The 125,815-nt window shown below is 34.4% G+C and overlaps 11 protein-coding genes and 1 non-coding gene across 13 annotated transcripts; 7 read left to right on the top strand and 5 right to left on the bottom strand.

The window, feature by feature from the left end:
* Window positions 1–53,297: 53,297 nt before the first annotated feature.
* LOC25486013 (precursor of CEP14) lies at window positions 53,298–54,083 on the bottom strand. The gene has a single exon (XM_013607157.3). The coding sequence runs from the start codon at window positions 53,950–53,952 to the stop codon at window positions 53,644–53,646; it is 309 nt and encodes a 102-aa protein (XP_013462611.1). The 5' UTR covers window positions 53,953–54,083; the 3' UTR covers window positions 53,298–53,643.
* Window positions 54,084–70,442: 16,359 nt separating this feature from the next.
* TRNAG-UCC (transfer RNA glycine (anticodon UCC)) lies at window positions 70,443–70,514 on the top strand. Its single transcript has one exon. It is a non-coding gene; the product is annotated as a tRNA-Gly (tRNA).
* Window positions 70,515–70,623: 109 nt separating this feature from the next.
* On the top strand, window positions 70,624–74,177 carry LOC25486011 (pentatricopeptide repeat-containing protein At5g59600). Its single transcript, XM_013607156.3, has 2 exons — window positions 70,624–72,367; window positions 73,592–74,177. The coding sequence occupies exon 1, from the start codon at window positions 70,701–70,703 to the stop codon at window positions 72,354–72,356; it is 1,656 nt and encodes a 551-aa protein (XP_013462610.1). The 5' UTR covers window positions 70,624–70,700; the 3' UTR covers window positions 72,357–72,367; window positions 73,592–74,177.
* Window positions 74,178–76,859: 2,682 nt separating this feature from the next.
* Window positions 76,860–78,492, bottom strand: LOC25486010 (probable WRKY transcription factor 65). The gene is made up of 3 exons (XM_013607155.3): window positions 78,127–78,492; window positions 77,839–77,967; window positions 76,860–77,538 (listed from the first exon to the last, which is right to left on the bottom strand). The coding sequence occupies exons 1-3, from the start codon at window positions 78,159–78,161 to the stop codon at window positions 77,052–77,054; spliced, it is 651 nt and encodes a 216-aa protein (XP_013462609.1). The 5' UTR covers window positions 78,162–78,492; the 3' UTR covers window positions 76,860–77,051.
* A 5,883-nt stretch (window positions 78,493–84,375) lies between these two features.
* LOC25486009 (uncharacterized) lies at window positions 84,376–86,353 on the top strand. The gene has a single exon (XM_024775790.2). It carries the CDS (start codon window positions 84,451–84,453, stop codon window positions 85,144–85,146), a length of 696 nt encoding a protein of 231 aa, XP_024631558.1. The 5' UTR covers window positions 84,376–84,450; the 3' UTR covers window positions 85,147–86,353.
* A 366-nt stretch (window positions 86,354–86,719) lies between these two features.
* On the bottom strand, window positions 86,720–92,889 carry LOC25486008 (pentatricopeptide repeat-containing protein At3g62470, mitochondrial). Of its 2 annotated transcripts, XM_039830286.1 has the most exons (3): window positions 89,417–92,889; window positions 88,836–88,931; window positions 86,720–87,698 (listed from the first exon to the last, which is right to left on the bottom strand). In XM_039830286.1, the coding sequence occupies exon 1, from the start codon at window positions 92,729–92,731 to the stop codon at window positions 90,860–90,862; it is 1,872 nt and encodes a 623-aa protein (XP_039686220.1). In that variant the 5' UTR covers window positions 92,732–92,889; the 3' UTR covers window positions 86,720–87,698; window positions 88,836–88,931; window positions 89,417–90,859. The 2 variants fall into 2 exon arrangements, with proteins under 2 accessions (XP_039686220.1, XP_024631556.1); XM_024775788.2 differs by having other exon boundaries at window positions 86,720–88,931.
* Window positions 92,890–94,380: 1,491 nt separating this feature from the next.
* On the top strand, window positions 94,381–96,005 carry LOC25486007 (ethylene-responsive transcription factor ERN2-like). Its single transcript, XM_013607151.3, has one exon. The coding sequence runs from the start codon at window positions 94,786–94,788 to the stop codon at window positions 95,791–95,793; it is 1,008 nt and encodes a 335-aa protein (XP_013462605.1). The 5' UTR covers window positions 94,381–94,785; the 3' UTR covers window positions 95,794–96,005.
* Window positions 96,006–105,153: 9,148 nt separating this feature from the next.
* On the top strand, window positions 105,154–109,332 carry LOC25486005 (WAT1-related protein At3g30340). Its single transcript, XM_013607149.3, has 6 exons — window positions 105,154–105,706; window positions 106,037–106,099; window positions 106,218–106,334; window positions 106,469–106,862; window positions 107,080–107,231; window positions 108,878–109,332. The coding sequence occupies exons 1-6, from the start codon at window positions 105,525–105,527 to the stop codon at window positions 109,059–109,061; spliced, it is 1,092 nt and encodes a 363-aa protein (XP_013462603.1). The 5' UTR covers window positions 105,154–105,524; the 3' UTR covers window positions 109,062–109,332.
* Window positions 109,333–112,754: 3,422 nt separating this feature from the next.
* On the top strand, window positions 112,755–118,605 carry LOC25486004 (target of rapamycin complex subunit LST8-1). The gene is made up of 11 exons (XM_013607147.2): window positions 112,755–112,939; window positions 113,048–113,231; window positions 114,168–114,269; window positions 114,355–114,467; window positions 114,556–114,625; window positions 114,963–115,040; window positions 115,469–115,585; window positions 115,667–115,761; window positions 116,992–117,071; window positions 117,171–117,230; window positions 118,226–118,605. Exons 2-11 carry the CDS (start codon window positions 113,079–113,081, stop codon window positions 118,351–118,353), a joined length of 996 nt encoding a protein of 331 aa, XP_013462601.1. The 5' UTR covers window positions 112,755–112,939; window positions 113,048–113,078; the 3' UTR covers window positions 118,354–118,605.
* A 79-nt stretch (window positions 118,606–118,684) lies between these two features.
* LOC25486003 (uncharacterized) lies at window positions 118,685–119,547 on the bottom strand. The gene has a single exon (XM_013607146.3). It carries the CDS (start codon window positions 119,409–119,411, stop codon window positions 118,929–118,931), a length of 483 nt encoding a protein of 160 aa, XP_013462600.1. The 5' UTR covers window positions 119,412–119,547; the 3' UTR covers window positions 118,685–118,928.
* A 2,859-nt stretch (window positions 119,548–122,406) lies between these two features.
* On the bottom strand, window positions 122,407–122,907 carry LOC112419259 (glutathione S-transferase T3-like). The gene has a single exon (XM_024776468.2). It carries the CDS (start codon window positions 122,905–122,907, stop codon window positions 122,407–122,409), a length of 501 nt encoding a protein of 166 aa, XP_024632236.2.
* A 1,912-nt stretch (window positions 122,908–124,819) lies between these two features.
* LOC25486001 (uncharacterized) lies at window positions 124,820–125,487 on the top strand. Its single transcript, XM_013607144.3, has one exon. The coding sequence runs from the start codon at window positions 125,076–125,078 to the stop codon at window positions 125,250–125,252; it is 177 nt and encodes a 58-aa protein (XP_013462598.1). The 5' UTR covers window positions 124,820–125,075; the 3' UTR covers window positions 125,253–125,487.
* Window positions 125,488–125,815: the final 328 nt, after the last annotated feature.

The following is a 125,815-nucleotide window of genomic DNA, read 5'->3' as shown; positions in this document are numbered from 1 at the left end:
TTTTTGCATCATATTACTTATTTTTATATTGCTTTGCATAATATTTCATTTATACTGTTTACCTATATATACTTCGTTGTTATTCAATTGTCTCATTCATCTATTCCTCCTCCCCATCAATCTAAAAAACGAGATTATAATGGCATCAAGATCTGATAACATCTCTGAAATCAACCCTGTGAAGGAATCATGGATCGTGGTTGTTCGGATTGTCTGTGTTTTGTTTGTTTGTGATGTCTCTAGATATTTTTAGGTTGTAAGCCAATCAAGCATTCTAGGATTAGCCAATTTTGTATCATATTTTTTATTTGTTCATGATGTCATTTGCTTTTATTATTTTTCCTATAAATAGTATATGTTTCTTTCATCATTTCCACTAGCACATTTCTTCCAAATAGTGTTGTCAAACTCCAAAAGATTGTCATGACACCAAGATTTGATAACATCTATGAAATCAACTCGATCAAAGAATCATGAAGCGAGTTGTTCGAATAATTCATGTTTGGTTTGTTAATAATATCAATTGTGATAGACACCCGTTCTATCTAGATATGATTCCCATTGATGCGCCTATTTGTATATAATGAATGTAAAAAAATGACATTTTAAATTAATCTAATTTTTGTATATAATTCATGCCATTATGAGTAACTTGGGTGGTGATGTAAATCTTGGATTGTATCGAACAAAAGAGAATGAATACAAACTTAATTGTATAGGTTTCCCAAGACTTTTTTTATTTTCATTTTAATTTCAATATGGATGAATAATAACTATATTGTGTTTGACAAATTATGTATTTTAAAATCTCTTCTTTGTCTTCTCCTGATTTTAATAATAAATTATAATTATATTGATACATTAATACATTGATACACGTAAACATCACTAATATGTGCGTACACGTTACCATCTAAATATATTTTGCTTATTCGCTATTGCCTAATCAAATATCCACATCGACACATATACATCTTAATCGTCTTAATCTCTATCTCTATTATAAACATTTACCCTTTTTTTTTTTTTTAAAGTACACATGACATCTTCATACTTCCCATTTCATTTAATGTTTCTCCATCAACCAATAAAAATGAATCTTGACGTATTCCTTTTCTATTATCCAATCAAAATGGATCATGACTCATTTATTTTTCATGAGTCAATCAAAATTGATCATAACATGATTTTTTCACTATAACAATTTGGTTTTTTATTATTTTCATCTACCTATTCCTCCCATAAAAAATCACTGCTTTCAACGCCATTCTATTTTCTTTTATTTGTTTATTTTTTATTGTTTTATTATTTATTTAACATTTCTTATTGTTATGTTCCATTTTATTGTGATTTCTTAGGTTGATGATTCTTATTCATATTCTCTTTTCAATATTATTTTGGTGTTTATATTTTTTTTTTTGTTTGGATATTTATTTTGGACATGGAAACCAATCAAGAGAAAAGAAGAAATGCATCACATAAAAATTAGAATATATATGAAGGATTTCTATCACCACGTTCAAATATAATCACTTTCATCCCCCTTTTGATTTATTTTAATCCCTTAATTCTCACAACTTTTTCTATCTATCTATTCTTTTTTGTTTAATTTTTCTTATGTTGTTATTTTACTTTTAAAATCTTGCTCTTTTATATTTTATTTTGGTGATTATTTTGATTTTTTTTTTGCTACTTTATGCTTGAAATGGAAACCAATCGATATATAAGAAGAAACGCATCCATTTTCATAAAATTGGTTGAATCGATAACTTTCAAGTGAAAAAGATAAGAAATACATAATAGAAAATCGATTTTATGACACCTTTGATTTTTGTTTTTTTAGTCAAAATTAAAAGTTCCATTTTCTTTAACTAAAAGGGAGCAAGGTGCTACCTTAAAATTTTAAGTGCATTTTCAAAAAAAAAAAACTTAACAATCATTTATATTTTATTTCCTTCATCCTAATTAAACATTTAAACATTAGTTGGGATGTCGGTGTGGCCTCCTGATGTCTGTCTTTCTCCCTGCTTAGCAAAAAAATAAAATTAAACATTTACACGAGTTTATACTATTATTAAAATAATATCACATTAAATATTATTAATTTATTATGTTTTTTAAGTGAAAAAATATTAATTTTTTATTCACGTCGTATTTTTTTATCCATCATTCATTCTATTATTAAAATTAATAATCACATATGCTTTAAAATTGTATTAATATTTTTATTAATTCCCATATTTATAAGCGGAAAGTTGTAAAAGTTTTAAAATGACAAAACTAAATGAATTTTTGATTACTCATTGATCATGTTTCAATGACCCTTTAATTTTCCCTCATGTTTCAATGACAACCGTCAAATTATTATCAATGTTTTCAATCAAATGGATTCATGTATCCTTTGTCTTAATTTTTGACCAATTAGATTTAACTAAATCATCAAAAGTTTCAATCATACACGTATTTGTTAACAAACAAAATGTATGCTTTTCCGTTCAACTTTCAACCATAACATAGCATGTTGACGTGACATTTTTTCTTTTATTTTAATGTATTTATTGGTTTCCTTTGATTGTGTTTTTTCTATGATGCTATAGGTTCTTGGTACAAACTCGAACGAAGAAGAAAAATTTAATTTTGTTTCGGAAAACAAAACAAATTAATCTAACAACTAATTACTAACATTTGACATTAAAAAATCATTTCTTTTCTATTCAATTCAGTGATAGTCTTTGTCCCATAGTTTTTTATCATCATCTTGAATTTCATTTGAAAATATTATAGCATTTAATCAAACGATCTTTGTTCATATATATGACCAAATACGCTAAAATTAATTTGTGATAAAATATTTCTAAGAATACAACAATGCCTTAAATTTTTGTAAAAAAAAAAATGCCTTAATTTTGTTACTAAAGCCTTAAATATTATATTATATACATTGAATTTTTCGGCTTATTATAGAAGTTTCTTATTCATAGCAATTTACAAATTCTTTGTCTTTGACGAATTGGTACCAAAAAAATATTAAACAAATTTATTGTTAATTTTTTAAAAATTTACTTTGAAATTAAACCAAGAACTGATTCCCATTTTTATTAATATGGAATTTATATTTATATTGTTAATATATTTCAAGCACTGACCTTTAACCACATATATATGAGTAATACCGTTATTTGATGGAGATTAAATTTAAATTACAAATATTTGTGAAGTAATTAATTTTTTACCTATCGAAATAGGAATTTTTTTCTTTGTAAAAAAAATTATAATAATATAACTTGACACAAATCTAAATTCCTTAAACTCCAAAAAGTATAACAATATATACTACCAATAAAATTAATGAAATGATCTTTCTAAACCTCTAAAAAGGTACTTTTATGCAAAGAGAAATGTTAGCATCACACATATAAATTTAAACACACGTTTCAACGTCCTCATGTGAATAAAAGTTGGAAATTAATATATCTTAATGTTTTAATAACAATAAAAAATAGCTCCAAAAAAAGCGCACCATATAAATATGTTCCTTTTTTTTTACTCATATAAAAATATTCTCTTTTCCACTAAAAAAACATATTCATTTTTTTTTAATAATTTTATTTAGGTGAGTTTGATCCAAAGAGAAAGCCTCAAGGATAAAAAAAGATATTACAAAGGTATTTATGTATTATCCATCTAGGATGTCCTAACGCTGGTATCGAGAGTTGTACTCACACTTTAATAGGGGTAGCAGTCAATTTATTATCAACTAAATCAACATATATCTACAATATAAGCACGTTCTCAATCACACTATAAATATTTTTCTTTATCTTTATATTTATAATATGAATTAAAAACTCAATAAATGAATAATTAAATGTTGGATTAAATGAAGAAATATTTACCACTAAAATCAATAAATAAAAAGTTTTAAGTATCACAATCATTTTCTTGATTGCAATTATGCGCATTCAACTACTATTGATTCAATCATTAAAAATTTCAATTAATAAATGCTAAAAAATCATAATTATTTAATGGAATAGTTTAATTTTTTTTTTTTTATCAATCAAAGAAATGCATTAAACATGTATGAAGAGACCTGATATGATATGAAATAAATTAAACTATCTGATCCTATCCTGCGCAGGATAGGATATGATAGGATAGACTCATAATTATTTAATGGAGTAGTTTAATTTAACTAGAGTCCGTTTGATGGCCAGGATAGGGAGACATGATATGATACATTAATCATATTCTGCTTAAATTTCATGTTTGATGCACCAAAGAGATAGGATAAAATAAACCATTTCCCTATCATATCCTGACTTTCCTTTGTAATTTATATCCTGAGTATAGGCTAAGTTAGAAATTATCCTGATGGAATTAGAAGATCATTCCTTATTTATTATCTTGATATTCTGCCAGTTTTAAATATTGTCATTTTAAAAATAGTTATAACATGTATTTTCTATTATAATTAATAACATACCATTTTTACAATATTTGATTAATTATGAAAGCAATTTTTTCATTTAATTATAATGATAACGTGTTTGTTATCATGTGCACATCAAACACATGATAAGATTAATGTTTATCATGTCCTTATCATATCTTATCTCTATCCAGCTTTATATCATATCATGCCTCTGTCATATCCTGACCATCAAACGCACCCTTAACAGCATGGGATATTACATCAAAATTCTAAATAAAGGCAAACTAGAGCTATATACATAGTGAGCTTATTTATCAGACAAGATATATCAATACATTGTTAAAAAAGCATACACTCAGAAAGAAAATTATCTTCTGTTAAAAAAAAAAAAAAAGCAAACTATCTTTTAAGGGAGAGAAAGCGAAGTTTATATTCTTAATTGTTCTGAATCTTTGCACAATCGTTCCAATATTGAATGGTACAAAGTCAAAATCATATTCAAAATAAAATCGGTTTTTTTTTTAGGGAAGATCAATTTTATTATGTAAATTATTATGCATTGAACATAAAATTAACGAGTATGTATGTTTTTCAATAAATTCAGTCGAAAAAATATTTTAATAAAAAAATTATATTTCATCTAGCTAGATATGATTTTTTTTTTCCGTTATTTTTATTATATAGAAAATATTAATAATAATTTATTTTATATTTATTGGCAATAAAACTTCTTCACGCAGTTTCTGTGAATATAACTCAGTTATTGGCAATTTGATCCCCTTAAAAAAATAATATTATTTTTTGATTTTTTATTTACAAAAATAAATATATAATTCAATTTTTTATATTTTAAGATAACAAATTGGTACTTTTACTTGTTTTTTTGTCATCTTCACCGATCGAAACACATGTCGACATTGTTGATACTTGTTATACCCTGTTTTTGGACCTAAAAATGCTGGGCCCAATTTCATTTCAAACTTTGTCAAATGTCAAATTTCAACTGCACAGTTCAATTTGTCTCTGCTACGCAGTGTTTTCAATCACATTTTTACCTATGTTTTTCTTGCATAAAACCTTTCAAAATGTCTTTACTTGTCTTGTAAGTCATTCAAAAGTGTCTCTGAATCATTACATTGCTTTTTCTACAGTTTATTTCAAAATTTGCAAAAGGTCATACAGAAGGGTATTTTGGTCATTTCCTGCGGTGGGACCCATTTTCATCCTTGTGACTGTCTCTGAGTCTTTTCAAATTGTTTTTCTTTCATTTCATCAGTAAGCTTTGCTAATTTCGTTTCAAACTTGCGTCTGAGTTAGTGTCAAGTCAATTTGAATCTGTTTAGGTCGTTTTTAGCCCTAGGGGCATTTTGGTCATTTCACATGAAATTTTGGCATGGGGAGGTTACTTTGAAGTACCTCATTTAAGCCATGGGTTCGTTTTAGTCCGTTTTGTCAATTTTATTTTTGTTTCGCTTTACGTTTGGTCAAATTACGTTTTTTATTCAATTTCATTTTTAATTGCATTTTGGTCCCTCAATTGAGGTCCCAAAATTGCATTTTTAGTCCAGAATTTTCTTTTTTTACATTTCAGTCCTTTTTGGATTATTTGCAGTTTAGTCCTTGAAGTTTTATTTTTTGCAGAAAGGTCCAAATTTCTTTTTTTGTCCAAGCCGTGCCACTCTCATACAATTCCAGGTGTCATGCTCTCATTGGCTCAAGTGTACACATGTCAACTATATAAACAGTGAGTCAGATTCAAAGCCATTGATCAAGCGCCACTTCACCAAAACAGATTCAATTTTTCTCTTTCTTGTCAGTTAGATCAAACCAAGAAAATCACAGAGAAATCACCAAGAACACAAGAACCCTAAGATTTCCAGAACCAAATTCATACACAAATTCATTGATTTTCACATCAATCCTCAGAGATTCGTGTGAATCTTCATCACCGGATTGAAGATTTCCCCTACAATTCAAAGTGCGAGCTCACATTGAAGCAAGCTCAAGCACTGATCATAGGGATTTTTCACGCAGATTCAAAAAACGTTGAAGCAAGCTCAAGCACGTAATCACAGAGAAGCAGAGAAAGAATCAGAGAAGATGAAGATGAACCGGTAAACCGATTTATTTTCGGTCCAAAAGCAAGCAAAATCATCAAAACCGTCAAGAACATTCAAGTTTTCCCAAAGATTTCCTCCATTAAAGGTTTCAACCAAAACCTTAGGTAAAACTCAGAATCTTTTCTCAAAAGTAATATCACTGTTAAACCTGTAGAAAACAATCACGCGAGCAAAGCACATCAAAAAAATTTCCAGAATTCAAAGAAAACCGTAACCGTAAACACGAAACCTAGATCCATAAGGATCTAAGTTTTGAAAGCAAGAACGAGTACTAGAAGCGTAATCAAACAACGAAACGATGTAGATCTTTAAACGATCTAAACATTTCTTTTCAAAAACCAAAAAATCAGTTTCAAAACCGTACGGAACTTTTTAGATCTACAACGTTTCAAACCGTATTTGAAAAAACAGCTACTGGATTCGTGTTTAGGGTTAAAGGACGAATCAAATGAAGTAAGAATCTTTGAAATCTGGAAATTTAGGTCGCCGGAAACTGCATGAACTCGCCGGAGAAGATGAAGTTTCCGGCGGACCTTCAAGGTCTCCGCCGTAGCTTCATCCTCGCCGGCGGCGAGGTTAGTGAGAGGTGAGAGATGAGAGAAGAGAGAAGAGTTAGAGAGAGAAAGGATTTGCAGAAATGAAATAAACCGGCACTCTTCTGTTTAAATAAGCTAGTGAACCAGACCGGTCCAAGACCGGTCCAATCCTGTTGATTCCAGGCCGTTTGATCTAGGGTTTCAGGATCCTGGATCAATCCTGTGGCTCCTGTGAATCCGGTTCTTTAGGGTTTTGGGTTGGGCCTTTGGTTTCTTTGGATCTTTACGTTTTGCCATTCCTGTGCTATTCACACCCCTGTTTTTTGCTACCTGCACCTATGTCTTGATTAAAATTGTGATAAAATTCCTAGAAAAATTCATACATGTTTCTTGATATTTTCTTAGTGTTTTTATGACATTTTTGCACATTAAGGATCTATGAAATTTTGTATAATTAATTCATAGCATTTTAATTCTCTTTGAATTATTTGTTATGGATTCTTCTTCACACATTTGTCCTTGATGTAAGAATATGTGATAAAAGCTACTTGATATGATAATATGAGAGATTTGTGCTTATAATTTCATGTTGATTTGCTGTTTTGATTTGGTTCATAAGTTCTTGATTTTATGAACAATATATGCATATTTTGAAAGATATGAAATGCCAAGTTTATTCTAGAAAATATGGCATGAAACCATGCTTGCATATTTCCAATAATTCCATGCTATAACTTGAGATAAAGAAAACTCTTTCAAAATTTGTTAGAGCATGAGAATTAGAGGCCAAGAATGCTTTAGGTTTCACACCTAAGTTTTTAGGGTTTAATGTCATTTTTTTGTGCCATCTTGCATGCTTTTTAGTACTTGTTATGTTTTTTTTCTTTCTTTTCTTTTCACTAACAAGCTTATTTCCATGTTTCATGCATCTCATTTAGCATTCCCTCCACCTTCTTTAGCCTAGCATTTATTTTTGCAAGTTTTAATACGTTTTAGAGATGTAATTTGTCATCGTTATTTTGTAGCTTGGCAAAGGGGCCATAGAATGTATTTAGGCAATTGTTGTAATATGGACTATGGACACTATGGCGCACCGACACGCACACACTCACCTTAGATGTATGTATAGGATTGTATGGTTAAGTAAGCGTTTAGGTTTTAAACACTTAGAGAAAATCCATCCTTTTTTCAAAAATAATTGAACTTCACTTCAAAAACTTTCATAATAAGTATGAAGTCAACACTTCATTTTTTTTTTCCTTTCTTTTTCTTTTTTTTTAAGAAAAAATTCAATTCATCTTAATCATTTAGACTTTCTTTCTAATCACTAATCAAACCTCACTTTTTTGCTAAATCTAATGCTCATGAAGCCTCCCAATCTCCTTCTTCAAAACCTTTTTTTTAAAACTTAAAATCAAACAATTAAAACAAAAAACAAGTCTTTTTAGCAAGAACTACGCCGGTTTTGATCCCGTAAAACGGTACGTAGGCAATGAGTCAAAACTCATCCAAGCCGAAATAAAATCAAATTCTACTTCTTCTCACCCCCATTCTTAACTAATCACACTTTCCTTTTTTACAAATAAGCAATAAAACTAAAGCGTAGAAATAAACTTAGGAGAGCGGTTCTTATGGAATACCATAATCGCTCCGGGTGCCTAACACCTTCCCGTAGCGAAAACGACCCCCGAACTTAGAATCTAAGGGTTTTTCTCAATTTTGCCCTTCCCAAGAAAAAATAGAGAATATCAACGGTCAAAAGGTTCAAGTCCAATTAATGGCTTGGCACCCAAAAACCATGATAACAGAAATGGCGACTTCACTGGGGACAATTTCTTTTAGCGGGTCACGCCTAGTTTTCCTTAGTTTATATTTACGCCTTGTTTTATTGCTTACATATGTGAATATTTTGTTTACTTCCATTTGACGTGTGGGGTGAGAATATCAAAAGTTCTAACCCGGGCTGAGTGAACTTATGTTTAGGTAGAGATATAATCGACAATTCGATCCGGGGGTTGCCTCGTGTATTGGATTATGCGATCAATCTCACATAGCTGAGGCATTTTGAAGGTGATATTGTCGGCGTGTGTTGTCATGCTTAGGCACTTCACTTTCAATTGTTCGACGAAGCTATGAACCGTAGTTACCAAACCCATCCTAGCCTTTTTAGGACGTAGTGCGGTGGCTAAATTGAGTGTTGTCTCAAACTTTAGTCGTCACGCGATACTACACTCAAACTAGACCTTCTCACAAATAATCATGGAACGGGTGTCGTCCTGTACTACCATGATATATGTGAGAGAGATTGCAGTTTGGGAACTGTGTTAGAACCTTGGTTACTACTATCCAAAGCCTTAGTTCACCGGACGCCGTGTCCATCCGTGGCCCCGTTACCTTGAAACTCAATCCACTTTTAACAACACAATCATGCATACATGCATTCATGCATAAACATTTTTCATGCATTCATCGAAGGGTTTAAACAAATGAGAATTTTTTGTAAATAATCACAGGTATGAAGAAGACTAAGTGCTACAAGTTCAAGGAAGTGGATTTGGTTGGTTTGAGAGAGTTGGCACTCAAGGTCAAGAGTCAAACAGGGTTCCGACTCCGGTATGGGGGATTGCTTACTTTGCTCCGAACCGATGTGGACGAGAAGCTAGTGCACACTCTAGTGCAATTTTATGATCCGAGCTTCCGTTGCTTCACTTTCCCGGACTTCCAGTTGGTTCCTACTCTCGAGGCCTACTCCAATCTAGTGGGTCTGCCTATAGCCGAGAAGACGCCTTTCACCGGTCCCGGGACTTCTCTTACTCCTCTGGTTATTGCTAAGGATCTCTACCTCAAGACTTCCGACGTCTCCAACCATCTTATTACCAAGTCTCACATCCGGGGTTTCACTTCGAAGTATCTTCTTGATCAGGCTAATCTCGGTACTACTCGTCAGGATGCACTCGAGGCTATTCTTGCTTTGCTTATCTACGGGCTCATTCTCTTCCCGAACCTCGACAACTTCGTGGACATGAATGCTATCGAGATCTTTCATTCCAAGAACCCGGTTCCTACTTTACTAGCAGATACCTACCACGCCATTCATGACAGGACTCTCAAGGGCCGTGGGTATATTCTTTGCTGCACATCTCTTTTGTATAGGTGGTTTATTTCGCACCTTCCGAGTTCCTTCCATGACAACTCGGAGAACTGGTCCTACTCGCAGCGGATTATGGCCCTTACTCCTAATGAGGTCGTCTGGCTCACTCCGGCCGCTCAGGTGAAGGAAATCATTATGGGTTGTGGAGACTTTCTCAATGTACCTCTTCTTGGTACTCGTGGAGGAATCAACTACAATCCCGAGCTTGCTATGAGACAGTTTGGTTTTCCTATGAGGTCGAAGCCCATCAATCTTGCTACATCTCCAGAGTTCTTCTTCTACACGAATGCTCCTACCGGACAAAGGAAAGCTTTCGTGGATGCTTGGTCCAAGGTTCGAAGGAAGAGTGTGAAGCATCTAGGTGTGAGATCCGGTGTCGCTCATGAGGCCTATACCCAGTGGGTGATAGATCGAGCTGAGGAGATTGGTATGCCTTATCCAGCTATGAGATATGTGTCTTCATCCACTCCGTCTATGCCTTTACCTCTACTTCCCGCAACTCAGGATATGTATCAGGAGCATCTAGCTATGGAGAGTCGTGAGAAGCAAGTGTGGAAAGCTCGATACAATCAAGCCGAGAATCTAATCATGACTTTGGATGGTAGAGATGAGCAGAAGACTCATGAGAATCTGATGTTGAAGAAAGAACTAGCTAAGGCCCGGAGGGAATTGGAAGAGAAAGACGAGCTGCTTATGAGGGATTCCAAGAGAGCTCGAGGACGACGAGATTTCTTTGACAGATACTGTGATTCAGATTCCGAGTCCGATGATCTTCCGACTACTTCCTATGCTTGAGAGCTCTATTTGTTTACCTTGTTGAAAATGTTGTGTAATTTTGATTATTTGCAAGATTTCTAATTTGTTTTAAAATCCTTCGATAAAAAAAATAAGTCTTTTGCATTCGCATTTGCATATCATGCATCATATGCATCATGCATTGGTCACAAAGGCTTCCAAGTGCTCACTATCTCCTGGTTCCTCTGCCGCAGTGTGAAAAGTGGCTCGTGCTCAGAGAGTTTACGAACCAGATAGAATTGATCGAACCAGAGAATACAGAAGAAAGAAAAGGGCTATGGAAGAAGAGAACGCTCAGCTTCGCACCGAGTTAGCCTCTCTAAAGGAGGAATTGGCTAAAGCTAATGATGTCATGACTGCTCTACTAGCTGCTCAAGAGCAATCAGCTACAGCTATCCCTACAACCACAGCTGCACCAGTAACTACAAGCGTGCTCCCTACCACTTCTGCAGACAATCGCTTTACTATGCCAGTGGGGTTTCCGTATGGGCTTCCACCGTTCTTCACTCCCGTTGCTACAGCAAGCACCTCGGGCACTGCTAACAATGTTCTGATCCCTGCAACAAATGCCGCCTCCATCATTGCTACTTTGCCACAAACAACAGCAGCTGTCACTGAGCCTCTGGTACACACTCTGCCTCAAGGTATTAACATCAACACACAGCACAGAAGCATCCCCGTAACCAAGACTATGGAAGAGATGATGGAGGAACTTGCTAAAGAACTCCGTCACGAGATCCAGGCCAATCGAGGGAGTGCAGACTCTGTCAAAACTCAAGACCTTTGCTTAGTGTCAAAAGTGGATGTTCCTAAAAAGTTCAAGATTCCGGACTTCGACCGGTATAACGGGCTGACTTGTCCTCAAAATCACATCATCAAATACGTCCGGAAGATGGGCAATTACAAAGACAATGATTCCCTTATGATCCACTGTTTTCAGGATAGTCTGATGGAGGACGCCGCAGAGTGGTATACTAGTTTGAGTAAGAATGACATCCATACCTTTGATGAGTTAGCCACCGCTTTCAAGAGCCATTATGGGTTTAACACTCGACTGAGGCCAAATAGGGAGTTTCTCAGGTCCCTATCTCAGAAGAAGGAGGAAAGTTTCCGTGAATATGCGCAAAGGTGGAGAGGGGCGGCTGCCCGTATCACTCCTGCTTTAGATGAAGAAGAAATGACCCAGACATTCTTAAAGACCTTGAAGAAAGATTATGTTGAGAGGATGATCATCGCTGCCCCGAACAACTTTTCGGAGATGGTCACTATGGGAACCCGTCTTGAGGAAGCCGTCAGGGATGGAATCATTGTGTTTGAGAAAGCTGAATCTTCTACGAGCGCATCGAAGAGGTATGGTAATGAACACCACAAGAAGAAAGAAACGGAAGTGGGGATGGTGTCAGCGGGAGCCGGTCAATCCATGGCTACCGTCGCTCCTATCAATGCAGCTCAAATGCCTCCGTCATACCCATATATGCCGTATTCTCAGCATCCGTTCTTCCCACCGTTTTATCATTACCCTTTGCCGCCGGGCCAGCCTCAAGTGCCCGTCAATGCAATTGCCCAACAGATGAAACAACAGATGCCGGTTCAACAACAACAACAAAATCAGCAAGCTAGGCCTACTTTCCCTCCGATACCGATGTTATATGCTGAGTTGCTTCCAACTTTACTCCAGAGAGGGCATTGTACAACTAGACAGGGCAAGCCACCACCTGATCCGTTGCCTCCAAGGTTCAGGTCTGATCTCAAATGCGACTTTCATCAAGGTGCCCTAGGTCATGATGTCGAGGGGTGTTATGCTTTGAAGTATATCGTGAAGAAGCTCATCGATCAAGGGAAGCTGACTTTTGAGAATAATGTCCCACACGTCCTCGACAATCCTCTACCAAATCATGCCGCTGTGAATATGATCGAAGTGTGTGAGGAAGCTCCTAGGCTTGATGTCCGCAACGTCGCAACTCCTCTGGTGCCTCTGCACATCAAGCTGTGCAAAGCTTCTCTGTTCAGCCATGATCATGCCAAGTGTCTAGGATGCCTCCGTGATCCTTTGGGTTGCCATGCTGTTCGAGACGACATCCAAAGCTTGATGGATGATAATCTTCTGACTGTCAGTGATGTTTGCGTGGTCGTGCCAGTTTTTCACGATCCGCCTGTCAAGAGTGTACCTTTGAAGAAGAATGCTGAGCCTTTGGTGATAAGGTTGCCAGGACCAATTCCTTATGTTTCGGACAAGGCAGTGCCATACAAGTACAATGCTACTATGATAGAAAATGGAGTAGAGGTGCCTCTAGCCTCCTTTGCCACAGTAAGCAATATTGCCGAAGGGACTTCTGCAGCACTAAGAAGCGGGAAGGTCCGTCCGCCGTTATTTCAGAAGAAAGTAGCTACACCGACCATTCCGCCAGTTGAAGAAGCAACTCCAACCGTTGTTTCACCCATTGCTACAGATATGAACCAGTCAGGCAAATCTATAGAGGATTCAAATTTAGATGAGATTCTGAGGATAATAAAGAGGAGCGACTACAAGATCGTTGATCAGTTGCTGCAGACTCCTTCGAAGATATCTGTCTTGTCATTACTCTTGAGCTCTGAGGCTCACAGGAATACCTTGTTGAAAGTGCTGGAGCAGGCATATGTTGACCACGAAGTTACGGTAGATCGGTTTGGTGGCATAGTGGGAAATATTACTGCTTGTAACAACCTCTGGTTCAGTGAAGAAGAGTTGCCGGAAGCGGGAAAGAGTCACAATCTGGCTTTGCACATCTCGGTAAATTGTAAATCAGACATGATATCAAATGTGTTGGTGGATACCGGTTCCTCCCTCAATGTAATGCCCAAGACAACTCTAGATCAGTTGAGCTACCGTGGGACCCCGTTGAGGAGAAGTACTTTCTTGGTCAAAGCTTTTGATGGATCTCGGAAGAATGTGCTGGGAGAGATAGACTTGCCGATAACCATTGGCCCTGAGAATTTCTTGGTTACTTTCCAAGTGATGGACATTAATGCATCCTACAGTTGCCTGCTGGGAAGACCGTGGATACACGATGCAGGTGCGGTTACTTCCACCTTACATCAGAAGTTGAAATTTGTGAAGAATGGAAAACTCGTTACAATCCATGGTGAAGAAGCATACTTAGTCAGCCAATTGTCTTCTTTTTCTTGTATTGAAGCAGGGTCTACTGAAGGGACTGCTTTCCAAGGTTTAACCATTGAAGGTGCAGAGTCTAAAGAAGCTGGGGCTGCTATGGCTTCATTGAAGGATGCTCAGAGAGCCATTCAAGAAGGTCAGACTGCCGGCTGGGGCAAGGTGATACAGCTCTGTGAGAACAAGCGTAAAGAAGGTCTCGGGTTCTCTCCGTCATCAAGAGTTTCCTCGGGAGTCTTCCACAGTGCAGGGTTTGTTAATGCTATCTCTGAAGAAGCCACTGGATCTGGTCTCAGGCCTGTATTTGTTACGCCAGGAGGCATTGCGAGAGATTGGGATGCCATTGACATTCCTTCAATCATGCATGTTTCTGAGTAATGTGTCTTGTTGCTTTAATGCTTTGTTTTCAAAAATAACAATCCTCTCGCTCTGCCCAAAGCGAGAGTGATATTTTCTGTAAGGGCATGTTTGTTTCGGCATTGCCGTTGATTAATAAAATTTTGTCGTTTCTTCCACGACTACTTTTTTTTTTAAGTGCTTTTTCCCTTGGAAACAATGGTAATGCCAGAAAAAACCAAAACGTCTGTATTTTCTTATTAATTTCAAAATCTGCATGAAAAAAAAAAAACTCTTTCTAAAATCATCCAAATCATTATATGCAGGTTGAACCATAATAAACCCGTTGAACACAGTAATCCTACGGTTCCTCCAAATTTTGAATTCCCTGTGTATGAAGCCGAAGATGAGGAAGGTGATGATATACCATATGAGATTACTCGGTTACTTGAGCAAGAAAAGAAAGCCATTCAGCCTCACCAGGAAGAGATTGAGCTTACCAACATAGGTACCGAGGAAAACAAGCAAGAAATCAAGATTGGTGCTACTCTAGAGGAAGGGGTTAAACAGAAGGTCATCCAGCTCCTCCGGGAATATCCGGATATTTTTGCATGGTCGTATGAAGATATGCCAGGTCTAGACCCTATGATTGTGGAGCATCGGATCCCTACCAAGCCTGAATGTCCTCCCGTCAGGCAGAAATTGAGAAGGACTCATCCTGATATGGCTCTCAAAATCAAGAATGAAGTTCAAAAGCAGATTGATGCGGGTTTCCTCATGACAGTTGAGTATCCCGAATGGGTTGCCAATATTGTGCCTGTGCCAAAGAAGGATGGTAAAGTTCGGATGTGTGTTGACTTCAGAGACCTGAACAAAGCCAGCCCAAAAGACAACTTTCCATTACCTCATATTGATGTGCTTGTTGATAATACTGCTCAATCTAAGGTGTTCTCCTTCATGGACGGTTTTTCCGGTTATAATCAGATCAAGATGTCTCCTGAAGATAGAGAAAAGACATCTTTTATCACTCCATGGGGTACTTTCTGCTACAAAGTGATGCCATTCGGTCTAATTAATGCTGGTGCTACCTACCAAAGGGGAATGACTACTTTGTTTCATGACATGATTCACAAAGAAGTTGAGGTATATGTGGATGACATGATTGTGAAGTCAACAGATGAGGAACAACATGTTGAATATTTAACAAAGATGTTTGAAAGGTTAAGAAAATACAAGCTGCGATTGAATCCCAACAAATGTACATTCGGTGTCAGATCCGGCAAGTTATTAGGCTTCGTTGTCAGCCAAAAGGGCATTGAAGTCGATCCTGATAAAGTCCGGGCCATCCGAGAAATGCCAGCTCCACAGACAGAGAAGCAAGTCAGAGGTTTCTTGGGACGTTTGAATTACATCTCCCGATTCATATCTCATATGACTGCAACCTGCGGGCCGATCTTCAAGCTACTTAGAAAGAACCAGCCTGTTGTATGGAATGATGAATGCCAAGAAGCTTTTGATAGCATCAAGAATTACCTGCTGGAACCACCTATCCTTGTCCCACCCGTGGAAGGAAGGCCTTTGATTATGTATTTGGCAGTATTTGATGAATCCATGGGATGTGTACTTGGTCAACAAGATGAAACTGGAAAGAAAGAACATGCTATCTACTATCTAAGCAAGAAGTTCACCGATTGTGAAACTCGGTATACAATGCTTGAGAAGACTTGTTGTGCTTTAGCTTGGGCTGCCAAACGCCTGCGTCATTACTTGGTGAATCATACAACTTGGTTGATATCCAGAATGGATCCGATAAAGTATATCTTCGAGAAAGCTGCCGTCACTGGAAAGATTGCACGCTGGCAGATGCTTTTGTCTGAATATGATATTGTGTTCAAAACTCAAAAGGCAATCAAAGGTAGCATTCTTGCCGATCACCTTGCTTATCAACCTCTTGATGATTACTGTTATACCCTGTTTTTGGACCTAAAAATACTGGGCCCAATTTCATTTCAAACTTTGTCAACTATCAAATTTCAATTGCACAGTTCAAATTGTCTCTGCCTCGCAGTATTTTCAATCACAATTTTACCTATGTTTTTCTTGCATAAAACCTTTCAAAATGTCTTTACTTGTCTTGTAAGTCATTCAAAAGTGTCTCTGAATCATTGCATTGCTTTTTCTACAGTTTATTTCAAAATTTGCAAAAAGTCATACAGAAGGGTATTTTGGTCATTTCCTGCAGTGGGACCCATTTTTATCCTTGTGACTATCTCTGAGTCTTTTCGGATTGTTTTTTACATTTCATCAGTAAACCTTGTTAAAATTCATTTCAAACTTGCGTCTGAGTCAGTGTTGAGTCAATTTCAATCCGTTTAGGTCGTTTTTAGCCCTAGGGGCATTTTGGTCATTTCACACGAAATTTTGGCATAGGGAGGTTACTTTGAAGTACCTCATTTAGGTCATTGGTTCGTTTTAGTCCGTTTTGTCAGTTTTATTTTTGTTTCACTTTACGTTTGGTCAAAATTACAAATTTTAATTCATTTTTTTTTACTTTGCATTTTAGCCCCTTAATTTTGTTAAAATTACATTTAAGTCCAAATTGTCCAATTTTATATTTTTTTTAGTTCTGTTTTTAAAATTGCAGTCCAGTCCCTTATTTTACAAAATTGCAGGAAGGTCCAAAGTTCATTTTAAGTCCAATGCCACATGTCAGCTTTCTAATGGTCCAATCACTCACACATGTCAGCTATAAATACTGTTCACAGTGCCACATGGATGAGATCCATTCATTACAATACACATCACCAAAAACAAATTCCCATTTTCTCTCTCTTTTCTGTTAGATCAAAAACAGAAATTTCTCAAGAACAAAACAGAACCCTAACCGAAATTCATCATCAAATTCTCAGAGATTCGTGTACGAATCTTCATCATCGAATCGATTCCACCGCAATACAAGGTGCGAATTCCTCACCGGAAGTGAAGAACTCAAGCACCGATCACGGTAGGGAAAAGAGGGAGAACCGAATCTGCACAGAGGAAGGAGAAGAAGACAGAACCAAAGAAACAGCAAGCAAGAGAGCAAAACGCGCACGTAAGCAAACACACGCGCAAGCCAGCAAGCAAGCAAGCAAAACGCGCACGCAAGCAAGCACGCGCGCAAGCCAGCAGGCAAGCGAGCAAGCACGCGAAGCACAAGCAGCAAGAGCCGTAACAGAAAACAAGAAGAGGTAAGCATCCTCTTCGTTCGTATCTCTTCCTTTTTCCACCGTTCCTTTACAAAAATTTCATCAAGATTCAAACTCAGATCTACTCCGATTCAAGCTTTTTTCGAAAAATCTAAGTTCGGATTCGAGAAGTATATAAAAAAGGATATCTAAAAATGTGAAAATTTCTCGAATCGGAGCATTTTGATTTTCCGGCACGGTGGCGCCGCCGCCATCCGCCGCGCCGGAACGGAGGAGCTGGCCGGAGAAGATGACCGGAAAGTTAGAGAGAAGGAGGAGCTTCTCTCTCTAAAAGAGAGAAGAAAGAGAAAGAGGAGTAACAAATGAGAAAAAACCGGATTTCACATATATATATAGAGATTTAAACCGGTCCGGTTTATTTTCGGTTTTACTCTCTCATTCTCAGCCTTCAGATCAATCTAACGCTTCCTGTGCTTCCAGGCTTTCTGATTTTGGTTTGGGCCTATTATTTTCAATTTTTGCTGTTTTTTTGCTATTTGCACCATGTTTCTTTGCTGTTTGAACCTCTGCATGCTTAAATTTGCTCTAAAAAATCTCCAAAAATTATCACATATTTCTTGATAAATTTTCATGCCTTTTTGATGCTTCTCAATGGTTTTAAAATGATAAAAGAGAGTATGTGATATTTCTTGGTTAATTAGAGCGCTTAGGCATAATTTTGTGCATTTTAGTAGTATATTCCTCATGAAAACGTTGGCATGCGATATGAGTTCTTAAGATGCAATTTTTGTGATGAATTCTCACTGGTTATGGGTGCAAGTTGCTGCTTGTGTATAGTGTTTTTTTACTTCCCTCTTTGCTTTGCAATTAACATGCACTTTTACTAGTTAATGAAGTGCCAAAATATTGTGAAAGTGTGCTATAAATTCTAGCATAAAATGTGTCCTATTTTCCCTCATTTCGACACCAAACAAGACCTCTAAAATTTGTCATAATGAAGGAATTAGGGGTCATGCATGTACTAGAATTCTATAACCACTTTCATGCACATTTTGTCACTTTATTAGTCTCTTTTATGTCTTTTCTCTTAATATTTTTGTGCACTCCTTTTACTCTATGCTTTATCTTACTAACCATTTCATCTCATGTGCCATACATTTCATAGCATTTCACTACTTCCTCCACCCTCTCTAGCTTAGCATTTATTTTTACAAGTTTTAATTCATTTGGTGATGTAATTTGTTATCATTGATTTGTAGCTTGGCAAAGGGGCCATAGAATGTACCTAGGCAATTTTTGTAATATGGACTATGGACACTATGACGCACCGACACACACACACTCACCTTAGATGTATGCGTAGGATTGTATGGTTAAATAAGCGTTTAGGTTTTAAACACTTAGAGAAAATCCATCTTTTTCCAAAAAAAAACAATTGAACTTCACTTCAAAAATTTTCATAATAAATATGAAGTCAACACTTCATTTTTTCCTTTCTTTTTTTTTAAGAAAAATTCAATTCATCTTAATCATTTAGACTTTCTTTTTAATCACTAATCCAACCTCACTTTTTTGCTAAATCTAATGCCCTTGAGGCCTCTCATCTCTATTCTTCAAAATCTCTTTTCAAACTTAAAATCAACCAACAAAAACAAAAACCATTTTTTGAGCAAGAACTACGCCGGTTTTGATCCCGTAAGACGGTACGTAGGCAATGAGTCAAAACTCATCCAAGCCGAAATAAAAACCGAATTCCACTTCTTCTCACCCCCATTCTTGACTAAATAAACCTCCCACTTTCAAAAGTAAGTAAAAATAAGCGTGAATATAGACTTAGGAAAACGGCTCCTATAGAGGACTATAGTTACTCCGGGTGCCTAACACCTTCCCGTAGTAAAACCGACCCCCGAACTTAGAATCTAAGGGTTTTTCCTCAATTTTTGCCCTTCCCAAAAAAAAATAGAGAATATCAACGGTCAAAAGGTTCAAGTCCAATTAATGGCTTGGCACCCAAAAACCATGATAACAGAAATGGCGACTTCACTGGGGATTTCTTTTTAGCGGGTCGCGCCTAGCTTTCCTTAGTTCATATTTACGCTTTGTTTTATTGCTTATGTGAATACTTGTTTACTTTCATTTAACGTGTGGGGTGAGAATATCAAAAGTCCTAACCCGGGCTGAGTGAACTTATGTTTAGGTAGAGATATAATCGACAATTCGATCCGGGGGTTGCCTCGTGTATTGGATTATGCGATCAATCTCACATAGCTGAGGCATTTTGAAGGTGATATTGTCGGCGTGTGTTGTCATGCTTAGGCACTTCACTTTCAATTGTTCGACGAAGCTATGAACCGTAGTTACCAAACCCATCCTAGCCTTTTTAGGACGTAGTGCGGTGGCTAAATTGAGTGTTGTCTCAAACTTTAGTCGTCACGCGATACTACACTCAAACTAGACCTTCTCACAAATAATCATGGAACGGGTGTCGTCCTGTACTACCATGATATATGTGAGAGAGATTGCAGTTTGGGAACTGTGTTAGAACCTTGGTTACTACTATCCAAAGCCTTAGTTCACCGGACGCCGTGTCCATCCGTGGCCCCAGTACCTTGAAACTCAATCCACTTTTAACAACACAATCATGCATACATGCATTCATGCATAAACATTTTTCATGCATTCATCGAAGGGTTTAAACAAATGAGAATTTTTTGTAAATAATCACAGGTATGAAGAAGACTAAGTGCTACAAGTTCAAGGAAGTGGATTTGGTTAGTTTGAGAGAGTTGGCACTCAAGGTCAAGAGTCAAACAGGGTTCCGACTCCGATATGGGGGATTGCTTACTTTGCTCCGAACCGATGTGGACGAGAAGCTAGTGCACACTCTAGTGCAATTTTATGATCCAAGCTTCCGTTGCTTCACTTTCCCGGACTTCCAGTTGGTTCCTACTCTCGAGGCTTACTCCAATCTAGTGGGTTTACCTATAGCCGAGAAGACACCTTTCGCCGGTCCCGGGACTCCTCTTACTCCTCTGGTTATTGCTAAGGATCTCTACCTCAAGACTTCCGACGTCTCCAACCATCTTATTACCAAGTCTCACATTCGGGGGTTCACTTCAAAGTATCTTCTTGATCAGGCTAATCTCAGTACTACTCGTCAGGATACACTCGAGGCTATTCTTGCTTTGCTTATCTACGGGCTCATTCTCTTCCCGAACCTCGACAACTTCGTGGACATGAATGCTATCGAGATCTTTCATTCCAAGAACCCGGTTCCTACTTTGCTAGCGGATACCTACCACGCCATCCATGACAGGACTCTCAAGGGCCGTGGATATATTCTTTGCTGCACATCTCTCTTGTATAGGTGGTTTATTTCGCACCTTCCGAGTTCCTTCCATGACAACTCGGAGAACTGGTCCTACTCGCAACGGATTATGGCCCTCACTCCTAATGAGGTGGTCTGGATCACTCCCGCCGCTCAAGCCAAGGAAATTATCATGGGTTGTGGAGACTTTCTCAATGTACCTCTTCTTGGTACCCGTGGAGGAATCAACTACAACCCCGAGCTTGCCATGAGACAGTTTGGTTTCCCTATGAAGTCAAAGCCCATCAATCTTGCTACATCTCCAGAGTTCTTCTTCTACACGAATGCTCCTACCGGACAAAAGAAAGCTTTCATGGATGCTTGGTCCAAGGTTCGAAGGAAGAGTGTGAAGCATCTAGGTGTGAGATCCGGTGTCGCTCATGAGGCCTATACTCAGTGGGTGATAGATCGAGCTGAGGAGATTGGTATGCCTTATCCAGCTATGAGATACGTGTCTTCATCCACTCCGTCTATGCCTCTACCTCTACTTCCCGCGACTCAGGATATGTACCAGGAGCATCTAGCTATGGAGAGTCGTGAGAAGCAAATGTGGAAAGCTCGGTACAATCAAGCTGAGAATCTAATCATGACTTTGGATGGTAGAGATGAGCAGAAGACTCATGAGAATCTGATGTTGAAGAAGGAGCTAGCTAAGGCCCGGAGGGAATTGGAAGAGAAAGACGAGCTGCTTATGAGGGATCCCAAGAGAGCTCGAGGACGACGAGACTTCTTTGCCAGATACTGTGATTCAGATTCCGAGTCCGATGATCTTCCGACTACTTCCTATGCTTGAGAGCTCTATTTGTTTACCTTGTTGAAAATGTTGTGTAATTTTGATTATTTGCAAGATTTCTAATTTGTTTTAAAATCCTTCGATGAAAAAAAATAATAAGTCTTTTGCATTCGCATTTGCATATCATGCATCATATGCATCATGCATTGGTCACAAAGGCTTCCAAGTGCTCACTATCTCCTGGTTCCTCTGCCGCAGTGTGAAAAGTGGCTCGTGCTCAGAGAGTTTACGAACCAGATAGAATTGATCGAACCAGAGAATACAGAAGAAAGAAAAGGGCTATGGAAGAAGAGAACGCTCAGCTTCGCACCGAGTTAGCCTCTCTAAAGGAGGAATTGGCTAAAGTTAATGACGTCATGACTGCTCTACTAGCTGCTCAAGAGCAATCAGCTACAGCTATCCCTACAACCACAGCTGCACCAGTAACTACAAGCGTGCTCCCTACCACTTCTGCAGACAACCGCTTTACTATGCCGGTGGGGTTTCCGTATGGGCTTCCACCGTTCTTCACTCCCGTTGCTACAGCAGGCACCTCAGGCACTGCTAACAATGTTCTGATCCCTGCAACAAATGCTGCCTCTATCAATGCTACTTTGCCACAAACAACAGCTGCTGTCACTGAGTCACTGATACATACTCTGCCTCAAGGTATTAACATCAACACACAGCACAGAAGCATCCCCGTAACCAAGACTATGGAAGAGATGATGGAGGAACTTGCTAAAGAACTCCGTCACGAGATCCAGGCCAATCGAGGGAATGCAGACTCTGTCAAAACTCAAGACCTTTGCTTAGTGTCAAAAGTGGATGTCCCTAAAAAGTTCAAGATTCCGGACTTCGACCGGTACAACGGGCTAACTTGTCCTCAAAATCACATCATCAAATACGTCCGGAAGATGGGCAATTACAAAGACAATGATTCCCTTATGATCCACTGTTTTCAGGATAGTCTGATGGAGGATGCCGCAGAGTGGTATACTAGTTTGAGCAAGAACGATATCCATACCTTTGATGAATTAGCCACCGCTTTCAAGAGCCATTATGGGTTTAACACTCGACTGAGGCCAAATAGGGAGTTTCTCAGGTCCCTATCTCAGAAGAAGGAGGAAAGTTTCCGTGAATATGCGCAAAGGTGGAGAGGGGCAGCTGCCCGTATCACTCCTGCTTTAGATGAGGAAGAAATGACCCAGACATTCTTAAAGACCTTGAAGAAGGATTATGTTGAGAGGATGATCATCGCTGCCCCGAACAACTTTTCGGAGATGGTCACTATGGGAACCCGTCTTGAGGAAGCCGTCAGGGATGGAATTATTGTGTTTGAGAAAGCTGAATCTTCTACGAGTGCGTCAAAGAGATATGGTAATGGACACCACAAGAAGAAAGAAACGGAAGTGGGGATGGTGTCAGCGGGAGCCGGTCAATCCATGGCTACCGTCGCTCCTATCAATGCAGCTCAAATGCCTCCGTCATACCCATATATGCCGTATTCTCAGCATCCGTTCTTCCCACCGTTTTATCATCAGTACCCTTTGCCGCCGGGCCAGCCTCAAGTGCCCGTCAATGCAATTGCCCAACAGATGAAACAACAGATGCCGGTTCAACAACAACAACAAAATCAGCAAGCTAGGCCTACTTTCCCTCCGATACCGATGTTATATGCTGAGTTGCTTCCAACTTTACTCCAGAGAGGGCATTGTACAACTAGACAGGGCAAGCCACCACCTGATCCGTTGCCTCCAAGGTTCAGGTCTGATCTCAAATGCGACTTTCATCAAGGTGCCCTAGGTCATGATGTCGAGGGGTGTTATGCTTTGAAGTATATCGTGAAGAAGCTCATCGATCAAGGGAAGCTGACTTTTGAGAATAATGTCCCACACGTCCTCGACAATCCTCTACCAAATCATGCCGCTGTGAATATGATCGAAGTGTGTGAGGAAGCTCCTAGGCTTGATGTCCGCAACGTCGCAACTCCTCTGGTGCCTCTGCACATCAAGCTGTGCAAAGCTTCTCTGTTCAGCCATGATCATGCCAAGTGTCTAGGATGCCTCCGTGATCCTTTGGGTTGCCATGCTGTTCGAGACGACATCCAAAGCTTGATGGATGATAATCTTCTGACTGTCAGTGATGTTTGCGTGGTCGTGCCAGTTTTTCACGATCCGCCTGTCAAGAGTGTACCTTTGAAGAAGAATGCTGAGCCTTTGGTGATAAGGTTGCCAGGACCAATTCCTTATGTTTCGGACAAGGCAGTGCCATACAAGTACAATGCTACTATGATAGAAAATGGAGTAGAGGTGCCTCTAGCCTCCTTTGCCACAGTAAGCAATATTGCCGAAGGGACTTCTGCAGCACTAAGAAGCGGGAAGGTCCGTCCGCCGTTATTTCAGAAGAAAGTAGCTACACCGACCATTCCGCCAGTTGAAGAAGCAACTCCAACCGTTGTTTCACCCATTGCTACAGATGTGAACCAGTCAGGAAAATCTATAGAGGATTCAAATTTAGATGAGATTCTGAGGATAATAAAGAGGAGCGACTACAAGATCGTTGATCAGTTGCTGCAGACTCCTTCGAAGATATCTGTCTTGTCATTACTCTTGAGCTCTGAGGCTCACAGGAATACCTTGTTGAAAGTGCTGGAGCAGGCATATGTTGACCACGAAGTTACGGTAGATCGGTTTGGTGGCATAGTGGGAAATATTACTGCTTGTAACAACCTCTGGTTCAGTGAAGAAGAGTTGCCGGAAGCGGGAAAGAGTCACAATCTGGCTTTGCACATCTCGGTAAATTGTAAATCAGACATGATATCAAATGTGTTGGTGGATACCGGTTCCTCCCTCAATGTAATGCCCAAGACAACTCTAGATCAGTTGAGCTACCGTGGGACCCCGTTGAGGAGAAGTACTTTCTTGGTCAAAGCTTTTGATGGATCTCGGAAGAATGTGCTGGGAGAGATAGACTTGCCGATAACCATTGGCCCTGAGAATTTCTTGGTTACTTTCCAAGTGATGGACATTAATGCATCCTACAGTTGCCTGCTGGGAAGACCGTGGATACACGATGCAGGGTCTACTGAAGGGACTGCTTTCCAAGGTTTAACCATTGAAGGTGCAGAGTCTAAAGAAGCTGGGGCTGCTATGGCTTCATTGAAGGATGCTCAGAGAGCCATTCAAGAAGGTCAGACTGCCGGCTGGGGCAAGGTGATACAGCTCTGTGAGAACAAGCGTAAAGAAGGTCTCGGGTTCTCTCCGTCATCAAGAGTTTCCTCGGGAGTCTTCCACAGTGCAGGGTTTGTTAATGCTATCTCTGAAGAAGCCACTGGATCTGGTCTCAGGCCTGTATTTGTTACGCCAGGAGGCATTGCGAGAGATTGGGATGCCATTGACATTCCTTCAATCATGCATGTTTCTGAGTAATGTGTCTTGTTGCTTTAATGCTTTGTTTTCAAAAATAACAATTCTCTCGCTCTGCCCAAAGCGAGAGTGATATTTTCTGTAAGGGCATGTTTGTTTCGGCATTGCCGTTGATTAATAAAATTTTGTCGTTTCTTCCACGACTACTTTTTTTTTTTTAGTGCCTTTTCCCTTGGAAACAATGGTAATGCCAGAAAAAACCAAAATGTCTGTATTTTCTTATTAATTTCAAAAATCTGCATGAAAAAAAAAAAAAAAACTCTTTCTAAAATCATCCAATCATTATATGCAGGTTGAACCATAATAAACCCGTTGAACACAGTAATCCTACGGTTCCTCCAAATTTTGAATTCCCTGTGTATGAAGCCGAAGATGAGGAAGGTGATGATATACCATATGAGATTACTCGGTTACTTGAGCAAGAAAAGAAAGCCATTCAGCCTCACCAGGAAGAAATTGAGCTTATCAACATAGGTACCGAGGAAAACAAGCGAGAAATCAAGATTGGTGCTACTCTAGAGGAAGGGGTTAAACAGAAGGTCATCCAGCTCCTCCGGGAATATCCGGATATTTTTGCATGGTCGTATGAAGATATGCCAGGTCTAGACCCTATGATTGTGGAGCATCGGATCCCTACCAAGCCTGAATGTCCTCCCGTCAGGCAGAAATTGAGAAGGACTCATCCTGATATGGCTCTCAAAATCAAGAATGAAGTTCAAAAGCAGATTGATGCGGGTTTCCTCATGACAGTTGAGTATCCCGAATGGGTTGCCAATATTGTACCTGTGCCAAAGAAGGATGGTAAAGTCCGGATGTGTGTTGACTTCAGAGACCTGAACAAGGCCAGTCCAAAAGACAACTTTCCATTACCTCATATTGATGTGCTTGTTGATAATACTGCTCAATCTAAGGTGTTCTCCTTCATGGATGGTTTTTCCGGTTATAATCAAATCAAAATGTCTCCTGAAGATAGAGAAAAGACATCTTTTATCACTCCATGGGGTACCTTCTGCTACAAAGTGATGCCGTTCGGCCTAATCAATGCTGGTGCTACCTACCAAAGGGGAATGACTACTCTGTTTCATGACATGATTCACAAAGAAGTCGAGGTATATGTGGATGACATGATTGTGAAGTCAGCAGATGAGGAACAACATGTTGAATATTTAACAAAGATGTTTGAAAGGTTAAGAAAATACAAGCTGCGATTGAATCCCAACAAATGTACATTCGGTGTCAGGTCCGGAAAGTTATTAGGCTTCATTGTCAGCCAAAAGGGCATTGAAGTCGATCCTGATAAAGTCCGGGCCATCCGAGAAATGCCAGCTCCACAGACAGAGAAGCAAGTCAGAGGTTTCTTGGGACGTTTGAATTACATCTCCCGATTCATATCTCACATGACCGCAACCTGCGGGCCGATCTTCAAGCTACTCAGAAAGAACCAGCCTGTTGTATGGAATGATGAATGCCAAGAGGCTTTTGATAGTATCAAGAATTACTTGTTGGAACCACCTATCCTTGTCCCACCCGTGGAAGGAAGGCCGTTGATCATGTATTTGGCAGTATTTGATGAATCCATGGGATGCGTGCTTGGTCAACAGGATGAAACTGGAAAGAAAGAGCATGCTATCTACTATCTAAGCAAGAAGTTCACCGATTGTGAAACTCGGTATACAATGCTTGAGAAGACTTGTTGTGCTTTGGCCTGGGCCGCTAAACGCCTGCGTCATTATTTGGTGAATCACACAACTTGGTTGATATCCAGAATGGATCCGATAAAGTATATCTTCGAGAAAGCTGCCGTCACTGGAAAGATTGCACGCTGGCAGATGCTTTTGTCTGAATATGATATTGTGTTCAAAACTCAAAAGGCAATCAAAGGTAGCATTCTTGCCGATCATCTTGCCTACCAACCTCTTGATGATTACCAACCAATTGAGTTCGATTTCCCCGATGAAGAGATCATGTATTTGAAATCAAAAGACTGCGAAGAACCGTTGATTGATGAAGGTCCAGATCCCAATAGCAAGTGGGGTTTAGTCTTTGATGGTGCTGTCAATGCTTATGGCAAAGGAATTGGGGCAGTCATTGTATCCCCGCAGGGGCATCACATCCCTTTTACCGCCAGAATTCTGTTCGAATATACCAACAACATGGCTGAGTATGAAGCATGTATCTTCGGGATCGAGGAAGCAATTGACATGAGAATCAAACACCTCGACATCTATGGAGATTCTGCGCTCGTCATCAATCAGATAAAGGGTGAATGGGAGACCCACCATGCTAAGTTGATTCCTTATCGTGATTATGCGAGACGTCTTCTGACATATTTTACAAAGGTTGAGCTGCACCATATTCCTCGTGATGAGAACCAAATGGCTGATGCTCTTGCTACTCTATCCTCCATGTTTCGAGTAAACCATTGGAATGATGTGCCAATAATTAAAGTGCAACGCCTTGAAAGACCTTCGCATGTGTTTGCTATTGGGGATGTGATCGATCAGGCTGATGAAAATGTGGTTGACTATAGACCCTGGTACTATGACATCAAGCAGTTCTTGCTGAGCCGTGAGTATCCGCCAGGTACTTCCAAACAAGATAAGAAGACCCTGAGAAGATTGGCCGGTAGATTCCTGTTAGATGGAGATATTCTGTACAAGAGGAACTATGACATGGTATTGTTAAGGTGTGTTGATGAACATGAAGCAGAGCAGTTAATGCATGATGTACATGACGGTACCTTCGGGACCCATGCTACAGGGCATACTATGTCAAGAAAGTTGCTACGGGCAGGTTATTACTGGATGGCTATGGAGCATGATTGCTACCAGTACGCCAGAAAATGCCACAAATGTCAAATCTATGCTGATAAGATCCATGTGCCTCCGCATGCTCTCAATGTTATGTCATCCCCATGGCCGTTCTCAATGTGGGGCATTGACATGATCGGAAGAATTGAACCGAAGGCTTCAAATGGTCATCGTTTCATCTTGGTGGCAATTGACTACTTTACCAAATGGGTTGAAGCAGCATCTTATACCAATGTGACCAAGCAAGTGGTAGCTAAGTTCATCAAGAACAACATCATCTGTCGATATGGTGTTCCCAGCAAGATTATTACCGACAATGGTACCAACCTGAACAACAATGTGGTGCAAGCTCTTTGTGAAGAATTCAAAATTGAGCATCATAACTCTTCTCCTTATAGACCTCAGATGAATGGTGCAGTTGAGGCCGCCAACAAGAATATCAAGAGAATTGTCCAGAAGATGGTAACCACTTACAAGGACTGGCATGAGATGTTACCCTATGCTCTGCATGGCTACCGTACTACTGTGCGCAGTTCAACCGGGGCAACCCCTTTCTCTCTTGTATATGGTATGGAAGCAGTTCTTCCTTTGGAAGTGGAGATCCCGTCCCTCCGTGTGATCATGGAAGCAAAGTTATCTGAGGCTGAATGGTGCCAAAGCCGGTATGATCAGTTGAATTTGATTGAAGAAAAACGCATGGATGCCATGGCTCGTGGACAGTCATATCAAGCAAGAATGAAGACTGCCTTTGACAAGAAAGTCCATCCTCGAGAATTCAAGGTAGGGGAACTTGTATTGAAGAGGAGGATAAGCCAGCAACCCGACCCAAGGGGCAAGTGGACGCCTAACTATGAAGGTCCTTATGTTGTCAAGAAGGCCTTCTCCGGTGGTGCTTTAATCCTTACACACATGGATGGTATAGAACTTCCAAATCCAGTGAATGCCGATATAGTCAAGAAATACTTTGCCTAGAAATATGAAAAGAACAGCGTGGTAGGTCGAAAACCCGAAAGGGCGGCCTAGGCAAAAATGCGTTTCCCGGTGGATCGAAAACCCGAAAGGGCGGTCCAGGCAAAAATAAGGGACAAAAAAAACAAATATGAAAAGCTCGCTGAGATTGTACACAACTCAGGCAAGAATGAGCGTCTCGATGAGCCGAAAACCCGGAAGGGCGGTTCATGCAAAAATGAGATTGAAACAAAAGGCAAGTAACTATATCTGGCCAACCACCGTCCCCCTTGGGGCATCTGCAGCTGTTAATGACCATCTTCATCAGAAGTTTCTGTGCTTGTGAATTCAAAATTTCCAGGAAATGTAGTGATTACTGTGTTCAATGTACCACCAACCAATAAAATTACCATTTTCCAAGCTTTGTAAATCCGTGGAGTCACGCCTTCGGCTGACCACCACTCTTATACATCAATTTGAGCCTTTGCTTTTGTTTGAAAATTCTATTTTGTTCTTCTACTTTCAAAGCTATATACAAAACATTCTCTTTCTATTTTGATAATGACAATGCTTGAAACAAACATTTTGAAAATTGAAAACCTTTTGTCTATTTTGAAAAGCAAACCTGAGCAACAGGGTACCTTCAAATGAAACATGCATGAGCGAGAGTATGTTGATGTCTATTTCAATATATGTTACAAGCAGGTTCTCCTCCAGGATAGTCTGTGGTCAATGGCAAGAATGAAAAAACAGAACAAAAATGCATGAAAATAAATGAGCTCGCTAAGTTGAAAACCTGAAAGGGCGGCTTAGGCAAAAATGAGCACCCCGCTGGATTGAAAACCCGAAAGGGCAGTTCAGGCAAAAATGGGGCATTAAAAAGAATTTATTTCCCCGGTGGATCGAAAACCCGAAAGGGCGATCCAGGCAAAAATGGGATGCAAAAAATGAATGAATGAAATTGAGAATATAACATGCAAAAAGCATTGACCACAGATACAATGTCTACAACATACCCAGCACTGAAATGCCCAGCACAACGGCGTTTTCCCCAGTGGAGCCTCTCAAGATTCTATCTCCAGCAAGTTGCATATCTACCTGCCCTCAGCTATGGTTCCGACACGTCTCCCAACGACGTCATCTCCAAAGAGGATTTCCAAGAATGTGTAATATAGCACGAGCCACTACGTGCCCAATACTCTGATGTCTTGTCTTCCCCGTGAAGTCGTGCCTACAAAATGCCAACAGTCATGCATTACAAGCATTCATACATGCATAATCATGCATATTACGTACCCATGCATATTAATGAATCTGTTATATCATCCATGCATATTGCATTTCCAATGTCAACATCAGTCTCAATTCAATACTCATGTCAGGTTCTCTGTCAAAACCTTGTGAGCCAATAATATCGGTCAATTTCTATCTTTCAAATCGAATCGACGTCAAGTCAATCTCAATCTATATTTTGTCAACAAACCGATCCTCTGTGAATATGTTTCTGTTCGGTCAAGTGGCTAGTTCAAGTCCAAGAACAGCTTGTACCTATCATTTTGCTTATGTTATCGGTCAAGTGCCCAGCTCAATCCAAGAGCAGCTTGTACCCGCCTATCTGTCTCTGTTCGCTCAAGTGGCTAGCTCGATCCAAGAGCAGCTTGCGCCTGTCTATTTTGCCTTTGTCTCCGGTGGAGTAACCAGTTCGCATCCAAGAACAAGCTCGCACCTGTCTATTTGTCTTGCCTTCAGTCGAGTAACCAGTTCGAATCCATAAGAACAACTCGTACTTGTCAATTTTCTCTTTTTCCCAGTCGGGTCACCAGTTCGAATCCATAAGAACAACTCGCACTCTCCAATATCCCCAAGTGAGTTACTAGTTCGAACCCATAAGAACAACTCATGTTTGTCCAGTAACCTCTATCCCCTGTGAAGTGACCAGTTCGAATCCATAAGAACAACTCGCAGTTGTCTGTTTGTTTCATCCCCGGTCAAGTGGCTAGTTCGAATCCAAGAACAGCTTGTACCTGTCCAACTTGTTTCTAGTTTCCCGTTACTCTGCTATTCACTATCTTTGTCAATGTCTACCAATCCCGAAATGGATACGACATATGTTGTTAATTCCAATCCCCATGAGGTCTTGCATTCATAATCCAAATGATGCATGGCATGCATATTATTTGAAAATGGGTAGGCGTATTTTTACGTCCAAACACAGTGCAAATGCTAATATTTAAGTATCTTCGTCCTGTCAAGCCAAAGACTCCGTCTCTTGACTCTCCAGACAAAGAAACTTAAATAGGGGCAGCTGTTATACCCTGTTTTTGGACCTAAAAATACTGGGCCCAATTTCATTTCAAACTTTGTCAACTATCAAATTTCAACTGCACAGTTCAAATTGTCTCTGCCTCGCAGTATTTTCAATCACAATTTTACCTATGTTTTTCTTGCATAAAACCTTTCAAAATGTCTTTACTTGTCTTGTAAGTCATTCAAAAGTGTCTCTGAATCATTGCATTGCTTTTTCTACAGTTTATTTCAAAATTTGCAAAAAGTCATACAGAAGGGTATTTTGGTCATTTCCTGCAGTGGGACCCATTTTTATCCTTGTGACTATCTCTGAGTCTTTTCGGATTGTTTTTTACATTTCATCAGTAAACCTTGTTAAAATTCATTTCAAACTTGCGTCTGAGTCAGTGTTGAGTCAATTTCAATCCGTTTAGGTCGTTTTTAGCCCTAGGGGCATTTTGGTCATTTCACACGAAATTTTGGCATAGGGAGGTTACTTTGAAGTACCTCATTTAGGTCATTGGTTCGTTTTAGTCCGTTTTGTCAGTTTTATTTTTGTTTCACTTTACGTTTGGTCAAAATTACAAATTTTAATTCATTTTTTTTTACTTTGCATTTTAGCCCCTTAATTTTGTTAAAATTACATTTAAGTCCAAATTGTCCAATTTTATATTTTTTTTAGTTCTGTTTTTAAAATTGCAGTCCAGTCCCTTATTTTACAAAATTGCAGGAAGGTCCAAAGTTCATTTTAAGTCCAATGCCACATGTCAGCTTTCTAATGGTCCAATCACTCACACATGTCAGCTATAAATACTGTTCACAGTGCCACATGGATGAGATCCATTCATTACAATACACATCACCAAAAACAAATTCCCATTTTCTCTCTCTTTTCTGTTAGATCAAAAACAGAAATTTCTCAAGAACAAAACAGAACCCTAACCGAAATTCATCATCAAATTCTCAGAGATTCGTGTACGAATCTTCATCATCGAATCGATTCCACCGCAATACAAGGTGCGAATTCCTCACCGGAAGTGAAGAACTCAAGCACCGATCACGGTAGGGAAAAGAGGGAGAACCGAATCTGCACAGAGGAAGGAGAAGAAGACAGAACCAAAGAAACAGCAAGCAAGAGAGCAAAACGCGCACGCAAGCAAACACACGCGCAAGCCAGCAAGCAAGCAAGCAAAACGCGCACGCAAGCAAGCACGCGCGCAAGCCAGCAGGCAAGCGAGCAAGCACGCGAAGCACAAGCAGCAAGAGCCGTAACAGAAAACAAGAAGAGGTAAGCATCCTCTTCGTTCGTATCTCTTCCTTTTTCCACCGTTCCTTTACAAAAATTTCATCAAGATTCAAACTCAGATCTACTCCGATTCAAGCTTTTTTCGAAAAATCTAAGTTCGGATTCGAGAAGTATATAAAAAAGGATATCTAAAAATGTGAAAATTTCTCGAATCGGAGCATTTTGATTTTCCGGCACGGTGGCGCCGCCGCCATCCGCCGCGCCGGAACGGAGGAGCTGGCCGGAGAAGATGACCGGAAAGTTAGAGAGAAGGAGGAGCTTCTCTCTCTAAAAGAGAGAAGAAAGAGAAAGAGGAGTAACAAATGAGAAAAAACCGGATTTCACATATATATATAGAGATTTAAACCGGTCCGGTTTATTTTCGGTTTTACTCTCTCATTCTCAGCCTTCAGATCAATCTAACGCTTCCTGTGCTTCCAGGCTTTCTGATTTTGGTTTGGGCCTATTATTTTCAATTTTTGCTGTTTTTTTGCTATTTGCACCATGTTTCTTTGCTGTTTGAACCTCTGCATGCTTAAATTTGCTCTAAAAAATCTCCAAAAATTATCACATATTTCTTGATAAATTTTCATGCCTTTTTGATGCTTCTCAATGGTTTTAAAATGATAAAAGAGAGTATGTGATATTTCTTGGTTAATTAGAGCGCTTAGGCATAATTTTGTGCATTTTAGTAGTATATTCCTCATGAAAACGTTGGCATGCGATATGAGTTCTTAAGATGCAATTTTTGTGATGAATTCTCACTGGTTATGGGTGCAAGTTGCTGCTTGTGTATAGTGTTTTTTTACTTCCCTCTTTGCTTTGCAATTAACATGCACTTTTACTAGTTAATGAAGTGCCAAAATATTGTGAAAGTGTGCTATAAATTCTAGCATAAAATGTGTCCTATTTTCCCTCATTTCGACACCAAACAAGACCTCTAAAATTTGTCATAATGAAGGAATTAGGGGTCATGCATGTACTAGAATTCTATAACCACTTTCATGCACATTTTGTCACTTTATTAGTCTCTTTTATGTCTTTTCTCTTAATATTTTTGTGCACTCCTTTTACTCTATGCTTTATCTTACTAACCATTTCATCTCATGTGCCATACATTTCATAGCATTTCACTACTTCCTCCACCCTCTCTAGCTTAGCATTTATTTTTACAAGTTTTAATTCATTTGGTGATGTAATTTGTTATCATTGATTTGTAGCTTGGCAAAGGGGCCATAGAATGTACCTAGGCAATTTTTGTAATATGGACTATGGACACTATGACGCACCGACACACACACACTCACCTTAGATGTATGCGTAGGATTGTATGGTTAAATAAGCGTTTAGGTTTTAAACACTTAGAGAAAATCCATCTTTTTCCAAAAAAAAACAATTGAACTTCACTTCAAAAATTTTCATAATAAATATGAAGTCAACACTTCATTTTTTCCTTTCTTTTTTTTTAAGAAAAATTCAATTCATCTTAATCATTTAGACTTTCTTTTTAATCACTAATCCAACCTCACTTTTTTGCTAAATCTAATGCCCTTGAGGCCTCTCATCTCTATTCTTCAAAATCTCTTTTCAAACTTAAAATCAACCAACAAAAACAAAAACCATTTTTTGAGCAAGAACTACGCCGGTTTTGATCCCGTAAGACGGTACGTAGGCAATGAGTCAAAACTCATCCAAGCCGAAATAAAAACCGAATTCCACTTCTTCTCACCCCCATTCTTGACTAAATAAACCTCCCACTTTCAAAAGTAAGTAAAAATAAGCGTGAATATAGACTTAGGAAAACGGCTCCTATAGAGGACTATAGTTACTCCGGGTGCCTAACACCTTCCCGTAGTAAAACCGACCCCCGAACTTAGAATCTAAGGGTTTTTCCTCAATTTTTGCCCTTCCCAAAAAAAAATAGAGAATATCAACGGTCAAAAGGTTCAAGTCCAATTAATGGCTTGGCACCCAAAAACCATGATAACAATTACCAACCAATTGAATTTGATTTCCCTGATGAAGAGATCATGTATTTGAAATCCAAAGACTGCGACGAACCGTTGATTAATGAAGGTCCAGATCCCAATAGCAAGTGGGGTTTAGTCTTTGATGGTGCTGTCAATGCTTATGGCAAAGGAATTGGGGCAGTCATTGTATCCCCGCAGGGGCATCACATCCCTTTTACCGCCAGAATTCTGTTCGAATGTACAAACAACATGGCTGAGTATGAAGCATGTATCTTTGGGATCGAGGAAGCAATTGACATGAGAATCAAACACCTCGACATCTATGGAGATTCTGCGCTCGTCATCAATCAGATAAAGGGTGAATGGGAGACCCACCATGCTAAGTTGATTCCTTATCGTGATTATGCGAGACGTCTTCTGACATATTTTACAAAGGTTGAGCTGCACCATATTCCTCGTGATGAGAACCAAATGGCTGATGCTCTTGCTACTCTATCCTCCATGTTTCGAGTAAACCATTGGAATGATGTGCCAATAATTAAAGTGCAACGCCTTGAAAGACCTTCGCATGTGTTTGCTATTGGGGATGTGATCGATCAGGCTGGTGAAAATGTGGTTGACTATAGACCTTGGTATTATGACATCAAGCAGTTCTTGCTGAGCCGTGAGTATCCGCCGGGTGCTTCCAAACAAGATAAGAAGACCCTGAGAAGATTGGCCGGTAGATTCCTGTTAGATGGAGATATTCTGTACAAGAGGAACTATGACATGGTATTGTTAAGGTGTGTTGATGAACATGAAGCAGAGCAGTTAATGCATGATGTACATGACGGTACCTTCGGGACCCATGCTACAGGGCATACTATGTCAAGAAAGTTGCTACGGGCAGGTTATTATTGGATGGCTATGGAGCATGATTGCTACCAGTACGCCAGAAAATGCCACAAATGTCAAATCTATGCTGATAAGATCCATGTGCCTCCGCATGCTCTCAATGTTATGTCATCCCCATGGCCGTTCTCAATGTGGGGCATTGACATGATCGGAAGAATTGAACCGAAGGCTTCAAATGGTCATCGTTTCATCTTGGTGGCAATTGACTACTTTACCAAATGGGTTGAAGCAGCATCTTATACCAATGTGACCAAGCAAGTGGTAGCTAAGTTCATCAAGAACAACATCATCTGTCGATATGGTGTTCCCAGCAAGATTATTACCGACAATGGTACCAACCTGAACAACAATGTGGTGCAAGCTCTTTGTGAAGAATTCAAAATTGAGCATCATAACTCTTCTCCTTATAGACCTCAGATGAATGGTGCAGTTGAGGCCGCCAACAAGAATATCAAGAGAATTGTCCAGAAGATGGTAACCACTTACAAGGACTGGCATGAGATGTTACCCTATGCTCTGCATGGCTACCGTACTACTGTGCGCAGTTCAACCGGGGCAACCCCTTTCTCTCTTGTATATGGTATGGAAGCAGTTCTTCCTTTGGAAGTGGAGATCCCGTCCCTCCGTGTGATCATGGAAGCAAAGTTATCTGAGGCTGAATGGTGCCAAAGCCGGTATGATCAGTTGAATTTGATTGAAGAAAAACGCATGGATGCCATGGCTCGTGGACAGTCATATCAAGCAAGAATGAAGACTGCCTTTGACAAGAAAGTCCATCCTCGAGAATTCAAGGTAGGGGAACTTGTATTGAAGAGGAGGATAAGCCAGCAACCCGACCCAAGGGGCAAGTGGACGCCTAACTATGAAGGTCCTTATGTTGTCAAGAAGGCCTTCTCCGGTGGTGCTTTAATCCTTACACACATGGATGGTGTAGAACTTCCAAATCCAGTGAATGCCGATATAGTCAAGAAATACTTTGCCTAGAAATATGAAAAGAACAGCGTGGTAGGTCGAAAACCCGAAAGGGCGGCCTAGGCAAAAATGCGCTTCCCGGTGGATCGAAAACCCGAAAGGGCGGTCCAGGCAAAAATAAGGGACAAAAAAAAAAACAAATATGAAAAGCTCGCTGAGATTGTACACAACTCAGGCAAGAATGAGCGTCTCGATGAGCCGAAAACCCGGAAGGGCGGTTCATGCAAAAATGAGATTGAAGCAAAAGGCAAGTGACTATATCTGGCCAACCACCGTCCCCCTTGGGGCATCTGCAGCTGTTAATGACCATCTTCATCTGAAGCTTCCGCATTTGTGAAATCAAAGTTTTTGGGAAATGTAATGATTACTGTGTTCAATGTACCACCAACCAATAAAATTACCATTTTCCAAGCTTTGTGAATCCGTGGAGTCACGCCTTCGGCTGACCACCACTCTTATACATCAATTTGAGCCTTTGCTTTTGTTTGAAAATTCTATTTTGTTCTTCTACTTTCAAAGCTATATACAAAACATTTTCTTTCTATTTTGATAATGACAATGCTTGAAACAAACATTTTGAAAATTGAAAACCTTTTGTCTATTTTGAAAAGCAAACCTGAGCAACAGGGTACCTTCAAATGAAACATGCATGAGCGAGAGTATGTTGATGTCTATTTCAATATGTGTTACAAGCAGGTTCTCCTCCAGGATAGTCTGTGGTCAATGGCAAGAATGAAAAAACAGAATGAAAATGCATGAAAATAAATGAGCTCGCTAAGTTGAAAACCCGAAAGGGCGGCTTAGGCAAAAATGAGCACCCCGCTGGATTGAAAACCCGAAAGGGCAGTTCAGGCAAAAATGGGGCATTAAAAAGAATTTATTTCCCCGGTGGATCGAAAACCCGAAAGGGCGATCCAGGCAAAAATGGGATGCAAAAAATGAATGAATGAAATTGAGAATATAACATGCAAAAAGCATTGACCACAGATGCAATGTCTACAACATGCCCAGCACAACGGCGTTTTCCCCAGTGGAGCCTCTCAAGATTCTATCTCCAGCAAGTTGCATATCTACCTGCCCTCAGCTATGGTTCCGACACGTCTCCCAACGACGTCATCTCCAAAGAGGATTTCCAAGAATGTGTAATATAGCACGAGCCACTACGTGCCCAATACTCTGATGTCTTGTCTTCCCCGTGAAGTCGTGCCTACAAAATGCCAACAGTCATGCATTACAAGCATTCATACATGCATAATCATGCATATTACGTACCCATGCATATTAATGAATCTGTTATATCATCCATGCATATTGCATTTCCAATGTCAACATCAGTCTCAATTCAATACTCATGTCAGGTTCTCTGTCAAAACCTTGTGAGCCAATAATATCGGTCAATTTCTATCTTTCAAATCGAATCGACGTCAAGTCAATCTCAATCTATATTTTGTCAACAAACCGATCCCCTTTGAATATGTTTCTGTTCGGTCAAGTGGCTAGTTCAAGTCCAAGAACAGCTTGTACCTATCATTTTGCTTATGTTATCGGTCAAGTGCCCAGCTCAATCCAAGAGCAGCTTGTACCCGCCTATCTGTCTCTGTTCGCTCAAGTGGCTAGCTCGATCCAAGAGCAGCTTGCGCCTGTCTATTTTGTATTTGTCTCCGGTGGAGTAACCAGTTCGCATCCAAGAATAAGCTCGCACCTGTCTATTTGCCTTGCTTTCAGTCGAGTAATCAGTTCGACTCCATGAGAACAACTCGTACTTGTCAATTTCCCCAGTCGGGTCACCAGTTCGAATCCATAAGAACAACTCGCACTCTCCAATATCCCCAAGTGAGTTACTAGTTCGAATCCATAAGAACAACTCATGTTTGTCCAGTAACCTCTATCCCCTGTGAAGTGACCAGTTCGAATCCATAAGAACAACTCGCAGTTGTCTGTTTGTTTCATCCCCGGTCAAGTGGCTAGTTCGAATCCAAGAACAGCTTGTACCTGTCCAACTTGTTTCTAGTTTCCCGTTACTCTGCTATTCACTATCTTTGTCAATGTCTACCAATCCCGCAATGGATACGACATATTTTGTTAATTCCAATCCCCATGAGGTCTTGCATTCATAATCCAAATGATGCATGGCATGCATATTATTTGAAAATGGGTAGGCGTATTTTTACGTCCAAATACAGTGCAAATGCTAATATTTAAGTATCTTCGTCTTGTCAAGCCAAAGACTCCGTCTCTTGACTCTCCAGACAAAGAAACTTAAATAGGGGCAGCTGTTATACCCTGTTTTTGGACCTAAAAATGCTGGGCCCAATTTCATTTCAAACTTTGTCAAATGTCAAATTTCAACTACACAGTTCAATTTGTCTCTGCTACGCAGTGTTTTCAATCACATTTTTACCTATGTTTTTCTTGCATAAAACCTTTCAAAATGTCTTTACTTGTCTTGTAAGTCATTCAAAAGTGTCTCTGAATCATTACATTGCTTTTTCTACAGTTTATTTCAAAATTTGCAAAAGGTCATACAGAAGGGTATTTTGGTCATTTCCTGCGGTGGGACCCATTTTCATCCTTGTGACTGTCTCTGAGTCTTTTCAAATTGTTTTTCTTTCATTTCATCAGTAAGCTTTGCTAATTTCGTTTCAAACTTGCGTCTGAGTTAGTGTCAAGTCAATTTGAATCTGTTTAGGTCGTTTTTAGCCCTAGGGGCATTTTGGTCATTTCACATGAAATTTTGGCATGGGGAGGTTACTTTGAAGTACCTCATTTAAGCCATGGGTTCGTTTTAGTCCGTTTTGTCAATTTTATTTTTGTTTCGCTTTACGTTTGGTCAAATTACGTTTTTTATTCAATTTCATTTTTAATTGCATTTTGGTCCCTCAATTGAGGTCCCAAAATTGCATTTTTAGTCCAGAATTTTCTTTTTTTACATTTCAGTCCTTTTTGGATTATTTGCAGTTTAGTCCTTGAAGTTTTATTTTTTGCAGAAAGGTCCAAATTTCTTTTTTTGTCCAAGCCGTGCCACTCTCATACAATTCCAGGTGTCATGCTCTCATTGGCTCAAGTGTACACATGTCAACTATATAAACAGTGAGTCAGATTCAAAGCCATTGATCAAGCGCCACTTCACCAAAACAGATTCAATTTTTCTCTTTCTTGTCAGTTAGATCAAACCAAGAAAATCACAGAGAAATCACCAAGAACACAAGAACCCTAAGATTTCCAGAACCAAATTCATACACAAATTCATTGATTTTCACATCAATCCTCAGAGATTCGTGTGAATCTTCATCACCGGATTGAAGATTTCCCCTACAATTCAAAGTGCGAGCTCACATTGAAGCAAGCTCAAGCACTGATCATAGGGATTTTTCACGCAGATTCAAAAAACGTTGAAGCAAGCTCAAGCACGTAATCACAGAGAAGCAGAGAAAGAATCAGAGAAGATGAAGATGAACCGGTAAACCGATTTATTTTCGGTCCAAAAGCAAGCAAAATCATCAAAACCGTCAAGAACATTCAAGTTTTCCCAAAGATTTCCTCCATTAAAGGTTTCAACCAAAACCTTAGGTAAAACTCAGAATCTTTTCTCAAAAGTAATATCACTGTTAAACCTGTAGAAAACAATCACGCGAGCAAAGCACATCAAAAAAAATTTCCAGAATTCAAAGAAAACCGTAACCGTAAACACGAAACCTAGATCCATAAGGATCTAAGTTTTGAAAGCAAGAACGAGTACTAGAAGCGTAATCAAACAACGAAACGATGTAGATCTTTAAACGATCTAAACATTTCTTTTCAAAAACCAAAAAATCAGTTTCAAAACCGTACGGAACTTTTTAGATCTACAACGTTTCAAACCGTATTTGAAAAAACAGCTACTGGATTCGTGTTTAGGGTTAAAGGACGAATCAAATGAAGTAAGAATCTTTGAAATCTGGAAATTTAGGTCGCCGGAAACTGCATGAACTCGCCGGAGAAGATGAAGTTTCCGGCGGACCTTCAAGGTCTCCGCCGTAGCTTCATCCTCGCCGGCGGCGAGGTTAGTGAGAGGTGAGAGATGAGAGAAGAGAGAAGAGTTAGAGAGAGAAAGGATTTGCAGAAATGAAATAAACCGGCACTCTTCTGTTTAAATAAGCTAGTGAACCAGACCGGTCCAATCCTGTTGATTCCAGGCCGTTTGATCTAGGGTTTCAGGATCCTGGATCAATCCTGTGGCTCCTGTGAATCCGGTTCTTTAGGGTTTTGGGTTGGGCCTTTGGTTTCTTTGGATCTTTACGTTTTGCCATTCCTGTGCTATTCACACCCCTGTTTTTTGCTACCTGCACCTATGTCTTGATTAAAATTGTGATAAAATTCCTAGAAAAATTCATACATGTTTCTTGATATTTTCTTAGTGTTTTTATGACATTTTTGCACATTAAGGATCTATGAAATTTTGTATAATTAATTCATAGCATTTTAATTCTCTTTGAATTATTTGTTATGGATTCTTCTTCACACATTTGTCCTTGATGTAAGAATATGTGATAAAAGCTACTTGATATGATAATATGAGAGATTTGTGCTTATAATTTCATGTTGATTTGCTGTTTTGATTTGGTTCATAAGTTCTTGATTTTATGAACAATATATGCATATTTTGAAAGATATGAAATGCCAAGTTTATTCTAGAAAATATGGCATGAAACCATGCTTGCATATTTCCAATAATTCCATGCTATAACTTGAGATAAAGAAAACTCTTTCAAAATTTGTTAGAGCATGAGAATTAGAGGCCAAGAATGCTTTAGGTTTCACACCTAAGTTTTTAGGGTTTAATGTCATTTTTTTGTGCCATCTTGCATGCTTTTTAGTACTTGTTATGTTTTTTTTTTTCTTTTCTTTTCACTAACAAGCTTATTTCCATGTTTCATGCATCTCATTTAGCATTCCCTCCACCTTCTTTAGCCTAGCATTTATTTTTGCAAGTTTTAATACGTTTTAGAGATGTAATTTGTCATCGTTATTTTGTAGCTTGGCAAAGGGGCCATAGAATGTATTTAGGCAATTGTTGTAATATGGACTATGGACACTATGGCGCACCGACACGCACACACTCACCTTAGATGTATGTATAGGATTGTATGGTTAAGTAAGCGTTTAGGTTTTAAACACTTAGAGAAAATCCATCCTTTTTTCAAAAATAATTGAACTTCACTTCAAAAACTTTCATAATAAGTATGAAGTCAACACTTCATTTTTTTTTTCCTTTCTTTTTCTTTTTTTTTAAGAAAAAATTCAATTCATCTTAATCATTTAGACTTTCTTTCTAATCACTAATCAAACCTCACTTTTTTGCTAAATCTAATGCTCATGAAGCCTCCCAATCTCCTTCTTCAAAACCTTTTTTTTAAAACTTAAAATCAAACAATTAAAACAAAAAACAAGTCTTTTTAGCAAGAACTACGCCGGTTTTGATCCCGTAAAACGGTACGTAGGCAATGAGTCAAAACTCATCCAAGCCGAAATAAAATCAAATTCTACTTCTTCTCACCCCCATTCTTAACTAATCACACTTTCCTTTTTTACAAATAAGCAATAAAACTAAAGCGTAGAAATAAACTTAGGAGAGCGGTTCTTATGGAATACCATAATCGCTCCGGGTGCCTAACACCTTCCCGTAGCGAAAACGACCCCCGAACTTAGAATCTAAGGGTTTTTCTCAATTTTGCCCTTCCCAAGAAAAAATAGAGAATATCAACGGTCAAAAGGTTCAAGTCCAATTAATGGCTTGGCACCCAAAAACCATGATAACAATACTAACCGAAAACGAAAGAGTGGTGAAGAACACAAAAGCTTGAAAAGAGATGCAGGAAACCTAAATAGAAGGTTGTCTTGGTTTTAAATTTCTTAACTCATTCTCTGTTTTTACAATAAACGGTTCATTCATTCTCTTTATGCCTTAATGTGTCATTTTTCTTACTGCTAAACCGTTCGATTTTTTACTTATTTAACTTCTTCTTTTTTAATGAGGGATTAATTTTTTCCCGTAATTTTTTTTAATGTATGTTAGCACTTAACTAACACTTTTAACGCCACTTAGTTAAATTAACAATATACGTGAAATATTCAACTATGAAAATTGATTCAATGACTATATTATCTATATTTGATTTTGTAAGACAATTAAATCAATCTTTTTATTTGCGTATGACTAATTTGATCCCTACACATTTTTGTCAGGGACCAAAATAGATCTTCATTTTTACCATTTAATCTACTACAATTAAACTATTAAATTAAGGGGGTAATTGATTTGACTACTTGCTTCTTTTCGTTATAAATATTGTTTTTAGTCTCAATATTTTCATGCCATTTTGGAATTTATATGAAAACTTCGAAATTCTTCTTAAAATTTATCTTCTATTTTATTGAAACAATTTTATTATTCACTTTTTTTCCCAATTTCTAATTCACTGTTTTTTTTTATCACCATTGTATGTTGCCCAAATTCACAAATTTACTTTATGATACTCTTCTAATGGCTTAACATAGGAATGATGCAGATATAATCAAGGAGCTTAATTTGATACTCTCAAAACTTTCACACCACTTTCAATTCAACGTTCTTATTTTCAAAAGTTTCGTTAAACCTATATTTTCTCTATTTGTTACATTTTTCATGCTTACTATTGCAACAACTAATTTGATCTCTTTAAATCCCTAAAAATATTTTGATCTATTTAATTAATCATGTAAGATAATCATGGAGTTTGGTAGTTCATATTGTTATACTCTGATATGTTCGTAATCTCAAAAGTGACGTCCTCCCATTTTCACTTGACGTGGTCTTGGTTGATATTCCAATAACTAAAATTTAAGATGAAAAATTTAAAAAAATGATATCCACAAACTAACAAAATAGTTTAGACTATTACTTTTCCCACCCTGTGGGTTTCCTCGCGCGCCCTATTTTTTTCAAAAATGCCCTTGAGTTTTCGGATTTCATAATCCGGAATGGTGTTTTCCTTTGTTATAGGGTGAAAAATGGAGTTACGAGTTTTTCCGAATTTCGTAATCCGGAAACTTCAAAAAATAGGGCGTGTTAGGTGATGTTTCTGGATTACATAATCCGGAAACCCTCTAAACACCATTTTTCAATGTAAAACAGTTCGATAATCATGTTTGTTAGGTGATGTTTCTGTATCAGCACAAATTCTAAACATGTTTGTAACATGGAAAATCATTTTAGGGACAATATTAATCTTCCTAACTTTCATCCTTCCGTTTTTGGGTCATTATTACATGTTCTTAGTCAAAAATCAAGTTTTCAGGCTACTTGATGTGATTGCTCCGAAACTTCCCCAGAAAATCAGAAATCTAAAATTCAATCGGTTAGACCCATTTTTCATATTCTTAGAATTTTTTAGAATTTTTAGAATTTTTTTGTGCTATTTTTATATTTTTATGATTTTATTTGACAGGTTTTAAGCATTTTTTTACTTAGTTTTTTTGTTGTTTTTAAAAGCAAAACTCAAAACTGTTAAAATATGAGAGAGTTTGATGGCTGATTATACATAAGAATTGTCCGGATTATAAAATCCGAAATAGTAAACATGAATCCGGATTTTAAAATCTGGAATGCACAAGGGCATTTTTGGAAAAATTACAGGGCGCGGGAGAAGGCCATAAGGTGGGAAAAGTAATAGTCAATAGTTTATCATAATGTTGGGATAATTCTAGGACTCCTGAGTGGGCATAGACTGAGCTGGATAATCATATATTAGGCTAATATCAACTATACAAGTGAGATTGACACCGCATCTTCAGATAAAACCTTAAGGCATTAGACATATGAGTCATCTCACTTATATGTTTTTTCAAAATATACTCATCCATCCAATGTAGAGTGGTATCTCACACTTGACAACTCTTAATCAAGTGTGCGACTATTTGTGTATGTAATTATCTGATATAGTCAAATCAGGTTAAATAGAGTCACAACATGTTAAATAGGTTAGTTTAAGTAGTTTCATGAATGGAGATTTAAGTTCATTTCTTTCATGGGAAGAGAGAAATGAAAATAGAAGAAAAAGAATAAATATGAAAAAGGAATTTGAACATGAGAGAAACGATAAGGGAAAATATATGTAATGTGTTTTGACCATGAGAGTAAATGGAATATGCTGGGTTGTCGGTAATTATATGAGTTTGTTGAAGGATTTGAAGATTTTTGGGTAACTACATTACCAAAATTTAGACTTAATTATAAAAATATCACATCATTTTAAATGTATAATAAACATGTATTTTGTCAACTTAGCATAACACATTTTCAAATAATAAAGATTGAATAAAAAAAGAGCATGAAAGAGAATGAGATCTAAAAACTAAATTTCAATATAAGAAAAAAACAAATGACATTCAAACATTAATAAAATTATTCTTTATATTGTTGGGACCACAGAGGATGTCTACACTAAGTTGAATCATCACATTAGTGTAAGAGCAATCACACAAGTGAGATCGACACTACATATTAACTTAAAATGTGTAATGGACATGTATTTTATCAATTCAGCATAACAAATCTACAATTTTCTATTGTCAGATCCCACCATAGATCAAAAGTTAAGTAATTTAAAATAATAGACGTTGAATAAAAAAATAACATCAAAACGAATGACATCCAAAAACTAAAATTTAAAAAATAAATAAATAAAAGATATTCAAAACTAACAAAACCACCCATCATAATGTTTAGACTTCCGGGGGAGTCTAAACTGGGTTGTATAATCACAGTAGGGTAAAATCAACCATAAAAGTGAGATTCACACCATATTTTTATTCAAAATCTAAAGGCATTAGGTATATGGGTCATTTCACTTATATTTTTCTCATCATCTACTTTTTTATCTAATGTGAAGCTTTAATTACATATGAGACATTAATATCTCTCTCTGAAGTGTGCGACGACTCTGCATCTGTATGATGGTGACATGGTCATATAAGGTCAGATTGATGCATAACATGATAAAAAAAAAAGGCGGGTGTATTTTAAAAAGAAATTTTGACATGAAAGAAATGGTAAGGAAAAAAAATAAGGAGTGTGTATTTTAACCATGAGAGTATAGGAAATAGAGTGAGTTACTGGTAATTTGTAGGTTTGTTGAAGAATTTGGAGATTTTGGGGTTTATTTACCAAAAAATTAGACTCAATTAAAAAATACACTTCATTTTCAAATTTCTACTAAGTATATATTTTGTCAACTCAACATAATACATCTTTTTTCCATTTCAGATTCCACCAAAGACAAAAGTCAAGGAATTTGAAATAATGAAAGTTGAACAAAAAAAAATGTAAGAGAGTGACATCCAACAACTAAAATTTATGATAAAGAAAAATTAAACAAATGACATCCAAAAGCTGACATAAAACTTCATCCTAATTTTGGAACCTTCGAGGGATCATAGACTAAGTTTGATCGCCATATTAGACTAAGAAAAACCACACATGTATGACTGATATCAAATCTTTATCCTAAACCTTAAGGCATCAGATATATATGTCATCTCACTTATATGTTGTTTAAAGTTTACCATATATCTCATCATAATATAGAACTTTGACTCACACTAGACACACTAATATTTCTTAACCAAATGGGCAACTATTCGTGTTTGTAATCACGTGACATAGTAAAATAAGGTCAAGCGGAGGAACACCATGTTCCAGAAGGTTGGTTGGTGACTGTTTCATGAAGAGAGTTTTATATTCCTTTCTTTTACGTGAAGACAAAAAGGAAATCAGAAGGAAAAGTAACGGATTTGAAAAAGGAATTTGAACATGAGAGAACATAAGGGAAAAAATAATTATTGTGCGTTATGTTCATGAGAGTATAGAGAGTAGTGTGAGTTATCGGTGATTTTATGAGTTTGTTAAAGGAGTTTGAGATTTTTGGGTAATTGTTTTACTAAAAAAATTGAGTCAATTAAGAAATGCCACATAATTTTAAATGTCTAATAAACATGTATTTTGTGAACTCAGCATAACACATCTGCAATTTTCCATTGCCACTTGCCGCCAAAGTCCAAAAGTTGATGAATTTAAATTAATAGAGGTTGAATGAAAAAAATTCAGATGAAAAACAATGACATTTAAAAACTAACTTTTAAGATAAAAAATGCAAACAAACGACATCAAAAAATTAAAAGACAATTTATTTGTGACTTTCGGGAGTTTCTGCATCGAGTTTGATAATCACATTAAACAAATAGAACAATACATGTGAGTTTAACAACACATCTTCACCCCAAACCTTATGAAATTAGGTATATGGATCATAACACTTATATGTTACTCAACATCTACTCTTACATTAAATGTGACTTTAACTTGCACTTGACACATTAACATTTCTCCCTCAAGTACGAGACTCTCTGCATATGAGATCTACCACCATAAACCAATTCTGCTTCTCCACAGAGTCGATATGAGCTATGATACCATTGTTGGGCCTTACGAGGGAGCCAACACTGGCATGGATTGACCCATTGCACAGAGAACAACCAGACAAATGAAAATGATATCAAATCTTTAATTAATATTTTAAATATCACGAAATTCTAGCCCGTGCTTGGCACGGGTTTCCAAGCTAGTTTCATATATGAAAGAGGCAAGATGATTATTATATAAGATTTTGCGACTCAAGAGTTTACCTCAACTCGTTTTGTATAGATAAACTCGACTCAGGAACTCGTTTACCTAAAATTAAAATTATATAAAATTTATTATATGCATGATATTAAGTCAATGTGAAAAATATGACATAATTACAAAGAAAAATTCTATCAAGCTACCATAATAAAACGTTATGCTCAACTTATATCAAAATACAAAAATTAACGCATAAAATCATAAGTTTCATATGTCTCTAAGTTTAAGTCATCCATAAAACCATAAAAAAAAATTAAGTTTCACAAGTTCTTAAAGTTGTTAATAAAACTACCTAGAAAATAAACTAATTAATTTCTTCAAAAGGTCAACAAACACCACCACCGCAACCCTAATCGGCGTCAAAATCTGAATTTCCGTCGGAATTGGAACCCTAGCTGGTATGTACTCCCATGTTCATGGTTTGAGAACTCAGAGATGAAAGAAAAAGAAATGTTTTAGTCTTTGGGTTTTTAGAAAATGAATTGTGTTATGAAAAAAATGGGTCCAAAATAAGGGCCAATTTTTTTTTAGATGTAAACTCGTAAAACACGGTAAACTCAGTCGAGTTTACACGAATTTATTGAGTGTTAATTCGGTCAAACCTTCCGATTTTATCAGAAACCGAGTTTACCTCCAAATTAACACGATTTTGGTATCTAAAATCGTAAACTCGATAAACTCGGAGTGTTAACACTCGATTTGTGTAACATTTATATTACTAAAGTGTTATCGTGGTTTTTGGGTGCCAAGCCATTAATTGGACTTGAACCTTTTGACCGTTGATATCTCTCTTTTTTCTTGGGAAGGGTAAAAGGAGAAAAACCCTTGATTTTCCGAATTCGGGGGTCGTTTTCGCTAAGGGAAGGTGTTAGGCACCCGGAGCGATTATGGTACTCCATAAGAACCGTTCTCCTAAGTTTATTTCTACGCTTTATTTTTATTGCCTACTTGTAAAAAATGAAGGTGTGATTAGTGAAGAATGGGGGTGAGAAGAAGTAGAATTTGATTTTATTTCGGCTTGGAGGGGTTAAAGTCCCTTGCCTACGTACCGTTTTACGGGATCAAAACCGGCGTAGTTCTTGCTAAAAAGACTTGTTGTTTTTTTGTTTCAATTGTTTGATTTTAAATTTTGAAAATGATTTTGAAGAAGGGGATTGAGAGGCTTCATGAGCATTAGAGTATGAAAAAAGTGGGGGTTTGTTTAGTGATTTTGCAAAAAAGTCTAAATGATTAGATTTATTTGAGAATTTTATTAAGAAAATAAAAGGTGAAAAATTGTTGGAGTTTTGACTCCATTTTTTATGAAAAATATTTGAAGCGAATTTGTTTGCATATTTTTTGGAAAAAAAATTGGATTTTCTCTAAGTGTTTAAACCTAAGCATTCATCTAACCATGCAATCCTAGCCATACATCTACACATGCAATCCTAGGCATACATCTAGGGTGAGCGTGTGCGTGCCGGTGCGCCATAGTGTCCATAGTCCATATTACAAAAATTGCCTAAATACATTCTATGGCCTCTTTGCCAAGCTACAAACCAATGATAACAAATTACATCACCGAATGAATTAAAATTTGCAAAAATAAATGCTAAGCTAAAGAAAGTGGAGGAGATAGTGAAATGCTATGAGTGAAGTCATATGAGGAACAAAATGTTAGTGAAACAAGGAAAAATATAATGGGAATGATGAAAAATGCACCAAATGAATATGCAATAAAAAGGGGTAAAAACATGAGAATTTATCAAGCACAATGTGTAACAAATGGCCTATAATGCAAGAACAAGCACGAACCAAATGAAAACAGTGGCACAATCATTGGATTATCATCACATCTATCATGAAAATGCATTCTAATTAGCCATGCTATGCACCAAAATTCTTAGGACAAGAATCAACCTAAAAAGCATGAAAAAGCTAACTAGAGAAGTAAATCGAACAAGAGACCTATGCACATATTTTTACCAGTTATTTGCAAGCAAAATATCATTAAAAATCATCAAGAAAGTGGTAAAAACATGTAGTAATTTTTTGGAATTTATGGTAAAAAATCAGAGCAATCAGAGGTGCAGACAGTATGCAAGAATGGTGTTAAAAGCAGAAAAACAAAGAAACGCAATAAGAACTAAGCCCAAACCTAAAGCCCAACACACAAAACTCAGATTGCACAGGAGACGTTGGATTGATCCAGGGTAAGAAACCCTAGATCCAACGGCCAGGAATGAAGGAGGTTGGACCGGTCCTGAACCGGTCCGGTTCACTGGCTTATAAAAGCAGGCGCGCCGGTTTTAATTCATTTTTCACTCTTCTTTCTCTCTCTACTCTCACGTGCTCTCTCTCTAAACTCTTCTCTCTCTCTCACCTTCACCGGTTTCTGGCTATGTCGCCGGAGAAGATGAAGGTGACCGGAAACTTCATCCTCTCCGATGAACCTTCTAGGGTTCCGGCGAAGAGATTTCCAGAATTTCAAGATTCTTACATCTCTTAATTCGTCTTCTTCTCCTGGTTACGTTTCTGGTACTTGTTTTCACATGCAAGGTCTAGATCCTTATGGATCTAGATTTGAACTGACGGTTTTGATTTTTTTAGGTTTTGGAAATTCTGGATCTGTTTGTTTTTTCCTTCACTGATTCATGCTTTTTCAAAGAAAATGATGTTGAAGTTGTTTACCTGTGATTTCGATTGGAATTTTTGACGACGACTTTCTTCGGAAAACTTCAAATGTCTTTCTCTGTTGATCTTACTGCTTTGAATCCGAAAATAAATCGGAGCTTGATTTCACTGATTCTTCGTGCTTTTAGCCGGAAACTTCATCTTCTTTCTCTGCTTCTTTCTCGCTGATTCTTCTTCGTGATCGGTGCTGGAGTTTGCTGCTTCTGCAGCGAATTCGTACCTTGAATTGCGGAGAAGATGATTCGATGATGATGATTCCTTAGGAATCTCTGAGAATCAATGGAAAATCCAATGATTTTTGATGATTTTTGGTTGAATCTGAAACGGTTAGGGTTTGTGATTGTTCTGTGTTCTTGAGAATTTTTGATCTTTTGATCCTAACAGAAAGGAGAGAGAAAGCTTGATTGTGTTTGTTGAGTTGGCGTGTGATTAATGGCTTTGTGTGGCACTGTGCACCTTTTATAGCTGACATGTGTGATCTTGGACCAGTGAGGTGGTGACATCTGGATTTGTATGAAGATGGCACGGCCTTGGACTTGGAATGAATTTAGGACCTTTCTGCAAAAACAAAAACTTAAGGACTAAACTGCAATTAACCAAAAAGGACTGAAATGTAAAAAATAAAAAGAATTCTGGACTGAAAAGCAATTTTGGACTTCTTGGAGGACCAAAATGCAAAATAAAAAAAATAAAATTGGAATAAAATTGGTAAACTGACAAAACGTAAAGTGAAACCTAAAATAAAATCAACAAAAGGACTAAAATGAACCAGCTACAAAAATGAGGTATTTTAAAATACCTCTCTGCCGAAATTTTGACAGGAAAAGACCAAAATGCCCCTAGGGACTAAACTGACTCAAACTGACTCAGATGCAATTTTTGAAATGATTTTTTAAAACAAAGACTCAACAATAATTCGTACAGACAAGTTAAAAAGACTCAAAGGCAAACACAGGGACTAAAATGGGTTCCACTGCAGGAAATAACCAAAATACCCTTTTGTATGATTTTTAAAATAAAAATGCAAGAAAAGTAAAGCGACGTTTCAGAGAGTTCTTAAATGACTTGTAATGCAAGAAAAGACAGACAGAGGCAGTAAAATATGTTTTAAAAAGAGAGTAAAGATTCAGAGAAAAAATAACAGAGAATCGACAAACATCAATGTTTAAAAAAGAAATTTAACGAGTATTTTTAGGTCCAAAATCAGGGTATAACATAAAGGATGTTCAATATAAAAGTGGACTAAAAATATTTCATATTCAAATATTAATTGACGCAACCATTGTAATTTGATTAACTTATAGTTTAGTCTTGCAGTTTTTTTTTTTTGTTGAGTTAACTTTGAAGCTATAATACTTTTTCTTGAATATAAATTGAGTAAACAATATTTCATATTCCAATACTATTTTGGATTTTTTTAATTGATTGGATAAAATTAGGTTAACACAATTATATGTATGCATTTTTTAGCAACACGAAAAGATTAATTTTTTGTTAGTTCAAAAAAGCAATTACTATATGTTAATCACCAAACCTGTCAAAAAAATATATGTTACTCACCTATTATATGTATGCATTTTTATTCGATTAGCAAAAATAGTTTTTTTTCTTACAAAAAGCAAAAATACTTTTATATTGAAAAAATGAAGACACAAAAAAAACACAATCTCTGCAAAAGAGAAACGACAAAAACTCTACATTATACTTCCTCCGTCCCACAATAATCGAGCCATTTGCAAAAAAAAAGTCCTAAAATAACTGAGTTATTTCACTTTTCAATACAATATTAATTACTTTTTTTCCTTTATAAATTTAATTAATACTACTTTCACAACTTTCAATTCAATATATTCCACTTTGCATTTATGATAGTTGATAATGCACAAATACTTAACAAGAGCACTTAAAACTATTTTTCCCTCTTCTTCATTTATACATTTGTTTTAATATGTGTGAAATGAAAAAATGGCTCGGCTAATTCGGGACGGAGGGGAGTAATAGAAAATGAAAACCAAGAAAGTAATAAATGACTAAAAACATAACACAATCCTGCAGCAAACAAAATGCACTCACACTATATGTCAAAAAAATTGTCATGTCAAGTGTTTTAAGATTACAAAATAGAGCTTACATTTATCTAATAATCGAATGAAAAATCTTACAAGCAACTTAGTATCTAATTAAGCCTAGACTTGTGCAAATTTTAAGCACATTTGAAACATGATGAATTGACAATTATCTAATAATGGAATGAAAAATTATACAAGTAACTTAATTAGCATCTAATTAAGCTTAGACTTAAGGAAATTTTAGTTTACACATTTGAAACATGATGAGTTGACAATTATGAGTTTACACATTTGAATTAAAATTCTTGATTCCAAAGCATGCACATTGTGTACTTGGAAGAAATATAAGAGTACGTCCTTGATGACTTTCTAGTGAACTCAAAATATTTTATTCAAACACGTAACCTCAAATAGGAAAAAAATACACTTTGTAGAAATGGAAAAAAATAGTAAAATAGAAAATCAACAAGTCAACTAATACCACCTCACGTGGATGATTGAAATCGTAACACCAAGTTCACATTACATATTTACATATGTTTTTTATTCTAATTTCTAATAATAATGTCACAACTCACAAGTTACAAATATTTAGAGAGCCAATGGAATGAGACGGTGGTTATCTTCCAAGAAAACCCATGAATGAATCTTCATGAAAAGTAACAAAATAGAATTTGTGTAATTTTTATGTGTTGACGCGTTTTCCATCTTACTGGCATTTTTTGTTTCACCAAAATGCCAACCCACTAAGTTTATATTACAGCTTACAAGAACCATGTCCAACGCCATTTTTTCCTCCTTCATACTTTATAATTTAATATCATACCTACCTCACTTCTAAATATGTGTAAAGGATATAGATTTTGGACTTTTTGTTCAAAAAGTTATTATACAATGGAGATTATTCCGTATTGAACAAACTATTCTTGAAGCCCCACACTACCAAACTAACTATATACTAATATGGAGTATTGTAAAATATGGAATTGTTTAATTTTGATTCCATAACTTAAACCCACTTGTTCGATAATTAGTGTCTTAAAATGAATGAATATGTCAATGTTGTATTAGTCAAAACAATGTTATAAAAAAAACGAGGAGGATCCATTCATGCTAGTGACAAAATAAGTGAAAACACCCCCTCTTATGTCTGAATTTGTATGAGAAACTTTGGTTGTTGAAAAGTAGGCTTTAGACCTTAATTGAAGTTTATCTCTTAGGTCGTTTTAATCATTATTAATTTTATCTAATGCCTTATGTTTTTATTAATGGAATTTGTTTGTGTTATCGTCAACAAATTTGTATTATTTTTGAATTAGTAGTGGTGTAGATAATATTGATATAGGATCAACGAGTGATGGAGCCTCTGAATTTCCGAACCAACAATTTCTCCTTTTGGGAAAAAACGATACATGTTCGTAAAGACACAAAAAGTTGTATTATCAATTAAGACATTTTCGTAACATTGGATCCAAATCCTTGTAACATTATACAGACCAAAACAGAAGTTGGTCACGTTACGCGGAAATACAAACTTTGTCATCACTACATAAATTAAATTATCTCTCAATAATGAGAAATAGAGACATTTAACTATCTTTATACAATTCAACTATCCATGTATATAACCATACATTAAAATCACTAATTCCTTCTCCAAAGAAAAATATCACAAAAACTGAACAAATCAAATAATGTGTCATCGTATATGAACTAATTAACAAATAAATTATGTAGGCTTGAAGCTATAATATTAATGATTCAATGTCCAGCACCAGGACTAGGAACAGATCGAAGAAGAATCCGAACTTCAGCTGGTTCAGTGCTTATGAGGTGACGTGCAACAAGCTTCTCATCAACTTCAACAGAGTTACCTCTCTTGCTTGGTGCAGAGTATGGAACTTTGCCTTTAGGGAGTGAAGTCAAGAACAAATTGTCCCTTGTAGATGGGTCAATTTTCTTGGTTTCTTTGCTTGAATCAATATGAAGTTTTCTTCCTTCTAGACATGAACAAAAGCAAACAAAGAGAATAAAGAATAGAACTAGTTGCATAGTACCAATACGACCCATTGAAAGAGAATTGGAGTGTTTGAAGTAGTAGTATTTTTGTGTGTGTTTCTGTTTGTGTTTGGTAATAATATAGGAGAGGAATTGAGTTTCTTGAAGGGAAAGATATGTTATTTATAGGTGAAGAAGAGAGAGAGAACTTGGAGACCAAGTTTTGGGTTTGAAGTGTGAGTAGTGTGGCTAAGTCAAGATTAAGATTTTTTTTAGATTTGAAAAAGGATTTAGAGAGTGGGAAATGTGTATTAGTTTGTATATTCAACAGAAAGAGTCTAATTAGTCAAATGTGTTGTAAAGTTTAATAATGTCATATTTTCCAATATATGCCGCGTGGAATTTCTATGTTTGGTGATGCTGACCTAAGCTAGGACGCAGCCCAACTCGTTTTGGTAATTTTGTTTTCTCTACTAACATAGCACCGTCAATCAATATGTCACCCTAATTAATGTGTCCTAAAGTTATTGTAACCTTGCTGTTTGGCTTGGCTTGGCTTGACTCCCTAGTACTCATTCAACAAAAATTAAGCTTTGGCTTTCTACTTGGGGGAAACATTCAATATAGTCGGCAGTATGTTTTATATACACATGATTTGCTAGGAAGGAAGGGAATATGTGCTCAACACGATTCATTTATTTCAAACCCTAATGTTAAATGACATTTTTTTAATATCAAAAGTCCAACATGATATATGACCTGAAAACACTAGTTTTATAAGTGTGTTAACATATTAATTTACAGGTTTTTTTAATGAGAAATGTTAATATTTTAAATTTTAGGTTAGTATTTTCTCTTTTGTCATGATTCGAACTTTAAACATTTAGCTTTTAAACTCCCTTTAATCCTTTGGCATAACCAATATACCTATGTCCCATATATCTTACAAACTATTTTTAAAATGTTAAATTAGGACTAATCCAAATTCTAAGACAATATCAAATTTTATCTAAAACTCATTAGGAAACTAACTATTGCATTACTGATCAATCCACACTTCAAATATGCAGTATTAAGTGTGAAAAGAGTGTGTTAAAAGTCCATATTGGACGAGATAAGTTCTAAAAATTAGTTTTTGAGTTGGGTGGTTATATCTTACAAGCTGATTTGTAAGGGTAGAGTTAAACTCAATCCAAATTCTAATATTTTATAATCATATTGGAGGTACAAAATATTGAACTCATAACCACACAAGCATGGATCCAAGATCATCAAAGTGGATTTTAAGCAAACACACAAGTGAAATTAGACATCGTATTTTAACCAAAGTAAAAATCTTAAGACATCATTAGATATATCAATCATCTCACTTATATGTTGTTTACCATCCATTTTTCGTTCAAATGTGAGAATCTTACTCAAACTTGACATATCAACAAAATGTCATTCTCAAGGGTGAGTTCATCCGTTCATCTAGATATGTTCTCCCCCACAAATATATATATACATATTTTTTCATCCACAATCATTGGTGCTCATCAACATAACACAATCTAACCACCATTATTAGGAAAACTTTCGATACAAAGAGTGGGTCACACTGACAGATCTGATATCACTGTTGGATCGTGAGGGAAGCATATGGTTATATTTGTATTGGTTGCGAGTCTAATAATTTGTTGTTGCGCTTTTGTGTAGAAAAATGATAATGAGTACCCTTAACGAATTGACTAAAGAAACAAATGTAGAAATGTTGTATTAGAAAAATGTGTATTCAATTTTTTTTAATACAAAATGTTATTTGTGACTTCATTAAATAGTATCTCAAAGCACCTGTTAGCACAACTCGTTTGTGTATTTTTGTTTTATTTTAGCTACATCGATCTTATCCTTAGAATAAATTATCAATATGCTTCTTTGGCTTTTTCAACCATATAATTATAATAATGTGAATTGTAATAGTAAAGTAGCATTTATCAATTTTTATGATAGCATTTGTCAATTTATTAGACTATTAGTCTCTTATATATATAATCAGATAATGTTAGAAAATTAACAAGATGCATAGTCAGCTTCTATTCATAACCTGTACTGCTTAATAAAAGATATTTGGTGTTGACATTTTGCTCAAAATCATATTATGCAGCGCATTTAATTTTATTTTCAATTACGAATAGATTCATGCACTCTTGATTCAGAGGAAATGTAGTGTTTCTTGTGAATAGATTCATTAGTTGAATGAACCAGTCATGTGCAGAGTTCAATCTTTGCTTCTAACAAGTTCCCTCTCCCTAACAAATTCTAAGACTATATAATACTTATCTGGAAGAAGAAGAAAAACTCGTGGGCATTATTTTTTTTTATTTTTTATTTTTTTGTAATTTGTGTATTTTGGTTTTTCTCATGTTTCACATATGTATGGATTTAGGTTATGAATCATAAATATAGTCTCGTCATTTCACATTATATCTCTTTTGATTGAATATAATATAGAAAGAAAAAAAAGTTTATGATCACCAAAAAGAGAAACCAAAAAAAAGAAAAAAGTTTAAATATGATTTTATTTAATGAAATTAAGACATTTTTTTTTTTGTCAAGTAGTCTAGTGGCTAAAGAAATTCATCTTAAAGGTGAATAAGTGGGGTGTCTGGGGTTCGAATCCGACCCCTGCATATATTTTTTTTTGGTCAAGTAGCCTAGCGACTAGAAAAATTCATTTTAAAAGTAAATAAGTGGGGTGTCCGAGGTTCGAACATGACCCCTGCATATAAAATGCATTATCTATTACCAAATGAGTTAAGCTCACGGAGACTAACTAGAAATTATGGTGAAGTCTTATATAATCCCACAAAACTAACTAGTGATATGAGAATTACCCAAACTTATAAATATATGTTAGGTCATTTTTTTATCCAATTTGAGATTCTTCAACACATCCTCTCACATCAAGGACCGAACATCTGAAGTATGATTATGAATGGTGGATGACCCAATGAATCTTGAAGGAGACTCTGATAACATCTTAGAAATCGTGATTGAGTCTTACACAACCTCACAAAACTGACTTGTAAGGTGAAGATTACCTCCACTTATAAACATATGTTTAGACTATCTTTTATCCAAAGTGATGCTCTTTAAAATTATTTTTCTTTTGTTTGTTTAGATTCAATCTTTACAAATTTAAAAATTGTTGCTATTTGTCCATAACAACATATATTATCCAATCAAATCATGTCTTGTAGTCCAATAAACTAACGACAAGGACTAAAATATCTGTTTTTGAATTTGCATGGATCAAATTCAATCAAGCCTATAGAAATTAAAAAATAAAACTTTATAATTGTACTGACTAACGTTAACAACACTCATTTTAACACATTTTTTTAATATCTATTTTTTTATTGGATAAAATACATGTGACTTGCACCATTTTGAGAATAGATCTTATATAAAGTGGTAGAACTCATGTGTATTTCATCCAATAAAAGAGTGAGAGTTAAAAAAAGATGCTAAAATAAGTGTTTTTACTTATTAGCATTATTCTTGTAAGAATAGAAAGTAAAATGCCTGGGTTTTGTTGTCATTCTACTTGTATTAAACGTCCAAATTAAAGGAGAGAAGGAAAAAAACTAATGATTCTCAAATGCAAGATTGATTTTATTTTTTCATATTTCCGCTCTGGATGTATCATATTTAGTATTTTTTTAAGGAAAAAAAATTATAACATTTCATTAGATTTTTTTTTTAAAAGAAACATTTCATTAGATATTAGTTCAATGATGCATATCAATACATCAACATTTAAATTATGTTAGATGTTATATATGATTATTTTCTTCTAAATTACATTTGAATTTTGATTCATCACGTTACAAAAATGTAATCTTTCCTTAGACCCAACTTTCTAATTTGTGATTGATTCTTTTTTATTCATATTGAAACTTATTTCTCCATTATATGTATGGTCGCATTTGTTGAACCACTTAGGTCTTCTGTCTACAATTCTTTCTTTTTTAATTTTTATAGTATGTTTTTCTTCTTCTGTTTGCAAAATTTCCACATGATTTATATGGAATCTTGTCTTGTATTAATTCTTCCTTCGTCATCTTGTGCATTTTTGGGTGTGCATTGAAGACGCTTTTGAAAAACACACTTTTCAGTTTCCACATTGGAATTTTGCATTCAGATTATACTTTGAAATGGTGGACTACCGCACGCTAAACGGGCACATGCAACATTTCTACATACGGAAATGCTTTAAAACCGACTCATATTTAATTCTTTCCACAATATTCGTTCCATCCTTGACTTCTACGGAAAAACAATTCTTTCAAAACACTTCTTCAAACTTGAAAAAATTAAAATTGATTAATTTTGAAATTGTAATGATAGTAATTTTAAAAAATAAATATGAAAATCAGGTATTTTGGCTCAAGTTGTTTATGAACTCCATCAAATAATTTTTTTAGGAGAACTCAAATTTTAGTTATTTCGCGATTGAACTCTTCTCTTAGGAACCATACGGTTAACAAAAAAAAAAATATAAAGACACATAAATACCCATTATTGTTATTATTTTAGGGAATAAATGCTCATTATCATTTTTCCTAAAAATAATCATACAATATACAACAGTATAATTTACACTAAATGGTCTTTATTACTTTTCTAAGAATAATGAGATTGAATATGTCATCATATTTTTACACCTATTCCTATTTTTAAAAATGGTATTGCATACTCCTTCCGTTCCAAAATATAAGTAAATTTGACTTTTTAGGTTCATTCAATTAATGATGTATGTGGTCCATAATTCAATTAATGATGTATGTGGTTCATATTATGGACCACATACATCATTAATTAAATGAACCTAAAAAGTAAAATTTGCTTATATTTTAGAACGGAGGGAGTATGTTTGTACAACATACAAAGTTGATTCTACTTAATGCTATTTTTTTTGTTCATGCTACTAACAAAGTTCGATTTGTTATACGATAAAGGATCAAGGTGCACTAACTTACATAAGTTAAGAGATCAATTTAACTTATATTAAAATTAAGGGATCAAACTAAGATTTTAAAATAAGTTTATGGGCCAAATTGACATTTTTTTAAAGTTGTGGGACTAAATTGAACTTGAAATTTGTTACAGGGCCAAAGTGACATTTAAGCCAAAGAAAAAAAGTTAACAGTATGAAAAAAAATCATATAAGTATAGAAATAGTAATAACAACAACATTTAAAAGGAGAATTGAATGATATTATTAGTATTAATATTTGCTAGCATTTTTTTTTAAATATGGTAACATGTCTTTGATTTTTTTTTTCTAAGTTAATAGAAAATTACTAATAGTAGCATTATCAATGAAAGTAGACTCAATTGATAATGCAAGGTAATTGATTCAAATTATGGTGCCTGCGCGAGGACTTCTTTAGTGAATGATTTACAACTTTAAATCATGAGATTTGTTCTGACCTTGATGAGCTTCCGAAACCTAACTCATCTAAACATTTTATCATAATTATTTTTAAATTATAAATTTAAAAATAAAATTAAAATTGAAAAATCTCAACTTATTGATTCAAAATGAAAGCCTAAATTTTAGCATATTCTAAAAGAAAATGGATGGTTCGAAAACAGTTTTTAGGAAATATTATTCAATAAAATGAAAAAATCACTTAATTATAGAAATAATAATAACAAAGTTTTGAAGAATAATAGAATGTTACCCAAAATTAAATTTGAACAATAACCGATGCTTTTTTAAATTACAATTTTACTAATTTTCTACAAAGTCTGTATTGCAAGTTTTTTTTAATGTATGTCGTGTCCTTTTAATAGCATAATGCATGTAAATATCTTTTAATAACAATTTTTTAATGCATTTATGTCTAATTTTATAAATAAAAATGTATATGGGATAACTCTTTAATGATCATTTCATTATAACGATTATTGAGGTATAATATTTTAACGAAGTTAATAAAATATAGGGTTAATATGATTTACCCCCTGTAAAAAAAAAGTTTAGATTCCAACCCTGTAAAATAAGATTCTTTGATTTTAGCCTCTGACCTATGTGACTGTGCAGAATTGCTGACGTGGCGAGCTGATGTGGCATGCTGACTGTGCATATCTGATTGTGTGGCTTGATGACTGTATTATTATTATTTTTTATTTTATTTTTTATACAAAAAATAAAAATATTGGAAAATATTTCAATAATTAAAAAAACATAACATTAGATCATGAAGAATAGAATTAAGGGCTTGTTATTCAATAGTATAACATGACTTATATACCGGTGTCAATCAAAATCAATTCTATCTTGTTATTCATCTAGATTATATTTTCGAATAAAATAAAATTCTAGAAATAAATTTTCATAATCAAAATAACTATATAATATTATATTTTCAATTTTTTTATAATTTTAATTTAATTCAGAATTTTTTATATTTTTGAAAATTTTGATATATATAAATTTTTTCCAGAATTTTTTTTTTTTTTAACTTTTTCCAGATTTTTTTATTATTTTTTAAAATTTTCTAGAACTTTTTAAATTTTTATTAATTTTTCCAATTTTTTTTTCATTTTACCAGATTCTTTTTCATTTTTATTAAAATTTTCAGATTATTTTTTATTTTATTAAATTTTCCAGAATTTTTTAATTTGTTTAATCATATTTTTTATCTTAATTAATTTTTTCGTTATTTTTTTTATTTTTCATTTTTATTAATTTTTCCAAAATTTATTTAATTTTTTCTTTTTTTTAAAATGACAAATGCCACGTGGACCCTTTAAAAAAATAAAAAATAAAAATAATTATACAGTCAGCGTCCATTACACATGTGTCAGGTTTAAAAAAAAAAATTAAAATAATTACACAGTGGCGTGTCACATCAGCGTCTGGATGGGGTCAGTGGTGTTTTGCGGAGAATCTTAATATTATAGGGGTGTTTTGTGAAGAATCTTCATATTATAGGGTTGGAATCTAAACTTTTATTTTTACAGGGGGTAAACCGAAACTCGCCCAAATTACAAGGGGGTAAAAACATATTAACCCTAATATATAAGACAAAAATCACAATGTTTTTTTTTTTAATAAAAAAAATATGTCGACGAATGTTGATTTTGTGAAAGGTATGGAATTTGACTTCATCTATCTCCAATGATACTAGCAGTGTTCAAAATTCAGAACCTCTAAATCTAAAGTTTGTCTTTTTACTACTAGACTAATTAAACCGTGAGAGTTGGGAAATCACAATTAACTAGACTAAATCCCGAGAGTTTATCATAACGCCGGGACTTTCAGCAGACTTCCATTGGATAATCATGTTAGGCCAATAGCAATCACACAAGTTAATTTGACACTACATCTTCACGCAGAACCTTAAAGCCCTATACATATGGGTCGTCTCATTTATATATTGATCAAATTCTACTCTTTCTTCCAATATGTAGAACGTTAACTCACACTTCATACATTAACGTATTTTAATCAAGTTTCCAATTTTATGCGTTCATAATTATGTGACGTAGTCATAAAAAGTAAAATAGACACACAAACATGTTCAAAAATGTGGGTTGGTGGTGATTTCACGGATTTAGGTTTATGTTCCTTTATTTCATGAGAAAGCATAAATATGTTATAGACTAGCGTGACCGGAACCTCTGAGGATAGAAAGCCCGCTGCTTACCAAATTAGAAGCAAAATGAATACGAAAAAGAACATTGAATATGAGAGAAATGATAAGAGAAAAAGATACGTAATGTGTTTTCTGTCATGAGAAGAGACTTTGAAACCTCTAAATCCAAAGTTTGTCTTTTTACCACTAGATTAAACCTTTAGAGTCGGAAAATCACAATGAATTAGAAAATGCATTTTTAATTCAAATTAATCATGATAAATAACATATTCATAATACATGAACCATCTCTCATCTTGGTTTTTCACCGAAAAAATTTATTTGTTTAATTCTTCTTGATTATTGGAATAACACGATCAAACACATTTTCCAAAAGTTGTTGGTAATATTATGAGTTTGTTGAATGGGTTGAGAATTTCTCGATAATTAATTTACCAAAACATTAGACTCAATAAAAAACACACGACATCATTTAAAAACGTATAATACAAGTATGTTGTCAACTTAGCAAAACATAAAAGTGCTTTTCCAAGATTAAATCCTACCAAAGACCAAAAATAAAAGAATTTGAAATAATACAAGTTGAATGAAATAAATGGTATGAAAGAGAACAACATGGAAAAACTTAAATTTAATATTTTCCAGAAGAAAAATTAGACTAAACCAAAAAAGTGTCACATCATTTTAATTTTTTTTAATAAACATGTATTTTATCAACTTAACATAATACATTTGCATCTGTCTATTGTAAAATCCCATCAAATGCCAAAAGTAAATGAATTTGAAAAAAATTAAGGTTGAGTAAAAAATATAGCATTAAAGCGAATGACATCTAATAACTAAAATTTAATAAAAAAAAATCTAATAATGTTAGGCCTTCCAATAGAGCCAACATTAGGTTGGATAATCATGTTATGCCGGTAGCACTCAAACAAGTTAGATTGACACTACGTCTTCACACAAAACTTAAGGCATTAGGTAGATGGCTCATCTCATTTCTATCTTGATCAAAATCTACTCTTTCATTCAATATGTAGAATGTTAACTCACACCTGAAAAATGTTATCATATTTTAACCAACAGTGTGATTACATGTGTTCTTAATTATGTGACACAGTTATGGAAAGCAAAATAGATACAACATGTTCAAAAATTTGGGTTGATGATGATTTCATAGATGTATGTTTATGTTCCTTCCTTTCACGAGAAAAGGTAAAGAAAATTAGAAAAAACAAATTTGGGTTGATGATGATTTCATGGATGTATGTTCATATTTATGGCTATTTACTCCACATTCATGAACCAAAATAGCTATTACTTTTTTTTATAATATACATAAAATAAAATTAGGGAAGTGGCATGTGGGCTAAAGCCCCACATAGCCTATGAATACATCCGCCCCTGTATTTAACTCATATTGAATCGACATTAATTAAGTATTTCTTAACCATAAATATGAGAAATGTTGTGAGTTTTTATTTTTGTAAAGCATTGTTGATCGTTGTTAATAATTTAAAGTATTGATCCATGGTGGACAGTGGACCATTTATGAAGGTAGTCCAATCTAATTAAGAGCAGATCCACAATATTTGTAGATCAAATCTATTTGAAGGTATGTATGTTTTGCGAGTACAAGATGGATCTGATATATATATCCACTGCCATTGTTACATGCATATGTCCTATATCTTCGACACAATTTCAACGAAAGGAATAGGTAGCACGAAGTTAGATTCATATATTGACTTTCAGAATGAAAACAAGATGTTGAATAGGAACAAAAAGATAGAAAAACCACGCAGTGTGTTCTTAAAAAAGTTTACAGCGGAGGCTAGAATATTAAAATAAAGAGAAAGGATATTTGAACATCCATTTAGTAACAATTTTTGTGACAATTTTCTCTATCATATTTACATCATTTTTTACTTTATCTTTTTATTGCTATGATTTCCGTGCCAATACTACTTTTTCTTTGTAAATTATGGTTGTCAAATAAGTTGTCACCAAATTAATTGTTCAAACAGTATTCTAAAATAAAAAGTAGAAAATGTCAAAAAGTAGACAAATCTGCATGGAAAAATGTATACAGAAGGGCCATGCAACATTGGTCCATGTCTACACTGCAGGTGTATTTCACCAGACATCTACGTAATCATCTCATAATCTTGCCCCACACTATCACATAGGCACACTATCATGTCCACATTATGAGTTATGAGTCTTGTGACTAGAAGTTACAAATATTAAAACATTCTTTTAGTTAGATCACATTTTAAGATTTCAATAATTCACAAAAGATTATCCTTTTCAGGGGGTCGGTCCTGAAACGCGCAATATCTTCTATTAGGCCCATTTTGCATCAGTGCATTTGTTTCACTTATGTAAAAATTATTTTTCCATGTTATTGCAAATTCTTCAAATAAAAGAAGAAAAGAAAACTACGATCGTCATTTAAATACTAGTGAGATTCTCTCACATTACGTGTTGAGAATCGGAAAATTGTTTATTTTTATTTAAATAAAAACATGGCCTAAGCCCAACAAAGAAAAAAAAAACTATCACAAGTACAAACACCAACGAAATCAGTTGAAAATAACATACTATTATAAGCAAGACAATGTTTATATAACATCAAAGTGAAACCTCCGTCACATGTTATATTTACAAGATGTTAGCACAAACATTAGCTTCTCTGTATGAATGACAAATTCAGACCCCCAAATTCATACCCAACAACCGTCTAATATGTTGCAATAAACTTCAACATGTTGTCGTTTCCATTTTCAAGGAAGAGAAAGTAGTGGCCACTACTCAAGAATCAATATGAAGCTTCACTCTATTATATCCACGAGCTCTAGCCAACTTCAAACCTTCATACACACCCCAAAACTCAACTACATATACATTACAACTCCCTAATCCTTTTGAGAAACCACAAATTCAATCACCATTTTTGTGAACATAGGAAAGTGGTAAAGCCACTTTTGTTGAAGTGTTATCACATGGCAGTAAAACATGTTGGCATGTAATTTCTATGTTCACATGGAAAGTTACTATGCAAAGTTGAAAATCCACACGCTGCCATAAATGCAATTGGTTGGGGCATGGCTCTTTCACTAGTATAAATAGCATGTCCCTTGCACCATTCTACTCATCCCAAATCAGTAACAACACAAGAACAAGTAAAGCTTGTTTAGATAGTGAGAGAAAAAATATAGAGAGGAAAAATAGTTTCTCCTGTGAGGTTTCTCCTAGTTTGTGTTAGTTAGTATTCTCCTATTTATAAGAGAGTGGTATTTGTACTCTCCTTGTAGTTAGAGAGAGGTCCTGTAATTTCTTCCACTTAGTGAAAGTTCTCTACTCTTGCCCCGTGGTTTTTTCCCCTTATTTGTTGAGGGGTTTCCACGTAAAATATTGTGTGTTCAGTTCCTCTTTTCTCGTCTCTTATTTTAGCTGCGTGATAATATTTTGTTACTCTACCACTAACAGTGGTATCAGAGCCGCTGGTTCGTAGCTGTTATTCCGCTGTGATAAACTAGTGGAGTGGTAAGAAAAATCTTAGTATGCTCTGTGGTTGCGGTTTAAACTGATCTTCCACATCAGAAAAGAATTCTTATTATTCCGGTCTAGTTTGAAAGAAAAATATTTGGTGTAAAACCATGGCAGCGAAATTTGAGATAGAGAAGTTCAACGGGAGAAATTTTTCCCTATGGAAATTGAAGATAAGGGCAATTTTAAGAAAAGATAATTGTCTAGACGCAATAGATGGCAGACCTGCAGATATCACTGATGAAAAGTGGAAAGAGATGGATGATAATGCCGTTGCCAATTTGCACCTAGCAATGGCGGACTCGGTATTGTCAAGTATTGCTGAAAAGAAGACAGCAAAGGAGATCTGGGATACACTAATAAAATTGTACGAGGTCAAATCACTCCACAACAGAATATTCTTAAAGAGAAGGCTCTACACTCTTCGAATGGGTGAATCCACATCCGTAACGGATCACATCAACACCCTGAATACGCTATTTTCTCAACTCACGGCTTCTGATTTCAAAATAGCGGAAAATGAGCGTGCTGAACTTCTACTTCAGAGTTTACCAGATTCGTATGATCAACTCATCATCAACATTACAAATAATAACATAACTGATACTCTTCACTTTGATGATGTCGCCAGTGCAATCCTTGAAGAAGAATCCAGGCGCAAGAATAAGGAAGAAAGGTCAGAGAGTTCAAAGCAAGCAGAGGCTTTGACGATGACGAGAGGCAGATCAACGGAACGTGGCCCCAGTGGGAGTCAAAATCATGGTAGGTCAAAATCTCGAAGAAAGAAGAATATTAAATGCTACGGTTGTGGCATGAAAGGGCACGTAAAGAAGGAATGTTGGAATATCAAGAAGAATGGAGAGAAGAATTCTGAAGCTTCAACATCTCAAGGATGTGTTGCAAGTACCTCAGATGACGGGGAAATCCTGTATAGTGAAGCAGCAATCAGTTCTAAAGGCGAAAGACGACTCAACGATGTCTGGATAATGGATTCAGGTGCAACATGGCACATGACTCCACACCGAGATTGGTTTTTCTCTTATGAGCCTATCTCAGAAGGATCTGTGTACATGGGAAATGATCATGCCTTAGAAATTGCTGGAGTCGGTACTATCAGATTAAAGATGCATGATGGTACTGTTAGAAAAATACAAGGAGTGCGTCATGTAAAGGGGTTGAAGAAGAATTTATTGTCTGTTGGACAATTGGATGACCTCGGGTGTAAGATCCACACTGAAAGTGGAATCTTGAAAGTAGTGAAAGGCAATCTTGTGGTGATGAAAGCAGAAAAGATCACAAGTAATCTATACATGCTTCTGGGAGATACATTGCAAGAGGCGGATGCATCAGTTGCAGCAGCAAGCCAAGAAGAAACAACGATGATGTGGCATCAAAGACTAGGCCATATGTCTGAACGTGGCTTGAAAGTCCTTGTGGAACGCAATCTCCTTCACGGGCTCAAGACAGTAAATTTACCATTCTGTGAGCACTGTGTGATAAGCAAGCAACATAGATTGAAGTTTGCTAGAGTAACTACTAGAAACAAACACATACTAGACTTGATACATTCTGATGTGTGGGAGTCACCAGAATTATCTCTGGGAGGAGCAAGATATTTTGTGTCATTCATTGATGACTATTCCAGAAGATTATGGGTGTACCCAATCAAGAAGAAGTCGGATGTGTTTCCAGTATTCAAGGCATTCAAAGCACAAATAGAGCTTGAAACTGGGAAGAAAATTAAGTGCTTGAGGACAGATAATGGAGGAGAATATATAGATGGCGAGTTTCTAGCATTTTGTAAACAAGAGGGTATTGTAAGGCAATTCACGGTTGCACATACACCTCAGCAGAATGGTGTGGCAGAGCGGATGAATAGAACTCTCCTAGAAAGAACAAGAGCTATGCTGAAAACAGCGGGAATGGCCAAGTCGTTCTGGGCAGAAGCAGTGAAAACCGCCTGTTATGTAATAAATCGCTCACCATCAACGGCGATTGATTTGAAGACACCAATGGAGATGTGGAAAGGAAAGCCAGTAGATTATTCTTCTCTGCATGTTTTTGGTTGTCCTGTGTACGTGATGTACAACTCCCAAGAAAGAACGAAGTTGGACCCAAAGTCCAGGAAATGTATCTTCTTGGGTTATGCTGACAATGTTAAGGGGTATCGCCTGTGGGATCCCACTGCCCGCAAGGTTGTTGTTAGCAGGGATGTAGTCTTTGCAGAAAATGAACTGCAAAGTGAGCAGAAAAATGACAGCACTTCTAAAGAGACTGCTATAGTGCAGATGGAAGAAAAATCCAAAGAAAGTGATTCTTCTGAAGCTGAATCGGTGCACGAAGAACAAGAACCAGATGATGTCAATGATGGTGTTCGTCGATCAACGCGTCAGACGCAGAAACCGTCTTGGCAATCAGACTATGTTATGACAAGCCATGATGCATATTGTCTTATAACTGAAGAAGGTGAACCGTCAACTTTTCATGAGGCGTTGAATGGTTCGGATGCTTCTCAATGGATGACAGCAATGCATGAAGAAATGGAGGCCTTACATAGGAACAAGACATGGGAGCTTGTTGAACTTCCAAAGGGTCGGAAAGCCATTGGAAACAAATGGGTATACAAGATCAAACGTGATGGCAATGATCAAGTGGAACGGTATCGTGCAAGACTGGTTGTAAAAGGATATGCTCAGAAAGAAGGTATTGACTTCAATGAGATATTTTCTCCGGTTGTCAGACTTACTACTATCAGAGTAGTGTTGGCGATGTGTGCTGCATTGGATTTACATCTTGAACAGCTGGATGTAAAGACTGCTTTTCTTCATGGAGAACTTGAAGAAGAAATTTATATGCTCCAACCGGAAGGATTTAAGGAACAAGGAAAAGAAAACTTGGTTTGCAGGTTGACCAAATCTCTGTATGGTCTAAAGCAGGCGCCCAGATGTTGGTACAAGAGATTTGATTCTTTCATAATTAGCCTCGATTACAACAGACTTAGTTCAGACCATTGTACGTACTACAAAAGGTTTGATGGTAATGATTTTATCATTTTGCTGTTGTATGTGGATGACATGTTGGTGGTAGGCCCCAACAAAGATCGAGTCCAGGAATTGAAGGCACAGTTGGCTAGGGAGTTCGATATGAAAGACTTGGGACCAGCAAACAAGATTTTAGGGATGCAAATTCACCGAGACAGAAAAGACAGGAAGATTTGGCTTTCTCAAAAGAATTATCTAAGGAAAGTCTTGCGCCGCTTCAACATGCAAGACTGTAAGCCAATCTCTACCCCACTTCCTGTGAATTTTAAATTATCCTCAGGTATGAGTCCTAGCAATGAAGCGGAGAGGATGGAAATGTCTCGAGTACCGTATGCATCGGCGGTGGGAAGCCTTATGTATGCCATGATATGTACAAGACCAGACATTGCACAAGCAGTGGGAGTGGTTAGTCGGTTTATGGCGGATCCGGGTAAAGAGCATTGGAATGTTGTTAAGAGAATCATGAGGTACATTAAAGGAACCTCAGGTGTTGCGGTATGTTTCGGAGGATCAGAGTTAACTGTCAGGGGTTATGTTGATTCAGATTTTGGAGGTGATCATGATAAAAGAAAATCTACTACTGGTTATGTGTTCACGCTTGCAGGAGGAGCAGTAAGTTGGTTGTCCAAGTTACAAACGGTTGTAGCTCTGTCAACGACAGAAGCGGAGTACATGGCAGCTACTCAAGCATGCAAGGAAGCTATTTGGATGCAAAGGTTAATGGAGGAACTCGGGCACAAGCAGGAACAAATTACTGTGTATTGTGACAGTCAGAGTGCCTTGCACATTGCAAGGAATCCAGCTTTTCATTCAAGGACGAAACACATAGGCGTTCAATATCATTTTGTTCGCGAAGTAGTAGAGGAGGGAAGTGTGGACATGCAGAAGATTCACACCAATGATAATCTAGCAGATGTAATGACAAAGCCGATCAACGCTGATAAGTTTGTATGGTGTCGATCCTCGTATGGCCTATTGGAAACGTAGCAACCGAAGTCGGCAAGGTAGAGAGATTTTGAGAGCTCACAAAAGTGACTTTAAGTGGGAGATTGTGAACACAGGAAAGTGGTAAAGCCACTTTTGTTGAAGTGTTATCACATGGCAGTAAAACATGTTGGCATGTAATTTCTATGTTCACATGGAAAGTTACTATGCAAAGTTGAAAATCCACACGCTGCCATAAATGCAATTGGTTGGGGCATGGCTCTTTCACTAGTATAAATAGCATGTCCCTTGCACCATTCTACTCATCCCAAATCAGTAACAACACAAGAACAAGTAAAGCTTGTTTAGATAGTGAGAGAAAAAATATAGAGAGGAAAAATAGTTTCTCCTGTGAGGTTTCTCCTAGTTTGTGTTAGTTAGTATTCTCCTATTTATAAGAGAGAGTGGTATTTGTACTCTCCTTGTAGTTAGAGAGAGGTCCTGTAATTTCTTCCACTTAGTGAAAGTTCTCTACTCTTGCCCCGTGGTTTTTTCCCCTTATTTGTTGAGGGGTTTCCACGTAAAATATTGTGTGTTCAGTTCCTCTTTTCTCGTCTCTTATTTTAGCTGCGTGATAATATTTTGTTACTCTGGCAACACTCCTCCACAACCAGCTATATATATCCCATTTAAACGCACCATTGCTATTAACTATTAAGACATATCCATTCTTGAGAAATTGTGTTTTTGAATCCTCACTTTACAATATCAATTGTCTAACAACTTTTTACAATTTGTACTGCATCTACAGGGCATTATATTCTTTTAACTATATAAACAAAAACATTGTATAGCTTTATTTAAAAATTGGTGTTTTTCAAAATTTAGAAAAATACAGATCATAAAATATTTAAAAAGTAAATTAATTATATATTTAGTTTCTTAACTTCTTCTGTGGTTTCATTTAAATCTCATAACTATTTTTGTTCCATTTTAGCCCTTTAGCTTTACGTAATTTTAAGTTGGTCTTTTTCATTAGTTTTTTTAATATATGGTTTCATTTAAATCTCATAACTATTTTTATTCAATTTTAGTCCTTTAACTTTACGTAATTTCAAGTTGGTCTTTTTCATTAGTTTTTCGAAGAAAGAAAAAAACCGTTGACTTATGCACATGTGAAATTTTGATTAGCTGAAAACTAAATCTCCTTCTTCAGAATTAGGTTCTTCAACTTATATTTATCTATTTCATAATACTATGATTGTACAAAATCTGTCTAAAGACAAATTAACAAAAACTTCTATTTCATTACTCAATCTATCGTTTCACAAAAGTATGTTTTTCTTATATGAACGACATATAGTATTATTATTTCTGTTTCGAAATAATGCAACAAGCGTTTGTAGTCCAACGGTTAGGATAATTGCCTTCCAAGCAATAGACCCGGGTTCGACTCCCGGCAAACGCAATACTTTTTATTTTTTTTGTTTTTTACATAAAACAAAGGAACCAACACAACGATGTCGTTTTGAGTTCCTATAAAATGATTACAAACTTAAAAAAGATAAACATGGTAAAGGATTCATGAATGTAACAAAAGATTGAAACAACCTCTTAACAACAAACACAACTTGTTTCCTTCTACAATAACAACATGAAAATTTCAACATTTTCATCTCAATTAAAATGGACCCCTAATGACTTTGCATTATACCTACAAAAATGCTTAAAATCAAAAGCCTTAAAACCAGGCAAACAAATCCATGCAATGTTACTCACAACTGGAACAAACACAAACATCTTATCCTTAAGTTCCAAACTTGTTGGAATGTATTCTAGTTGCACAGACCTAAAATCAGCAACCCTTTTGTTTCATAACATTCACAAACCAAATGTTTTTGCATTTAATTGGATGATTTTAGGTATGGTATATAATGGTTACTTTGATAATGCATTGTTTTATTTTCGATTAATGCGCGATATTGGTCTTATTGGTAATAAGTTTACATTTGGGATTGTGATTAAGACATGTGTTGGTTTAATGGATATGAAGAAAGGGAAACAGGTTCATGGGATGATTTGTGAAATGGGTTTGATGAATGATGTTTTGATTGGGAATGGTTTGATTGATATGTACGGGAAATGTGGAAGTGTTGATTATGCTTGTAGGGTGTTTGATGGAATGTCTGAGAGAGATGTTGCGTCGTGGACATCGATGATTTGTGGGTTTTGTAATACGGGGAGGATTGAAGAAGCGTTGGTGTTGTTTGAGAGGATGAAGATGGAAGGATATGAGCCGAATGATTTTACGTGGAATGCTATCATTGCTACATATGCTCGTTTGGGAGATAGCAAGAAAGCTTTTGGTTTTATGGAGAGAATGCAAAAAGAGGGGTTTATTCCTGATGTGGTTGCATGGAATGCATTGATTTCTGGATTTGCACAAAATCATCAGTTTAGGGAAACATTTACGGTGTTTCGGGAGATGCTAGTTTCGGGGATTTGTCCTAATCAAGTAACTATTGCAGCACTGCTTCCTGCATGTGGATCAGTAGGTTCTGTTAAATGGGGAAGAGAAGTTCATGGATTTATATGCCGGAAGGGATTTGATGCGAATGTTTTCATTGCCAGTGCTCTTATTGACATGTATTCCAAGTGTGGGAGTTTAAAGGATGCTCGAAATGTATTCGACAAGATTCAATGTAAGAACGTTGCTTCATGGAATGCAATGATTGATTGCTTCGGGAAGTGTGGCATGGTTGATTCCGCCTTGGAGCTGTTTACAAAAATGAAGGAAGAAGGATTGCAGCCAAATGAAGTTACTTTTGCATGTATTCTTTCAGCATGCAGCCATAGTGGTTCAGTGGAAAAAGGTTTAGAGATCTTCACATTAATGAAAGAATGTTATGGGGTTGAGATATGTAAGGAGCATTATGCTTGTATTGTTGATCTCTTATGTCGGTCAGGAAAGATAGTAGAAGCGTATGAGTTTATAAAGGCCATGCCAATACAAGTCACAGAGTCAATTGCTGGAGCTTTTCTAAACGGGTGCAAAATCCATGGAAGAAAAGATCTGGCTAAAAAGATGGCTGAGGAAATAATGAGAATGCAGTTAAATGGATCCGGTAGCTTTGTTACACTATCGAATATTTATGCCGCAGAAGGTGATTGGGAAGAGGCTGGGAATGTGAGGAAGGTGATGAAGGAGAGAAATGTCAATAAGTGGCCTGGTTCTAGTTGGCTTGAAAAGCCATGTGAGATTCTTGAAGGGAAGGAAGAGAAAGAGGTAGCTGTTGGGTTGGATATATGACACTATATAATGTGAGTGTAATATATTCTTCAACATCTAGCTGCAAATATATCCACTTAGGTCTGATGGTAGTTTGGAGTTTATGTATTTCTATATCAAGATCTGCAGAACTCATTTTTGTTCAACTACTAATTCGTGACTAATTTCTGGATACTGGAGTAACGAATTTTTGTATTTTACCAGTTTTGATTTGATTAACTTATTGCTTCATCTAGTGAATTTTTCCTCCACGAATTTAATTTATGGATATAGCAGTGACTAATTTTATCTTTTGTTTGTTATCTTCGTTGTCTTAAATATGTCACTAGAAGGGAATGGGAATGGGAAAAAAAGAGGCACTGGCATATAGGACGATATACAACTTTTGCTTTGTTAAATAGATGTCACTAGAAGGGAAATTCTACCACAACATTGCATTAGTTGTTGACTGATATATAGAATTGGAAAAAGCTCTTACTTAAATGATAGATATAGTGTTGTGTTTGTAGAAATTGATAGGTTAAGTGCTTGAAGATATGAAGAATTTTCTGTACAATTGACTTTGGGATAAATTTACATTATGCTGCAGCTTTCAAATTTGTAATAGTTTCAATAGAAAGTTATATACCTGATGTTATATCTGATAATTTCTTCTTTCATGTTTTGTCTTGGATTAATGATTCTATTTTGGTCTGGTTGAGTATAATTTGTTAACATACCAATTGGGATTCAAGCAAGTGTCATTATTTTTGTATATTCTTAGCAAGGTTAAAATCTAAAGTAGTGATAAAATATTCTTAGTTGATGACAAGTTATCAGTAATTTTACCACTAGCCTTCTAAAGAATATATTTTCATGCCACAATTGTGAAGATGCATTGTTCTTTGTTGTTTGTTAGATGTGTCAAATACTAAGTTGAATTTAATTTGATGGTTTCTTTTCTTTCTCCCTATCTTTTCCTGAACAGCTTTAGTCCTTACTCCTTAGATTATGGAAGGTTAACTTGGATTGGATTTTCAATGGTCAGCTTCTAGATATCACAATAGGATTTTTTATGTTTGCATTACTCAAAATATTTGGAAAAAATTTTTATTCAAAGGATCACAATGAGTTCTATCTTGTGATCCTTTTATAGTAATGGTTTCTAGATAAATGAAGCTTCCCTTCTATCTTGTAAGGGAAACTTCATTTATTAATTAAATTTTTGGAAGGGCTGTTGAATTTATTCTGCAGTTACTGAGTAATGGATTTTGTAGGTGGGGCTGAATCTTTTACCAAAGGAAAGGAATAGAGATTGGATTAGAGCTCTAATGAATAGCAGCTCTGGTTAATGTGATGATTATCATGATCTTTGATCTAATGATGAGAGTATTTCGGTGTAGAATGTGTCGCCGTAAGGAAGCTCATTCCCGTCATAGAAGCTTTAAGATATACAAATATTCCTATCAGGATGTATTCCGCAATTCCGAGCTGCAGAAGCATTTTGACTGCTAAAAAATTCAGGTCATTTGCTCTCTTCTTTGAAGGACATATCAAGTATTTGAAGCATCCCAGTGAGACAAGTTTATGTGGAATTTCACCTGTGAAGTTGTTTATCCGCAGTCCACAGCCCAAATGTCTCTAAATCTAGCAAATCTGCAATGCAATTATCTTTTGATTTCCACCATTGATGTTTGTATTAGGATTTTTTTTATGTCACAGCCTCACAGGTTTTAAATTTTGCAGAAAGAAAGCACTCTTTAGTCTTTACTGTATTTACTCATTCACTATAGCAAAGATCCAGAGATTGTGTACACATTATTTGACATTTGACATATGGGTTACTAATGACATATTTGACATTTGCTGGATACATTTATTGATTTGAAATAATTTTAATAATGGTAAATTATGTAACAATTTTTTTTTTAATATTTTAGACCAATGTTTTAAACCTGAACCGGTGATCGACCCAGTCAAGGTACTGGGTTACTGGGTCAGTGGTCGAACCAATGGGTCATTGGTCAAACCGCATGATTATTGACCCGGTCTATATAAAAAAATATTTATGACCAAAATTTACATTATGAATGAAATTTTGATAAAAAAAGATCGTGTCATTTTTTTTTCTATTTAAAGTTCGTACATTAAAAAAATTATCTTCACAACTGCAAGTTAGCAAGTTAATTTCTTAACTGCAACATAGTACAAGCTAATTCCAATCCAAATTCAAATTAACTCATATATTAAACAATAGTACTGCATAAAAAAACTTACAAATAAGTTCTAATTCAGATTCCATCTTTAAAACATAGTATGTTCTAAACATTGTTGGAAATCAAAATATAATAAACTTACAAACCCAAGTAAGTTACATAATCAACAAAAAACAGAAACTCAAATAAGTTATAACAATTCACTAATCAATAAACTATTTATGCCCATGGAGTCAAATTGTCATAGTCTTGATATCCATATTCATCATCTTCATCGATTGAGATGGAAGAGGAGAACGACAGTTGAAAATGGCATTTGGGTTGGGAGTACGTGTTGCTAGGTTTTTGTCTTTATATATGTCGTGCCTCTGTAATAAAAAAAAAAAAAAAAAAAAAAAGGGAAAACGGGTCGGGTGGACTAAACTGGTTCGCTGGTCCGCCCACTGATCCGGTTGGGTCACAGCGGGTTACACTTCCGGTCCTATAGCCTCTGCCCGAACCATTGCACCCTTCGGTTCGCAGGCCGACCGGTCCAACCGGCCGGGTCGATACGGGTTTTAAAACACTGTTTTAGACAAGTCTTTCACATTTTATTTTTTAAAATTGTTTTTGTACAGAATAATAAATGAATGTTTATGATTAATATATTTTAAATTTTTAGAATTTTATAACAACATAAATTAAATTTAAAAAATTTATTTAAGCCTAAAAAATCATCATCTAATACAATTTTTTAGCTCCCTTATCAAGGGGAGGGTTTTAGATTATGAAACAAATAAACTATTCAAAAGTCCTCTCTTCCCTTCCCTCATATTATTTTTCTTTTTCAAAATTTTCAAAGTCCTTCCCTTCCCTCCTAAACTCCCAAATAGAACCTTAATGTTCTAAATCACATTCTTTTCATATAAATATGAGGATCTTTGTAGAGATTCATTTTCTCATCTAGGAGAAGCAATCCAAAAGTGGTAGTGAAAAATATTTTATTGGTGGTGCCAATTGAAAAATACTATATACCAAATGATTTGGATGAAGTTGAAAGATATCCTCTTGTATCAATAAAGCTATTGTAATTCTAATTTTCTTATTAAGATAATTTTTAACTTAAAAATTCTTGATGTGTTTTCTCTACTATCTTTTTTCTTCCGCTAAGTGTTCATTTTGAGTTCAGAGAGTATAAAAATTAGGATAAATAATCATTTTAATTTTTGACTCTGCACATTACTATCGTAATGGTCTCTGATTTAAGAAAAAATACAAAACAATCCCAAACTAAAAAATTCATTAGTCACTTAGTTCCTGACGTTAAATTTGGCCGTTACCAAAAAATTGAGGTTGCATTTTTTTGAATGACCAATATTAGAAACTAAATTGAAAGAACATATTTTAGCTATGATACTTAGTCAAATTACATGTTGATTACATATTAATGTGAACTTGTTAAAGAATCATTTATATTCTAAAACTAAAACCTCCATTTCTTTTGAAAAATAGAGAAAATCTCAACTTTAATTTCAAAGGGTTAAATATGTTTTTGGTCCCTATAAATATATCAACTTTTCGTTTTAATCCTTGTAAAATTTTCCTTCAACTTTTAGTCCTCAAAAATTTTCCATCTTCACTTTTGGTCCCTTTTTCAAGTAAACTCATATGTATAATTCATATTTTTGAATAAAATTTTGAAGAAAAATTTATAATATTATAAAGATCTCTCTAAAAAAAAATTATAATTTTTTACTAAGACATGAATTAAATATGAATTTTTATATGTTTTTGTTACCACCAAACATATTATACATTTCTACAAAATTTCATTAAAAAATGAAAAAATTTACTTAAAAATAGGGATCAAAAGGAATAATTGAAAATTTTATAGGGACTAAAAATTGAAAAAAAAAATGTAGAGAAACTAAAACAAAAAATTGGTAGATTTATAGGGACCAAAAATATATTTAACACAATTTCAAATTCATTCATATGCAAATGATTCTTGAACAAGTTCCCTTTAATATGCGATCAAAATTGTATGGTGCTATGTCATATTCTTTAAGGAACGGACCATGTTAAGAGTATTCACAAAAGAGAAATGATAGATGTACATTTACTTTTTAACAACTTTCTCTCTCATACTCACATTATATTCTTAATTTATCTCTTCCTCTTTCTCTCTCTATTATTTTGGACCAATAGAAATTAAATAAATAAAAGTTGTCATCAAAAGTTGTTAGATATGGTTGTAAAAATATCACGACTATGTAGTTACAATTTAGGAAGTGTTTCATTTTGGAAAAATCTTATCTGTAAAAGAAAGGATAACTATGCCAGCTATGAATAAAGCATCAAATTAAGAACTTAATATGATAATGATTTCATAATCATGTAGTTGATAATAATTACAAGCACGTGGGGACAGAATCTCCCAACTGCATATATCCACTTGTTGTATTTCATTTTTGTTTTCTTCCAAACTAAACCCAACAAACCCGGAAAATTAAAAAATAAATAAAAAATACAAAGACACGTGTCACAACGAGCAATTAGCTTCAACTAGTGGTCCCACACTAACATCACCACTGGCGCCGGCGCCGGCACCACTCCTCCTACCTCTCCAAAACACCGCCGAACACTCCGGCAACTCACCAAGATCTGCAAACAACGACATCTCTTCTTCTCCCAACATCGACACTTCCTTCTCCGAGAATATCGGACACTCCAACACTGCCGGTGATCCGATCGCCTCCACATCTCCAAACCATCCTCCTAACTCATCACCGGTGGCAATCATTGAATTTTCTTCAATATTCGTGAACGTTTCATCTGGTTCTTGTTCTGATTCGGAGTCTTTGTTTGATGCGGTGTTGTTGCTTGTGTTGCGGTAGTTTCTCGGTGGTGGCACGGCGTGGTTGTGATCGGAGGTGTATGTTACAAGGAGTACGGTGGGGTCCATGTGGTTTCTTTCAACTTGTTTTCTTGCTGGACAATTCTTTGAACTGCTACATCTATAGTATCCTCTGTTCCAAAATTTCGCCATAAATATAATAAATAACATTTCAACATAATTGCATACAGTCAAAAGTACGTGCAGTTATGCAGTCAAAACAACTACACGCAGTTTCAACTGCAACATGCAAATTTAATTGAATGCAATTTCGCTTTGAAATGAAAGTACAATGTTTCAATAATTTAGCTTTTATGCAAAATTGAAAAGCTTTTAATTTTGCAAAAAATTATTTTTATGTCTCTAAATTCTAATTTTATTGTGACATGAATGAATGTAAAGGGGATGAGATTGAGAATGAGAAATAATATACCTTGGATAAGGGGAACCTTTGATGGGTTTCTGACCATACTTTCTCCAAGCCCATGAATCAGACGGTGGAGTATTAGTCCCTTCAACATTCTTCATTGGAATCTCTACTACTCTTTTCTTTATACCTCGCCTATTATACATTAATTAACATGGAAAATTATTTTCTACAGATCAATAGTTGAGATGTTGATAATTCATAATGATGCATGTAGTACACTCAAATTTTGCTTAAAAGGAATTTCTATAGCTCAAAAGCTAACTATTAATATTGATGGAAAATGATATTTACCTTTTAGCAGAAGAAGAGAGTGATGATCTTTCCATGTTAGAGGGAATTGAATCAACAATGTTTTATTCACTCTCACAGTCACATAAGCTTGTAAATCCACTGTCAATTTCTAGCTATAGTTAATCTTGACCCTTAATCACTCTTAAAAGGTGTCGGTGATATGATATTTATAAAGTGGCTACCTAATTAAGCATAGAAAGAGGTATGCTCAAAATAAATAACAAAGTGAATTGAAGAAGATTATAAAGATTAGAGAGAGAATGCCCTAAAAAACTAGGAGCTTTGTGGAGACTTATTGGTGGAGCAATTATCACTGCATAATCATTTGTTTATTAGGGGAACGTCCGGTTGAGTACCGCATCTTATGGAAGCTTATGACTAATTATTTAATTTAAAGTACATGTCATTTGAAAGCAACCTTAAGGTTTAATAAGTGATTAGTTTATATGAAAATATCTGTAAGGATAAGGCCACTTATTAAAGTCTACTCTCTTTTTGTCATTTCTTGGGCATTCTTCCAATCAATTATTAGTTTAGTTTTTCCTTTGTTTGATTGTCTCTTTATTTTATGTTTCTTGCATTTGATTTTTCTTGGGTACTTTATAATAATCAAACGGCCATCTAGAAGAGTGAGTGATACAACTATATTATAAATAACATATCGTGCATCATCATGAAGAGATTCTTTCTTTTCGTTTGGAGTATAAACCTCACCTTTCTTACTCACGTGCCCTACCTTTATGGTTGATCATTTTTGTGGGGGAATACCAAAGTATCCTTTGCGCAGAGTATGTAAATTAATTTCTCGAAATAATTGAGATTTATTTAATCGATTGATCTATTACAACATATGTTTTTTTCATATGTATTATCTATAGTTTAAACCTTGTCAAAAAACCAAATAAATAGTTGAGATTCAAGCTTTTACCATTTGTGTCAAACTATGTTCAATTGATCATTTTTTAAGTAAACAATTTTGAGTTATTAGTTGTAAATTAACATTGTAAAACTAAAAAAAGGAAGACATGTTTTCTTGTGCTTAGGCTAAAAAGGAAGATAGCCAAAACATCACACAAAGAAAATGACGATTTATTTAGAACCAAAGGAAAGTAAAGCCAGGAAGAGTATTGTTTTCTTTTTGGTCGAAAGCAGGAGGAGACGAGGAGTAAACCTTGTTCTCGTTCCAATATAAGCTACTTCTTGGATTTCAAAAAGCCTGGCCCACTAAGAATTTCTTTTATCCAGCCCACTAAGAATCTTATCCATGTAGATAGAGGAAGTTATACCCCACACCCCTACATTTATATCTTGACCCCAACCTTTAACATAAAGTTCGAATTATACCCTTTACATAAAATAAAATTCAATCACTCTTTCACTTTTTTTGGGAAACGCACAACAAACAATACGCATTACTGGAACTCTTTTTTGCCCAAAACGTTCGATTTGATTTTTATTTTGCAGGCATCAACCAAAATGTTATTGTTAATCGTTTCTCCATATGATTGTGTTTGTTCTCTCAATTGTTTACTAAAATCTTTGATTGAGGTTTGATGTTTTCTGGTTGAAAGTGAGGGTGAAAAAAAATTAAAATGTAAAAGGTTAAATAGCAAAGAGGATAAAATTTGGATTTTCAAAGATTTGTAGGGGAGAAAGTACATGTGTCGGGGTATAGGCTAAAATTTCTTGGTAGATATAATATTTGATTTATGAATGTTGTTGGTGCAAACTTGATGCTTACACTCAATCATGAGAGAGAAAAGAGAGTGTTCAGAATTTTTCGGTAGAAATGATAACGTTCTGTGATGAGAATGAAGAGAGTTTAAATTAATGAATTATAATATTTTGAATTAAGATTGAATAGAGGTATTCAATTGATTACAAAACTAATTATTTATAGGCTAAGTGTTGTAACTTGCACTACAAGTCACAAACTAACTAACTAATTAACTATTATCAACTAACATAGTTGGATTTATCAAATAACAAATAGGCCAAATATCTCTCATGGTCCTTTAAGTTATATGTTTATTACATATTAGTTCTGTAAGATTTTTGTGTTACCAATTGGTCCTTTAAGTTATTTTTTTTGTTACAAATTGATCCTTGAAGTCATATAATATTTACACTGTCATCCCTCTTTTCAGCCAACTTCGTTAAAAAGTGTTTATAGACCATGTAACATTAAGATGTTAGGTCCAAAAGTGTTTATGACATCAAACATGATTATTTATACACATTTTCTTGTTCTTGTTTTTAAATTTCAAACCTAATTTTACATATAAATATTTGATGAACAATATTATAAATTAAGTAATTGGTAAATTTTGTTTTGAATCAAGACCGAATAACACACCCATGAGCTCTAGTTTTGAAAATAATGAATTTGGACCAACCAACTTAACATTAAACATTCACATAAACACTTTTTGATTGAGTTTGATGAAATTAGAATAATGGTGCAAATATTTTATGATTTAAAGGACCAATTTGTAACTAAAAAAATTTAAAGGATTAATTTATTATAATAATGTAACTTAAAAGACCTAAAATAATATTTAGCCTAACAAATATTATGAATTGTGTACAATCAATCGTCACCATTAGTTTCACCTACTACACCATGCTTCTGATTTGGTTGCTCTAAACTAGAAATAATATAAAATAAGAAAATCTATATGAACATATCCTTAATTTATTATATATGCTTATAATATTGATTTCAATCCAAAATATAAACTTAGACTTTGCATGATAAAAAGTATAGGATAACTGATAAATTAGTTGATAGTATGAGTTTATGACGAATAAAGCACAAGCTAGCTAGCTGGTAAGGGGCTTAATTGATTGAATTTGTAGTGTTTGATAAAAATTATCCAATAAACTAGCTGATAAATATGAAATGACAAAAACATATTTTTAACTAATAATTTATAAATTACGATGATAAGGGTAAAATTTAAGTAATTTATCAAAAATGCTAGAAGCTCGTGAGAAAAAAATGTTACTAAATGATCTACTTTGGTCATATGAACCTATAAGTTATAAGTTATTTGTTATAAACAAGAAAGTTATTTTTAGCAAACCAACTCTAATAAAATTGATCATTGATTTATTTATGATCTATCTGGTAAAGATCAAGAAAATGATACAGTTGTTTGCGGTGCTCCGTTGTGGCGGATGTTGATTCTTCGCAGTGGTCTTCATGGCAGATGATGATTGTGCCTGCAAGCACGTTACCACTCCGACGCTCAAGTCAGTATATAAATGAGGTGGTTATGTGCGAAAAAGTAGTAAAGTGAATTGATGTCTGTAATTTAGCTTTGTCATGTGCTATGGTGTCGTTATTATGGTGTTTGACTTATTGTATCATTTTGTAATCTTTTTGGCACACATTATGCGGGAAAGATTTAAGTTTTTATTTATTCCATTTTTGTTTGTTCAAAAATAAAATGTTTGTGCAGATATCCTTGTAAAGATAAGAGTTAATTATATAAACTCTTTGATTATAGTTAATGAATCCTTTTCTAACATGTGTTTGACGTTTATAGGACATATCCGAAGAGTATCTTTATTAGAACTTTGTTTTTGTTTTTGTCCTTTTTTCTATGTTCTCTCATGTAAAAAAAGAAACTTAAAAATTAGGAGCACTTATTTTTTTGAGAGAGAAAATTAGGTAGCACGTAGCAGCGCACTTTATGTAATTAAAAGCGATAATATAATTTGAAAAGTAGCTGCACAGGGCTTTTGGCCCCTCTCAATACCCAAACAAAAAGAAAAAGCAAAATAGCTGCATATGCGATAATTATAAATTTGGTAGGTGCACATGAGAATATTATAACCATGTGCTTTCATTAATCACGTGGAACTATTTTTTTTAAAAGAAATTCACAATTTTTTTTTTTAAATCGAGTCTGTTGTGTTCTAGACTAAGGCTGTGTTTGTTTCTATGGATAGATTGTGAGGGGGAGAGAAAGATTAAAGAAAGAAACATCTTCTATAGTTTGGTTCATTTGTCAGGAAGGAACGATAGTTTTATTTTAGTGGGTCCCATGTCCGAAAACTTTTCGCGCAGAATTGAGAAGAAAAGTTGGAAAGGGTCATCCAATTGAACAAAATGACCAAATAACCGTTGCTTTTTTATGCATATTTTTTCATCAGGTTATGTGCTTTGTTTTTTATTTTATTTTATTCCAATTAATGTGCTTCACTACCACATGGATTTACGCTGCCATTACTAATTCGTTTTTATGTTATATATATACCTTTTATTTTGCATTGTTATTTGTTTTATTTATCAATATGTTGTCAATTGTTACATATTATTTCATTTTAATAAGAGGCTATTTATGTCATTTTAGTAAATACACATCATTCTTTCCTTTCATTTTCCTATCACTTTCACTCATATCAAACAACTAAACAATCATCTTACTTTCCATTTATCTTCTATCCACTTTCATTCCTTAAACATTCTTTCCTTTCACTTTCTTTCTTTTCTTCATCCAAACATTGCCTAACAGAACAATAGAACTATCCTAATAACCATGCAGTTATGTATGTCTCTTATTTTCAGTAACAAAATATTCACATAACAAAATAAAAAGAATAAAAGAGAACATGAGACAACATATAAATTTAGAGTGAGGAGATTTGTTTAAGTTCAAACCTTCGAAATCAATAACACTTCTATGAAATTTTTTATTTCCCTCGCTAAAAAAGTTTAGCGATGTTAATTAATTTAAGTCATATTATGAGAGTATATATTTATTTTAGTTTATAGATAAGTTACTTGGTCACCACATGTATCAGCACAACCCAAGAATGTTTAAATAATAAATCTCTTTTAACTAAATCAATGTTTTGGGTTCAAATCTAATCTTAAATATGCGGCAGAGTTAAAATTCGTAAGGAAAGTTTGCTGCACCAATTAAGTCTCACAAAACTTGAGAAATTAGTCTACACAGTTAAAGATACATGCATCTGCATAAAATGTGTTCACGCAGCCTACCGATAACATGTAACAACATGCCTGCAATTTTATCACAATCTTTCAAAGAAATAATGAAAATACGACATATACATACACATCAATTTTATAGAGTCAATAAATAATTTCATTTAATTACTATGTCCACTAATCAATAATGCACCAATAAATAAATTTAATTAAAATTTTGTTTCCTTTCAAAACTAAAAAAGATATCTTGTGAAAAAAAATATATATATAAAAACTCCACATAAACATTTAATCATATCACAATATCAATATTTGTAGATATATATTAAAAAAATGACATTAGAACCTCACACTCCCAATAAAATATAATTGGATGTCACTTTTTTTTTTTTAAAGAAATAAAATAGAATTGGATGTCACTGTATGTGCAATAATTATTAATTTTTAAACATAGGGTAGATGATCCTTTTGATTAAAAAGTTGTGTCTATATTAACTTTAAAAATCTCAAACACCTAAAGAAATTCAAAGCATGAAAATTGCAGCTATTGCCGACCACAGTAGTCTATAGACTTTCAATTTTATGTAGTTTGGAAGCAACTATCAATAATTGCTTTGGTTACTATTAGGGAAATTAGTTTCAATATGAAAGCTTTGGTTTAATCACCAAACCAACAAAGAAAGAGATGTAACAAAGCAAGGTCAACATCTAAGAGAACATATATAAAGATTGTTGACATCAACTACTCTCCAACCTCATATCTAGCTTTATCTAGTAACATCCTAATTCTTTGTTTTACCACACATAGACTTTTTACTTTTGCTTCTTCTTAAAGCCACCGTGGAAAAGTCATGTTTCTAAATTAATTGAAAAATACAAACACCACACAACAAAATGGAATACTAAAATCCAAAACATGTAAATGATTGGTTGAATTCTTCATGTAATTTCACTTTCATAGAGGGCAATATTGTCATGCAAAAAGTATATTAATAATGTTTCTAAAACCGAATTAAAGGTCAAACCAGAGATACCACCTGTCGTTGTTTAATAGGGTTAAATCGATGAAATCATGACAAATGATCAAATAAAAATTCAAAAAAACAAAAGGAAAAAATTCGGTTGAACCAATCATGGTTCAACTCATTCAAGTTAGCCAAGTTCAATGAAACTACAATACAATCGCGATCAAATCAACCATCGAACTGGTCAGTTCTCGGTTCAAACCTTTGAACCGGTCCAATATTTAAAACATGGGTATAAAATATCTTCATATGTTTATCTACCATGACTTGTCAATTAATGTGTGTTTATATACAATTCAAAAAGCTTAGCTGATTTTTCCAAAGCAAAAAAAACCATTCATGGAAGCAGAGGAAATCTTTAAGCTTTTTGATACTTGTTGGTTTGGCTTTCAAATTTTGAAGGAATATCCAAGTTCTTCAATATCAACAATTTCTCATGAAAACCAACATCATCAAATTCAAGAAAAACTAACGCTTTCTCGTATCAAAACCAAACATACAAGGTCCATAAGTGACCAGTTAAACTCCATGACAAGTTTCAAACATGATTCTATGTCTCCAAACTCTGTCCTTTTCCAACCACAGCTTCAAACAATCCTCTCAGGAAAAGATGTCACAGACTTCAACACAGAAGCTGAAAAGCAAATACAGTTGCAACTTCAAGCTGTGCCTAACAAGAACATCATAAGAAATGGAAGAAGGAAAAGTGGAAGCAAGAGTTTATCAGACCTTGAGTTTGAGGAGGTAAAAGGGTTCATGGATCTTGGTTTTGTTTTCTCAGAGGAAGATAAAGACACAAGCTTGGTTTCAATCATACCTGGTTTGCAAAGGTTAGGGAAGAATGGTGAAGAAGAGGATGTTTCTGATGTGTCTGCAATTCAAAGACCTTACCTTTCTGAAGCATGGGAGGATCAGAAAAGGAGAAAGAAAGAGAAACCTTTGATGAAATGGAAAATTCCTGCTCCTACTAATGAAGTTGACATGAAATATAGTCTCAAGTGCTGGGCTCAAACTGTTGCTTCTACTGTTAGATGATGAAGTTCATGGTTCAAGGTTTTCTGGTTTGCTTGTATCTTTGAGGTTGTATTTGATTTTTGGCTCCTTCTTTTCGTTACGTACTTTGTTTTAGTTGTTTCATTATTTTCTGAAATTTGTTGGAAATTCACATTCCACAAATTTGTATATTGTATTCTTAGACAAAAGTATGGGAATGTCACTCCGGTTATCGGATCTGTTAGTTCAGTTTGTAGGTGTCAGACAACTTCTTTTGTATGAGAAATAGCAAACCAGAAAACATGAACAAATTGGATTACAAATAGTTCAGGGAGAGGGCTGCTGTAACCTTACAACTCTACTTGGCCTTCGAGGTGATTTATCACGTCATGGACTTGACATCAGAGCAAAATTGACGAGTCGCTATATATCGAAGTCCTTGACAAACAAATTGTATAGGTAGCAAAGGTTGTACGAGCTAAAGATGTAGTAGCTGTTTGTTTGGCGGTGTATGAAAAGTGGATGTGCGTTTATACATAAACTACATTTTGCAGCTTATGTATTTTCACGCTATATTGCTCTTATCAATGGGAAAGACACTATAAAATTGGAAGACATTGCAGCTGCAATTACGTCTCGCTGTCAAATAATCATAATGCAAGGGAAGGGTGTCCAGAACATGTTAGGAAGGAAGACAAACGAGTTTCTGCAAGGAGATTGAAGTTGAAAATAAAAGCAGAAAAATATTTCAGTGCCACAATTGCAAACAAGGCACCAGACTCATCCAGTTCTAGGAATGTGGCTGAAATTGACAAATCTGATATGGAAGTGAATAAGATTTACCGCATAAAAGTGGTTCATCAGAGTCATGCCAGACAATTTTGGATTTATATCCATAAATCAAGAAATGATTTGATTCCATGCATACTCTATAGGCGAATGGTTTCGCCAACAGAATTAATAGAGATAAGGACATTCTTAGATTGAGAAATGGTGCTTTGTTGGGGAAGACAATTGTATAAGACATTGCTTCAGTCGACCCTGATAATGATGCAGCGGAGATTCAGTCTTACATTGAGCACATTCGTATTTACAAGTCTAATCATAGATTGAGAAACATGATTATTGAACTTCAATAGGGATGACATAGAATTATGACTCATGTTCAATAAGATATGTGTATAAAGGGGTATAACTTTATAAATGTATTGGTCAGAAAAATGTTCAAATCATATCATCAGTTTTTTCATGACAAAGGCACACATTATCCCAAAACTTAGGTAAGCTACCAGGGAACCAAGAAAGAGAATGAGCCAAACTAAGAACAAGGAAGAAGTTGAGCAACAACAAATGACACACATTGTCGTGGAACACAACACCAAATGAGTTACCATCTCAATGCTCTTAAATCCTGGTCAGAATGACCCCTAATTCATGTGAAAAAGAACCCGGAATTTGGACTTACAATTTCAGATTTGTGTTTTTTCAAGAACCCTGATTTAATGTGAAAAAGAAGATCAATGTCTTTTGAAATTTTGTCAATAAAAATCAATTAAAAATAATGATTCAGTTACCACATAAGCATACGTAACCCACAAGCACGATAATAGCCAAATAAGAATTTTTCAATAGATAAATGAAAATACAATCAATACACTAAGCATTTTTTAACACATAGAAAGTGATATAGATACATGTGTATGTGTTTGGTTCCATAACTACTAGTCTACAGCCCGTGCGATGTTTACGATCAGTAATTAAAGGATCAATGGCAGCAATACATAAATTCAAATTCAGACAGTTTGTGACAGTGACTGCACCAGTTGAGATTGTTATTTTCTGCATGTTGAGCTCCACTACCATTTGTAGGCAACATCTCAGTCCAAGAAGCTAGCAAAGGCTCCACTTTGATTCCTTCCAACTTGCAAGCAGACACCGAGACAGGTCCAGCTCTGTCATAAGTAATGCTCATCCGGTTGAGCCATTGGCAAAGCATGTGACATCAACAAAAAAAATTAAATCTTCAGTAGTGGCGGAAACAACAGCATTAGAGCACAAAGAGAGGTTATAAATGTTCCCAGTTCGAACTTCAAAGCTAATATTAGAGGTAACTTCCACTAGCAAATCACAAAAAAGATGCAATTATAAATAAATCAATGTCTAGAGCATTCATGGTTCTTGTTAAAGCAAGTTTTTGAAACCGATAGAAATAAAAAATATAAGCACAAAAGGGAAAGGAATGGCTGGTCTGAACGTGATTGAGGGAAACAAAGGTAGAGCAGTGAGTTAAGAAAATTATAATAAATGTGCTGAGTTTTTTTCAATAACCCTTTTGTAAAAAATAATTTCTTTTTCTATATAAATATGTGTACTTATACATTCTAACTAATAGAGGTCTCAATTTATTTTTGAAATTCAATCTAATGGACTTAATATAAATTTGTGTACTTAATATATAGAAATTGATTTATAAAGAGTGTTAATTACCAGGTGAAACTCTGCTTCCTTGGTTAATGGAATCCTAGCTCAACTATGGAAGCCTGCATTCTATCATTATAACAATACAAAGTAGGGTAACTTTGATTGCAATGATCCTGCATATTTGCAAGCTCTTTAGCCAAAGGGCAGCTTATAACAAATCCTCCACCACCATAAGTCATAGAATAGGAGAAATGTATGTTTTGAACATGACTCTCAGAGGAGTTTCCGACGTAGTAAAATTGATTATGATTACTATAACCACATTTACCAACCTAAAAACAATATCATCGTCTCCCATCGTGAGCCACATGGAAGGGTTCCATTCTTTCTATATCCTTAATTAATTTCTCTTAGACACGTGTAAGATAAAACAGATGTGGATGGTGAAAACCTAAAAGTCCAACTTCCTAAATACAAACATGAAAATTAACAGGGAAAAACCAAAGTGAACTACTATAAAAAATAAAAATACAAATAAAACCCGGACAAACAGGGAAAAACCAAAGTGAACTACTATTAAAAAAACTCGATATATGAAGACAGCAGCGACAAATTAGACAGCTATAATGTACATAATTATATCAAACTTACTTATAAGTGTCAACATATCTAAAGATCCAACTTATAAATAACAAAAATGAGGGATGCACACAAGGACTTCATTCTTTTTCAATTTTAAGAGCTTTGAGTGGCGTCTTCACTTCCAAATCAACAATTTAATCAAAAACCTAAGACATCTTTCTTTTAAAAGTGATGAAAGATAGGTGCATCCATATAATGAGCTATGTTGATAGCTGCAGACGGAGCTTAAAAGATTAATACGCAAGATTTGTAAAAACGGGTGCAGGGAAAATTGTGAAAATTTGTGTAACTGAATCGGGGTATGTATAGAACTTCGGAATCATATGAAGAGAAACGACTGAAATTGAAAATTAAATTGATAGGTAAAGAAAGCTAGTGACATATAATCATATAGACTAATGTACCTTGTTAATAAAATAAAAAACAAGTTGCCAAATCCCATGAAATCAGGAAAGCTGGATCTGGGGCAAAAACAATCAAGGTAATGGTTTCGCTGAATATAGTTCATTTCACTGACTTAGTGGCCAAAACAATCTTGGTCACAAATTCAAATCAGCATAACATTTTACGAAACATACCACATCAAGGGCAGCTTAGAATCTTATCATGTATGCATTCAAAAGTTTTATAATACAATGCTAATATTAGCTTCTACCAATAAACCTGACCTTGTATGCACAAACCACTCAAAGTCGTACAATGCTTTCTCCAATGTTTTGACCAATGACCACATCAACCATAGTGTATATAATCATTTTCTTCACCTGTCACCAAAGAAGCAGCAATTAGGAACAAACATTCAACAAGTATAAATAATTAATATTAGAACTACAATACGGCAATACTAATAGATAGAAAAATATAAAATATAAAACAAATACCTTCAACAGAGCTATTGATGACTTTTCAAAGAAACATTCGATAAAAAGTTAAGTTGTCAACTAACTATGGTCACTATGCATAACCATTTTTTTCCTATTCCCATCATTTCATCAGAAATTAATGTTACATTATAATTACTAGTGAATTAAATAGCACCGTGCGGTCTGGAATCTAGATGGTAAAAAATGATCAATGCAAACAAATGTGAATAATATGCTTGAACCAGTTCAATCAATGGAAGTGTTCGGATTTGGCCAATTGCAACATGACAGTGCGAACAATAGGTGTAACTGAAAGCTTCTAGTCAGGCTAATTGCTTTGGTAAGCGTATAAACAGAGGAATTAAATCTATAATAGTCTGGCATACCTCCAATTTGTCCTCTATGGACCTGTGATTTACTGTAAGTTTCCGGAATTCCTCTGTCAAATGGAAGCACTCACCAACGTTTTCAGGAGAGACAAAATCAAGTGCAACCTTGGCGCATGACTGAAAATTGATGATGCATATCATTAACGTTCATACAAACTTTTCAAGCATTAACAGCACATTAAAGCGAGCTAGAGATAATGGCTTGGGTAACCTGTAAGAAATTGAAGGTTTAAAAATGCAGTCTTCAAAAAGAACTTAGATGCACTCAAACCGTTAACTTAAATGACTCGTTGGTTTGAGTTAGGACCAACCTAAATACTAAGATATCAGAGGCTATGCTATATTCATTGGGCGACAATTGTCATGCAACTCGAGTAACAATCTAGACGTCTAGATGATATGGCTTGAGGTATTTATGCGGTAAGCATCTCTCACTTATAAGCTAGTTTTGTGAATTTGAGTTAGGCTCAATCTAAATTCCATGCCCACATTCATAGGAACCATTTTCGCAAACCCCTCCCTCTCTTGGGAATGTTTAAATGGGAATATAATCGAAACTGGTACCAAGTATAATTATTTATGAAATACAGTGGAATGTTATTGATCTAACCTCTGGAGAAGAGATTCACACAAATACATATACATTTTTTACACAGAGACTGTACGGGAAAAGACAGAACAGGAAAACACTTGACAGGGCTGGGTTATGCTGGTTCCCCATGATTTTGAGTCCCAATAACCACTTAAGTAACTTCCATATAACCAATTCTTTTATGTCCTTCCCACTTTATTCTAAACACGCATAACTACTATACATAAACGACACACACAGATAATAATAAAAACATAATTGCATAATAACTAACTGGGCAATCTCCTATTATAATGTTCTATAATAAGAAGTATAACAGAATATGGAAGGTGTTTTTTACCTAGGACGTTGTTGTAATAATGTTTTACTTAGGAGGAATTAGCATTTAGTCTTTTGTATCAAGTTAATATCACATTATATCCACGAAAAATAAAGAGCTTTAAAAAACAACCAAAAACTAACATTATATCCACGAAAATTCCGCTAAACACGGAGAAGAAGCGGATTCACCAGCAGTTGAACGAACATCAAAAAGTGAACTAAATGCTTTGAACAAGTATAGATAGATTTTACATTGTTGCAACGTAAACTACAACAAATAGCCAGAAAAGACTTCAAATCAGCCAAGTTCTTCATTCAAACTGTTACAAGCCATTATACAACACTGGTTTATAAAATTTCAACCAAGAACTATGTACAAAAATAAAGAGCTTAATATTTTTTTTCAGGGCGTTACATAAAACAATTTAACGCAAAAACTAGAATCCAAAAATGATCATTGGTAGATCAAAGGAATTGTTTTTCTCACATACAACCTTCAAGTCAAATGAATAAAGTAATCATGAAAACTACCTACAGGATTCTGTAGCCTCTCTTCTCTTGGAATTTTTCTTCATCATATCAACCCAACTGGCTAATACATTAGAGACTTCAAACTTACCAGCAAAATTCATCTTTCGAGCTAACTCTTCAAGTATGGCAGGATTCCCATACTTTGAAAAATCAGCACCAAACTTGTTATAATCAAGCTGAGGAGCTTTCATCCCCTTCTGCATCATTTCATCTATATATTTGCATGCCTCGTCTGGCCTGCCTTGTCTTATAAGCCCACCAATGAATACAGTGTAGGAGTTATCATCAGGACAGCAACCCTTGTGACGCATCTCGTCCCAAACAGATCGGCCCATTTCGTAATTTTTTGTGACAAAATAGGATTTCATTATCATGGTGTATGTGTGAATTGTTGGTTCGACGCCACTTTGAATCATTTTCTTGTATACTCTCACCGCATCATCTGGCATATGTTGACTAGTCATCAGTTTTATCAAAGCATTGTATGTCCTTCCGTCAGGTGGACAACCTCTTTCACGCATTTCCTTCAGCAGATCATATACCACATCCATTTTCTTCTGCCTCCCAAACCCAGTGATCAAACAAGTATAAAGTGCAACATCAGACCGACACCCGCGATCCACCATTTCGTTAAAATACTCCACAGCTTCTCTCATCATCATTTGTTTGCACAAGTCCTGAATCAGAATCGTATAACTTCGAACATTAGGCAATGGACCTTTTGCTTTCATGACTTCAAATAACTTAATCCCGTCAGACTTCTTCTGACACCTCAACAACCCTTCAAGCATAATGTTATGTGCAACAATATCCGGATTAAATCCCTTATCAATCATCTCATTCCATACCCTCCCTGCCTCCAATAAATTTCTAACCCTACACCATCCATTAAGAAGTATGGTATAAGTTTGCAAATTAGGAACAAATCTATCTCTAAGTTTCTCATAAACAACTTCCGCTTCCTTAACAAGCTTCGTCGCACCAAGACTATCAAGCAAGAAATTAACAGAATGAACACCAACTTTAAACTTATACTTCTTCATCAAATCAAACACCCCAACAGCTTTTTTCCTTTCCTTGGCCGAAGCAAAAGCCTTAATAGCAATAGAAAAAGTGTCCATTGTCAAAAAACCCTTCTCACCCATTTCCTCAAGCAATGCTACCATAGTCTCAAATTGTCTAGTCTTCCCTAAAATATCCATCATTGTATTATAAGTCCTCGAATCATGTTCAAAATCACGTCTTTTCCCCACCCAACAAAAGAACCTAAACGCTGGTTTCCTAGCATGTTTAAACCTATGCAACACATCCACAACCAAATCATGTGATAACACAACACCACATTCATCAAGAACAGCTTCCATATTCCTATCCAAATCAAACAACTCATGAATGACCTTACATACCCTATCAACCTCATTTGGATCTGAACATGACCCACTATCCTCAGAATCAGATTCAACCCCACTAACACTACAAAATGGTCTATAATTATCTAAAAACATAAACTTTAACTGAAAACTAGAAAAGGGTAATCCATAAAAACTACCACCCAAATGGGGATTTAGCAGTTTTTTTTGTAGAACAAGGAATGAAGAGGGGTGTGACAAAAAAAGTGGAATTTGACAATAAGAACGATCGAAAGAACAATTAAGAGAAGAATGAAACATACGAGACAAGGACAAAGAGCTACCACTAGGTAACCGCCACATTTGCTGTCCTGTTTTTGTTCTTCTTCTCTGATGGAGAGAGTGAAACTGGGTGGTGTTGGGGCCATGTTGATGTGTTGAATCTAACAACAACGTTGTTGATAGAATGTTGGAGATTGAGGTTTTGGTTTTGGTTTTGTGTAGTAAAGAGAGAGTCATTGGAATTGGAATGCCATTGATGTTTACGGGAAGAAGGAACAGAGAGGTGGAAGTGAAGTGGGGTTTAGAGTGGATGATTCCCTGCAGTCATAAAAATTACACATTCACATAGTCAATTCATTTTCAGCCATTGGATACATATAATAGAGAATTTTGGATTATATACAATCTAGAACATTTTTTTTACCCTTCATAATTCATATTGATTCGAAAGTTGCATATAGGAGTATGTTTTTAAGATTTCTTAAGCAATTTAGACCCAACGAAATTTGATTGTATCAAAATGAGTTTCACAAAATTTATTGTTGATTGCATTAGCTGAAGCTATTGATCTCTTGTTACTTGTTAGCAACGCAACAGGTAAGCACCTAAATTAGATTATTATTGACATGGATTGTAAGTGAGATCTATGTTAAAAGCACCCACCATATTGAAAAAGATAAAAATTAGGATTAAAATTGGATGGATCAACAAAATGAAGATGATATGATATCATATCAGCGTGTTTTTGGATGATTAGCCTTGGATCTATAATCTATTATATATAATTGAGTTTCATTTGGACAAACCCAATTGGAATTAATCTTAATCTGTCTAAGGTCATTTTTTGCTTGGACTATTGAAATTTACTAACTGCTAGTGACTACATCTATTATCTTTTTGTTTTTAACTCATTATTGCCATTTTTATTGTCAATAATAATGATTACTACTGTGTTGCCTAAGGTAATGTTTAGAGTAAGACAAGGGGAGGGATTTAAGTATATATTTTTAACTCCTATGGCTATGTTTCTCCTACCATCAAATCTACTCTGCCGGATTCATGCAGATTTATGATTTGTGTTTTTTAACATAAGAAACAAAGATTCTGAGAAACCAGAGAATATTGGAATTGAGACTGTACAAATGATACAAGTATTTTTTCTCATACGCAACATGCATGCATGAGTTAGATAAATGTTCATTTTAAATATGCCAGTGTATTATTGTCTACTTGCTCCAATTATTAACAGCAACATATCTTATCTTATTAAGAGTATATTATACACTTATGCAGAATTCTTTTTTTTTTATTTTTTATTTATTGCATTTTGATGTATTTACATATACATGTGTAAACTGTAAAGATTCTTTTGTCTTTTCCAACCCTTCCAAACTAAAAAGGCCTGTATAGGAAGAGAAAGGGGTTGAAAATGACAAGTATCAAATATGACAAAAACTACAACTGTTACTAATACCTTACTTAGTTGTTTTATGGTTACATTAAAACATAAATTATCCTAGGATCTATATCATCGTTCTTAAAGGTGGTAACGTGAGAGCCAAGGATTATTGTAGACCTATTCATATGTCATTATTTGCCTTCATTTATTTTATAATTAAAGTTCTAAATTGGGGACTAAAACCATATTATAATGTAACAAACAATCAAAACAGGACAACTTTTGCATAAGATTATCAGTTTGTCACCTTTTCATAACTGCTATGCGATGATAATATAACATAATTAGTTGTCCAAAACACTACATAACATATATTAATTTCATAACAATACAGCTTGTCTCCTTTGTAAAACCTTTAACTTTGTGTCGATATCAACAATACGGCCTGCAATTGTGACATTCTAATATATATACTCACAAAATTAAATTATGTGCATACACTCCAAAAACACTTGAATGAAATGACTCGGGTCTCTTACAACATAACATAGGTCCTAGGTTTCAATCCAGCTCTGAGAATGCAGCAGCGTTAAAACTCTTAATGGAGAGTTGTATCACCCTCGTGACTCTATTTAACTCGAGGGATTAGTCTATATAGTTGCACGTGAAGGATATCCGATTTACAACGATAAATAATTATGTGCATAGGCTTTTGACATGTTGTTACTTGTCATTATCCTATAGCTAAAAATGCTGCTTTCAAATTTAAGTTTATAAATGATCTACAATTGAAGTTCAAAAGGTTCGTCATCCAAAATTTAGTGACACAATTGAGACATCAAATCTATTTTTATCATTAGAAATCTAACTCAATAACCCGGAATTTGCAAACATGGTAGCACAAGCAACTGATAATGGAATCCGTAGCCGAAAGAAATCATCAAGAGGTCACCACAGGTTTGTAGGAGTTCGTCAAAGGCCGTCCGGAAGATGGGTAGCAGAGATCAAAGACTCACTACAGAAAGTTAGGCTTTGGCTTGGAACATTCGACTCAGCCGAAGAGGCAGCTCGTGCTTATGACACTGCTGCTAGAGCTTTGAGAGGTGCTAATGCAAGAACCAACTTTGAATTGCCAGAATCTGAAACAAATGGTAGTGGAGGTTCAAAGCGCGGTGCTGGTTCCAAATTCATGCTAGAGAATACAGAACCTTTTTCTTTTGAAGATGTCAGTGACTCGGGTTCAGGTTCAGAACACGGTCTTCTTGGTGCACTCAAGGCAAAACTTTTTGACGGAAAAGAAGGGAAATTTTCATTTTCATTTCCTTCTGGTAGCATGGTTACAAAATCAACTCAGAATTGTTCTGGAAAGAAAGACTCATCATTATCAGCTACTTATTGCCTATCACAGATGAATGAAGCTCATGCAAATCCTCTGCCTAGTTCTTTGAGTATTTCATCAAACACTTTTGCTAAGAGTGTGGCTATCCCAAATAATGATCATGAAATTTGTCAAACACCATCTATGACAAACATGTTATGGTCCAATGAAATGGAAAATGAATTTCCTTGGCCAATTCAGATGAGTCATGTTCATGAGAATCATGAAAATAGTACTAGTATGCTTGCATCTGGAAGTACATCAAATTTTGCATGGCCACTAATAGAGTCCAATATTGACATGACATGTATGGACCAAGGGATACTAAATAGTAACAGAAGTGATCAAATGAATATGATGAACATGCAGTTACCACCTCTAATTGGTGGAGCAAGTAGTGATGGGTTTTGGACATTGGATCAGCAGCAACAATTTGTGCAATGTGAGAATAATAATAGTTGGTTTGGTTCTGGTGGTGGATCTTGGGATCCTCTTCTCTATGTGCCATCTGAGCTAGGCTAGCTTCATTAGGTTAATAATATGTAATGTCAATGAAAGAAATCTTAATTTGTCAATTTTAATCTTGAAAGAAATCTTAGTATGCATAAAGATTGACTGAATTTCTTCTACGAGGGTATTGATCTAGAAGAATGTTGTGTTTGTTCTTTACCTTATAACATGTAACAATAATTTTTTTCAGTTTATAACATGTAAAGTATTGTTTTATTCATCTATAATGAATTGCAAGTATGCTAGAGAACAATGCTCATCTGAGTCTCTAATTTCATTCATCAGTTTTATGGGAAAAAATTGTCAAGAACAAAGTTAAGGTTTTTTTTTTTGTTGACAAAAATGATATTCATTTATTCAAGTTGATAAAGTATATCGATACAATACAAATTCAAAGTCACTAAAAACAAAATGATGAATTTGCGAGCAATCTCATAACATCCATGTTAATGACATAAAAAAACAAAGTACATAAGCCTATAATTATGACAATATTCAAGTGTCCATAATTTTCATGCATCCGGATCTGGAACGTTGACGACGTCAAAGTCATTGAATGAATCTGCATTTGATCAAAGCTAATCTTCAACCTGAATAAAATAAACACCACAATAAAACATAAAATCAAAAACACACCGCACAAAGACGGGAAATCAAAACAAACAATGTCGTGCTAAGAGGACGAAATCACAAAACGATGTAGGGGGTTTCCATAGTATTTCCTTCGTATTTTATTATTTCAACCCAATTTTATTATTTGTTTATTTTTTTGTTTCAGTTTTGAATTTTCGGCCCATTAGAGTTTTGTTATTTTGCTATTTAAGCTTAACAGTTGTAGTCTAAGAGACAATTTTTATTCATTAAATAATATTTTAGAGAGTTTTCTCAATTTCTAGTGGATTCTTGAACCCTATTTTTACAAGTTTGTCGCTTGCAAACTTGTCTCTTTTCAATCTAGATTTAGCGCTTGTTAACCTACGCTTCCAACTGCGTCAAAAAACATATGAAAGAAAATTAAAAATGTTAACAACCTCAATGACTAAAAATGTTAAGAAACCATACATAGTAAAATTATTTTAGAACATAGGTAGTCAACATCTTAAATGTGTAAAAAATATTATTTTCAATATAAAATTTACTTTTTTTTTTTTTCTTTAACAAGTGCCTCATTGACCTTAGTTAACATGACCTTTAACTAAAATAGAGAGCAATTTTATTTTTTTTAGAAATAATTTCATATCAAAATTGATCATAAATTACCAATTTTGGGTAGATAAGAATAAGAATAAAAATAGTGACAAAAGAGACAATAGGGTCCTTTTCACTTGTTAAGAACAAAGCTAATGTTCATAACAAGATTAAGTGAGTGATTATATATCATATATTTTTATAAACAATACTACCACACAAGACCCTCAATTGGCCTAATTATTATAAAGTTCTCATGATTTTACAATTTTAATGATAGGTTTCAAACTTCATGTTGTCTATGTTGGAACCTTAGCTGGATTTGGTGGGAAATTGAAGAGTAAACACCAAGTCTTAACACTTTGGCGTGAGCGAAGTGAAAAATTATTATCAACTAGTAGTGTTTATATAATATAAGTAAGACTTTAAGGATGTGCCCTTTACCCCCACACAAAAATGATTACGACAAGTGTGATGTTGTCCGGCTTGTGCTTGGTTAAATGGTAATGTTTTTAATTAGTATACTAAAAATGAAAAAAAATTATTTATTTTTTTGGGGTGAAGCTAAAAAGAATTTGATTAAACGTTGAATTATTCTCTTGGGGTGAAGCTAAACTTGTTATGCATGTACTTCTCCAAAAAATTGTCAAGAACAAAGTTATGTAAATAACAATATGTATGTATGTATCAACAATACTACCACACAGGGCATCAACTGTCCTAATTATCATAAAATTCTCATGCGTTTAGAATTTTAATGTTAGGTTTTTAATCATATCATTTAAATTAATGGAGGTCACATTGTGTGTCCTGCAGCAGATGCCATGATGCCATGCATTACTATTTATATATCAAAATTCCAATGCAGTAGTACATCCCAAATATAGTAAATTTTTCTAGTCCAACAATTCTTTGATTCCACCAGCTCCTCTTTTGTAAATTCTATTCTATTATTTAACATTAAGAAAACAAATTCTATTACAGGCACAACCTATGGCAAATGAAACATGAGGGTTTTCACGTGCGAACATTCCTGTTTTTATTAATCTTTTCTATCACGAGAGTCCAAATTGCATGCCCCCTATCATAAAAGAAGAGCAAGTTTAAATGCTTTGATCTTGAAAAAGAACGGTCCTCATTATCAAATGTATATACATTAATATATAGCTGCAAAAAAGCTTGAGGAAGGAACTTTGCTAAAAAAAGCCAAGGACCTAGAGAGTTGACATATTATTCATGCTATCCTATGCTTCATTTCTAAAATACAATATGCTAAAGAATAGAATTTGTTCCATTAATTAGTTACCTGTCAATCCATAATATCTTGCATCCAAGCAACCAAAGGCACAGTAGGCCATGGCAATGGGAAGTTCACAACATTACATTTAAAAGTATTTGCAGAGTCAAAGAATATATCATCACTTATCACTTATTGTAAACATGTTAGGGAAAAAAGTTACATCTCCAACATCTTTTATCCTTTAAATTCCATTGAAGACTTAAATCATAGGCAAAGAATTAATTGGGACAATGTGATGTTTTATAAAATGAATGTTTTATATTTGTTAATGAAAACTTTAAAGATATTGTCTTGAAGACAATCTAGTTGGTACTACTTTTTACAGATAATTCAACTAAAATATTACATGAAGTAATTCATAAGGCATTTTCGAATTGGTTCTTTAGAAGTTTATGGATGCGAAATACCCTTTAAATAAATATTGAGATTTCTTTTCTTTAATATAGATAACCCACTTTTGCTTAAAGTGGAAAAACCTTCTAGAAATTTTAAGAGATTGCCACATACATGCATGATTCTATTTTTTTTATAGTTTTTTTAATAAGCAAATTTTAGATTTTAGTTTGGGCTCACACATATGAACACAAGTTAATTACAACTAACAAGTTGCTCAGTGAAATGTCATGAGTGGAGTTTCAAGAGCACTCTAATAAATAAATGAAGAGCACATTGTTTTCTCTGTTTTGAATATGTCCCATCAAACAACTTAGTGTCCCCCTTTTATAACCATCAAAGTGTTCGCTTAATGGGTCTTTCTCTAATCATTCAAAGCCCATTAAGTTGTGATCCAGAGCCTCCCATTGGTTGTCTGTTTTGAGTACGAGCGCACATGAACTAGGGTGAAACTCATCCTTACCGGACGCGTGGAGTTGAGACGTGTTGATCATCCGTAAAGGACACATGGTATTAAGTGAAGATAAGCCGAGATGAGTTGACAGGCCTGACTTGAACAGTCGAACCAGTGAAGATGAGGACGAGTTGAGCTGGTCTGACTTGAACGATCAAACCAGTGTTGATGAAGACAGAGCTGGCCTGACTTGAACAGTCAAACCAATGAAAATGAGGACGAGTTGAGTTGGCCTAACTTAAATAGTCAAACCATTGTTGAATGAGGTCTTGCTAGTTAGTCAAATAAAGTATTACAAGTCACACATAATGGTCCATCCATGCCAGTCCACCAAGCATCAAGCTTGTTAAGGCGTAAACGTTTGTTTTTTGTTCGGTCGACCTATATCAATCCACCAAACGTCAAGACTTTTAAGGCGTAGATGTTTGTTCTTTTATTCGATCGACCTATATTAGTCAAGTTTGTTAGGAACGAACAAAGATTTGTTGGTACCATGAATTGTATCATGGATGTCCTTCATACTATCCATACAACAACATGTGGTATTGATAATATTAAAGGTTAAATAAGTTTTTGAATCTAATAAATATCACAAATTTGTCATCATGAGCTTAACTCAGTTGATAGGGATAATGCATAATATATGCAAGGTTCGGGGTTCAAACCCCGACTACCACCAAAAAAGAAAATCACAAATTTTATATTTAGTCTCTATAAAAAAAAATTCAGCAATTTTTTTTATTCCCAAAATGTTTTCTGTCATGAATTTTAGTCTATGTTCTTAAGTCCGTTCATATTTTTAAATGAATTTTAACAAATATGCTTAGGAATATAATAACAACCTCTCCCCATAAATTTAGAATATTTTAACAAAATATGAATTAAATGTAATTTTTTAAACGTTAAAAACTTAAAAATTTATATTTAATTCATCCATTATAAAAAAAAATTAAAAATATGCAAAAGATATTTCTATAATGTACTAAACATAATTGGAGAAAATAATTTAAAAAATTGAAATGGTAGTTTACTTAAGCAGAGATTAAAAATCGTGTTGAAAATTATTTGAGGAACTAAAACTTTGATGAATTTTTTTAAAGGGGCTAAAAGAAAATTTGAGATATTCATAAGGTAAAAATCGTATTTAACCTTAATATTAATTTTGTAAAAATGGATTAAGTTTTGCCTAATTCATTTCATACCATATATATCATAATGTATTGGTTGTCTTCGTGGTTCATAAACTAAGTTGAATTGGAAATTTTATCCCATACCCCAACAATTATACTTCCACCCCGACATTTTATTTGAATTGCCAATTTTATCCTTCTATTTAAAGTTAAAAAATTAATATTTTCTTGAAATTTCTTTTAAAGTTACTGTTCACCCTGTCCCACCTACAAAAGTAGCTAAAACACTAAGTTTTCCCGAAGAGAAATGATATTTGTACAACCACTTTGTGACAATTTTTTTAGACAATTTTCTCTCTCATACTCACATTATATTCTTACTCTCTCTTCCTTTTTCTCTCTCCATTGTTTTTGACCAATGAAAAGAGAGAAAATGAAGGTTGTCAAGTAGGTTATACCAAATGGTTGTTCAAATATCATTGCACTTTCCCGAAAGAATAAAATCAAACGTAATCTCCAGTTCCTGATCGGATCTTCAATAACCACCTTTTTGCAATTTTGATCTGTTCCTGATTCTGAAGATTTTGATATGTAACCACGTGTTCGGAAAATGAAAAAAAAAACGACGTTTCTGGATTTCTGTTTCGGAACACGTATTCATAGACTTCTAGTTTCACTGTATAATTTTGTTTTCCGTTAATCAATTATGCCAAGTTGCCAACCATGTTTTCAGGCAATTCTCGTCGGGTCTTTTGTTTTTTGTTCATGCCTAAAATCAACTAAAAGAAAGCATCAACCTATTGATGAGCCTTCGTTAAATCCTTTTTCAGGTTATGCCTAATATCAATTCTATGGAGTCAATGATGGGGTTTCATGGCAATAAGGGATTTAAAATATAATGATTTAATTGCATTGTAGATTCATTTTTGTATTGCTTTCTGGAAGAAGAAAGAAATTACATACCGAAAATGATTAAGAAAGGTTTCCGCATAATGTATTTGGACTGCTGTGTGGGGGTGAATTCATCAAGATTGAAAGTGAGGGTGAAAAAACAAAAAGGGTAATATTGATTTTTTTATTTTTATAATTTGTAGGGGTGAGGGTATAGACGTAGGAGTATAGGGTATAATTTCTAGTTAAATTGGACGACATTAATGAATTGTTTTGATTCCTAAATGTCACTTTTGTAAAAATCCGTTAACTCTTTAACCGGTTTTAGGTCATTTTATCCTTAATTTAGAACCAATTCAATTTTGTAAATTGGTTTTATACTATGATCCGATTTTTAATCGATCTATTTTAAAATTGGTTTAATATTACCCCTCCCTCTCTCCCTATTTCTCTCTTATCTCTCTCTCCCTCCCTCCCCATTTTTTATTTGCTTTTATTTTCAAAATAAAGATGTGGTTTTGCATTTGATTCTAGTAGTTTGGTTTGTTTTTTAAATTGTTTTTAAAATAGGGTTCAGTTCAAAATATGCAATGTAATTTTATTCAGTTTTTTAAATTATTAAAATTTTCTTATACATGAATGTTCTTAGAATTTGAGTAGGAGTCTAACTCAACCGTTATAAAAAAAATGTTTGTAAGATGAGAAGTATCGTACCACATTACCACTTATAAACATGTTTTTAAGTCACATCTCATTAAATGTTTCATGCTTAGGTACTGTTTGGCCAGACTTTTTTTCGGTCCAAAAGCTACTTTAAAACAAAGTTAAAATAAAGCTCTTTAAGAAAAAGGTCAAAGCTGTTTGGTTTCTTTATTTTTTTTTTAGTTCTAAAGTTATTTTTGAGTTAAAAGCTGTTTGGCAAAATATTGTACAAAACTTTGAATTTATTATTTTTTGGTGGTGTCTGAGGTTCGAACCCGGGACCTTGCATATATTTATGCATTGTCTATAAATAAAAAAAACTTTGAATTCATTATGAATTAACATAATAAATAAATAAATGTCTAAAATATTTTTTGGAGGGAAAAAATGTTTAAAATATAAAAGATATATTTTTACCAATACTATATTTACTCAATGACGTTTATTTTGTGTAACATGAATACAAATTTGTACAGTATCTTTTTCAATTATACTCTATAACAAATTTTGTTATAAGAATACCATATTTTTAGTGTTGGTCAAAAAGATAAGAATTTATATTATATAATATTATATTTGTTACATTGTTGGTGTCATTGAAAAAGATATGTTTAGTTTTTTTAATAAGAAAAAGATATGCATAGTTTCTTACAATACAAATGTGTAAATTATATATAAGTATAATTTTTTTTAGGCAACTACACTTGTACTTTTAATTAAAATCAAAATTTTATAAAAATAATTATACGCATTACACAACACTAACAAAAATTATACGCATTAGCATAACAAAAAAAAACAGAAAGAAGAACATAAAGTATTACTCTAAACGCTAACGTGTGTGTGTATTTCCGTGGTTGAAGAAAGGGAATAAAAATATTCGGTGCCATTCATTGACAGCGTGAATACAAATATTTGCGAGGTTGTGATGATCAAAAGATATTGAAATTAATATATAAGTGATAAAAAGATAATAAAATTCCTTAAAAAAATAGATAATAAACTTAAATGGAACCTCATTAAAAAATCAAATGGACCGGTTAAAAAAAAAAAAAAAAAAGGAAGAAAAAAGCATATTGAAAAAATAAAACAAAAGGTTGCCGGCGGGAGTTGAAGAGAGGTGCTTGTGAAATAAATTGGGGAGAAATAGTTTTTTGAAGTAGCATTCAACAACTTTTGGTTAAAGCTCATTCCATTCAATTTTATGCATTCTAAAAAAAGTACTTTTTTCGAAGGTACTTTATTGATATTGTGTTTGGCCTAACTTCTCCTTAAAAACTTAGAAAAGCTGAAAAAAAGTCGGGCCAAACGGTACCTTAAAATTGAACATTTAGAGAGTCGGTTGAATGACATGATAACGATAACATGCTACTCAACTGATTTTGAATAGATTATGAATCTATGTTATGATATGAAGTTTTGGTATTCATGGATGATAGAGGTGTTATATAGTGAAGTAACTTTTCCCTTCATGCTTGAGTTAATAGAGTGAACTTTTGCATAAAAAATGATGTATTTATTATTTTGATTAGTGTTTGTATTTATAAAACAAAATTCTCTTTTAAATTTCTTAAACTTTTTTTTCTTTGGTTAACTAGTTTAATGGTTGTAAATTCACATTTTCAAAGTGAATAAGTGAGATGTCTAAGGTTCGAATTCCGACCCCTACATATATAATGCAATATCTCTATCAACTAAGTTAAACTCATGTAGCTTAAATTTCTTAAAATGTGCTCTTAGAACATTAGCATGATCCAAAAATCATTTTTTTTTTATATATATACTAAAGACCTCACAACAAATTTTGAAAGCCGTTATTTCTTTTGAAAAAGTTTAAACTGAAACTATTTTCAAATAATTCAATATTTGAGATTTCATCTATAAAATATAAATCAAATAATCTAATTCTTAATCCTAAGGTATGCCACAACCACTTGAAACTTCATTTTCATTTATCCATAATGTCCATGTTCTGGGTCGGTCTTAAGATTTTTGATACCCTGGACGAAACAATAAAATTGTGTCCTTTTTATTAGGTTAAAATATGGTTTTGATTCCTGCAAATATGTCTTGTTTTAGTTTTGGTCTCTTTGTTGTTTTTGGTCCATGCAAATATGTCTCGTTTTGGTTTTGGTCTCTGGTCTCACTTTTGTGATGATTTGCACACGTGACACATGATGACTGAACCTATTTGATAGAGAATGATCAAGAATAATATGGAAGTCTCTAGAATAATGTGGAAGTCTCTATTTAAGACATTCAAGATACTCAAGATAATCAAGCATTGAAGCATTCAAGTAATATAACTTTTCTTTGAGAATATTAGAGTGTTTCTCTATTTTCTCTACCTTTCCTTTTGTCCCTGAGCCATTATTTATTAGAAAAATTGTCCCTGCAAAATCTTTTGATTTTTAAAAAGGTCCCTGCAAAATATTTTACTTTTGAAAATAGTCCCTAGAGGGACTATTTTCAAAAACAAAATATTTTGCAAGGACAAAAAACAAAAACAAAAATTACAGGGACTAAAACCAAAACGAGACATGTAGAGACCAAAACCATATTTTAGCCTTTTTATTATTTCAATAGTTTTCTTCTTACATTTTTTGTTACAAAAGATTCATTTATAATCAAAGTTTTCTAAAATAATATTCTCAATATAATTAATCAAACCGAATTAAAAAGATATATATTTATATAGTACTAACTACTAAGTAAAAATAATAATTTTGATGCCCCTAAAATAATAGTGCCCTAGGCTGTCGTCCCTCCCGCCCACCCTCTGGACCACCCCTGTCCATGTCTTACAAATTTCCCCTGCTTTGTGCACCACTATTTTCCTTTGTTTTTTTAAAAGTGATTTAATTGCTTTAAGATTTGACAACTTGTTCTTACTTTCCATTTTTTAAGGTGGCTTTGTTGCTAATTCAATTTCAAAAAGATAAAAAGTATTAGATGCCATGTACATATGAGAGGGAGAGGCACCATTTCTACTACTACATTCCCACCAAAAAGATGCCTTTCAATGTTCAAAGAATAGAAGGTTCAATTGTCCACCAAGAGGAAAAAAAAAAAAAAAAAAGAAGGATAAAACATAAAGAACATAAGCTACTTCTTACCTATGGGCATGTTTGGACCAACTTATTTGAGTTTATCAACTGACGTAAGCACTTGTGAAGCTGTTTCGGAGAACTTACGAAAACAACTTGTGGAGCCATGTTCATTCAACTTGTGAAAACAACTTCATTTTATCTTTTGCTGTGAAAGTTGCTTATAATAAGCACATATATATAATAAGCGCTTATACTATATGCTGTAAATTAAGCTTGTTATCCAAACATGCCTAAATGAAATATGTAAATGAAAAACTCATGGCCTATATTAGGCTAACAATATCATAGCCATAGATTATGAATCAACCTATAATATTTTGTACTAGCCATTAAAATGATTCTGGAATAAATATAATTTTATAGAAGAGGATCAGTCAAAAAAAAGCAAAAGGAAGAGCTTAGAGCATAAATAGTAGAGTAAAGTATTTGATGTGACTTCAGAATTTAATCTTGCTTTGTTACCACTTATTCTGGAATATTATTTTATATAAATCAACAGTAAGGTCTAATCTAAATTACAACATATCAAGTAGAATTGAATTTGCATTGTTGTTGAATACAATTGCATTGGTGAAATGAAGAGTTGTGAAGAATGGAAACCTTTTATGATAATGATAGCAATTGATATTTCTTTTGCGGTTGTGAATATTCTTCTCAAGAAAGTCCTTGATGAAGGAATGAACCATTTGGTTTTTATCACATACCGTCTCTCTATTGCTACCATTTTTGTAGGTTCAATTGGATACTTTAGGGAAAGGTATGTACCTTCAGTCCATGCTTCAATAGTATTCTTCTTCTTCTTCCGTTTTTTTTTTTTTTTTTTTTTTTTACAAATCATTGATCTTGTTAGCATGCAGATAATAATCAGCTACTTTTGATCTTGAAGATGTATGCTAGAATATGTAAACTTTTGATGTTAGTGATTTATGTTAGGATGTTCTTATTCTGAAAATAGAAAAGCAAATTTGATGTTAAACTTAGTGTAAAAATGTTCAACTTCACATGAAACCAAACACACACTAAATTTGTGTATATATACTTGAAGAAAATCATAGATATTTTGTTTATGATCTTATTTTTGTTGCAGAAATAGCAGACCGCCGCTAACATTCCGAATTTTATGCTACCTCTTCTTCAGTGCCGTTGTTGGGTTAGTCATATAAAAACACATTTTACTATGTTACATCTATCTCCCTAGCACTTTTTCTTATTTACTTCCAATATAGCCATGGTTGTAGTGAGATACTTATTGTATACTTTCTTTATAGAGCTTCAGTCACACAATACTTCTTCCTCTTGGGGATTCAATACACTTCTGCTACATTTGCTTGTGCTTTTGTCAACATGGTGCCTGTGGTCACTTTCCTATTGGCATTGCCATTTGGGTAAGAATCATCAAAGCTGTGCTATTCATGTACTCTTACCGGTGTCAGTATCGTGTCCAGTGTTTGTGTCTGTATCAGTGATTCATATGTACTAAGTCACCATGGATTGATATATGCTGTTGTTTCTACTACAGAATAGAGACCGTGAACATCAAATGCAACAGTGGTAGAGCCAAGATTTTTGGTACATTGGTGTGTATAGTTGGTGCATTGATGTTGACACTTTACAAAGGAAAGGGTTTATTTAATTTTTCTCATCATGAGTCATCAGTGAAGCTAGCAGCTACAAGGACACCAGAGAAATGGACTATTGGTGTGATAGCTTTGATTTTGGGAACTCTCTTTTGGTCTTCTTGGTTCATTTTACAATCTAAAATAAGCAAAAGATATCCATGCCAGTATTCTAGCACAGCAATCATGAGTTTCTTTGGAGCTATTCAATCAGCTGTAATTTGCTTGTTCATTGACCATGATTTGTCTATATGGGTTCTAAGAGGAAAGATACAAATAATCGCTATTTTGTACGCTGTAAGTTCTCTTTCTATTTCACTCATTAGGATAAAAATATAATAATTATTATTAGATTAAAAAATGTTTTAAGTCAAGGTTCATGTTAGGCCGATATGTGTCTAATAGTATTTTCTTTTTATGATTTGAGTTATTGTATTTACAGGGAATAATGAAAATTGATTATGGAAGGGTGAATATAATTAGAACAATAATAATAGAAACATTGTATTTACAGGGAATAATTGGATCAGGTTTGTGTTTTGTGGGAATGTCATGGTGTGTTAAGAAGAGGGGTCCAGTCTTTACAGCAGCATTTAGCCCATTTGTTCAAATAATGGCAGCCTTGATTGATATCCCTGTCCTACATGAGCAGCTCTATCTTGGAAGGTCAGTTCCATTTATTTTCTTGTTACTCTTCCACCCTTTTAGATATGATATGATATTAATATAAGAGTTTTTCTAACTTGTGCAACATTGCATGCACATTACAGAGCTTAAGAAGTAGTTAATGCACTTTTTTTTTCTCTCTCTCTCTTATTAACTTTTTCACATTTTCTGTGCCATATTAAAGAGCTCCTTTCTTGAAACTAAATAATACTCAGGTTTATTTTCTTCCAAAAAAAAAGGATTTGTGTTGAAATATACGAGATTCTTTCTCCAATTGAAAATTAAACTTTGATTAGAATGGTGGTTCAAGAACATAACACATCTTCCTGAAACGAGCTACAATTAAAAACAAAAGAACAGCTGCAGTTTCATGACATCCATGTACGAAACCCACCGCTAGCAATGAATATAACATTCCACCAATTCTACCCATTGAGCTTGCGACGACACTTGTTGTTCCATTCCTCGGATTCTGTTTAACATAATGGAAACAGTCATAAACCTCATCCTCACCACGTCGACGAATGATCGAAATGAAAGTTCCAAACACGCGGCTGAAAACATGGGAGAGTTTCCGGCGTCGGTTCCAAATTGAACTGTGATGCTGCGCTTTTTGGAAAAACCTTGTTTAACACCATATTGGATTGAATCACCACCAGCAACGCAACAATAATTATTCCAATGGAAGTTTTATTTTTGATTCATTTTTTTTAAGGAATTTAAAGAATCATAAAAGACTGATCTCCATCTTCTCGTTTTCTTTCAACGCATTTCCTTATTATTCTTCTTGGGCGTAAGTTTAAATCTGTTTCTTCCTAAAATAACGTTGAAATCTGTTTCTATGGTCCATTTAAGAAAGGAAAAAAAAAAACTAATTGCTAATTAATATGACAGAGAAAAGACCATAAAAGTCAATGAGAGAAGAGAAAATGATGCATTGATTGATGTTTAAGTTGTGCAATGTGACCCTTGAAATAATTCTAGAATTCTATATAAAGTGTATTAGAGACAGAGAGTTATTGGAATGATGCTAACCACTCTTTTGAACACTACCACACATTTTTTTATACTAGTGTTTTTGAAAGTAAATAAATATTTTTCAAGAAACCGATTTTCAAATCAAATGTCTTAATTAATTTTAAAAATGAAAATACAAATATGATAAAAATAAAGTGTATTATATATTTTTGGGGAGTGATGTAAGAGGAAAAAATAATGGAAAGAGATAGGATCTTGAGGATAAAAGAATAATATCTTAGACATGATCTATTTTTTTTTTGTGGAGAGAATCTTAGACATAATTTATTAGTTAGTTAGGTGTTATTATGTAATTGGAGTTATTTTCCTACTAGTATGCACCAACTTATACCAGCATTGTACTGTCTCATTAGAATTAATGGAAAAGTATAACCAATTTTATCTCTTTTAGTTCTAAGTTTTCTCTCTAAATTTTGAAGTTTGATCTCCTCATTTGAGTTGTATTTTAGAAAATATGTATCAATATAAAGGGAAAATTGAAGAGTCATATAGTTATATACAAGAAAATATAGCTAAGTTTTAACAATCTTATGATATTGCCTAAACAAAACAATGTTATGGTGTATTTATTATACATATGTTAATGTAAATAATTTCTCAATGTTTAGTGTGTTGGGGTCAATCTTGGTAATGCTTGGATTATACATTCTTCTATGGGGTAAGAGCAAGGAGATGAAGAATCGTTTGATTATGTTAGCGGAGAAAGCTGAAGAAACAAAGGAACAAGAACCTCAAATACAACACTTAACAGTGTCTTGTGAATCACGGTTTCATAACATTGACATCAAGTAGTATATGTATTTGTTTATGTTAACTGTTAATTAAGGAGTTGCTAAACAACTTTATTCTCGTGAAAATCTCAATTGAGTTTGTGTTTACTTAAGGATACACCAGAAAAAAGCTAGTATACTTTTTTGTATTTTTACAAAAAATCAAAGAGAACAAATGAAACAAGTTAGTACTATAAGTATCGTCCAAAAAAAAAGTTGTACTCTTGTGTGAAATGTAATGGAAAAAAAATGGAAGAATTGTGAAAGTGGAACAATGAATTGATTCATTATAATTTTTATTTGATTTTAGAATAATTGGCAAGCCATCATTATCACTCGTACACCCTACTTTTATATAGTTAAATTATGATTATGATAAAGATGAATAATGATTCTCCCACATTCCATTCCAATCAGAGTGGTTAGGAATGAGTGGGAAAAAAGAAGAGAAAAGGACGAAAATAAAAAAAGTGTGAGATGTTAATTATAGAGAGGGGATGACATGTATAAGAATGATACGTAGAAAAAGCATATGATATTTTCAAATCAGTTAAACTAGTCCTTGAGATTTGACTCCTCATTCTTAAATATCTCCAGACTTTCATAATGATTTAAAACAAATAATACTGAGTTCATGAATCATGATATTATAAAGTAGATTTCATAATCTGATCTTATTAGGTCAGTATCAAGCCCAATATCGTTTGCTAGAAAGATACTATTTTCCAATTTAAAGTAGTAAGAAAGGGTCGTCATCATCAAGAAGATTCTCACAAGAGCAAAGTGAAGTTCCTTCAATTTAGTCATAGTGGGATAAATATCACCCTTTCCATTTTTTATTTTTGTTGTTAACAAGTTATCTTTTATGCGTAACTGTTGAGAGTAATCATTTTAAGATAACTGAGATTTATTTAAGAGGTTAACATCTCTCAACAAATTTATTTTCATACGCATTGATTAGTGATCGAATTTTGGATCAAATGATTAAGAGACCTAAATATTTACACTTGTGTCGCGCTCTATTGGTACTCTCTCCTTAATTTAATGCATAAAGTATATAAATATAATAATATTCTTCAAAATATATATAAAATTCATCAAATTACTCTACTATTAAGATCTTAAGACTAAATTGTTATCATTAATGGGGTTCTAAAGGTATACTTCATCATCATCCTTGTGTCAGTTCCTCTTTTTCTTATTTGTATATACATCATTATGAGTTGTGTTTTGATTCTCCAAACTCATATGTTGTCATGACTTTGTTGTCTCTTCCCTTTGTGGCGGTCGGTAATCGTCCAAAGGGGGTTGAATCCCAAATCTCGACCACTGTCACTACCCACGTTGCACCTGTTTCATCTCCCACCAACCCACATCCAACCCCATTGTCACCACCCTCCACCTAGTTTTGCAACCAACATGCCTGGTGTTTCTTGTTCCCTTTATGTCAACTTCAATGTTACAAGTCCCTCTTCGGTTGATCGACCTCCACCTCACCCACCACCTCTGCATCTGGTTTATATGATAGCAACTAGGGGTGGGAATAGCTGGGTCAGATTGATCTTTGTTTAAATAAGTCAGACCTAGTTTGAAAAACTAAAGCCTAATTCATGCCTATTAATCCGTCAAAAACTTTATTTTAAGCTTGACCTATTAATACAATGGAATATATAATTGAGTATATGTATCTGAGGAGGACTTTGAGTAGGCAAAGCCATAGACTCTTATTATAACTTAAGTTGAAAAAGAACCTCCAAGATTATTCTTAAAAAGTCATATTGAAAACTTTGTGTTTTGATCACTTCATCACTTTACAGTTTAAGATATAATAATTGTGTTGAGATAAGACTAAATTAACAATACACTTTATAAGTACAATAATAGAACCCTTAAAAAAAAAAAGTACAATAATAGAAACAAACTAATGGATTGAATTTTTTAAAAACATTTATTATTTCTAAGGGTTAATAGTGCTTTTCACCCCTGTAATATAGGTCATTTTCGGTTTTCGCCCATGTAAAATTTTCGGTTTGATTTGCATCCTTGTAAAACTTTTTTTTCCAGAAAACACCCCTCCCCCATCCAACTCATCAAATTCGCTTACGTGGCGCTGATTTGGCATTTTTTTCCATTTTTTATTATTTTTAATTGGCCACGTGTAAAAAAAAATTTCCACATCAGATTTTACTTTTAAAATATTTGAAAATAAATTTTAAAAATTAGAAAAAATCATAAAAATATTCAGTTTTTTTCCAAAAATTCGAAAAATAATTTTTAAAAAATTCAGAAAAAATATTAACATTTTTTCCAAAATATAAAAAAACAGAAAAATAGTCATAATTTTTGGAAAAATCGAAATAAAAATTAGAAAAAAAAACTATTAAGATTTTTTTCGATTAAAAAGATTTTAAAAAATTCTGGAATTTAATTTTCAAAATTATAAAAAAAGGTCAGATTTTAAAAAAATTCTGGAAAAAAATTTAATTTTTAAAAATCTGGATACAAATTTAGAGGGTTTTAAAAAAGTTGTGGAAATTCCATTTTTCCTAGAATTAAGCTTTTCCTTAGAGGAAGTAGAAATGATAAATCTTATATCTGTGGAATGAAATGATTTTTTTCCCAATATTCTATTAAAATTGTGGAATAAAATTTTCGAATAAAAAATCTGAATTTTTTCTATATTTGTATACAGATTTTTAAAAAAATTTCAGATTTTTTTTTTTAAAAAAATCTGACCTCTTTTGTAATTTTGAAAATTTGCTTTTTATTTTATTTTGAACATTAAATTCCAGAATTTTTTAAAATATTTTTAATTTTTAAAAAATCTTATTATATTTTCTAATTTTTTTAAATTTTTGAAAAAAAAAATCTAATTTTTTTCGATTTTTAAATTTTTTGGTAAAAAATATGACTATTTTTTTGTTTTTTTTATATTTCGGAAAAAATCTTAATTTTTTTTTTTGAATTTTTTAAAAATTAATTTTCGATTTTTGGAAAAAAAACTGAATTTTTTTGGATTTTTTTAAAAATAAAATCTGATGTGGATATATTTTTTACACTTGGCCAATTATAAAAAATGAAAAAAAAAATGCCAAATCAGCGCCACGTAAGCGAATTTGCTGAGTTGGATGGGGGAGATGTGTTTTCTGGAAAAAAAAAGGTTTTACAAGGATGCAATTCAAACCGAAAATTTTATAGGGGCGAAAACCGGAAAATTACATATATTACAGGGTAATTTCTACGATACACTCAACAAAATTGAGTGCACCGGTACATCTACATATTAAATTAATAGTTTAATGAGTTATTTTTTAGAAAAAAAATATATTTTCTATCAGTTATAATTATATTGTATTTATCAAAAGTGTCCGCAAATCAAAATTCAATGTTTTTTTATTTTTATTACTCATAATATAGTGAATATTGATTATTTTTTCGATAAAATTTTTAAAAAATTGTATGATTCTTAAAAAGAATGAAATGATGTTTTTTCTTATGAAATAATATTTTCTAAAATATAAAAGTCAACAAATATCTCTTTATTACATAAAAATAATCATTAACGTATTGATTTATGAAATAAATGTACCGATACATCTTAATTTAAAGGTGTACCGTAAAAACTCCCATATCACATGTATTAACCTTTATTTCTAACCGTCTCTCATGTAAAAATAAATAAATCATCAAATTAGTCTTAAAAAACTGTTGACACTAAAATTAATCACTCCAAAGTGAAAACGGCGTGTTTTAGTTTTGGTAAAGGAAAGAACGCACGCGAGTCATGATGATTTTGGTGAATTGACTGACTAGCACACCTTTCTCCAGACACCGTCGCCTCCGGCGGTAGAAACCTCCGGACACCGCGATCTCCCGGCGGCGGTAACTGCCACCAATCAGGTTATTTCAATTCTCTTATTTCGCATCACACTTTTATTTTTTCAATATAATTTTACTCCATTAACGTTCATGAATTTGAATAGATTCTGATGAATTCAATCAAATTAGGTTTTGTGTTGTTAGAGATAAATGTACATTGATGATAGTCAAAAGAAAAAAAGAAGAGGAAGATTCGTGGATTAGGATGAGTCAACCATCAGTGTTACTCGCCACTGCTAGCTATGATCACACCATTCGATTTTGGGAAGCTAAAAGTGGTCGCTGTTACCGGACTATTCAATATCCTGATTCGGTTTGATTCCATTTTTCTCATTCATTTTATTAGTTTTTATTTGATTATTTTTGCATTTGTTTTGGGGTACTTTTAGTTTTTGTATGATATTATTTTAGTTCCTGAAACCAAAATACAATTAAACATGTGCTTTATGTGAAATTTGAGGATTCAAGTTTGTGATTTGGAGTGGAACTAGATTGTCCGTCTGGGGTGGCGTACCTAGAAACACCCTGATGATCAGTCAGTAATTGGTCTAGAATCTAGAGTGTGAGGTTTTAGGGTTTAAAGAATGTGTACCTTAACCTGAGTCACAGGTTCTATGAGACTAGCACATATACGGATACCGGTAAAAATTTTAAAAAAGGAATTAATTGAACTTAATTGCACGTGTTAGTGTTGTGTCGGACACGAGACAAGCCTTTCCATCAGAAGTGTCGATGCTATAGAGCATGGGTTAGCTTTTATGAGGTGAACTCTATGGTTTATCGGGTGAAAACCCTAATTAGTCAACTGTCTTGGGAGATAGCTATTGCCAGGCCATGATGTGGTTGTCATCATACGGTCATGATTACATCTCTCGACTTGCTTGGGCGCGTCTCTAGGGCATCCTTGTAGCATGGTCGGTAGTGATATGTTTCATTAGTGGATTGGGTTTGGCCTAGTCCGGAAAAGTTTGCTTGCATAAACTTTCTGACATCCTATTTTTAAGTTTCAAATTTCAATTAGATTTTTAGCTGATTTTTTCGTCTGTTGAATGTGTTATATTATACGTATATGTTTGTTTTGAAGTTATGATTATGTGCTACTATTTTGTAGCTTACCTGTTTTTAGTGTTTGTACACATGCCTTTTGTTAGATGGTGATTGATTGCTACTAATTTATCATGGGGAACATCTTTTGGTGATTTTAGGTTCCATATTGTGGTACTAATTTTGACGTATCTACTTTGTATAGCAAGTGAATCGGCTGGAGATAACCCCGGATAAGCGCTACCTAGCTGCAGCTGGTAATCCTCACATACGGCTGTTTGATGTTAATTCAAATAGCCCTCAACCGGTATGTCTTTCCAACTGATACACTTACTTCAAAAAATTGTTCTTTTTTTGGTTCCAAATAATTTATGTTCCTGATTGTGTGGCAGGTAATGAGCTATGATGGACATACCAGTAATGTAATGGCAGTTGGGTTCCAGTGTGATGGGAACTGGATGTATTCTGGTTCAGAGGACGGCACTGTTAAAATCTGGGATTTGAGGTGAAGCAGACATCATGTTGCATAACAATTTTATAGACCTCAAATTTTTGGTCAAATAGACTTTGCTTATTTGATGACAAAAGTGCAGGGCACCAGGTTGTCAAAGGGAATATGAAAGCCGTGCAGCAGTTAACACTGTTGTGTTGCACCCAAATCAGGTTATGTTTCACTATTTGTTGGTGGCTATACAGTCTATTTCTGACTTTTTGGTGCATTAATTAAAACGATACTCCAAAATGTAGATGCTTTTTCTAGTTAAATATTCAGAAGAGATAATTAGGTCTAAATTGGCCTTACAGCACGCTGACTTTTTGCTTGTATAATTATTTCATTTCATTTAGTTACTCGTCACTTTTATGAGATTTATTTAATTATTCGTTGATTCTTTGGTATTTAAATCTGGATTCTGACAAGGCTCAATATTGAGTAAATGGGATTGCTTTTGTTATAAGTTTCTGCTCCATGGTTCTCACTGATTTTGTATGTGTTTAACAGACTGAACTAATATCTGGTGATCAAAATGGCAATATCCGTGTGTGGGATTTGACGGCAAATTCATGCAGTTGCGAATTGGTATGATTTATGAACTCTTTTATTGTATATGGATATCAGTTTAGAATAGATTTTTCAATATTCTCTATGCAAAGAATAAATAAATAAATCCAAATACGGTTCTTATAAAAAAAAAAATCTGAAATAATATTTAGAAATAATGCAATATTTGAATTGTAAACCTTGTAGTTGTAAACTCTTGTTGCTCATCGTGCAAACACATGTTTCTTTCTCATTTACCTCCCAATTGCACTCTAATTCAAATATACACTCAATAGCCATGCTTCTCCAAATTGTATTTGCTTTTTCTTTTCTATATCGTTTGGATTACTGTACATGATTCCCTTAGGCTAAGGTTGACCAGTGCTCCTCACTATGTCTGTTTCTCTCTCATCAGTCGACAAAAATTATAGATGGGACATTATTTTAAAATTTTGGGTGTTATGTAGGTGCCAGAGGTTGATACAGCTGTACGCTCTCTAACAGTGATGTGGGATGGAAGCTTGGTAGTAGCAGCAAATAATAATGGCACGTGTTATGTGTGGCGCCTGTTGCGAGGGACTCAGGTTGTTATTAAAATATCTCAATAATGTCATCCTCGTCGCACTTTTTACTTATTTTTACCATTGGAATATGATTTTGTGCAGACAATGACAAACTTTGAGCCTCTTCATAAGCTGCAAGCGCACAATGGCTACATCCTCAAATGTGTTTTATCCCCCGAGTTTTGTGACCCCCATAGGTCAGAAAGAATGCATTAATCTTTTGCCTATTTATTTTCTTCCTTTTTTAAATTAAGTTTGGAAATTGAAAAGGATGTGGTCAAGTGAAAAGGTTAGTGCTTAAGCTTTTAGGTAATAAGGTCTGTTAATTATAAAAAATGGAATTGTAAAAAATTTACAAATATTGGTCCGTTTGCCACAATTGAAATCTCAGAAGTCAGAATTGAAAAAAAAAATTGTGATTAAAATTGAAGTATTTAACTTGTATTGTTTAAAAATATATCATTTAACAGTTGAAATTTCATTAAGTAAAAGCGAATGGGAGATATTGACAACTGTATTTAGGTTGAATACATGCAAGGAGTTCTCGTGTGCTCCAATATTTCCAAAACATTTTTACCTGGTTCAATTTTCACCATGCATCAAGCACTAAACAAATTTCTGTGATTAGTCTTTAACACTTCAGCACATAACTGAATTTCCAAACAAGCCCTGAGTAAGTTTATGTAATTTTACCAGTATTAGTATGGAGCAATGTTATGCATTCTATTATACTAAACCTTTTTAAATTTTTCTTAGCAACTGCATAGATTCTTAAATGAATGTAAACAACTATAAAAAGTAGAAGTGTTATCTTAACGATTTCTTTGTTAAAAAGTTAAAAAATTAGATGTCATATTTTTCTTTCACCGAAACAAGTTTTGATTATAGTGAGTAACAATGGCCAAGATATCGGTTCATTGCAAGCAACGCAAAAACTTCAGACACAATTTTTACTTAATTGGTTTTATTTGAATTTGCACATGCTATGTTACTGTTATGAATATAAGCTATGGGAGACTATGCCGCCTTTTATAAAAAATAGAAATATTTCATGTGTGCTTCTACGGTCATATTCACCTCTCTTGCCGTGAAGATGGAGGTGCACTTTTTTTGCTTATACAATGCGGTTTATAATTTTTCAATTCCTATTTTTGTTTGAGTTAACAATATGCAAGTTGTAAAAAAAGTGTTTGAACTGGAAACATCAAACATCTAATAGAGCACGTGTCCCGGTCTTTAAAATTTAGTTAAAACTGTTTAATTGGACCGCATCTCTAGAAATCAACATTTCCTGTTTTTATTTATGATGGTAGAGTGGCTGGTTCGAGACCACTTTAATCATTCCAGGACTGAATCTCATTGTCTCTATTTCTAACTTAATGTACCTCGCTCATTTAAGATGTTAATATTTCTTGGTGTATTTCTAGGTACTTGGCAACTGCATCCTCTGATCATACTGTTAAGATATGGAATGTTGATGGTTTTACACTAGAGAAGACTTTGATAGGTAATTCATGAAATTATGTGATAATCTAGTGTTTTTTCATTCCCTACAACTTTCCCCAAAATTTCATTCTCCTTAAACGAGGTTGGCTGTACATCCCAGGTCATCAGCGTTGGGTTTGGGACTGTGTCTTCTCAGTGGATGGTGCCTACCTTATTACAGGTACGAACTTGGTAATTTTTTTGGTTTTTGCTCTTATACACGTCCAGGAACTGGATATATAAATGGGTTTCCTTTTGAACACTGTTATATATAGTTTTTTACACTTATCTTGTCACATTAGTACAATCACTTAGACTAGGTGATAATACTTATGGTTTTCTAACTTCTGCAATAATTTGATGATACCGGTACAAAAAAGTTTAAAAAGGCTTTTATCATATAGTTGTTCCTTAGAGCCTTTTTATTATGTAGTTGTTAGTTGTTACTTAGAAACAGGCTCTTATCTTATGCATTGTCCCTGATCCTTCAGTTCACAGGAAATATGAAGTATAGATAAGGTTGATTCAACAAATTACAAATTTGTCTAGTTTTAGATGGCTGTCTGGTCTTTCATTTTATTTACCAATTGCTAACCTTGATTGTTTATCTTTCTTTAAAGAAAACTAAGTATCTTATGGACTGTGTAAAAAACAAAACATAATCATTTAGTCTTCCATAATCTAGATTTATAAAATGCTCGGCAGAGTGTTGGGACAAACTTAAATTAGCTATTTATGTAATTTTGGTAGGAAAATTAAATTAATATGATGAATTTCATTATATAAGTGCAGCAATCCACTCTCCATATGTTTATTATACAAATAATATACTCTGTAAGTTGTGTTTTATGATACCCTATCAGACCAGATTTTTAGTTAAAAGAGAAGAAAAGATGAAGAAAAAAACGTTTAGTGAAAATTGTAATAGTTGAAACACTGGTGGTTCATGGTGACTTTGAGCGACTGCTCAAATCTACGACTGTTTTTATAACTACTGATTTTATGGTTGCGTAATGAGTCATAACTGAACATAAATTACTTTTTCCCGATTTTATCATTTGCCTGCTTTATTCCTCATATTTAGCAAAATAGTCTATCGGTGGAGTACAATTATTGTTATTGGTAATCAATTATTGCTTAATCCAATATTTATGCAAATGCACTTTGTCATTGCAGCTTCCTCTGATTCAACCGCTAGGCTTTGGTCTACGACAACTGGTGAAGATATTAAGGTTTACCAAGGGCATCATAAATCTACAATTTGTTGTGCCCTACATGATGGGGCTGAACCTGGAAGCTCTTGATATAGTGGACATTTATCTACGTCTGATACATCTTTGTGTAAATATTGATATGCTTCGTCGGTCTATGAAGTTTACTGCAGTTATTTTTGTGTGCACATTTAATGTTATTTGCTGATAGTTTCTCAAATAGAGTAATCTTTTCAAATAATGGATTGAAACTCATGGATTAGTAATTCATGATACAATGATGATGCATATCGTTTTTCAAAGGCTATGCCCAGTTTTGAAATGCAACACATGTTCATTACATTATGCATGAATGTTTACAACGACTAATTTTCTGCGTTGCTTGGAGGCTTGACTCAAAATTCAACAACCGGTGTGTGTAATCTTTCTTAGCATGGAAATGGTAACTTTCCTGTCCTCTTGATGATTAATAAACCACAAACAAGCGAATAACAAGCACAAGAATAAAATAAAAAATAATCATTAGGAAAACATGGTTATTTCAAGCATACATTAACCAGTGGTCAACAGTGGACACAAGTTCTAGTCCCAAAACGGTGTAGATTGCATTTATTCTTCTTATACACTCCATCATATATAGGTTTGATCATAATCTTTATAGAGCTTTATTAATCAGAATGTTCACTTTTGGAACCTTCTTTCCCTTTCTTCTTGTCCTTCTTTTCCTTCTTGCCATGCTTCTCAGCCTTTTGCTGATTTTGAGGAGGCTCGGTGAAATCTGAAATATCCATGTGCACACCAGGATCATTGGCATGGTAACTACCACCCAGCATGATGGAATTGTTGATGGCCTGGAAGTTGCTGTTAACATAAGTGCTCAATGCTTCAGCCTCATCATGAGAAGAATATTTACCTGATTTTGCATCCAATTCGCTCCGCAGAGTAGCTCCTTCATTGTTTCCTGCTAGGGTGATGATCCTAGTGCCCTGTTCATCCTCATTGTCCAAATGATGGCTGGAGCCGGGTTTATGAAAACCAGTGACACGGTGAGTGATGGCAGATACCATCTCCCTGATTTCTCTATCCAGGTTCTTGTGCTTCTCACCTTCAGCAGGGGGAGATTGACTTGACTTCACTGACTCTGAATGCATGTTTATGAGGTACTTGAATGAAACTTTCTCTCTTAATAACACAAGTGTGTATGGATTTTGGGTGTATTGTGACTATGTGAGTATATTTATATTACAAGAGCTGAATTACATCTAGTTAAATGTTGTCTTCTGTGTGAATAAAGTGGATGGAATAACTTGGAAGGCAATAAGAGTATCTTCAATATATTTCATATATCAGCAGAAAAAGCTAAAGGATGAATTGAGGATTGCTTCATAATGGGTTAACATATTAAGCTTTTGTGATTTTATCATTTCTAAGGAAAAGAATAACTGCCTTTGGTGTGCTTGGAGACTTGTACAGCAAACTGTTTAATAATTTTATCAGAAAATTTATGTTAATGTTTACTCGTTATTGCAAAATAAACTTCAACATTCTGTGTTTCTAATATTATTTGTTAATTAGTTCAATAATTTTATGTGTAATACTTAATACTAATTTGGTCCGAAAGTTCTTTGAATAAACTATTCTCCCCTTCTCTATATTTAAGGTGTGTGATTATTACCACCAGAAAATATGACCCCAATTTTTTTTTTTTGGAATTTAAGCTTGAATTTCTGTTTACTTAAACAAACAAGCTAAATCCAACATTGAACAAGCCAATCTCAAATAGTTCACCAATGATTCAAGTAGATCATTTATGGCCTTCCTTATGTGTAATCCTACCTTGATGCAATTCATTTTCTTCCCTACATATTTCTAACCAAAACCTAAATGCATTTTAAAACTAGTTTCACGTGATCCCAATCAAATCAAATAATAGACAAGTTAATTAAGTGCATCAAACAAGTGGCAGGACCACAATATAGATAAGCAGGATGAAAGAGCAAACTACTCTTGCACATTGTGTTGTGCATAATATACATCTTCAACTTCAACTACTTCTTTAGGTATTTAAGACACGTGTACACATCACATGGTAATTGCTTCAAGTTTAACGAAAGCATTTATAATGAGCATCCACAATAGAGTCATCCAGTTTTAGGTATTTAAGACAAGTGTACACATTACCTATTAATATATTTTTAATAGTAGTATGTAATGAGCACATAATTCCTCCAACCCAACACTGTACACAAATATCTTAAACGAAACTCATTAATCAATTTTTTTGACTAAATTAATCATTTATTAATAACTCTATATCATTACATTTCAATATTCTAATATTTAATAACCCACTTGGGTTGGTCTAGTGGTATTGACTTGAGATCTGGGAGTATGCTCCTTCTCAAGGTCTCGGATTCGATTCTCTCTTGCACCAATTTGAGGGGTTAGTTTAGCTTCTTCAAAAAAAAAAAATTCTAACATTTAAAAATGTAAATCTCACTTAAGATTTGAGGTCTTCATTGAGACTTTATGTCTTACAGGTACCCAAAATTATTTCTCCTTAATGAGAGTACTTGAGAGTACCTATAAATACGAAGTCTTAAAATTTGAGACACCATCATTGTTTGGATGGTCTAAGAGCATACACATCGGTTGACTATTACAATGGTTTTACTTTTCCCAAAGCCATTGTGTCAATGTGGTAAAGATATTTGGCCTTTTGGCAATGGTATATTGAGGCAACCGTAGCACTGCATTCCTACCGTGGCTTTGTTCTTTGTTGAGTTTATAAACTAATATAAAATTAATTATTACCTCAAAAGGTGCTATATATATTAATATAAAATATAATTGTGATGTATATTATAAAATTTTGTGGGACCCGTTTTAAAGTTTTGGAGAGTAGTATGAATATTTAGAAAATGTAGTTGAATGATTTAAATAATAGGGAAGTGTGAGATAATATAATATATTCAGTGGAACCCATTCATACCACCCATAAGAATCTTGAATCCAGATGCAAAATAGATATGAATTTAGACTGCCTAAATTTATAAAAGCACACAGTCTGGCAGTAGTGATCACTTAATCTCAATCATTGATTTGATATCAAACTGTTCAAATTTAAAAGTCCACTGCAAATCATTTCATCCATCAATTTTAAATCAAAGGTGAATAATTGTGTCACATATTTACAACATCGATCTTGGGGAAAAAAACCTGTTTTCTCTTCTGTACATGATGTGAATTGAACAATTATAGCCAAATATTGCCTAATAAGACCATCCCCAATGGTTTTTTCTTTCAATACCCTTCAACACCCATTTTTTTAATTTCCAACACTCCACATCATTTTCTCTCTCTTTATTCAACACTCATTTAACTTTTACCCTCTGCAATGATTTTTCATTCAACACCCTACCCCACCACTTTTTATTTCTTATTCTTATTTAATTTTTGTTTTTATAATTACATAAAATTATCGATTATAATTAAATTAAAATAATACAATTAACTATTCATTTTTTAGTTTTTTTGGAAAAACAAAATTTTGTAAAATAATTTATTTTTATTTTCTCAACTTAAAATACAATACAACAAACTAAGCACGCGACACACAAATAACTTAAAATGCAAGACAACAAACTAAGCATACAACACACAAATAATTTATTTAGTATGATACAAATCATCTTCAATCACGATACATTCCAAACTTTGTTCATACGTGCTTCACTAGATCTGCTTGCAATTCGTGATGAACATTTGGATCACGCAACTCGGATCTAGCACGCACATGATTTGCAAAAGCTGGTAACACCTCGGTCGAGTATGGTTGCGGTGTACTAGATCCACTTCCCCCAGGTTGCTCAAAATCGGTCCAACGTTGAGCATATGTATCTCGTTTATCCTCAACAATCATATTATGTAATATGATGCATGACCTCATGATGATACCCAAATCGGCTATGTCCCACAAGCGAGCTGGTTCACTGATGATTTTAAATCGAGCTTGAAGCACTCCAAAAGCACGTTCGATGTCCTTCCGACAACTCTCCTGATGTTTTGCAAATAACTTATCGGGTTTACTTTGAGGAAGTCTAATTGATTTGACGAAAATTGGATAAGAAGGGTAGATACCATCAGCTAGATAGTATGCCATATTACAGGACATACTTTCTCCTTTAAAGTAAATTGAACATTCTTCCCACATGCAAATAATTCCTGCGCTTTTGCCAAAACATCATCTTCCGACCAACCGCTTCCTTGCAAACGCTTAGCGCTTTCATAAGCACCAATCCATTTATTTATTACTTTGCTCATATAATTAAAACGGTTTCGGCAAGCAATTACATCACGCGGAGGATCAAATGAGCAATGCTCATTACAATACTCAGCAATTTTACCCCAATATGTTTCACTTGTCTGGTTTCTCCCGACAACACTGCATGTTCCAAATTTTATCCACCCACTAATTAGCACCAAATTTTGTTCAGTGTTCCATCCTGGTTGCGGATTTCTCTTGCTCTTAGGAGTTGTATCCTCTGGAATTGGAGTGACTTCATTAGCTCTTGTCATTCCACCGCGATTTATTTGTGTTGAATATTCAGGATATTCACCAACACTCTGAAAATTTTCATTCACCATTGACATATAATCATTAAATGGGGTGTTTGAGATGGATATCCCATCATAGATCTATGATATGAATTAAAGTTGTTTGGAACAGAGGATGATGAGTGATTGAAATTTGATGAAAACCAAAATTAGGCATGTTTTGAGGATGTTGATTGGGAAATTGATTTGGATTTTGAGAATGTTGGTTGGGAAATTGATTTGGGTTTTGAAGATGTTGGTTGGAAAATTGATTTGGGTGTTGATAATTGTTTGGATTTTGGTAGCTAAATAGGTAATTAAAAAAATTTTGGGTGTTGAATTGATTATTATTGAGATCTATTTCACTAAATAAAGACTAAAACATCAAAAGAAATGCTAATAATAAGATTAAGAGAGTGAAAAACTTGTTTTTTTTTTTTTTTTTCTGTGTCCAAATCAAATGATCCAAGTCTCTATTGTAGAGAATAAAAATTCACGAATTTTGGTAAAAAAAAAAAAAAAAAAATTTGCAATGAAATAATCGAGTCCAAATTATTAAGAAGATAAAAATCGAAGCAGCCAATCGTGAAGTACCACATGTCACAACTTTATCCAAACAACCTTCTCTCTCCGCGGCAACCTACTACAGACGCGCCCTGTCGGCGCGTGCATCACACGCGCTCAGCTTGGCTAACAGAAACGCGACGCGTGGCCTCTCGGTTCAAAATTTCAATATGTTTAACCCTTTCATCACCTCTTTCCTCTTCTCTCATTTTCAATATCCCTCTCTAATCGTTTCAATATATTGAAAATGGCATTCAATAGGCCATTGTAAATGGTCTAAAGTTGACTAGTAGATAAAACTACTGTATTTTCCTTTTTGTGGAAAATGCAATTATAGATAGTCATAGTGTCCGGACGGTAAATACCAAATTTAGAAAAACACTAGCAACAAGCATCACATATTGAGTTTAGATAAGGCAATTTTTTTTTAGGGGAGTTATTTCGTGTCACCGTCAAATAATAAAAGCGATGTTCGTGTCAAATAATTGGATGGATGTTTTTTTTTTTGACAAATAATTGGATGTTGAGTACTTCTTCCGTTTCAAAATATAAATAAATTTTACTTTTTAGGTTCATTTAATTAATGATGTATGTGGTCCATATTATAAACCACATACATCATTAATTGAATGAACCTAAAAAGTAAAATTTGCTTATGTTTTAAAACGGATGGAGCATTCAATAAAATCATGGTTTTGTTTTGCAAAGTTTTATTTTTAGCATAGATAACTTATAAGTTCATAAAAATATATTCTACTAGAACATTATTTTTCACGGATTTATAGTTTTTTTTTACTACTTCACTTCAAGTAAGTTTGAGCTTATAACATATTTCTTTTTCTCAATTTCATATTTGATATCTTATTAAAAATATGAATTCAAAATATATTTTTATATTATTTTATATTCATCAACTAATTAACCACTTTTTTGATTATGAAACCATATAATGCAATAAAAAACACTAGTGGTAAATCGAAAATTTTCCAAACACTACAAGTTTAATGTGTTGGCTTATGCGTTGTGGTTAACTTATGAATTATCTACTATTTTATTTTCCAAACATAGACAATAGGTGAATAATTTGTCACAGTCAATTTATTTTCACACCCATTCTTTTTTGGTTAATTTATTTTTATTTTTGAATCTTTAACCAATGACCATTAGCAACATCCTTAAACTAATTGGATAATTAATTAGCCGTTAATGTGGCGGCACAAGTGTCAACGGCATACTACTTGATCAGAAAGAAAAAAAACCTCCCAATGGTATGATGCCATGCCATCATCTTCACATGACCACATACACATGTCTCTTTCTCTTCTATTTTATGAGTTGAAAATGACATTAAAAAACAATTCCCAGAAACAATAAATGAATAAATAAAGCTATGCAAGAGGATAAGATCAAGATAGAAACCACACCAACAAAAACAAAACTAAAGTAAGTAAAGAGAGCACACTGAAAACCTAAAATACCGGAAACCGGCTCATGACTCTCCAATAACAGTGGCGCCGCTTTTAACAAAACTGTCAAATATTACCAGCTACTCAAGTCACCCACTCTCCTTATATATCATAACTTTCTTTGTTGACTCAACTTTCTCTTATATATACGACAACATATTTCATTTGGATTCAAATTCAACTAGAAAGATGATACTGGTGGCGATTGTAGCGGAGGTGATGGAGGAATACACGGCGTTACTGGCAAGGATGGTGGAACAGGTTTTCAATTCTGCACCTGTACCTCGAAGGGTTCGTTTTCTCATACTACGTAATCTTCCCTTTGTTTCTTCTCAACCTAGGAGGATTCACTTTCAATCTCATTAGTTCTTTTTTCTTCTTCTTCTTTGTTTTGTTTTGTTTTGTTTTGTTTGCCATTGTTCCGTATCCTAACCTTTGTAAATTTTTATCTAGTGAATTTGAGTTTGATGGTGATTGCACTGTAAATTTACTATGAAGGTGTGCAAACAAGTGTGTAGAAACTTCTCTTGGACATTTATTTTGTTCTCTTAGGACTCCAATTTTCTTAGTAGACGAAATAGTAAACACCATTAAACTCACACATCAAGGTCCTGGTTTCAATTCGGATGAAAAATGTTCAACATGATAATTTCAACATTCATTTAGAACACAGGTCTTCAATTTAATCAATGACTTAAATTAAAATTTTTAAGGTAATTATTATGATCTTTTTAATTATATTAATCATTTTAAGGTTAAATAATATTAACAACAACAAACTTATAATTTACGTGGTCCAATGCAATGTTTCTTGACTTGACGTAATTTTCATTGAGATATACTCCACTCTCTTGGCTATACGGGTGGCATTTGGTGGCATTTAGGGTGGGTGAGGGAAAGAATTTTCCACCATGAAAAAGTAGATTATG

Source organism: Medicago truncatula, chromosome 2, assembly GCF_003473485.1.
Source record: "Medicago truncatula cultivar Jemalong A17 chromosome 2, MtrunA17r5.0-ANR, whole genome shotgun sequence".
NCBI lineage: Eukaryota > Viridiplantae > Streptophyta > Magnoliopsida > Fabales > Fabaceae > Medicago > Medicago truncatula.
The sequence above is the reverse complement of the archived record's forward strand: the minus strand, read 5'-3'. Positions and strand labels throughout refer to the sequence as shown.

Bases quoted from the DNA above. Each gene is read 5' to 3' on its own strand.
- LOC25486001 (XM_013607144.3), top strand. From the start codon at position 125,076: ATGATACTGGTGGCGATTGTAGCGGAGGTGATGGAGGAATACACGGCG.
- LOC25486009 (XM_024775790.2), top strand. From the start codon at position 84,451: ATGGAAGCAGAGGAAATCTTTAAGCTTTTTGATACTTGTTGGTTTGGC.
- LOC25486005 (XM_013607149.3), top strand. From the start codon at position 105,525: ATGAAGAGTTGTGAAGAATGGAAACCTTTTATGATAATGATAGCAATT. The intron at 106,100-106,217 runs GTTAGTCATATA...CTTTCTTTATAG, and splicing joins TTCTTCAGTGCCGTTGTTGG to AGCTTCAGTCACACAATACT. The intron at 106,335-106,468 runs GTAAGAATCATC...TTTCTACTACAG, and splicing joins CTATTGGCATTGCCATTTGG to AATAGAGACCGTGAACATCA.
- LOC25486008 (XM_024775788.2), bottom strand. From the start codon at position 92,731: ATGACTCTCTCTTTACTACACAAAACCAAAACCAAAACCTCAATCTCC.
- LOC112419259 (XM_024776468.2), bottom strand. From the start codon at position 122,907: ATGGTGAATGAAAATTTTCAGAGTGTTGGTGAATATCCTGAATATTCA.
- LOC25486013 (XM_013607157.3), bottom strand. From the start codon at position 53,952: ATGGGTCGTATTGGTACTATGCAACTAGTTCTATTCTTTATTCTCTTT.
- LOC25486010 (XM_013607155.3), bottom strand. From the start codon at position 78,161: ATGGAAAGATCATCACTCTCTTCTTCTGCTAAAAG. The intron at 77,968-78,126 runs GTAAATATCATT...AATGTATAATAG, and splicing joins CTCTCTTCTTCTGCTAAAAG to GCGAGGTATAAAGAAAAGAG. The intron at 77,539-77,838 runs GTATATTATTTC...ATTTTGGAACAG, and splicing joins AAAGGTTCCCCTTATCCAAG to AGGATACTATAGATGTAGCA.
- LOC25486011 (XM_013607156.3), top strand. From the start codon at position 70,701: ATGAAAATTTCAACATTTTCATCTCAATTAAAATGGACCCCTAATGAC.
- LOC25486007 (XM_013607151.3), top strand. From the start codon at position 94,786: ATGGTAGCACAAGCAACTGATAATGGAATCCGTAGCCGAAAGAAATCA.
- LOC25486004 (XM_013607147.2), top strand. From the start codon at position 113,079: ATGATAGTCAAAAGAAAAAAAGAAGAGGAAGATTCGTGGATTAGGATG. The intron at 113,232-114,167 runs GTTTGATTCCAT...TACTTTGTATAG, and splicing joins CTATTCAATATCCTGATTCG to CAAGTGAATCGGCTGGAGAT. The intron at 115,586-115,666 runs GTTGTTATTAAA...GATTTTGTGCAG, and splicing joins GCCTGTTGCGAGGGACTCAG to ACAATGACAAACTTTGAGCC.
- LOC25486003 (XM_013607146.3), bottom strand. From the start codon at position 119,411: ATGCATTCAGAGTCAGTGAAGTCAAGTCAATCTCCCCCTGCTGAAGGT.